Source organism: Odontesthes bonariensis, chromosome 4 (genome assembly GCF_027942865.1).
Source record: "Odontesthes bonariensis isolate fOdoBon6 chromosome 4, fOdoBon6.hap1, whole genome shotgun sequence".
NCBI classification, from domain to species: domain Eukaryota; kingdom Metazoa; phylum Chordata; class Actinopteri; order Atheriniformes; family Atherinopsidae; genus Odontesthes; species Odontesthes bonariensis.
The window spans coordinates 34006049-34150227 of NC_134509.1; the positions used below are offsets into that span (position 1 = coordinate 34006049).

The following is a 144179-nucleotide window of genomic DNA, read 5'->3' on the forward strand; positions in this document are numbered from 1 at the left end:
ACTGCTTTAAAGAAGACATCAACTACATCTAAAGGGTAATGGTGGAGTTGCATTTCCTCTACTGTGCATCAAGTCCTCTCTGAAACATAAAAAAAAACCCCACCCGAACTGGGAAAATGTGCTCTTTCTTTGCCCTTGCTCTAATTAGCTTCTAGCTTAGCTCCCTCGTCACAAAACTGCTGTCTACAACCCAAACTCCATTAAAATGATTTTTTTTTTTTTGGATGGGAAGGGCAGCAAGATTTTTCTTTAGCTTAAATAACTTAATAAAGGGAAGGATTTCCCTGCTCGCCTGCCGCTCTGTGACGACATGGTGCCAAACTTTCAGGCAGATTATGCTCACAGGGAAAAGCCTGGCCGAGGAGTCCCGTCGGTGTCCAGAGTTTCATTACTTTCATCACACCTCAAATGGCAGCACCGAGGGTCAAGGGCTCCTCCTGTGGTTGGAGCCACAACAGGTGAGTCGCAGCATTTCACCGTCGCGGGAAATAATTGTGAGTCGCGGAAAATTTTCAGCAGTTTTATTGATCACCATTTGCATTTTCAAATTCAAAGACAGAGAGAGTACAGTCACGCATGTGAATCACATGAAGTCAAAGTCAAACACACCCCAAACAGGAATGTTTTATCATATGTTGAACAGTGTGACATCCTGATGGCTGGAACCTGCGCAGAAGATGATCTGCGAGATAAAAATGGAAAAAAAAAAAAAGAAGAAGAAGAAAAACAAGGACAATATGTGGCATGTACTGCACAGGAAAATGTTTTCTCATGAGACATATGGCTGCACCAGCTGGAGTTTCTATATTATGGCTGTAATAAGTGGCTTCAATCGTGACTCACTTCCTTTTGTTTCTATATATAGCAGATATACAATAAAAACCTTTTATTATCATCATTAAAAGTAATGATAATGAAACTGAAAACAATCCAGAGCCCAACTAGCTGACTTTGGGCTGCCCCCTGACTTTGGGCTGCCCCCTGACTTTGGGCTGCCCCCTGACTTTGGGCCCCCTGGCTGAAACACTCGCGCCTACAGACAGCGTGCAACAGTTAAACCGACGTCTATCCGTTGTATTTAACTGGAGCATCCAGAGAGAACGTGTAAGATTCCCACAGAAGGTGATCAAACACAGCAGTACACCAGCCTGCCGTTCTGACCCGATATCACACGGTGAAACTGACGTGTTTGGATTCATTCTTGGCTGGTGGTTCTTCTCTTCTGTTTAGAGTTAAACTCACAGTAAGCCAGTCGGATTCTTTAAAAAGGCGGCATTCCACTTCTCCATGATTCTTTAATAATGACTTCACGCATGGTTTTGTGCCATAATTATTTGTATAGTTATAGAAAAAAAAAACGAAATAACTGGCTTACTGAAGGCAGCAGGGCAAACCGGCTTTGGTAACAGAGACAAAAAAAATCCCCATCTGAACACATGGCACTGCTTGAGATTAAATACTGTGAACCTTGAATTTGGCAGGTTTACTGCAGATCAAATATTGATCCCCCCCCCCTCCCAGCTTGCATTTCAAATGTGAGAGAAAAGTTTGGTTGACTCTGAAATGTTTCACTTCTCCCTTATTGGATCCTCTAATACAAGTGGCCAGAAAAAAAACGTGAGGACAGATTACACCAAGACCCAAACGAGATAAAGGCAGAAAATCCTCTATTCGTGTACAAATTGGATTTCTTTCACAGCATAAAAGCTTTTATATGATGCTCTGCCTGGAGAGAGATAACAAAAGGCAGAAAGATGGATCCAGAGAATCACACATACATTTGTTCTGCTGCACATAGTACAGGTTGTGCATGTTTCAAACTTCTAAAAAAAAAAAAAAAAAAAGGAAATCAGGAAGAAAACTACCGCCACGTTAAATCTGTCCACCTGCACTTCAGATGGTGGTTTGTCGGCTGAAGAGGTCGAGGGTCACGGCAGAGAGGAAGGCCGGGATGCTCTTCTGGTGATGCAGATGAAGGGCCACCATTTCTCCCAGGGTTTTGGAGAACTCCGTTTCCATGAGCTGCATGCTCCCGTTGGATCCCTGAATCAGAAGACAGCACATGACATTGAGCAATTCCATCCTTTTCCGGAGGAAAAAACTTTCCGAGGGAAGCTGGTTCACTTCGAGTTGCTCGCGTCTTCGGTGGGAAACTGTTAAAACGCGCATCTGTGTGTGTACACAATCACAGCAGGGCGAGGGTGTCTAAATCTGCGTGGATTAATTAAAAGGAACGAGGAGCAGCTCGGGGCGATGGAGTGAAGGAGGAAGGGATGAGGGAAATAGGGGATAAAGTAATTAAAGCAAAGTAGGGAGGGAAGAAGGGAGGGAGGAGCAGAGTCCCACGACAAACCGGGTAGAGATTGAGACATCCGAGAAATGTCCTGATTGGGTGTATGTCAGAGACACACACCTTTTATTTTATAACAGTGGGCCCCGGGAGAATACTGAGGAAGGTAATTTAATAAGCAACACAGGACCAGAACCCACAGAGAAGCAAGGAGAGAAGATGAGCCCAGAAAGCACCAATACGCCACTATTTAAATCCCCACATGAACGCTTTTACTCCAACTCTGTAAATGTTTACCCACCGAGAGTGATTTTGAGTAAAAAAAAAGAGATTATTTTAAAATTTGCTCTGCATTGTCACTTGAAAAGTGACCAAGACTTCAGTTACAGGACCTTGAAAGGCAGAACTCGGCTGTGAACCGTCACAAATCTCTAATGGCTGAGAGGACAGGATTCCTGAACTAATGGCATTTACTAGCTGACTGCACAATGCTTCACTGAAAATGGAAACATGTAGAAAGTGCTTAAGAGGCACAGAACAATTCTCTGTATTTTTTTGTTTTTTTTTGCTAATTGTACAAAAATTAACCTCCACAGGTTTACAATCAAAGACGTCAACAGAGTTTCACTTTAGAGGATTTCAGCCGGCAGAAATTTAATTACATACCAGAAAATCACCTGATCACTGACAAGAAGATTAATTAAAGGTACAATCAATTTATTATACAAAGAATGAATGATATATTTATCCATTTCTTTTTCTGCAGACAATCAACAGAATGCATGTTCTTAATATCAGAAAAGGGTGCCGTTAAAGCTATAACTCTGTTAGTCAACTGTTCGTCCCTTTCACCTTCGAGGCGAATTTTCTTCTCTTCATTCCTTTCTTTTCTTTTCATTGGTCCTTTGTCTTCTTTTTTTTTTTCCTTTTCTTGTGTACAGTCAACTGGACAGAGACGGGAAATTAAGGAGAGAGGGAGAGGATGACATGCGACTGAAGCCTCGAGCCGGATTTGTTGCGGTTACGTGGTAAGCACCTTAAAACAGACTCATTTGCAGCAAGATTTTTCTAAATTAAAATAAAGATAAAAGGCAAGAGGAGCCGCTTCCTCGGGGGTTAGGTGTATGGATCCATCATCCATCATTAAAGCAACTCGTAAAGATGAGCAAGAACTCTTTTGATAGATATTTGGACAATACCCACATATGTGCACCCTACATTTTAAACTGTGCAAAGTGTAACAGAACCAGCACACGCAGATGTGATGGAGAAACACTTTAGTTAAAAAATAATTTTTTTTAAATCATAACATGGCATATATCTTTAGGCTTTAGAGTATATGAACCTGTGACGGGAGACTAACCAATCACGGGTCTTTTCAGAGAGAGTGTGGATGTCCATATAGGGACATAGACAGGGAGGACTCGATGTTGTCCACCTTCCTGGACAAACAGACACAGGAACCCTGAATTGGGTTTTAAGTTCGAAGGGTTCTGTGGAGGTTACATCGGGTCAATCCAGTGTTGGGCTTCCATGGCTGTGTTCGAAACCGCCTACTTCTCCTACTACTCATACTAACTTTTTGAGTTAGTAAGCGAGAAGTTCCGGATGCATACTAGATTCTCTGAAATGTTGGTTACTACTCATACTCAAACTACCCAAGATGCAACGTAACGTGACGTCGCCGATCGTCATTTCCTGTCAAAACGGCAGTTTCAAGCTAGCTACAACGAGGGTAGGTTCACTTCCTGTTTTCAAAACAAAAGCACCAATTGTATCGTAATGGCTTTCCCTATGATAAAAGGCAACGGGTATTTTATTTTGTGAAAATAACAGGAAGTGCGTTGCTCACTGCGGCTAGCTTTAGTAGTGCCGAATTCGTCGGAACAATATTGTAAACAGCCGGTATTTTGTCAGGTTTTCAACACGTTGGGGATCTAAACGACTACTTTCTCCCCTGAAAATGTTTAAAATGTTGCTAAAGTTTACAGAGTTTAGAGCTTAAGCGAAATAAGCTTCAGGCCGGCTGATTTCGGCTCGGGCAGGAGCGAAATGCATTGTGGGTAAACGCTCTGCATACTGTCTGATCGATGAGTATGCAGTATGTAGTATGTAGTATGTAGTATGTAGTATGCGGTTTACTTTCAAATTCTTCTTCTTTTGCGTGCCTTTCGTTAGTTCTCCGTCCAACCCGGCTTAAAACACGCAGGCATCTACAAAGCACTTCGCTGTCAGGACACCTCACAACATGGCTTGTGTCAGCTCTTCAGTCATTAATCCTTTCCACGAGCTCTTGTTTTATCCTAAATGAATCTTTAATACACTGGCCTGAATGCCGCAGTGAGGCAATTCAAAGTCTTTTCTAGTCAACTCCACTTCTCTTGACAACTTCCCACTTTTTCCATCTCACAGCTCACTCTTTGGCTCTACATCCCTGACAATCCCCGCTGTGCTTTTCCCCCGGGTGGCCGGCTGAAAGCTATACCGTATCCTCAGGCTCACCACTCTCATCACAGGTGCACAAACAAACAAGTGTGCAGAAGGCTCCAGAGAGTGCCGGGGCGTCGGGAACATGGAACACATACATCAAAGCAAAAAAAAAAAAACACTACAACTAGTTACCATGGAGATCTCAGTGCCTGAAACACCTTAACGCTGAAATCTGTCCTCAGAACAGACTGAGTGTACGAGTGGGTGTGTGCAACACACAGTGGACTGCTTGATGCGAGCCTATGGGAGCCGAGCCGACTGTGAGGAACCCCACAGTCAGCTGGAACGGGAAACAGTCTGGTGAAACGCCGACGCTCCCACGCAAAATTTGATTTCAAGTGGGCAAACGTGCATGCATACACACGCGGACGGCTAAACAAAGGCTCTGCAGATTTGCATACGGCTATAGAGACAGAACTGAGGCGGCGATGCTCCGTTTCTGAGATGCAACAACACATAAACGCAAAGAAAGAACAATTTAACTGTAAAAGAAGAGGGAAGTATCTACTGTTTGAACAAACACTTCACACTGTACACCACAATTAAGCTTTTCATTTAAAGGAAGCTCAGTGTTTAAGGTACACTAGCTGTAGATTTAAAAAATAAAGAAAAAAAGCAAAAAAAAAGCAATTTGCTTCTTTAAATGTTCAGTCGTTTAAAACTTCTGCTTCTAATTGGATTATCAGCCACTGATTCAGCTTGTGTGCTCATTTACAGACGAGCGTCTCCATCTATGGTACGGGGCTCCGTGAGGCCGCACTCAGGCACAGCGGTGCCTTGTGCTGAATGTTAAAACTCAGAGCACCAACTTGCTAATAATGATAACGCTTTGACGCAATCTCCCCGACACCAAGCGTCACTAATTAAGATCTAAACACAAAGTACAGCCGAGAAGCTGAGAAGAATCTCATCGGGCTTATTAGGACTTATTAGGTTCCAAAAATCAAAGTTCTGGGAGCCTGAACTGTAATTCATCCCACAGTTGAAGTTATTTCAGTCTGGAAAACAGCAGCAGAGTGACTGACCAGCAGCTCAGGCAGTATCATCCACTGAGCCGTAACGCTTGTATTGATCAAACTGAATTCAGACCTGATAATGGGGCTTCAGAGGGACTCAGAGGATCACCAGAGGCATTAGGATCAATCCTCTGGGAACCGGAGGCGTCTGATATTATCTAATAACTGTTCAGATGCGAGAGTCTGACAATCGTAGCGATTCTTCGATTGTTTCTTTCACACGGATTTGAGGTAAATAATAATCAAAGTGTCGAGGTAAGCGTCGGTGAACTTTTGATCCTCTTTGTAACAGTGAGTGAAGCTGCCGCTGCCTCGTTGCTTTAATTGCACATTTTCCTGAGAGAGGAAGTTCAGCACCGAGGTGAAAATGCTGAACACTCCCACTTATTGGATTTATAACCACAAATAGGTTTAGAAAGACACCCCGGACAAAACTGACCACGACAGTCTAATAAGAGAGAGTTGTGGGATGGGGGTCCGGAGACTTGACCCCCTTAACATAAACACGGTATTAAACAAAGTAATGTGCCTTACAAAGATATGGGTCACCGCCTACTGTCTCCAAACCCCAAACGTCTGTGTTTGTGCTGCTGTTTTAATGTCTGCTCTGATGCAAAATTCCCTTAAATCGAACACGATTGTTTCTCTACAGGAGACAAAAAAAAAAACAACAACACACCAACCAAAGAAGCAATCTGAGCCTTTCGCAGACACTTTGCAAAGATCAGCTTAAAACACGGAATGCAACCAGACGTTTGTGTTTGGTTCATTTGCCAAAGAGAATACACATTAAACACATTTTCACTCCATTTCCTCGATAAAAATAATTTTCAGTTTGACCTCTTCGGCTTGTTACAAATGCCAAATATGTCGTTATGTCCCGATGACCGTTATATCCCAGAGATTTGAAAAGGTTTAAAGAGTTGGTTTTGTTTCAATCGTATTCGAACCAAAAAATAATGTGTGTGTGTGTGTATGTGTGTGTGTGTATATATATATATATATATATATATATTTGGGCTGGGCAACAATTAAATTTTTTTATCTAATTAATCACGTGATTTCCCTGATTAATCACGATTAATCGCATTTGTACGCAAAATCCAAAAATGAATCCAAAAGTAGTGTATAGCTTTTAGCATTTAGTTTTATTTTAAATGTACTGCCATATGAATGAAAGTGCCATAACATTTATTGTGCAAACACACTTTTAACATCAGCATTTTTATGTAGTTTTTATGTAGAAGCCTCGCTCCACTGTCTGTTTCCTTGAATGACTTGCTGCTATCAGTTGTGTGTTTTGCCTTTAAGTGATATTTTAGACTGGAACTACTACGGTGAGAAGACAATTCAACTTGGCAGTGTTTCCAGATGACTTTGGTTCTGTCGACTCCGCCGTCTGGAAGAACTTTAAAATGAAAACGGCCGAGTAAAAGTTCTGTACCCTTATCCATGTTTGGTGGATCCGCCGATTACTTTCTTTTCCGGTTCCGCAGCAGGCAGCAACAGACTTTTACAAAATAAAATAAATTAAATTTTTAAAAAAACAGCGTTAATAAAATATTTATTGGCGTTAAATAATTAACAAGTTAATATAGCCCTAATATAGGGATATATACGCGGAAACACAGTGAGATATATATATCTCTCTCTCTCTCTCTCACGGGCACATGCCCCGTGTTTCTGCGTCTGATCTGTGCAAAAAGAAACATATACCCGGTAATCTCTTTTGGTTTTGAAGGGATCTTTCTGTATCTTTCTAAAAGCTGATTCTAGGGAAACAGGTTGCGAGGAAAGCCGAAGTTAAAAACAATTGAACAACATACCGACTGTGTCGTCACAGGAGCCGGCTGAATGGGGATGTCGCTACTCTTCGACTGACTGACAGCTGGAACAGTAACATCGGTGCATGGCCGATTTAATTATTACGTTTATGAAATTCAGACGCTCAGACGTTCCGGCAGTGATGGCCACAGCATCCTGCACCTCAGCACAGACTGAGCGAACGAGTCGCTGCTACAAACCGCTCCCCGTTTGCTTCTGATTGGAGCTCGTGTTGTTCTAAAACATGATCACAGGGGGAGAAAAGAAAAGAAAAAACAGATAAACATCCAGTGGAACAGAACTTCAGCCACCGAAGTTCCGATGAGATTCTTCACGTTTCTCCTTTGTTGCGAAGGGAAAACTTGAAAAAGTTGTGAAACGTCAGGGGCGACTTCAGCGTTATTCAGATGCTGACCTTATCAGTGCTTATTTGCATATTCACACCCCCCTAAAAACGAAACAATCTCTGACCTTTACGAGAACAACAAGGTTCTGTTTATGTTGAAAGAAAATAAACACCGTGACCTTACAAAAACACGGGCGGTAGTGTTGAGGTAAATACCACCGACAAGGCGACACCGAAACGGGCTCGACTTTCACGTTCCCTGAAAAGCCGAATTAAGAATATGAAGAAGGCCAACCCGCGTACGAAATTAAAGGACAGACCTCAGCAATGCAGGGGAGAATTACTATCCCATTCATCTTTTCATTTGTCCATCCAATTAAAGGAAATCAATGCTTACGGCCTTGAGATGCAGGGCGGGGTTTCATAGTGACCTCATCCGGCTCGGGAGCTGCGTACCGTCTGAATGACAAACATGCTCCTCTTCCACCGTAGGCAGCAATCAACAACCCGAGAAAGATTTACACAACCGCACGCATGAGAGCCAAATACCGAGGCCTCTGCTGGTATGCTGATGCGCGGGAAAAAGAAGCCTTTTCCATAAGATGCTTCTGGTAGAGCTCTGCTTAGGGATTATAGGATTCTTCTTGGCAGATAGTTCTACGTTTTTTGTTTTTGGGTTAATATTTAAGGTTGTACTTTTACAGATTATGGTAAATAATTGGGCAGGGTGATAAAAACTGTGCTGTGATGTGATACATCTGCGTAGGTGAAGGAACAAGATTTCCTCTTTAAATAGCAGTCATGACCATCTGTGTTTTCGAAGTCTTGCAGATTTTGGTGTATAATTCCAGCTGCTGATTATGGAATTAACAAGGTGTGCCTTAAACACACCATTAGGCCCCTTGCTCTCAGATGTTAAGAGTTAACAGTGACCGCTACAGTGCGACAATACATCCTTAAGATTTGGGTTTTTTTATGTGGCGTGGGCTTAACTCGTCTCCTAAACACTCAGTGTGTTTAAGTCCAGGTTGAAGACACACCTATTTTCAGCTGCATTTGAATAAAGCTCCAAATCTGAAGCTCGAGTTTCAAAACTTAATCACATTTTAACTCCTGATTTTATCTATTGTTCTTATTTTCTTTTTTGTTTAAAATTTAAATCATGCTTTATTTAGTTATTATTTCTACTGTTTTAATGTATCTGTAAAGCACTTTGAATCGACTTGTAGTTGAATTCTGCTGTACAAATAAACTTGCCTTGCCTAATGATTTCCGCTCCACTTGTAAATGACAAAACAAAAAAATGTTTTTGCATTAGCGGGTCACTGCTGCAGTCAGACTGGAGCCACTAAACTACGTGGACGCTCTCGTCTGCAGCTGCAACTTTTTCTCCACCTCATCCACCTCGACTCCAACGAGGAAACGGCCCGTTGCCCTCTCTCCTTCTCCCCGTCGCAGTGTGAGAAGCACAGAAGTGGTTCCCTTTCACAGGCATGCTTGAATGAAGTTTAACTTCAACCGATTCCAATCGGTTCTACGATAATGTTACGAGTGTCAGCTTTAATTTCAGTGAGTGGATTCTCGTACTACAGAAAGACATCTTTCCCTTCCGCCTTTTCTTCTTTTTAAATCATATTTGCAGACCACACAGCTACAGCTTTTCTTCCTTTTCCTCTCAGCAAAGCTCTCCACACTGCTGCTTCTGTTGGATGAGCCTATTCTATTATCTTCAGCTGCGACTTGACACAGCCGTATGAAAGTTAGGGGACAAATAGTGCAGTGGGCGGATAATGACTTTTTACTACACCTTGGAAAACATGTCAACTCTGTATGTTCTGTGCTGAAGAACAGCTTCTAGTCAATGCAGCTGCAGTGTTGAGGCCTGAGACGATAATAAGTGCATGCAGAGAGGTGACAGATGGCTCTATATTGAGGTGATGATCACAGATCAGTTAACCTGTGTCTCCACATTCCAGCGCTAATGAGGAGCCCTCTCTTCTCTGTCTCTTACAATTTTACTCTTCCCTCCGTTTGCAGGCGAGCTCTCTATCAGATTCATCTCATCGTAGGTCAGATATAAAAAAAATGCTGAAAGTTTCGGAAATCTTTGCTTTTAACAATTTTACCTGTGTTACTGTTCCCCTCTCTCCCACCTCTGATCCCATCAGTTCCACACACAGAACTGTCTGACTAAAGCCTGGTTTATAGTCGGTAACGCAAAAGACTCAAAGCAAGACGCAAGAAGAAACACAAGCCCTTGCGCGGTTGCAAGCCCCCCCCCTTGCGTGCTTGCCTGTGTCACCTCAATTTTCTAAACTTCACGCAAGACAAGACGCAAGAAGCGAGCAGAGCTATAGAGTAGCCACTCTGGACGCGAGCACAAGCCACTATCTACATCACATCTGGCGACGTGTTCATCTTCCGGTTTCATCCCCTAATAAAAGACCGCTGTTTTTTTTCTTTTTGTAAGTGCATTATGAAGGTCATCTTCTTCTTATTATTATTATTCCTATACTCCCCCCGGCTATCTTCTTTTTGGCGTTATGCTCACATTTTTTAAACTGTTATTTTGTTGAATTACTAATAAAGTTAAAAAAAAAAAAAAAAAAAGACTGCTGTTTTCAAACGCCAAGGTAGAAAGTGAAGAAGAAGAAGAAGAAGAAGCATGAATCCCATAGACATAATATATTATATATATTATGTCTATGATGAATCCACTCGAAGAGAGACTTGCAGAAGAGAGACTTGCAGAAGAGGTCCTGGCGGTGAATTTCCTTTAATCGTAGTAGGCTTGTCATTGAAAAAACCTGCTACTCCACCTACTGTCCTGGCGCAGCACACGCAAGCGCCGGCAAAGCTAAATGAAGCATAAACTAGGGTGACCATACGTCCGTATTTCCCGGGACACGTCCGTATTTCACTTCCTGTCCCGGGCGTCCCGTGAAATACGGACATGTCCCGGGAAATACGGACGTATGGTCACCCTAGCATAAACGTCTCGAGCCATTAACACAAGCGCAAGAAGAAAGCGCAAGGGCAGTTAAAAGAAGTATAACTCGGCCTTTAGAGCATCCTATTTTACTGGATGGCGTCGCTGCTTAATGGTGGCGGGGAAACAGAAGGCAAATTAATTAAATAATCAGAAATATGCAGATTAGTAGCTCCCAATTTAAATGCAGATTTTGGCATTTTTCTTAATTCCACAGCAGCATGTCAGAGGGAGAAAGGGAGGGAGAAAGAGTTAAGTGGCAGAGAGCTTCATCCAAATTCAATTAAATCAGCAGCAAACGTATCCATATTTAAATTCTAATCAGCTTTTTGCTCACTGATCTTACAACGTCATTCATATGTATGAGCAATACATACCCGGTGACTACAAACAGTTTTGCCAGTGATATTATAAACACCTTAACTGAGCAACTGATTAACCTGATTCTCAGTAGCAGAAATACATTAAACATGGGAGCAGCTACAGTCGTTGGAGAACGACAGCCTAAAATGAATGGAGATGTTGAACAAACTCTAAACTTTGTTTTGCCTTTCCTTTGCCGATCATGAAGCAACTCGAGTTGTAACTTCAGGAGTTAATCGTGTATTTACTGTCGTTTTAGTTTTAATAATCCTGTCATATTCCTCTATGTGTGCAAGGTGTTTCGTCTTTTATGTTTCTACCCTTCAACACTTGTGAATCAATGCGTCGGACAGAGTAAAACTATCAATAATGCAATTCTGCCGCGTCCCAGTCACATTGTCGAATATGAAAGCTGAGCAGCTGTCAAATCAGCCATTAAACGAGCAGGTTAGAGTTGACAGAATAAAATGTCTCCCGAGTTCACATAAAGCTGAATGAGGCTCGGAGTACCACAAAGCAAAGGCACTCATTGGTCTGAACTTTTCACGATCAATTTCAAAAGCAAAATGTTTTCCGAGTGAGGAAGGGACGGGGCGTTTATCTGCAGCTACGGGGAAAAGAGGCAGCAACAAGCCGTCTGCATTACAAATAGAACAGAGAACTAAACAAACTGGACCAGTACACCAGGTTTCCATTCGATATGACCTGTTGGTTGTTCTGGATTTTCACTTGGATAGGGTTACTGTAGGAGTTGTAGTCTTGGGAAGATGTGTGCTGCAGCTTGTTGAAATCCACCACTGGTGCAACTCTGCCTCTGCTTCAAATATACATCAAGTGCTCTTCCAGACCTTCAAAAATGTTGTGAATGCATCAGAGGGCTGTTGGCCAGCATGATGCAGCTTATCCACATTCAATCAACAGTCACCCTTACAGTGGATACAATGATAAATGTTAGTCAAGACATTAAATGATGCATGATCTATGTGGTAAATAAATGATAAAAACCACAATATATTAGGTTTGGTGTTAGGTTTTTAGGCAATGATTCATGGAGGCTACAGTAGAGGGAGCAGATCATCACCCAATTCTATTGTTTGCTGTTGTTGATATGAACACGATGGAGAACATTTTTAATATAATTAACAAAGCTGAAAATCACCCACTTACGTGTGGTTCACTGAAATAAAAGTTAAGCCGAATTCTCCTTTTCCGTTTAAAACAAGGCCTATTTAACGGTGGCAAAGCTCCTCAGGACCTCAGTGATGTGTGGAGTTTGCATGTCTTTGGGCCTGAGTGGGTTTTCTCTCCCACAGTCTAAAAACATGCACGATAAGTTGATTGCAGAATTCTAAGTTGACTTCAGGTATTAGCGCGAGTGGTGGTCCAGATCCATGTTAACCCTGTGATTGACAACAAGCTGTCCAAAGTGTACACAACAGCAGCTGGGATAGCCAAAAAATGTGGTAACTATATGGATGGAAGGGCAAATAGACTGATGGATTTTTTATTTTATTTATTATTATTTATTTTTATTATTTTTATTTATTTATGTATTTATTTTTATTTCATTTATTTATTTTTACACATACTGTATCTTATTGCTTTTTGTGCAACCAAATCCACCTCCCTCCACATTCTGGTAATACAGAAACCGGGGAAGAACATTTATTTTACTGTCGAACACCAAATACAGAGAATATCTACAGCATGAAACGCTGAAGCTCACAGCGTCGATAAAGTTGTCGTCTTTTTCCAGAGATGAGGGGCAGACAAAATAGGTTCTTGTAAGGACTCATTTATATCTCGGCCTAAAATTCCTCTCAACCGGCATAGAGTTATGTAAAGTAGACCAACATCTACAGAAAGAACTATTCCATACGAGCTGTGGACCAGTTTGAGCTCTCCCAACTAACTGGCCCCACCAGAGACTGTAAAGCGCAGGCAAACCTGCAAGGTGTAACACACCAGGGGCTCTAAACAGTAATCATCTACCATAAAAATTGATCGAATACTTAGTTTCGAAGACACCAGCCTTCTTTGGCTCAGGAATATTCATGTGTGGTTGTGATGTATCATGTTACCATGGAGACAGAGGACATATGTTCTGAACATTGACCAGAAGAGCTAGTGACACGAACAAGTGCACACACACACACACACACACACACACAGACACACACACACACACACACACTCTCTCTCTCTCTAAGGGCACGCAGGACAGAAACCTGTCAGGAGAAATCAGAGTCAACAGGCTCCACTTTCTCAGGGATTGTAACACCACAATTTCTCTCTAAAGGTTTAAGTACATCAGATCATCCCTACTTAAATTCATTCATTCTTGTATTCCCATCAGCCCCTGTGTTTACAGTTTATTAGTGCTTTGCTCATGTTTATCTCTGTAGCTATCAGCAAACATCAGTGGGTGTTTTGTTTCAGTCGGTGAGCAAAGAGAAATTCAGCCTTTGCTCTTTTTCCAAAATATTTCAAACACCCACCCATCTTTTACTCTTAGATTCCTTTTCACTGCTTTAACTACCTTGAATGCATAATCCAAGAGAACTTGGATGTGCAGCAGGATGGACGGATGTGGATACTACCTGGTTGTTTAATGGAGAAGTAACTGGTTCTCATTTTTACATTTAGGTATTCTTTTTGTTTTTTCTTTAAAAAAAACAAACAAACAAAAACTTAAATTTTCGCCACAAAACTCGCAAATAGTGGGTAAACTTAGTTTGACCACAGATCTTTTTATTTTATTTATTTTTCAGACGGCACTAAACTTTTCATGTTTCTTTTAACTATCAAAATCAAATCAAATCAAATTTATTTGTATAGCACATTTCATGTACAAAACAATTCAAAGGGCTTTATATAAAATAAAAGCATTGCAGCAGGGAGTGGAAGAAGCGTTAATACATAAAAAAATATAAAGAGAAACAAATCAAATAATTTAAATGAATTTAAAAACAAGCAACAGTCAAGATAAGTTCAAAGATATCGTGCAGATTTCATGCATAGACACATGAGAAAAGAAATGTTTTTAACCTGGATTTAAAAATGTCTCCATTTGGTGAAAGTTTAATCTCCACTGGCAGTTTGTTCCACTTGTTTGCAGCATAACAGCTAAATGCTGCTTCTCCATGTTTAGTCTGGACTCTGGACTGGACCAGCTGACCTGAGTCCTTGGATCTAAGAGCTCTGCTGGCTTTATATTCTCTGAACATATCACAGATGGATTTTGGGCCTAAACCGCTCTGGGATTTGTAAACCATCAGCAGGCTTTTAAAATCTATTCTGTGACTGACTGGAAGCCAGAGTAAAGATTTTAAAACTGCTGTGATGTGTTCAGATCTCTTAGTCCGGGTTAAAACTCTAGCAGCAGCGTTCTGGATGAGCTGAAGATGTTTGATGCTCTTTTTGGGAAGTCCAGTTAAAAGAGCATTACAGTAATGGAGTCTACTGGAGATGAATGCATGGATGAGTTTCTGGTCTTTTTGGGAGAGGAAACCTTTAATTCTGTTGATGTTTCTGAGATGGTAAAAAGCTGCCTTGGTGACAGCTTTGATGTGGCTGCTGAAAGTCAGATCTGAGTCTATCAACACTCCGAGGTTACGAACCTGGTCAGTGATTGTAAGGGCCCGAGTCTCAAGATATTTACCAACGCTGAGCCTCTTCTCTTTGCTCCCAAACAGAATGATCTCAGTTTTGTCTTCATTTAATTGTAGAAAATTCTCTCTCATCCAGGTGTTTACTTCCTCCAGACACTGACACAGTACGTCTGCTGGGCTGCAGTCGTCCGGTGACAGAGACACATAAAGTTGTGTATCGTCTATTGGAGGAAGTTCACCTTCTTGTGTTGCAGAGCAATCACAGTACACAAAGCTTCTTTTATACGATCTACAAAGGAAAGCGTATAAAAGGTACGTATGAGTGCAACACTGAAAAATGCCTTTTAAAAATATAAATATAAAAACAACAACAACAAAAAAAAATCTATATATATATATATATATATATATATATATATATATATATATATATATATATATATATATAGATATATATATATATATATTGCGGTAACAGAAGTTGGGCACTCACGCAATCACAAGACTGTCAACTTATTTCAAAATTCCCATAGGAATACACACATCTGTGTGGTGACAATCATTCCCAAGAGGCTGATAAAATGGAGAGGGGTCATTAAAAGAAGATCGTGTTCATAAACCTGACTTTATTAACCGTCTTCTTCCTTTTACCTCACAAATTATTTAACTTTTTTTTTCTTTTCTTTTTTTTAAAGGGCCTTTCAATTGCTTCTGAAATGTTGAGATATCATCTGCTTTTCATATAACCTGCCCCTCTCCTACCTTCCTCCTGATGAGAGCCTTGACAGTTAATTCAGAGTAGGTTTTAATGAGCTGACCCTGAGATTCCATCTTCTCAGAGGAGAAAGTGTCAAGGAAGCGAAGGAAGAGAGAGAAAGAACAAAGTAAAGGCTGATTCATACTCGGCGCAACCGCGCAACTGTTCTGACTCGAGAACCATTAATGACGTCATCGAAAGCGCCAGCCCCTTCACAGTTCCTTCAGCTCATAAGCGCAGTTTGCGCCGAGTATGCGTCACATTTGCAGTTCTCTCCAGACCAGCGGGCGTCACTGTTGAGGAAACAAGCTGAAGAACCGGACGAAGAAAAGCATACGAAGAAAGCATACACAATACCACCTGTGGTGTCACGTCAGCAGAGGCTGGTACATCTGCTGCGGAATGAATTTACTCTGGGTGTAGAACTGTATATGTATCTCAGAGCTAAGCGGCTGCGGCAAAAACAGAAGAGAAGGTGGAATGTTCGTCCTTTGCAACAAGACGAACTTTGTCAAACGTTGTCCCAGTGTAACTTCATAGACGTGTCGTCCAGATGTTTGTAGAGGCGCACCCTCTCGGTCACCGCGGTCTCTGCAGTGTTCATTTTTTCCTTTCTCTTGGTCAGCTGTTTCCGGTTGAGCTCGCGCGAAGTCAGAAAAAAAGTTGTGTGCGCGCCCTTGCGACGCGCGAGGATTTTTTAGCTTGCGACAGGGGGCGTGGCGGAATTTTGGGTCACGCGACCGTTTGCGCCATTTGGGACCAGCTAGTAAGAATGCCTTGACAGTTAATTCAGAGTAGGTTTTAATGAGCTGACCCTGAGATTCCATCTCCTCAGAGGAGAAAGTGTCAAGGAAGCGAAGGAAGAGAGAGAAAGAACAAAGTAAGGGAAAGGAAACTGGCAAACATCTCCAAGTTTTAAGTAACTGCTGCAGCAGACAGCTCTGTGTGTATGTGTTTAATTGTTAATGAGCTAATCAATACCAGAGGTGTGTAAGCTCAGTGGTGGGTCTGCTGTGGGGGATTACTCACAGACTTAAATAAAAAAAACCTGAAGGGCTTGTTTGTCGAAGCGGTGACTCTTTTTATGTGATGTGATTCGAGTTAAGTTAGAAGTCTCATTCTCGAGGCGAGCCTCAACCCTGTCTGACTAATAGACTGCATTCGAGCGACTCCACGTCTTCCACCATTGTGATTGTTGATACAAATTAGCCAACATTTATCTAATACCTTTGAATAATTTTATAATAGCGCTGGTTGATCTGCCCAAAAGATTACATTTTTTTAAATTCATGCTCCAAATTACAAATGTCATCACAGTTTCAAGGTCTTTACAAAGATGACTTCCAAGCCTTCACTGTGCACAACAGATGTTATGCACACTGTGCCTGTGTTTAGAGAGTACTTAGAGAGTATCTTAATGGGGAAATTTTGCTCCAGAATACATGAAAAAAAATCTTTGTTTGCTCCAAGTTCCCACCCAAAGTGGTGAGTTGTATCTCCAGCAAATTGAAAATCGGTCCAGTTGTGTTACAAATATTTACTTTTGCTTCAGGAGCCAAAATTATGCTCATTTAACGTTCCTGTTTTTAGAGTTTACAAAGAGGTTTACATGCCTTAATGTAATAATAATGGTAATGGTAAAACTAAAAAACAGAAGGCTTTTTCACCAAACTGTACTGCACAACGATGTAGGATCGGATCCTCTGGTCGGCTGACCGGTTAGAAATGAAGTAGTAGTAAAGAAAAGATAAATATAGCTGCAAGCAGCGATGGGGGGGCCTAGCAGCATGGCGCAATAGGCAAGGCTACGGCTGCTCAGGAAGGCGTCATGAGTCCATGCACCAAGTTTGGCATCGATACATCAATGCATCGCAGAGATACAGCCTCACTTCCTGTTTGCGCGTCGGCGTAAATTGGCTGCTACGGAAAACGGAAGCGAAATGAAAATAATCCACATGATAACTTTTGTGCGGCTTGGTCTGAAGATTCTGTGTGTCAAGTCTCGTGGAAATCAGACAATCTGCGTGACCTGCAATGCTTTTTGAAGGTTTTTGATAAAATTCAAACATGGAGCAAATGACGTCATTGTTTGCGATGACCTCATCTGCATCCAGGGATTCCAACGGTACCTCATTTGTGAAATTTGGACCAAGGGGTCCAAAGATATGAGCAAAAATGCCTTTTTCTACATATAGCGCCCCCATATAGGCCAAACATTCCCAAACTACTTGGACCTCTCACCGTAGTGGTCATGAGTCTGCGTTAGGAGTTTGATGTCATAACATCAAACGGTTGCCAAGATATGGCCTCACGTCCGGTTTGGTGGCGTTGCCGCCGAGTTTGATTGGCTGATATGGGCAAACGGAAGCCTAATTAAAAATTTAAAATTTAAAATTTGAACCAAGGAGTCTAAAGTTATGCAGCTGGATGCACTTCGAACTTTGACGTGTTGGTGGTGCTAGAGAGTACACTGTTTGGAGCATGAAAATTCTTGAGGTTTACTTTGGCACTGTGCTGAATGCGTGTGCCAAATTTCACAATTTTTTACCGTAGCGTTCATGGGGCTGCCATAGACTTCAATTGCAGCAGAAAGTAGATCAATAATAAGAAAAGCTACTAATACAATGGGTGCCTTCAATAGGCCCTCAATAATACGCGAGTCCTTTGATCCACTTTGAATGGGAACGTTTATAAAGCACTGAAATTTGTTAACTTCATAACGTCGCCGCTGAAAAAACAACAACATGCCGAATCAAGATTGTGGAAGCTCTAAAAGATCATCAGATTACCCCGTCGTAAATATAAAATTAAGGACAAGCACTCATAAAGTTTCTCTTTTTCCTTTCATAGTCAACTGAATTTTTTATTTATTCTTTTTAACTTTTCAGTTAATCATCGGTAACGTGCGAGCAGAGCCTCCGTCTCACTGAAACTCGAGTCAGAGAAATATCACGACAATCGACTCGCACAGCTTGGGTGTTCATCTCACTGATTAGCAGAACCTCATAAACACCTAATCAGTGATTCTAATCAGCCCTCAAACCTCGGGGTGAGCTAAAAATACAGGTTACATGCAGCAGTTAGACCGACGCACAAACAAATCTTCTGCCCAAAACATTACGGCTCTCAGTTGAATAACAACCGGCACCTCTCCGTGTGAACTCTCTGCCAAAGGCAGCGTCTGCATCTGAGCGGGTCGAGTTTGTATCGCCATGAAAGAACTGCACAGAACTTTTGATGTCTCACCACTCAATTAAAACCATCTTAAAAGGATCACACAGTCAGGATTATGACTGTATTCCATATAAACTGGTCAATAAGAAAAAAATAAACGCTTAGGCGCCAATATTATCAGATTTCCTTTAAGTCTAAGTATATAAACATGTCCAGAATCGTAAACCTCGTTTGCCACCTCGGCGTTTGCTGTAATAAAGTCAAAGTAGGTTGTTTCTCGAGCATCTCTCAGCAATTCTGAGAAGTAGACATGGCTGTATTTAAGTTGTGTTACAAGATATAAACTCATTATAGGCAGGTAGGAACAGTCGTACTGTTGCAGTTTTCGTGTCTTCTTTATATGGAGTGAAATCAAAGGCAGATTTACATGGACGGACATGCAGTACATTAAGTGTTGAGCAGACGGCATGAATGTGGATATGCTGCTGGTGCCGGGAGGAATGATCAGAGGACCACAGGTCGAGAGGATTCCGTCTCTGAGGAGCATAAATGTCTGTCAAATTTCAAGGTAATTCATCCTCCGGTTCTCGAGGCACAGCATTTCACTGTGCAGCACCAGGGCTGGACTGATGGGCTCCTTGACTGTCGAATAACAACCCCACAGCCCTGCAACACGGATGGGTAAAAGCATCCCTCCGAAGCACAATAAAAGCAAAAAAAAAAAAAGTCCAAATCTTCAACGATGCGATGTTGTAAATCATGTTCAGAGAGGAACACCCTCTCATGAAAACACATAAAGTGCACAAGCCATGTTTTAAAGAGAAAAGTTTTAGAAATAACACCTGAGGCCAAGTCAGAAATAAATTGAAAATTGATTGGAAAAAAATAATTTATTAATTATCACATAATCAGGCTCTGTAAACTTTGTAAACTAAACTAATGTTAAAGGGCTGAAAAATAAAAGGTGAATACAGGTGAAGAGACAGTGGAGGGGGGGGGGGCACTGTTGCAGGTTAAACAGCTTATATCACAAGACGGGGGATTTGGGTGCCTCTGCTGGAGAGGAACATTAGCGGGATTATCTGGCAACCCTGTTGCTGAGGTGAATAACGTTACAATCCTATTTGTAAAGACTCCTCTGCTTCCCTCTCCACTTACTCCTGCATCATCCTACAATTATACCATTTCATATTCCCACAACCTTGATTATGCCCATCCAGGCGTGCACAGAAGGCATCTAATGGATGCTGCATACACTGAGTGTATTGTTCCAGCAGGCATGGGTGTTCCTGTGTGTGTGTATGTGTGTGTGTGTGTGCATGTGCAGGGGCTGCATGCATCATACTCATTAGTAATACAGGCCCCTCTGCTCCCGTGGGCCACGACGTGCATGTGTCATACAAACTCAGATTGGTGGTTTGGTGAATACCAACGCTGAAGGCGTAAGCATCGCTTTGGGTGTGGTGGCTGAGACCGAAGCGAGCATGTGTGCGTTTGAGTGTGACAATGAGTGCCATGAGGGCATTTTGACAGCGTGTGTGTTTTTATGGACACAGTCTGAGGTTAATAAATATTGACAGGGAATTAATTCCTCGGGCAGGGTCGCAGGTGGGTTCAATGAGACGGATTGGACAGATCAGCAAGAATGAAATGCACGCATATCCTAAAACCAGCATTTAATATTTCTATGCTATGCTCCATTCCGGCAGCATCCAAGTGAGTCCTTGAGCAAGGCACCTATGACCACAATAATTACCTGCCAAGATAATAAAGCTGCTTTTTTTTTTTATACCTTTTTTACCCGGTTTCTTCAGTTTCTGTTCGAGCTAAAGGCCGACTATCACAACACATCAAAGCAACAACACAGTGATTAGCCACAGCTACATGCCCAGTTTAGAGTTGCAGGGAGAGTGGGAGAGATAAAAAAAAAAAGAGAGAGATGGGGAGAACACGATGGGGAGATGAGAGGCAAGAAAGCTACTTGAGAAAAGGATTTACTCAACGGCTAAGGGACAATCACACGTTCGGTTTTATCCATCCTTCTCAATAAGTGTGCAGGGAGCGCAGATCGATTAATGCAGCTAATCCTTGTGCCACCGCCCCGTCATCAGTGTGGTCCTCACACACGTTACATTTCCCCCCACTCGTGACATTCAGAACACACATTAAAGCATCTCCGTTGGCGTAGTGGTCCTTCCGACGCATGGCTAAGTCAGGTGAAGCTTTAACGCGGATTAATGGTGCGCAAACATGGATCTGAAGGATACAGTGAAATAAATACATAAAAGGAGGGGTGAGCTGCAAGGTCAAATCTGCACTTCGGCGAGCCTTTGTGTAAGAGCGATGTCGGCACTTGCACAGATGCCACAGCCTGTAGGAAGTTTGATGTTGACAGTGTGCCCATTTTAACACTTTCACACTTGTGTTTAATGATCACGGTGCATATGCTCATGGAAACACTGGCAGTAGCTCTTAGCTACCTGCTGGAACCACATCAGATCTCATTAAATGTGCAGGTTTCAGATGATGACTGTTGTGGCCTCATTTAAAGACCTCAGAAAGAAACAAATCTCCACACAGTGGCTTAAACACGGAAACAGAAATAATCTTTATAAATAGTAAAATGCTTGAAAACACATATAATAATTAGGGCTGGGCGAGTTAACTCGTTGATTATTTAATGCCGATAAATGTTTTATCGCACATTAACGCAGGATTTATTTTTTTATTATTTTTTGGGGCTTTTGTGCCTTTTATGGATAGGAAAGTTCAGAGAGACAGGAAGCACAGGGCAGCACAGGGCCGTCCGATCGGGACTCGAACCGGGGCCAGCTGCAGCGAGGACTATAGCCTTTTGTACATGGGGCGTCTGCTGTACCCACTACGCCACGGACCACCCCAGTTTTATTATTTATTTTATTATTGTAAAAGTCTGTTGCTCACAGGCTTTTATTTTGTAAAAGTCTGTTGCTGACTGCTGCGGAACCGGAAAAGAAAATAATCGGCGGATCCACCAAACATGGAGAAGGGTACAGAACTTTTACTCGGCCATTTTCATTTTAAAGTTCTTCCAGACGGCGACAGAACCAAAGTCATCTGTAAACACCGTAGTAGTTCCAGTCTAAAATATCACTTAAAGGCAAAACACACAACTGATAGCAGCAAGTCATTCAAGGAAACAGACAGTGGAGCGAGGCTTCTACATAAAAACTACAGAAAGATGCTGATGTTAAAAGTGTGTTTGCACAACAAATGTTATGGCACTTTCATTCATATGGCAGAACATTTAAAATAAAACTAAATGCTAAAAGCTATACACTACTTTTGAATTCATTTTTGGATTTTGCGTACAAATGCGATTAATCGTGATTAATCAGGGAAATCATGTGATTAATTAGATTAAACATTTTAATCGTTGCCCAGCCATAATAATAATTCACATACAAGATCCTGTAAACGGGAAGCGGATGGTTGAACGCTTTGAACCAAAATCTGACTCAAAACGACTTAAATGAAGGTGCTCATGTAATAAATAAAGATAGGTAGGAGGCTGTCGATAACACTGGTGTGCCTAACAGTTAGCGAGTGTGTCCTTGGTAAATAAGAAAACATTAAAAAAAAAAAAAGAAGAAAACTATGAAGAAAAATAAAAGAAATACTGCCTGTTTTTCCTGATCATGACTGCAAAAGCTCGAAACCTTGACCTGACATCAGAGAAGACAACCCATGTTCCTGTTAAGATGGCAAACAGTTACCCTGGCATCAGCATCTGAGCCAGAGCCAAATTAAAATCAACAGGCCCAAACACGTGCATGGTTATTACAGTTTCTGTGGCTGAAGTACAATAAACATACTGCATAGAATGAGGCCAAAGCATAGCAATATGAGTGATTTTGTTGTCAAAGCATTCAGAACTGAAACGCTGCAAAAGCACAGTGTGTCAAAGGAACACGTTGACAGCCTTGAGAATTGTCTGACCAACAAAATGCCCTCCCTCCCTGATGATAACAACTTTACCTTATTTCCCTTTCTTAAATCATGTAACCGAATACGACTCTCCTTTAACTAATACTACGTCTCTTCTGCGGAAAATACAAGAAAAGCTACAAAGGCAAGTTGGTGTCGTCACAGTGTCAGTGAAACTGGTTCCAATTTACCTTCAAAAATCATTGTTTTCACTTGAACTGAGTATCACAATCCTGTTGGTGTACAGTGCAGTTAGAGAAATCCATGGAAAATTACCGGGTATGTGAAAAAACTGGGTGTCAACCTACATTTTGCACCAGTGCACCTATAAATTGACACCATATGAGTGGAGATGCATTGTAAGTCTATGGAGATACTTGGTAACGTTAATATCCGAGGACCCAGACTCTAGGTTAGTATATTGTGATGTGCGTACCTTCTTGAAGAGCAAGGAGTCCTCCATGTGCTCCGCATAGACCGAGGTGAGCCTGTATTGGTTCTCGGTCGTTATATCCATCTGGTAGCCTGTCAGGACATAGCAAACAGTGCGGAACTCTTGGATTTTCTTTTGAAACACCTCTTTGAGCCTCTGGTTCCTCAGCTCGGAGCTCTCCATCTGCTTCCGTAAATCTGTAACACAGACAAAGGATGGCAGAGTAGTCAAATTATTTTAACGGTAGAATGGAAATGTGCAACAAGCATGATCGGTAAGGGTAAATTGTTTTTGCAACATCACTCTGGATTAAATGTGCAGATAAGACGCTCCACATGCGATATTCCATCGCATGTGTAGACTTTTCCACAGAGTTCCACAGCTTAACAGCTCAGCCAAGCTCACAGGAGGACAGGTCCACATCAAATATACTTTCCCTGCAGCAACCCATCTGCTCACTTTGGGTCTACATGATACTAGAAATACAGAGTGAACTAAAGCAGCCAGCTGCCCATCTTATGGAGCATTTCCACTAGCTCGGCACGGCTCGATACGGCTCGGTTTGGTTGTGTTTCCATTTACAACCGAGTATCACTTCGTGCCTCCTCGACGTGGGCGGGGTCGTCGTAACACGGCTGCGCGACCAGAACAACAACAGCAACATACGAGGAGGATAGCATGGAGGACATCGAGGCGCTCGTGTTGCTGCTCACCCTGTGGCTTTTTGTCGCACAGAAGGCAAGAGAAGAGAGCCAGAGAAGACCCCTGGCCGCCAGACAAAACAGGATTGAAAAGTGATGACACTCATCGGCCAATCAGTGGAAGGCAGTCGGCTGACGTCACGTTTCAGTAACGCTTCGGCCTGCTTGGAACCAGGGCTGAGGTGATACGGAAAATCTACCCGGTTGCAGGTACTGCGTGCTAGTGGAAACACGCAATAGCGCACCGAGCCGAGCCGAAGTGAGCTAGTGGAAAAGCGCCATTAGTCGGGGAAAGATAATGATGGAGAGGAGAAACTGGATGGAGCAACACTCTAATTTCTTGAAAATCATTTTGGGCTAATTACTTTAATTTGGGGACTTGACTTGAGAAGTCTGTGAAATGGCTCTGTGACAGGAGAAATTAGTTGTGATGTAGGGAATTACATATTCCACGGTGCCTCGACTGAAAGTTAAAAAGGGAGAGATGTGAATGCTGGTGTGTTAATCCAGGAGGGAAAATAAGGGAAGCACAGAAGGTTAAACAAGCACGGTGAACAGAGCCATCACAAAGAGGCAAACATTTATTCTTTGTGGTTGTTATGGTAACCATTCACATTCAAACTTCACATTCGCTGACAATCTTCTCAACAGTTCACCCGTGTGCACACCAGAAAGTGTCTCCAATTGTGCAGCCATTTAATCCACCATTGTTCTTTTAAATGGCTAAGTCAGTCAAAAATGTGTTTTTCTTCCTTTTTTACATTTGAATATTTGAGCTACATTGTGTAGAAATGTCTCAGATTCTGCCCCCCAACAGGCCCACGTGTATCATTTGTGACATCTTAGTGTGCAGACCAATACAGCTCCAACCTGCAGCCTTGAAAGCAGACAAATGTATGAACTTAAAGTGCACCACGGCACTGATAATCACCTGATAGAGGCATGAAACGTCTCGTATGAGCTGAAAATTAAACGTATCTGCATGTACTTATAGGGGTGGATAATAGGGGCATGTGCCATTCAGTTACCTATTTACATTTACATAGTATATATAGTGTATATATTTTGTCTGTATATATTCTGTGTACATTATGTACATATTATTTATTCTGTATATATAAAGCAGAATGTTATAAAAGCACACCTTTGCACTTCTGGTTGGATGCTAACTGCATTTCATTGGCTTGTACCTGTACTTGCTCTTTGACAATAAAGTTTAATCTAATCTAATCTAATAACTGTTGTGAGTTACTCTTGTTTTTCTGCAAAAACCATGTTGAATAATACTTTTTTATGCCATATCCCATTCAGACAAAAGAGATTGATTGAAATAAAAAGATTAAAAAAAATAAATCACATTTGTATCTAAAAAAATTTGTGATGCTCACATTGTGATCCAGTCCTGAATGGCTTAATGTAGAGGATTTTTTTTTGGGGAGGGGGGGCTTTAAATGTGAGACTATTTGACCAATGGAAATAATGCATACTTAATACCTCCAAAGGGCTGAGTTTCTGTTGGTTTTTTAAAGGTCAAAAGCATTTCAGTTACTTCAGAGTGAAACTACATCCAGTGCTAAAAACCTGCTTTTGCTGATGATAATTTCCACCAATTATTCATCTCTCCGGGCTCTAGACTAACTTTTTGCACTGGTGCGCCCAACTTTTTTTCTTAGGTGCACCCAAATTTTCAAACGCATTGCATTTAACACTGCAGTTTTACAGGTTCACTTTTTTTATTTATTTATCTATTTTTTTTTTTTTTTTTTTTTTTTAAAAAAAAGCCAACTTAGTGAAGGGAACTTTTGCAATATGTCAGGCAATGTTAAACTTGATCATCATCTGGGCCTCGTCCGATGATGTGTTTGCTGCTGCCTGCCGCTGAAAGGCAGCGGGGACAGGGGACACTAAGCAGGTAATGTGTTTCATAGATGCGTTGTGCTTTTTCAGCGTTTCAATTCGAAATGTATTAGAACCAGTCACAAATGCACTATTGCCACATTCAACAGTAAATGCAGTGCATTATATTATCGGCTTTACTGTATTTTAGCCAGGGAAACTGGTCAAGCCACTCTCTTGTAAATGTATACACTTTACCCCTTTTAATTTCAGTTGGTTCTGGCTCGGAGTCGATCGTATGTGGCTCATCATCTGATGCTAGCTCCGGATGCTAGCTCCGGACCAGGGCATGACATTATCGCAAGCCATACTCTGTCTGACAGGATGCGCGTGTTCAAACGTAAACGGGCCAATCAGAGCGGGGTCCCGCCCTTCACTATCTGTGATTGGTTTAGACCACGATATGGGTCTAATGTGTGTCTGTTGTTGAACCACAGGGAGACTTTCAGAGTCGCATAGACTTTTTTTTTTTTTCCTCGATCGGGTGGGTGCACCTGTGCGACCTCAGATTTTTTTTAGTCGCACCATTGAGAAAATAGGTCGCACTCTAGAGCCCTGTCTCTTATACATTAAACAGTAATTATCTAAGGAGGTGAACAGCTAGACTGTATAGGCTTAAGAATATGTGACAATCTGTATATGTCTGTCTGCTGGGTGACTGAGCTCCTCTCGAGTGGCAGTCAGTGCTGATAAATACTCTTCAAACTTCAGAATTGTGACAAAACTGTCATGATAAAACAGCCATCGAACTGCCCTGAAAATGGATGGGAACATCCATTTTGGTTCCAATTTAACATGTGAAGAGAAATGATAACATTTAATGCTGAATATACACACACAAAAAAAAAAAAGGGTATTACCAGGTATTAAAAGGTAATACCGTCATCTTACAATTCTGACTCTGGCCTTTAAATGATCTCAGAGGTTTTGAGTCGTGCATATCTATAAAATGAGATCACGATACACCAGAAAGCCAATGTAATATTGTCCTGATTCCGTCGTAAAAGTAGCCGAGTGAAGACCTGGGAGAAGTCCTGCTGTAGGAGGTTGAATTATATAAAATTATATTCTATGAATGACATGTTAAATGTTTAAAAGCTTTAATTTAAAGACGCAATTATCTTTCTAACTTTATGCACATAATTCCTGACACAGCGATACCTGGCGCACGATGCGCGGCGGTCAGATTTCAGACAGTTTTGTAGCCTGTTGTCCGATAGACAAGCGGCAAGTTTAAAAAAAGAGCCGAAAGAAGTGGAGGTTGTGTGTGGACAGGTGTGAGCCATCAAAACCCCAAAAAGTTCAAATGATGTTAAATAAATGTTACAAACCAATCAAATACTGCTCATAAGTATAACTAAGAAACCGAAACCGTGTAAACCTCCTCTTTTAGACACATATACTGTGTTAAAGGGATAGTTCGCCTCTTTTAGACACATATACTGTGTTAAAGGGATAGTTCGCCTCTTTTAGACACATATACTGTGTTAAGGATTCAATTCAATTCAATTCAATTCATTTCAAAAATACTTTATTTATCCCAGAGGGAAATTAAATGTTGATGTAACTCAATTCAATCAAGGAGTTATTATAGATGCTGATGGCTGTGGGCAGGAAAGATTTCCTGTAGCGGTCCGTTTTGCATCCAAACTGAAGAAGCCTTTGACTGAAGAGACTCTGTTTTCTGATAACAGTCTCATGGAGAGGATGTTCAGGGTTGTCCATAATTCTCTTGATTTTATGCAAAATCCTTCTTTGCATTATTGTCTCCAGAGGTTCCACAGTCGTCCCCAGAACAGAACCAGCCTTCCTCATCAGGTTGTTGAGTCTTTTTAGGTCCCTGGTTCTGATGCTGCTGCCCCAACAGATGACGCCAGAGGAAATTACGCTCTCAACAACAGACTTGTAGAAGATCTGCAACATCTTGAAGGACCTTAGCTTTCTCAAGAAGTACAGTCTGCTCTGTCCTTTCTTGTAGATGGCTTCACTGTTGTGTCTCCAGTCCAGTCTGTTGTCCAGATGAACACCAAGGTATTTATATTCCTCAACCAACTCCACTTCTCCTCCCATGATGGACACAGGGTTTGATCTGACCCTGTTTCTCCTGAAATCTACAATCATCTCCTTTGTTTTGTTAACATTCAAGATGAGATGATTGTTCCCACACCATGCCACAAAGCGGTCCACCAGCTCTCTGTACTCAGCTTCTTGTCCATCTCTGATACAACTGCAGAGTCATCTGAATATTTCTGTAGATGACAGGAGTCTGACTTGTACTGGAAGTCTGAAGTGTACAGAGTGAAAAGGAATGGTGAGATTACAGTCCCCTGTGGTGCTCCTGTGCTGCTGATCACCTGGTTAGACACACAATTCTTCAGTCTGACAAACTGTGGTCTGTTTGTCAGGTAGTCATTAATCCAGGTGATTGTTGAGGCCTCCACCTGAGTCTTCTGGAGTTTCAGACGAAGCAGATCAGGCTGAATTGTGTTAAATGCACTGGAGAAATCAAAGAACATGATCCTCACAGTGCTGCCTGCTTTGTCCAGATGACAGTGGGTTTGTTGAAGCAGGTGTATGATAGCGTCTTCAACTCCAACTCCATGGCGATAAGCAAACTGCAGGGGGTCCTGATATGTGCTGGTTTGCTTACACAGGTGGGTCAACAGGAGTCTCTCTAGGACCTTCATGATGTGGGATGTCAGAGCAACAGGTCTGTAGTCATTGATGACTGAAGGGTGAGTTTTCTTTGGTACCGGAACCAGACAGGATGTCTTCCACAACAGTGGTACCTTCTCTTGGGTCAAGCTAAGGTTGAAAAGGTGTTGCAGAATCCCACAGAGCTGCTCTGCACAGGCCTTCAGGACTCGGGGGCTGACACCATCTGGACCTGCAGCCTTGTTCCGGTTCAGTCTCTCCAACTGCCTCTTCACCTGACTTCTAGAAACAGAAAAGTGGGAGGGGGAGGCAAAGGGGACAGCAGCATCTCCTGATTGGGTTGAAGACAAACTAGTGGAAGCAGAAGAATCCATGACTGAGGTGGAGGTGGAGATGTTACAGGAAAGCTGTGGGTCAGAGGAGGATGGGATGTCTCTTTGGCTGGGAACAGGAGGGGAGGATGGTGAGCTTGTTCCTGAACTGAACCTGTTGAAGAATGTGTTCAGCTCATTTGCTCTGTCCAGACTTCCATCCATCCGATCCTCCCTCTGCTTGAGGCCTGTGATCTTCTTCATTCCTGACCACACATCTCTGATATTGTTCCTCTGCAGTTTACTCTAAAGCTTCTTTCTATACACCTCCTTTCTCTCTCTGATCTTGACTTTGAGCTGCTTCTGTATACTCCTCAGTAACTCCCTGTCTCGCTCCCTAAAGGCTCTTTTTTTCTTGTTCAATAGTTCCTTTAGCTCACTGGTGATCCAGGGTTTGTTATTAGGGAAGCATCTCACTGTTCTGGTGGGGATGGTGTTGTCCACACAGAAGTTTATATAGTCAGTCACACACTCAGTCATGGCATTAATGTCCTCTCCATGTGGCTTACAAAGAGAAATCCAATCGGTTGCATCAAAACAACCCTGTAAGGCTTCTTCAGCTTCCTGTGACCACTTTCTAACAGTCCTTTTAGTTACAGGTAGTCTCTGGACAAGGGGTTTATATGCTGAACAGAGAAAAACAAGGTTGTGATCTGATTTACCCAGGGGAGGTCTTGATTTGGAAATGTATGAATCCTTGACATTTGTGTAAAACAAATCCAATGTCTTGTTTTCTCTGGTAGAGCAGCTGACAAACTGTTGAAAAGTTGGCAGTGTAGCAGAGAGTGAGGCATGATTAAAATCACCAGATATTACCACAAAAGAATTGGGGTGTTGTGTCTGTATCTTAGCAACAACGGAACTGATGACATCACATGCAGTGTTGGCAACAGCTGAGGGTGGAATGTAAACAGCCACCAAACAACACTGGTGAACTCTCTTGGCAAATAATATGGACGAAAACTTACTGCCAATAGTTCAATGTCAGGACTGCAGAGACGACTCTTCACAGTAACATGTCCTGGGTGACACCATCTGTTGTTGACAAGCACTGCCAATCCACCCCCTTTCCTTTTCCTGCTACTCTTTAAATCTCAATCTGCTCGTACAGTCAGGAAGCCCGGCAGAGAGACGCTGGAGTCGGGGATATGATCCTGCAGCCATGTCTCAGTAAAACACATAATGCTACATTCCCGATATTCTTGCTGAGTCCTTGTCAAGGCTAGAAGTTCATCCAACTTGTTGGCTAACGATCTTACATTGCCCATGATGACGGATGGCAGAGATGGTTTGAACTTCTTCTTTCTTTCTCTCCTCTTTGCTCCTGCTCTGCATCCACGATGCCTCCTTTTCAATTGCAGTGGGATTTCTGGCTTCAGTTGTCGAATTATTTCTGCTTTTCCAATGTTAATCAGCTGCTCCCTGTTGTAAACCACCCTGTTGCTATGGTTATGCATCATAACAAAAGAGCAAAATATACAAAAGTATTGGGAAAAATCAATCCAGCTGCACAGCATCCAAGGCAGGAAGGAACAGTCGTCCAAGAAAAAACAGGAATGAAATTTAGAAAAAAAAAGAAAATCTCAATGTGAGGTACAGAGCTACTCCAACGTGCTGCCACCCTCAGCGGCGCATTCTAGAACATTTTTGTTGATTTTGTTTTGTTGACATTTTTTGATGAAGACTGCAGCAGGACTAGCCCAACTCATGCTCTGGTATAAATGGTTACGGCGCTGTGGTGACATCACAATTCACTCAATAGGAAAGTATTTAATTGGCATTAAGAACGGTGTCTAATGGCCGTGCAGTGGACGCTAGTTTTAATCTGTTACAGCTCAGCTTCAATGGGCTACAGGACCTAAGTCTGTTTTGTACTGAGGATGCTGCGGCCGGGGCAACAGAAATGGGCAAAGCTCACATTTTCTACCACACATCTGCCAACCATGCTGCCATTTTCAGGCTCTGAACAACAACAATTTTTTTTTTTTTAAATTATCAGGGGAGCCAACAGCAGGATTTAGTGTATCAACTTCATGTCATCTGTCCTACATGTCCTCTGGGAGGCAGAAATATACCGGACACGTAAGTTTCAGCCCACAGAGCATTGATAATAGATCTGCTACTGCACACAGTGGAAAATACTTAATTAACTTGTTCAGGCAAGTTTACCCACGTTTGAAAAACACATTTAAATATTCTACTTTAATGCAAAGACGAGATTATATTCTATTCTGTTTTCTGCAGACGTGTAATGTTGCATTTCATGGTCTTGGCTCCATTGTAGCTGCTTTCAAACACATGCGGCACTGATATGAAGATAAAGCCACCGGGGAGCTTAAAGCTGCCTTTCTGGATGAGCTGCTTCCAAGGCAGAGATTTCCACAGAGTACATTTTGTATCGTGTGCTTTAGCCAGACACTGCCCTGTGCCCTGCCTTCACATTGCCAGCTGTTAGAGCACATCTCCAGCACAGAACCCCCTGCTGTTAAGTGCATATGGGGGAAAAGTCCAGAAACTGCACATTCACCCACTGAAAAGATGAATGCTGGTGCAAAACAAACAGTGAAAGTGAAACAAAGCAAACTGATAACAAAATGTAAAATTGTCAAAAAAATTAAAGAACAGTACTTTATACAACCCAATTTCATATCTGTGATATCCAGATGTCCTTCAACTACCTGTTTGACTTCCACTCACCAATGGTGACACAGGCCCGAGTAACCCAAGATTTTAATGGGGTTATTCCAAGAAGCAATACTTTATCTTACAACTTTATGTGTCTCTGTCACCGGACGACTGCAGCCCAGCAGATGTACTGTGTCAGTGTATGGAGGAAGTAAACACCTGGATGAGAGAGAATTTTCTACAATTAAATGAAGACAAAACTGAGATCATTCTGTTTGGTAGCAAAGAGAAGAGAGTCAGCGTTGGTAAATATCTTGAGACTCGGAACCTTACAATCACTGACCAGGTTCGTAACCTCGGAGTGTTGATAGACTCAGATCTGACTTTCAGCAGCCACATCAAAGCTGTCACCAAGGCAGCTTTTTACCATCTCAGAAACATCAGCAGAATTAAAGGTTTCCTCTCCCAAAAAGACCAGGAGAAACTCATCCATGCATTCATCTCCAGTAGACTCAATTACTGTAATGCTCTTTTAACTGGACTTCCCAAAAAGAGCATTAAACATCTGCAGCTCATCCAGAACGCTGCTGCTAGAGTTTTAACCCGGACTAAGAGATCTGAACACATCACAGCAGCTTTAAAATCTTTACTCTGGCTTCCAGTCAGTCACAGAATAGATTTTAAAAGCCTGCTGATGGTTTATAAATCCCAGAACGGTTTAGGCCCAAAATACATCTGTGATATGTTCAGAGAATATAAACCTAGCAGAGCTCTTAGATCCAAGGACTCAGGTCAGCTGGTCCAGTCCAGAGTCCAGACTAAACATGGAGAAGCAGCATTTAGTTGTTATGCTGCAAACAAGTGGAACAAACTGCCAGTGGAGATTAAACTTTCACCAAATGTAGACATTTTTAAATCCAGGTTAAAGACATTTCTGTTCTCATGTGTCTATGCATGAAATATCTTTTAACTTATCTAGACTGTTGCCTGTTTTTAAATTCATTTAAATGATTTTATTTGTTTCTTTGTATATTCTTTTATGTATTTTTAATGCTTTTTGCACTCCCTGCTGCAATGCTTTTATTTTATGTAAAGCACTTTGAACTGTTTGTACATGAAATGTGCTATATAAATAAATTTGATTTTTGATTTTTTGAATGTAATAAATAGCAGTTAAGGTACAAGATTTCTTAGTTTCTGTCATTAAAGTTTGTGATGAGTTTAAATATAAACTCTCTCTCTCATGAACTTTATCAACTTCAGTGATATCTAATAAAGAAAATAAATAAATATATAAAACTGACTGACTGAATAAGTTCACTGCATCGTGTAACAATGTCCGCTATGTCTTTGTCGAGATTTCTTCTCTCGGCTTTGATGACAATGAAGAAAACCAAAGAAAGAGCCAATGCAGCAACTCCACCTTCTCTCATTTGTTAAGACAGCAGCACAAGCTAACGACACAGGTTGGTGCACTAGGGTGCCCATGGAGCGAGGCTTACCCAGCACCTCTTTTGATGGGGGCAAACTGAGGCTGTGGCTGGGGTTGTACACGCTGGAGTCGTCGTGCGAATGCACCGCCGCGCCTCCGTCCTGCAAGGAGCGCACGAGTTCCCTGAGACGTTTCACTTCCTCTCCAAGAGCCTCCACTTCCTGCTGGCGCTGTTGCTTAGCAACAGTAGTGGGGTTCATTTTGAAGTGGAGTACTCGGGTCTTGACTGGATCGTAGTCTCCCTGGGACAAATAGAGAGACAGACATAAAGCCATATGTAATAAAGTTTTTTTTGTTACATAACCAGACCAGTCTAGGTGAATCAGACTTCATGCTCTCTTTTCCACTTTTCTTTCTCACTCTGTAAGGTGAAGAGTCTTTTTTGGTGCGAGGACAACACGATGAGCCATAAACACACAGACAAGAACACACAAACATCACGGCTCCTGATTAATGGCTAAATTGGATTCCATATGCTCTCAAGCGACGGTTGCAAATAAACTGCAGGTGGAGAGGGGGGGGTGAGAAAGAGAAAATTAGGATAGGAAACAGGGAAGGATGCAGAGAGAAACCAAACAACGGGTGGTGGAGGAAATGCCTCACACACTTATAACGCTTTGTATAACTCAAAAGGAAGATTTCCAAAAATTAAGAAAAGAGAATACGTGTATTTATATCAAACCATTTTCAACTGCATTTGCACAAAGTTGGTGTTCATTTTCACAGAAAACAAACAAACAAAAAAAAACTGATATAATAAAATATTACCCCTGGTAGGTTTTTTTTTTTTTTTTGATAGAATTTATGCTCACATAAAATTTACAAAATGTATTTCCAGGGAAGCAAGGTGGAGTGTTAAGTGCCCAAGGCCACAAATCTCTTATTTATAGAATAACAAAACAAAAAAACAACACACCTAGTACCGGGGGAACAAAGCTTCTATAGGAAAAGAGCTCTGGCCAGCAGGTGAAAGCAGAACAGGAAGAAATTAAGTGCATGAGAAAGAGAGACTTGTTCCATCAGGGATGGAAAAGGCCTGGGAACACCTTCCGTTTTTAACACTGCCCAACAAGCTGCACTGAAACATCCACTTACGTTCTCAGCATGGAACCAACAAAGAGGGGACGTATGAGTCACTGATGGAACAGCTGAAACACTAATAACCCAGCGTCAGAGTGTTTAAACTGAGGGTATGTAAGTGTAAAGCACCCAGTAACTAAACAGGTTATTTACCTATGCCTCTAAGGCAACGAGGTGAAGCTTGGTGGAAGTTACACTCAGATGGTTTTTCCTTTTAAGGGCGAAGTCAGAATGACCAGCAAGATCAAGAAACAGATGCTGCGTCTCTACAGTCTCTCTCCTTGGTGGAATGTAGAGAAGATGCACAGTGAAAGCATCAGATGCAATAATAGTGCTGCAGCAAGACGCAAATATTTATATTTTTCCATCATATTCTCATCAAAGCCCTTATAAACACAGGATACTTAATACTAATACTAAGGCTGGGCAACGATTAAAATTTTCAATCTAATTAATCACACGATTTCCCTGATTAATCACGATTAATCGCATTTGTACAAAAATCCAAAAATGAATTCAAAAGTAGTGTATAGCTTTTAGCATTTAGTTTTATTTTAAATGTGCTGCCATATGAATGAAAGTGCCATAACATTTGTTGTGCAAACACACTTTCAACATCAGCATTTTTATGTAGTTTTTATGAAGAAGCCTCGCTCCACTGTCTGTTTCCTTGAATGACTTGCTGCTATCAGTTGTGTGTTTTGCCTTTAAGTGATATTTTAGACTGGAACTACTACGATGAGAAGACAATTCAACTTGGCAGTGTTTACAGATGACTTTGGTTCTGTAAACTCCGGCGTCTGGAAGAACTTTAAAATGAAAATGGCCGAGTAAAAGTTCCGTACCCTTCTCTAGGTTTGGTGGATCCGCCGATGACTTTCTTTTCCGGTTCCGCAGCAGACAGCAACAGACTTTAACAAAATAAAAGCCTGTGAGCAACAGACTTTTACAATAATAAAATAAATAATAAAACCTGCGTTAATGCACGATAAAATATTTATCGGCGTTAAACAATTAACGCGATAATAACGAGTTAACTCGCCCAGCCCTACTTGGTACACAACGTTGTAAGGAGCAAGCTGTCCTGAAGAGTATCAAGAGTAGAGCCGAGGAGCTCAGGAGCATTCAGTATGAGTTGCTAAGATTTGGAAAAGAGGAGCGAAAAGCTGCAATGTCATCTTCTGATTGCCTTGTGTAAAGAGTTGTGTAACACTAACCGTGCTCCTGCACTCAAAGCCCACAATGAGGAGGTGTCTGGTCAAATCAAATCAAATTTATTTGTACAGCACATTTCAGGTACAAACAATTCAAAGTGCTTTACATAAAATAAAAGCATTGCAGCAGGGAGTGGAAGCATTAAAAATATATAAAAGAATATAAAGAGAAACAAATAGAATAATAAACCTTTAATCATGTTAATGTTTCTGAGATGGTAAAAAGCTGCCTTGGTGACAGCTTTGATGTGGCTGCTGAAAGTCAGATCTGAGTCTATCAACACTCCGAGGATACTAACTTGGTCAGTGATTGTAAGGGTCCGAGTTTCAAGATATTTACAAACGCTGACCCTCTTCTCTTTGCTACCAAACAGAATGATCTCAGTTTTGTCTTCATTTAATTGTAGAAAATTCTCTCTCATCCAGGTGTTTACTTCCTGCAGACACTGACACAGTACGTCTGCTGGGCTGCAGTCGTCCGGTGACAGAGACACATAAAGTTGTGTATCGTCTGCATAACTGTGATAATTGATGTTAAAGTTCTGCAATATCTGACCCAAAGAGAGAATATACAAGTTAAACAGAAGAGGTCCAAGAATTGACCCCTGGGGGACTCCACAAGTCATGGCCACTCGCTCAGATTCATAGCTGCCATTTGTAACAAAATAACTCCGGCCTTCTAAGTAGGACCTGAACCAGTTAAAGGTGGGGTATGAGATCTTGGAAAAACGGTTCCTGCAAGCTATATTTTTGAAAATACACAACCTTGCCTCTCCCTTCAGCCCACCCCTCGAAACCACGCCTTCAAAACACATGAACGAGTCACGAGTCTGTGAACGCGCAGGGAGGGGTGAGGGGGGCTGACGGTTGATTGGCGTGTCAGAATCCAATAGAAGTAACTCTCATCATTACTTCTATTGGTCAGACATTTCCTCTTGCTACACCCTTTACAGTGGACTAAAATATTTCGGTTTTTTTCCAAACATTCTATTTTAGTGGGTGCAATGGGGTCGTGAGGAGGTTTTCCAGACAATATGATAAAAAATGCTCCAGAAGACATCACAGACCCCACCTTTAAGGACCACTCCAGAAAGTCCAACCCAGTTTTCCAGCCTTTGCAACAGGATTCTGTGATCTACAGTATCAAACGCAGCGCTGAGGTCCAACAGAACCAGGACTGAGATATTACCAGAATCAGTATTCAACCTGATGTCGTTCAACACTTTGACCTGAGCTGTTTCAGTGCTGTGATGACGTCTGAAGCCTGATTGAAAGTTATCAAGACTTCCACTTTCATTCAGAAAGTCGTTGAGCTGGTTAAATACAACTTTCTCAATAATCTTAGATATAAAAGAGAGATTAGAGACAGGTCTGTAGTTGTTTCTCATAGAGGCGTCTAGAGTTCTCTTCTTTAGGAATGGCTAATGGCAGCTGCCTTTAGTGACTTGGGAAAAATGCCTGATGCCATCCATCCATCCATCCATCCATCCATCCATTATCTTCCGCTGGTCCGGGGATCGGGTCGCGGGGGCAGCAGCTTAAGCAAAGAGACCCAGACGTCCCTGTCCCCGGCCACTTCCTCCAGCTCTTCTTGGGGGACCCCGAGGCGTTCCCAGGCCAGCCGAGAAACATAGTCTCTCCAACGTGTCCTGGGTCTTCCCCGGGGCCTCCTCCCAGTGGGACGGGCCCGGAACACCTCACCGGGGAGGCGTCCAGAAGGCATTCTCACCAGATGCCTGAGCCACCTCATCTGACTCCTCTCGATGCGGAGGAGCAGCGGTTCTACTCCGAGCCCCTCCCGGATGACCGAGCTTCGAACCTTATCTCTAAGGGAGAGCCCAGACACCCTGCGGAGGAAACTCATTTCGGCCGCTTGTATTCGCGCTCTCGTTCTCTCGGTCACTACCCACAGCTCGTGACCATAGGTGAGGGTAGGAACATAGATTGACCGGTAAATCGAGAGCTTCGCCTTCTGGCTCAGCTCCTTCTTCACCACGACGGGCCGGTGCAGAGCCCGCATCACTGCAGACGCCGCACCGATCCGTCTGTCAATCTCCTGCTCCATTCGTCCCTCACTCGTGAACAAGACCCTGAGATACTTGAACTCCTCCACTTGGGGAAGGATCTCATTCCCGACCCGGAGAGAGCATTCCACCCATTCCACTGCCTGATGCCAGTGAGCTGTTAACTATTTGTAGGAGATCACTTTCTACTGAGGTAAAAACAGTTTTAAAAAAGTCGGATGGTATTATGTCCAGAGTGCAAGTGGTTGATTTCAGATGCCGAACTGTTTCCTCTAGGATTTTCAAATCAACAATATTAAATTGTGACATAATGTCAGAGTTATTTCTAGGTTTTAGACACAGATTAGTTTTCTTGTTTGTCTGTGTTGCATGAATGTTTTGTCTAATCATTTTGATTTTTTGGCTAAAAAGTTGGCAAATTCGTTGCATTTCTCTGTGGAGAGGAGGTCTGGGTTTGACTGTTTAGGAGGATTTGTGAGTTTTTCAACCATAGCAAACAGAGTTTGAGAATTGTTGACCTTCTTATTAATCATTTCAGATAAATGCAGCTGTCTGGCCTTGCACAGCTCATTGTTATAACTACGCAGGCTTTCTTTGTACAGCTCATAGTGAATCTGAAGCTTTGTTTTCCTCCATTTACGTTCAGCTTTCCTGCATTCTCTTTTCAGGTTTTTGACCGTAGTGGTGTTTCTCCATGGTGTTTTCTGTTTGATCAAGGTGCCCTTGATTCTTATCGGTGCAACAACTTCCATTACATTCAAAATTTTTAAGTTGAAATGATCCAGCAGTCCTTCAACCGACTCTGCGCTGAGTGTTGGTAACATAGCTATGGCTTCCCTAAACTGAGCACTTGTGTTCTCATTAATGTACCTCTTCTTAACTGAGAAGCTGGTTACTTGAACATTCTGAGTGATAACCCCCTGACCCCCCACCAGCACTCACGATCTGTGAAGAGGATGTTCTGTCAGTCTTTCAGACAAAAGATCAGGAAGGCACCCGGCCCAGACGGTGTGTCACCTTCCTGCCTGAAGGTCTGCGCTGACCAACTGGCCCCCATCTTCACCCGGATCTTCAACAGATCCCTGGAGCTGTGCGAAGTCCCCTCATGCTTCAAACTCTCCACAATAATCCCGGTCCCCAAGAAACCCACCATCACAGGACTGAACGACTACAGGCCTGTTGCCCTCACATCTGTAGTCATGAAGTCCTTCGAGAGACTGGTGTTGGGGTACCTGAAGGACATTACAGACCCCCTGCTGGACCCCCTGCAGTTTGCCTACCGAGCGAACAGGTCAGCGGATGATGCCGTTAATATGGGACTGCACTACATCCTGCAACACCTCGACTGCAGGGACGTACGTCAGGATCCTGTTTGTCGACTTCAGTTCGGTGTTCAACACCATCGTCCCAGCCATCCTACGCAACAAACTCACCCAGCTCACTGTGCCCTCCTCCACCTGTCAGTGGATTACAAACTTCCTGACTGAGAGGAAGCAGCAGGTGAGGCTGAGGAGCATCACATCCAGCACCCGGACCATCAGCACAGGTGCCCCCCAGGGGTGTGTACTCTCCCCACTGCTCTTCTCCCTTTACACCAACGACTGCACCTCAAGAGACCCGTCTGTTAAACTCCTGAAGTTTGCAGATGACACAACAGTCATCGGCCTCATCCGGGACGGTGATGAGTCTGCATACAGACGGGAGGTTGAACGGCTAGTCTGCTGGTGTGGTCAGAACAATCTGGAGCTGAACACGCTAAAAACAGTGGAGATGACAGTGGACTTTAGGAGAAGCCCCCCCCACTCTGCCACCCATCACCATCACCAACAACGCAGTGTCTGCTGTGGAATCCTTCAGGTTTCTGGGCCCCACAATCTCTCAGGACCTGAAGTGGGAGACCAACACAGTCACTACCATCAAAAAGGTCCAGCAGAGGTTGTACTTCCTGCGGCAGCTCAGGAAGCTCAACCTACCTAAGGAGCTGCTGATCCAGTTTTACACCGCCATTGTTCAGTCTGTTCTCTGTTCATCCATCACCGTTTGGTTCGGATCAACCACCAAACAGGAAAAAAACAGACTGCAACGGACAATAAGGTCTGCAGAGAAGATTATTGGTGTCAGCCTGCCCTCCATCCAGGATCTGTACCTGTCCAGAGTCAGGAAACGGGCAGGTTACATCTCTGCAGACCCATCACACCCTGGACACAAACTGTTTAAACTCCTCCCTTCTGCAAGGCGCTACAGAACTCTGTACGCCAAAACAACAAGACACAGGAACAGTTTCTTCCCTCAGGCTGTCTCTGTGTTAAACAGCTAAAACCGGACTTCAGTGTTTCATCCTTGCACCATGCACCAATTTGCACTTTGATTTAATCTTGTTCTATGTCTATTTTTTTGTAATTGTTGCACTAAAGAGAGTGAGGTGTAACCGGTGTCAAATTCCTCGTGTGTGTCCACATACCTGGCAATAAAAAGCGATTCTGATTCTGATAAATAAATCAAATAAAATACAAAAATGGTCAGACAAGGCCAAATCAATAACCACAACAGAAGAAATATCAACACCTTTAGAAATGACCAGGTCCAGAATGTGACCTCGAAGGTGGGTAGGTTCTGTTACATGTTGCCACAAACCAAACATGTCCAGCACAGAAGAAAATTCTTTGGCAGTACCATCCGTCATATTATCCATGTGAATGTTAAAATCCCCGGTCAAGATAAAATGGTTAAAATCAGTTTAAATAACAGACAATAATTCAGAAAATTCATCAATAAAACTTACACAGTATCCTGGAGATCTGTAAATGATTAAGAACAGGATTTTAGGAACACCCTTTAAAATAAAACTAAGATATTCAAAAGAAGTGAATTCACCAAATGAGATCTCTTCACACCGCAATGTATCTTTAAATAAGGCAGCTTCTCCCCCACCTTTCCTACCATTTCGGCATTTATCCATAAAAGTAAAGTTTGGCGGGGCTGTTTCATTAAGAACAGTAGCACTTTTGCTCTCTGTTAACAATGTTTCTGTCAAAAAAAGAAAATCTAAATTGTGTGAAATTATGAAGTCATTAACTAACAGTGACTTATTGGACAAAGATCTAATATTAAGTAAGGCTAGCTTTGTGGAGTTTACACTGGTCTCTGTTGTATTCTGAGTTGTACGTGGTACCGTTAACAGATTAGATAGATTCACCCAGCAGGCTGATTGTTTTCGATTCCTCCTTTTACTAACTAATACAGGAATCCTATTGAGCCCCAGCTTGTTCTCAGAACAGCTGTCAGTAGTTGGACTACTATAACAGGGACCCTGAACGCATCATGGCATGGTATCTTTGTTTTGAACTCTGGATGTTCTGCTGCTCCTTGAACATCCTGCACATCCCCTTGTGCCCTGCTCTGCCAGGACAGATGATGTAAGAGGAGGAGGTGGGGGTGCCCTGCGTTTCTCGGTAGATGGTGGTCGCTGGAGTCCTGGCTGGGATAGAGACATCCTTTTGAGACCTTGGGTGATGTTGAGTAAAGGGTCTGGTGAGGGGGGAGGGCTGGGGGTTGTTTGCCTCGCTGCTGTGTCCTTCAGTCTAATCTGTACAGTCATGTTTGGGTTTGCCGTCCCAACAGCATGACGTAAGTGTGCACCAAGTAATCTGCATCCAGTTTGATTCGGATGCATGCCATCAGGTCTGAAACGCTCCTTAAAGTTCCACAAGATATTAAAGTTATCAATGAACTTAATACCATGGGCGATGCATACATTTGACAACCATGTGTTTAGGCCAAGAAGTCTGCTGAAAAGTTCAATTCCATTACCCACAATAGGAATGGGGCCTGAAATGGAGACATGGTGTGTTCCATAGTGACACAGTCTCTCCAACAGCAGAGAAAAGTCTTTCATCAGGATCTCAGAGCCAGTCTTCCTTCTCAAAATATCAAAAGACCCTGTGTGGACAATGATCCTCGTGCCATCTGGATGAGTAGACAGAATGGTCGGCAAAATATCTATCAGTTACTAGTATATCCCAACATTTCTGTGTGCAGTCATTTGTCAACAGAGGAACTGACGGTTTAAATCCCAGGACGCATAAAGGAGCCTGGGGGCCGTTCATTGGCTCCATGTCTTTCACACATTTTGTCCATGTACTGAGTCACTGGCAGCGTCAGCCACAGGGACTTGAACCTCAGGAACTTTATTGACAGACAGTGGAGATTGAGGTTGTACTTGGAAGGCATGAAGGCAGAGCAGCGACTTGAATGGAAGGATGAGCCTTAGGGCATTTGTACACCAAAACAACAACCGGCTGTCAAAAACATGGGGAATGTCAGACCCTGTCTAGGTTTTATTTTTATTTTTTCCTTTTTTCAGCGGCGTGGGATGAGAAAATGAGAAAGATCCCTCTGATTGGCTGTTCAGTGTGTTATTTATGAGCTTGAATAAAAAATATAAATGTACCAACCTAGAGGACGTGTTAATTTAAATCTAAACACAGACATAGAAACACACTTAACTGAGCTAAAACCATGGTGAATATTCAAAATCGAGCTAATAATAACCCGATTTCACTGCAAACACGGTTTACATTTTACCCTATTGATCAGTGTAAAGACCACCAAAAATACCACAGTACTTTTTAGAAAAGAAACTAGAAGTACAGTAAGAGTAGATGCATCCTATTCACTTGCTTACTGGGATGTTCCCACAAATTGCCATAGCATAGGGCAGGAATTGGCTAAATGCTGTGCAATATCTGCAAAAAAGCAAACATTAGCAATGGGTTGTCATTGGCAAAAAAAAAAAAAAAGAACAATAATTAGAGAGATCGCACCTCGTGTTTAAGCGAAGAACTAAACCCAAAGACTATGCCAGATCATCTGCTGGAACTGCAGTGTGGATCTGTGTAAGATTATCATGTTTATAATGCACTGTGACAGCAAAAACAATGGTGGACCATGAGTGTCATTTTAGTACTCTATCCAAGCATTACAAAATCCCAGCATTCGCCAAACCTAAAAACACAAAGTATAGTATTTTCAGCTCATGCATAACCCTGTTGTCATGCTTTTCATGTATGTATTTATGGCTTAAATAATCTTAACGGTGTAATGGGCTAAACGGCTACTATTGGTGGGACAAACTATCAATCTAATACTTCATATCTCATCTGAAAAAAATGGTCTAGAAATATCTGCCCGACTGTTTATCACACAGTTGGACTTGTGCATGGAAGCACATGCACAATCCAGGGACTGTTGATGCAACCTTCTGTAACAGCAACAATTATCTGTCTAGACACAAAAATAAGAAAAAGAGCACAAAAGTACAACTGAGTAAAACAGGAATGAACGCAGAACCCTTCAAATTAATAAGCCCTGGCACTTCATTAGAAAATCAACATTGAAAAGTTCTGACACTATAAGTTCTGCTCTTCATAAAAGGAAATTGAAACATTTAAAAAAAAAAAAAAAGGCTGATTGTTGCACTGAGGCTGCAGAATCCTGAACGTAACTTTTTAAACAGCTTGCAGATCTCATCATCTCAGGTAAACCAGAGTAAGGTTGATTCTAGTCCAACCCCCCTCTTCGTAGAAGCCCTTTTAGCCCTTCTATAAGATGATTAATTCTGTGTAAAGAGAAAAAAATAAAAAAAAACTCCAACACACACTGTGCAGAGCGACTTCTTTCTTTCGCACCACGATACGACTGCCTACAACAAGCTGCTGTTAGCTGCTGGGCTGAAGTCCAGAAATATAAACACTCTTTAACGAGATTCATTTGCTTTCTTATTATCGCTTCTATCATTGCTGATTAATGCACCTGCAGAAAAGGCACACAGTCGGCTTCAGTTGCATTAACTCAAAATCTGTCCCGTGTTACACATTTTTTAAATCGGGGAGATTTTATTGGTGCTTTGGAGCATTATCACAGTGAAACAATTAAGAGTTGAACATTTTATTGCTCTCAAGCACATTTTAGTTATCAGGACCCTTGCCGACTCTGTGGCCTTCTGTGGAGACGACGGTGTCCGACAGATAGAGCATGAAAAAAAAACAAGAAAATGCACTTTGTCTGCGTTCGCCTTAAATCCATCCCTGTGGAGTTTCGGTTGTTTGTTTGGTTTTTCTGTGCCTTGGAGCGCAAACGCTGTGAAACAATCAGAGATGAATGTTTTATTGCCCTGCTTTGACGACTCTCCTGTTCCAATCCGAGCTCCGTCTCCTCATTCATTCTGGATTTTTTACAACATGAGGGTCTGAAATTTGAATGTTGTGTTTACACAACTACTCCTGAAGGCACACTTTATAGAATTTGGGGATTTTATGAGCTATTCTGAATTTTAAACTACCTCCTATCAGGACCCTATTCTGTGGCAGAAATCGGTTTAGCCCCCGGTTGCTGCAGGTGAAAAATCGAGGGGGGAAAGGACTCCCTAAAAGATCCTGGTTCTTGGAAAAAAGGTTCCCATGGCAGAAATGCTGCGATGCACCTGCAGGTTTATATTCACCTTCATTTTCTGAAATAAAAGCCGTTTAATCCCAGGCGTGACAAGGCTTCAGCGACAGCCGACAGTCCACAGATGGTTTCTTTATAACAGCTACGTGTTTGGATTTTATGACTCTTTCTTTCTTATCTGCGATGATCAGTCTGAGCTGATTTGTCCAAAAATGGGATTGGATCTGTTCTTTTAACAATAAAAAGGATAGCTTTGATCAATTATGAACCTCTAAATGAGCACAGTACGGCCTCCTTAACAGCAAGGCTCAAACTCTTGGAAATTCATGTTTAACCAATCTGGAGCAAATACATCCCTAATAATTGATTACATGTGATATAACTCACAGGAAAACTTCAGCAGGTGCCGCTCTCAACTGCTCGGTGTGGAAGAAAATCTGGTACACATGATGTGAATGTGCTTACGTGTTTGTCTCCATCAATAATGAACACTAGAAATAAAAAGGGAAACCAGTGGTTCTGAAAATACAAAGATGAAAGCTTTGCAGATCTGAAATTCTAGCCTCTTCTCCTCTCAAGAAGAGAGCTCATTAGTAAGGATGCCCAGCAACAGCAGCCGTACGAGACAAAACGAAGAAGAAAAAAAGCCAGGGGGAGCAAAACAAAGAGTTTCTTAAATATAACCCGGTATGTGAACTCTTGGGTCAAGCAGCATTAGAGGAGTATGACTACTTTCAAAGGTAGGCCAAAGACCGTTAATCACCTGTACAGATTAGATGGCCTTCAGAACATCCTAAAACTTGACTGGACAAGCTGTTCTTAATAAGTAGAGAATGTATTCAACAAGAAGGCCTGGCAATGACCAACATCTATCATTCTAAACAAAATCTACCAACCGTGGGGTCACATGGCACTGAAAGGATCAGATAATTGGCTAAATTACAATAAGAATGAGCTGAGCAAGGGTAATTATCCTTGGATATATGGCGGTGAAGGAATCGGATCAGGGGCACAAAGCATGTCATACCTCGGTATGATAGGTGGCGCTGTACCCAATTCAGCTATTGCTAATAGAGCCACTTCCTGTTGACCTCTTCAACACCAACAACAACAACAAACTCAGGCATTGGAGAAAGATGGCGAACGAAGAGCCAGATGAAGCTACGTCCCTCTACATTTGGTCTGTGATGAGCTGCTTGTTGCACAAACGCGATGCACAACGGAGCATTCTCCATCGCGTTGTTTGTTTCTTTCTGACGGCGACAACAACAGTAATATCGTCTCCTTTGACTTCCGGGTCACGACCCCGGGAAAATAATCTCGAGTATGCGCAGAACGCAAAGTCTAATTCACCACGTGCTTCAGCGTCTACAAGCAGGTTTAGTGTGACTTTCAACCGAGTTACCTCGGGGTCTTAATCCGATCGCGAGTAACTCAATTCGACCCAATTTCTTGTCAGATTAAGGTATCACATGCACTTAAAGCTGCAGTCTGCAAGATTTGTTGTTGTCATACGTAAAGTCCTACTTTTTGGCATTTTAAGAGTTTACATGATCTATCAGAACGCTTAAAGTTGAAAACGGTGACCTCCGTAGTCGCAAAATGCAAGAAATGCTTATTTTTTAACCGAAAAATAAAAAGTTATTCAACTTCCTGTCCCGCCCCTTCAAAACACATGAGAACTCGTGCACGTAGACGTGCACGCCAGATGCGCCTACACGACTCCTCATTCATCAACTCACCTGTCATTTGCGATCATGGAAGACACAGTAAGTAGACTAGCCCGTAATGAAGTTCAATAGTCCAGATAAATAAGCGTGGGGACGAGCCTACCTTGTATCGCGCATGCACAATCGGTGATTGACAGGCAGCAGAGCCCAGCTCGTAAAACCTGATTGGTTACCTTTTACCGGTCCGGTCTGCAATTTTGTAAACAAACCTGCTGGCTTTGGAGGGACCTAGCGGGACATATAGGGGACCTAGAGAACTCATTTTTTTTTGTATTGGGGTATTTAATGTACTACTTTCAGAATCCCCGGACAGTTCCAGGTATTATGCTTGAAAAAGAGTTGCAGACTGCAGCTTTAATAACTCAGTCTTATTGTAATTTAGCCAATAATCCGATCCTTTCAGTGCCATGTGACCCCACTGAGTGTCTGCACACAAGATAGCAATCCCACAAGTTACTTTAGCTGGAAGCAGTTAGGAATGAACATATTTACATGGAAATAAGTTTTAAATACAACGGTGAGGCGTTAGTTTATGAACAATACTGGAACATCATGCAAATCTATTTACTCGTAACTTCTATGACTGCTTTCGTTACTGCGGGGGTGCATGAACACAGCACAGCACGGTCTTTAACAGCACCGTGTAGATCGCAGCCTGCTTCATAAATCATTGTCACTGGATATGTTTGGATTCCACAAACATCTCAAGCCACACCAGGAATCCTGTTTGCAGGCACTGATGTTTAGCTAGGTCAGCCTCCTCTCTTCACTAATTACAAATAGTTAACAGCTGTTTTGATTCGATTTGATTTAATTTTTTTTTTTGTGCTGATCACTAATAAAACACGATGATTTGGTGCCTTGATATATTGTTTAATTGCTCAGTCCACAGCAGCAATCTCGTTACACCAGCAGCCTGAGTGGTTGACAGTCACGCTCGTCTGTGTGATCAAAATATAGAGACAAGGCATAAATTATGGATTAGACTGCAGTAATGTGATGTGCGAGTTGGTGGAATGAAAAATCCAATTGTCAGTTTCTTGAAGCATTCGGTTATACATTCAGCCATTCATTTCCCCCTTAAAAAACTCGCTCACATCTTCATGCGGTCTGATGTAGAGGACTCTTAGTGTGCATTAGAGCATGGAGCAGTCTTAAATATTAGCTCAGAAAAACTGACCTGATCCACTGACTGTGTAACCTTGAAACCTGGAAACACACACACACACACTCCTGCCCACACCCGGTTGTCTGTTGCCTTAAAAGGTAGCGGCCATGCTTGACGAGACATGGATTTCATTCACTCCACAGTTAAATGCCACACATTTTATTGAAGTGCCCTGGTGGGCTTAGTTTGGCCCAGACTGAGTCAGGGGAGTAAGAGAACCCAACTGAAAGGAAACGCACAGACTGACACACACTCTGTATAGAGCAGTGATACTCACCATTTTTTACACAAGAGCCACATTGGCAGAGCAAAATCAAGGGAAGAGCCACTTTTAGGACAACATACTAAGTCCCCTTTTGCAAATATGCATTTCTACATATATAACATCCCACAAAAAAAGAAACAACACAGCCAATACATTTTCAATTAAGACCATATTTGCCTTAATACTGGGATGAGCGGAAGCTGGCATGCATGTCCTTGACTTTCTTCATGTTGTATTTGTAGTTTGTTGTTGTAATCATAGTGAGACATTCAAGATGAGCATGGTTTTTGTGCTGGTTTTTGCCCTTTTTTTTTTTTTTAAACTTAAAAACCGATCCATTGTGCCTGCATCTCGCGCTGGCTAAAGGAGCTAGCGTGCACTGCGGTCAAGTGTGGCGGTGGTTTAAGCGGGCTGCGTTGCCAGGTTTAACAGAGCCCACTTTAGGAAACACCATTAAGCCTTAATTAATACTTAGTGAAAATACTTAATACTACAAAAACGCAAACTTAATACAAATACTTAACACTGTGCAGTATTCGCTGTATGTTATTTGAAAAAATTTATTGTTATTGTTACCATATTGTTATAAGCAACTATGCCAGTGCGAGCCACCAATTAAAGCTTGAGGAGCCGCATGTGGCGCAATGAGTATCTCTGGTATAGAGCAAGAGCCATTAAAAAGGAGAGGGGATCAGTTATAACAAAGGGACGAGCTGGATTAGATGCATGAAGTTAAACTTGTGTGTGTCAGTGATGTTAAGGAAGAAGGACTTATTCAAATGTAGCCAATTTCATTCACATTTCAAACTCTAAATGTATTCATCCCAGCCCTATGCTCAGTCCACTGTAATTCATTCATCCAATAAAAGGTGGTGCTTTAAATCAGCCACAGGTTCTACAACTGTTCCAGCGGACGCTGCTGGAATGACACCTGGGTCCAATTGTGCTGGAAAAAACTGTCAGATAAGAGAAACAGTTGTGTGACTCAATCTGTGGCGTCTTGCAGGTTAGGCTGCTGCCAGTGGGGTTATTAAATTGGTTCCCTTGTGTTACAGGAGTAAATCTATCACACAAAAAACAGTTGGAGGGAATTTTGGGTGCCTACCTGCAGGTTGTGTCTCTCCAGTCTCATCTCCAATATGTTATTCTGTCCCTCCAAACGTTGTCGCTCCGTCTCTAAATCTTCAATTTTCTGTCTGAAAAATGCACGCACAAACACATTATTCAGCAAGTAGAATGGAGCTGACAGAATGGGTAACCTCAGATGTATTATTCAGCACAGAACAGGAGATTTTGGTGATGTAATCCGACATTTTCATCTACATAAGCAGGAGTTTTTGGTGGTTGCAACAGGTTGTGCGGGCTAACTACCTCAGTATGCTGATCTCCTCTTTGGTCACTAAAGAGCTGCCATCAGCAGCAGCAGCCTGCTGCTTCTTTAAAGCATCCAGCTCCAGCTCCACCTGGGACAAAAAGAAAGAAAATCAGTCTGCACTGACATCATACCACTTTTGGCCAAGGGCCTGGCAGGAACCTTTGGCCTGCAGATAAATCCTGACACCCGATTGCCGTTTTTGACAGCTACATCAGGACATTTAACACAGAAAATATTCTTCAGACTAATTTTCTGTTTCATAATGTCCTAATCATCGTCCTCTCTACACTTGTACATGTGTCTGTCTCTTAGTTACTCTCCGATCTTGCTTTCTTTCCGCAATTATGTCTCATTTAGGCGGATTTTCTCTCTTTCTGACGGCATCCGTCTGGCTCTCTTCTCATCCTCACTCCCGGTGTTCCCAAGACGAGTAAGTAATTACCGCTATACGAGACAGGTGGATTTCATGCGTCAGTACTCATTGCCATGGCTATGTTGATGTCACCGTGGCGACAAGGACCCACAAAAAAGAAGGAAAATTGAGTAAAAGCACAAAGAATTCAGAGACTGTGAAAAAGTTTATATTTAACCTGCCAAATTACTACGTTTTAGTTCATGGATTTCATTTTGTGTACATTTTCTGTGATTCCCAACTTAGGTCAGAAACGGCAAAATAAGCAGATTGATTAAAGGCATAGCTTAGAAAAAAAAAAAGCAGCCTAATTGTCTTTATTGAGTCGAGTGAAAATAATGACTGTTGATTCACATCCCATGTGATAGCATTACTGTCAGGTACCGCAGACAGCACAGGTGATAATGAGGATACATCGGGTGATGTTCGACGAGTATTAAGTAAAAACAACAGTAATTCACACTTTTGGGATCACTTATCTATTTTCTCCCTTTTGGTTGCCAGAAAACGATGAAGCGTGATGAGGTAAAGCTGAATGGATCACACAGAGTCTTTACAATAGGTTGACACTCTACGTTCTGTCTAAGAAAAAGCCAAGCACTGGGACGAATGTGTGCAAATATACTTACTGTTTGCAGCTGCAGTTTGAGCACCCCACACTCCGCCTGTGCTTTGGTCAGCTGGGCCTGAGTTGATAGGACAAAGGGGAGAAAAAAGAAAATAAATAGATACTCCACACATAAAGTCCCACATATATCTTGTACAGATAGAGTATAGAGACCAATGGCTGAAATAAAAGTTCTATCAGATGTAAAGTTATAATAGGGTCTTTATAACATTAGCATAGCATCACACAGCAATAAGCAGAATAAATGGACTTTATTTTTTCTAAAAACACTAAACTGCAATACACATGTTACACTAAAATGTGACACACTCACCTCCATCTCTGTATTATGGTTCTGAGTCCTCTGCAGTACTTCCTCTGCCTCTCTGAGGCGCTTACTGAGTTGAGGGGAATACTCTGTGGATGCCAACTCACTGTCATAGGACTCTAATATGGCACGCATCCCATCACGCTCCTAGAACACAAAAAGGTGCTCATTAAATGTATTAACAGAGATGGAAACCCTTTACTGGATGAATTTCTATGTGAGGAAAATTCGAGCTGGGTGATCCCAACTGTCCAATTGTAACAGCAATGTCCAAAAACTCTCCCCGAACTAAGCAAGTGTGTTTGGTTGTGATGAAAACTCACAGCAAATCCTGGAGGAGTAACGTATTACATAAACAGAAGACAGAATGGCAGCGAGTAAATCAACATCCAGCGAAGCGTTGCTGAACACAGTCTGAGGTCTATGACTGTAGATGGATCCAGCTTCTTCTCCCACGAGCCACTAGCTGTGGGACTTAAGTACATGAGACATCTCTGATGCAATGTCTACATTTTATTTAATCTCTCACTAAAATCATTGCACAGCAGATGCCTTATCAGGAGGCATAACATTCGACTTTTCTCTCCCATATGGAAGCTGCATTTCAGGTTAATAATCTTCTGTTTTAATCCACAGAGAGAGAAAAAAAAAAAAAAAAAGATTCGGCACATCCACGTGTCTCTCTTTTGAATGCTGAACAATGTTAATTATTTATGCCAGAGACTCAAAGAAACTCAACAAACTGATAAAGAGAACTAACTCTCATGTGAGACTTCTGTGGAGCCCCCGGAGCTAAATGTGCAAAGAAGGATGCAGCACAAGCAGGTGAACATAATGGACAACGCTGCACAAGCAGGTGAACATAACGGGCAACGCTGCACAAGCAGGTGAACATAATGGACAACGCTGCACAAGCAGGTGAACATAATGGACAACGCTGCACAAGCAGGTGAACATAACGGGCAACGCTGCACAAGCAGGTGAACATAACGGACAACGCTGCACACCCTCTGCACAACACAACGATGGAACGACAGAGTGTGTTTAGTTCAGGGGTTCTTCCACTCTGCTGTAACAAAGGAAGGAGGTCATATGCATGTGACAAATAATACTGCAACATTATCGTTTTCTTTGGGATTATTTAAGTACTACTTTTCTCTCCCTTCATTTAATTTAAGATTAAAATGTATATATATCTGCATTTCTCATCTTGAAATAAAAAACAAACATCCGAGTGGAAAGGATGAGTAATAAATCTTAAAAAAACAATATCATGGTGCTTTATTTCCTATATCGTTAGGTTGATTTAAAATCATTAAAAAAAAAAAAAGGAAACGAAAATCTTTCTTTATGCTGGAGAAGTCAATACCAAGACCTGGAGATTAAGCCGACTGGGAAATCAGCACACCGGAACGCCAAAGTGAGGATGGAAAAAACATCTCCGAAGTGGCACCATCCTCGGATAGCTCTAAACTCTGGCAGTACAGCGGATGCATACGAGTGCTTGTCATTGTTTGCACATTCTGCAACAAAGAGAGTGGAAATGTTTCACTTTCCTTCTCACACCACAGCAAAGCGACGTGACTGGGCTTTGTAACCGTCACCGACTCATTACACCGTCTTAATCAAAAGGTCCACCTCAGTGAGCCAAAGTCTGAATATTTACTCTGTATTCAGAGTGCACAGTTAATGACTTTAAAACTGTGTGCAGAGGAAAATGGAATGTTTAAGGTCTCAACTTGGGCCTAATTCAAGACACTCGAAGATAAAGTTAACAGTAAAGTACAGAGAAACGGCACCTTTATTGATGCAAATTCAATAATAAATTCAATAATTCAATTGAACTGCGAGGGTCATTGAAAGCTCAATCGTCAATCATTAACACGGCTAATTTGGGAAAGGGCCTGCATTTCAGACTCAATTAAGGTAATAAATACTTGGAAAGAAACACCACTCCAGATAACAACATGTAATGTGTGAGGATTGGCCTGAAGACGCATTGTAATTCCTGGATGTAAAATCTTATCATTCGGCCACAACTGTCCAGTCAAATTAGCGCGGGGACAAGTACCTGAGCACAAAGCACACGATAACACTAATTACAGTCCATCTGTGCTAGAAGCCCAAAGACGAACACAAAAAAACACAATTCCTTGAAACGGATGACACAACATTAACACACCGTTAACACACAACATCACACAGCAGCTGAAAACGGCCTCTGAGGACAAAGAAGAACCCAAACCAGACATGAACGGAAATAGTTAGTGGAAGGTACAAATACATTTGGAGGTCAGAGTTTGCTCCAAATACTGATCAGCAGCCCCTTTGGCTGTTTACTGACCATTAACGTGCAAAGATATTCACTCAATCTTAATCAAAATCTGTCAGCTCTGCTCTGATAAAAAAAGAAAAAAAGGACAGCTTGATAAAACCGTCGTTACCGTTTTCATCGTCTACTTTTTATTTCAAAATTGCTTTTGTGTCGAGCGCTTTATCTTGTGCGTGAAGCTGGGGCTGAGCCTCTGATGGGTCGGCGAGGCCGTCCCACAAAGTCATATGACAAACAATATAAAGTGTAAGTGCAGGCAAATGATAGCAGGAAGAAGACACGGCCTTCTGGCAAAGACGGATTGCTTCATTTCACTGGAAAGAGAGAAAGAACCCAGTATGTGTGCCATTTAGAAATTTAGAGCAAAGCAGCTGTGAGCCAGTACGTGCGTGGAAGTGTACCTCAAGAAAGAGAAGGAGCTATATGGATCCAACAATTTTTACCTAGCAAGTGCCTCCTTCAGGAGAGTAGCCTGTGGTGTTGACCTTTCAGTGAGAAGTGTAGAAGTGAGAAGTAGCATGACCAGCATGCGGCCCCAACTGCTGAGCTTACAAGCCAAACAAAAGTTGTGTATTTTAGGTGAAAAAGAATTTCTTTAGTGTCCTTTTGCACCTTCCCACCATGGCAAAGCTGGTCCAAACCCTAGAGGCCACTGAAAAGCTAACAGCCAACCCAGAACAAGTCTTTGTTCTGGGTTCAGCCTGACTGGACTGTACAAGCTGACTGAGTGAAATAAACTCCAGGCCACACACTGAGCCAAACGAACAGAACTGTGCTGAGAGCTCGTCTGTAAAGAGAGGTGAGTTAGAAATGTGAGCAGACAAATATGTGATCAGATTTTATTTCTCAGACTGAAACGGCTGCCTTTAATGCTCCCCGATTCCCTGTCCATCTAAAGTCTTTAAGAGCTTATCAGCAGTGACAGAAGTAAGAAATCAATGGCAAACGTAGAGAAAATCCAACTGTAGATGATGAGGATGGAGAAGCATTCTGTAAACCCCCCCCTTACACAGCGATCAAGTGGTCCAGAAACAAGAGCTGGAAAAACCCAGATTAGATGCCTTTCAAATGGCATTGCTCACTTCATTCCCTTGCTAAAACATCTGGACTACTTCATCACGCAAATATTTTTTCCATTTCAAAATATACATACAAGATATTAGGGGAGAGGAAACCTCTTTATTTGATTCTTATTCTAACCAGCAGATGCACGGGAAAAGAATGGGAGTCTGAAGAGTTGTCCAACGGCATCTAATTCAGACAAAAATAAATATCTAATTAGATACTCATCCGTCATCTTCATCGCCGTCTGTTCAGTGTGCAGCCGACTGCTCTAACTTCATTCAACCCTTTGAACTCTGTTATATTTTTTCAAAAACAAACTAGCATTCAGAGCTGTTACACAATTTATAGCCAGGATGACCCAGACGTGGAATCAAAGGCAAAGATCTCCTTCCAACATGAAACGGTCATGTAGTTTATAAAGGTAAAAATCCAGCAAGTGCCTCCGTGAATATCCGAGTCTCAGAAATGGCACAATGTTCGTGCGGCTGACTGGAGGAGATGCTGTGTCACCCAAATAACACATTCATATTTATTCCATCTTAACCTCATTACTGAAGAGTGTTTTAGTTGAATTTTAAAGTAAAAAGATTCATATTATTTATCTATTTACATTAGATTAGATAGATTTTTATTTTCCAACATTTATAAAAAAGAAAATGTATGTAACTATTTGTACACACAAAAGAAAGAAAAAGAGAAATTAAAAACAAAATTCAATCACATAAAGTGCTAATACATAACAAAACATGGCCCGTAAGACTTTGCTGTGATGTTTTCCCTTTTTTTTGGGAACATTTTATTGTAAATCGTCTGTTTATAACCAGCAAAGAGGCATTTAAGGCTGATTTAAGGGCTGCACCTTTAGTAGTGGTGCACCCAATTTTTAAAAGGTTTACAAAGTTAAAAAGGTAGTCTGAAGGCCAAAGACTATATTCTTACTTCTTAAATAGTCACGTTTCCAAATATCGAGTATTTTTCTCAGGTGTTGGTGTCAAGTTTAAAATTATAGGATTTGACAAATCTCCAAGACATCCTCTCAATCTGAAAGACTAATCTCAGTCTTCAGGCTTCAGACATCACACTTTTGACTTCATAACCATTGTTATGCCCCCACCCAAAAAAAAATAAAAAAAATTCTGTAGCTTCAAACTCAGATTTAAAGGGACACTATGTAATAAATTAAGTCATTTATTAGCTCAAATCAACATATTCATTCATAAGTTAGTCCTCATTGGTGTAAAATGATCTCTGTCAAAAATCTCACTTATCCTCCTGAGTGAAGAATAACTTGTCTGTATCGACATAGAGCGGGCAAGCTCTATGGAGGCTGCCATGTCCTTCAGGTCTATGAAAAACGACGAACTGCCGAGAGGGACATAAAGCACTTCGAATCGCGTTTTCCCCAACGCCAGGCCTTTTTTTTTTTTTTTTATGCACCGTTCCTGGAGATACTGCAATACCAGGTCGATGCGTGGAGTGGACGGAGCAAGCCCCTATTCCATCTCCCTGTTCCAAAAATCAATTTAATATAAGGTCCCCAGGTATGGGACGTATCCCCAACGCCAGGCCTGCAAGCGGAAATGACGTCATTTTGACGTCACGTCCGCCGAATGGCTTATTACTGGCGCTAATGCTAAATAGATTTTATCTCGTAAATTATACCACTAATAATGCATTGATTGTTACCAAACTTCTGCCGTAGTACACATAGGCTCTTAACTCACAAAACGAGGCATTAGAAAGTTTGTAAGTTTACCGGGAGTTTATTTAAAAGAACACTTTCCAGATAGCAACTACACACTGCTGCTAACGCTACCGCTGCGTCGACGTCAATTCCGGTAACTCCCGGAATATGATTTGCACACCGAAGGCTATGTCAACTTATGTTATCTGACATGTTATCTGTATTTATAGTGTTGTTGTATGTGTGTTATGTAATCCTTTGTACTGTGTGTCTTGATGCCTTTTTGTTTGTATGGACCTTGAGTCTGAAGCTATAGCTTCTTGAATCTTGACACATACCGCCTGCCGTGGTTCAAGAAGTTACAGCGCACATTTGAAAACGTGAGGAGCTAGAGAGCAAATTCATTCGACTTTGCAAAATAAAATTGCACCACTAGATGGGGGAAGAAATTACATAATGTCCCTTTAAGGGGAGCTCAAAGAAAGTTTCTACTTTCAACAGAAGAACCTGAGAGCAGTTCTCTGGCGTCAGACTCAACTTTCACCGTTCGGTACAGCGAAGGTCAAACACCCAAGAGATGCACCAGTAACTAAAACACGTTTTACAGGATGTATAATGTTCCTCTGCCGTGAAATCTGAGTAGTTTAAGAGTGCACTAAAAAGTTACTTTTACGCAGAGTCCTAAATCAATGAGGGTTGGTGTTAGAAGTCGTATTATCATAATGAATAATAAAAACTCTGGTTTCAGCCCTGCCATATTTCATCCATTAGTGTGCAGTGGTTTTTGTGGAATCATATAAAATGAATGAAAGAAAAGTGATGAATAAAAGCCTCAAATTATTTAGGCAGTTGAGGCATGAATGTCTCAACCACAGCCATTAAGGCATCCATTAGGAACTTTGTGAATGTTTTGCTGGTTTGTAACAAAATGTTAACTAATCATTATCCTCATTAGAGATGCCAAAGTTTTCCTTAATTTCCGATGCATCTAAAAAAAAAAAAAAAAAAGGTGAGTCTCAGTTTCTTCCGTCATCAAATTACCATGCGACCACAGACAGCTACTTTTTCATGAATAAATACTATTGAACTCCCTTTTTAGAAAGTGCTCACAGGCGACTCTTCAGCGAGCAGCAGTGAGTTTCAGACCCATTTTGACGAAACAAAAATGTTCGCTTGGTTTTTGCAAATTTCCCAACAAAATCTTAGAAGATTGCTGCCTTTCAAAATGCTCCCCGTTAGTTTTGCACTTTAATATATACACTGCGAATTACGTTGCACATGTATTGATTTCAGACACATGGCAACATTCAAATCTAGAATAAAAAAATAAAAAAAAAAAATAAAAAAAATAAAAAATCGAAAAAGGGAAGTGTATTACTAGGGCTGGGCAACGATTAAAATGTTTAATCTAATTAATCACATGATTTCCCTGATTAATCGCGATTAATCGCATTTGTACGCAAAATCCAAAAATGAATCCAAAAGTAGTGTCTAGCTTTTAGCATTTAGTTTTATTTTAAATGTGCTGCCATATGAATGAAAGCGCCATAACATTTGTTGTGCAAACACACTTTTAACATCAGCATTTTTATGTAGAGGGGGCGGCCGTGGCTCAGTGGTTAGAGTTGGTCGTCCCGGGCGCTTCATGGCTGCCCACCGCTCCAGGTTGGCATCTGTCTCTGAGTGTGTGACCCTGTGCATGTGTGTGTCAAACAGGTGCCAACCTGGATGGGTTAAAAGTGGAGGACAAATTTCATGTGTATGCATGTAGGCATGACAATAAATCTGATCTTAATCTTAATCTTAGAAGCCTCGCTCCACTGTCTGTTTCCTTGAATGACTTGCTGGTATCAGTTGTGTGTTTTGCCTTTAAGTGATATTTTAGACTGGAACTACTACGCTGAGAAGACAATTCAACTTGGCAGTGTTTACAGAGGACTTTGGTTCTGTCGACTCCGCCGTCTGGAAGAACTTTAAAATGAAAATGGCCGAGTAAAAGTTCCTTCTCCATGTTTGGTGGATCCGCCGATGACTTTCTTTTCCGGTTCCGCAGCAGACAGCAACAGACTTTTACAAAATAAAAGCCTGTGAGCAACAGACTTTTACAATAATAACATAAATAATAAAACCTGCGCTAATGCGCATTAAAAATATATATCGGCGTTAAATAATTAACAAGTTAACGCGATAATAACGAGTTAACTCGCCCAGCCCCATCTATTACCAATAAATCAGAACATTGCTTTGCTTATTTGTTGGTTAGATAGCATGGCTAAAACATGCCAGAACCAAAGCTGAAGGTGGTCCAACAAATGTATGACTGTGTGTTGGGGGTATAGCCTTTTCTGTAAAGTAAAGGCTGACATGGGAGCTCATAACGCAGCTCCGAGGTATTCAAGAAGAATTCAAGAATTCTTGATAAACAAGAATATTTCACACCAGCTGAAAGTGTGGTTGAGTCTGAATGATTTAAAACAGTCTCTGAGTCGCATTTAATTCTGCCTCCTTTTGATGCCGTGGCTACAAGTGCGTGTGTGATCTGTGTGCTAAGCGCATGATGACCTAGGGAACAACACACACACACAAATCAATATCACAGGGAGGTCTCGCCAAGCACTGCAGAGTAGGAGGAGCTAGGAAGACAGAAGAGTCACATGACATTCGCTGGCCAATTAGGACGAGTTGAGGGTGGGGGGGTAGGAGCAATATTAGAAATTCTGTCCTCGTCTTGAGATTCAAGTCCCTCCTGTGTTCCCACAGTTTTAAAAGCAACTTGCTGATGCAGGGTGTTTGAGTGTCTTTGATTGCCAGGTACCTTGGTTAACAACAGCACTCGCTTCTGTAGCCGCCGGACAAGAGCGTCCTGTGCCTCCCTCTTCTTCTGCTCCTCAAGAGTCTTGCTGCACTGCTGGGTCAGTTCTGCATGAAGCTCCGACTGTGAACGCTCCACGCTCCTCACCCTGAAAGACCAGAATAAATGAATAGGTGGGAAGTAATTGTGTGTGCGCATATTATTAAGAGGAGGGAGAGGGCTGGGAAAAGGGAAGCAGGTAAATTATGGCTGGATGTTCAGACAATTCGCCAAAAGCGATTTACAGTCGATTTAGAACAATACTCCCAAACAATCAACTTACCTGACAGACGCTTAATAATTGCTACACCAGAGTCCAAAAATCATTTGCAGTGGGGGATTTTTGAACCACATCTGATCAGCTGAACAATAATTACACTGAAGGGCAATAATTATACTCCAAACTCCCTTCAACATCCCCTCCCACATTCAGAACTGTCCCATTTTGCTGTTTTTTTTTCCTTCTAATATTTCATAATGAGCTTCAATACATTCAGCAGCAAGGAAATGCTTGTTAACTAATGAAAGCCTTCTTAGCTGGACTCAGCTGCAGCACGAACATACCAGAGCATGCACACAGTTCTCCCTAAAGACATCACCCCTGTCTAAAGAGGACAAGTTTAATTAGTGAATTCCTTCTCTCACGCTCACATATACATTCACACGCTCACACACCAATGGTTACTGTCAGGAGTGCTATGAGGATCAAGGCCAGTTTAATTAACTTTGTGACAATTAAGGACTTCTCAGAGATATGCTCTAATAGATACATGAGGGAGAGAGTCATGCGAGGCGGACAGACTGAGAGAAATGAGTCTGAAGTGAGAGGAAGGGATTTTGTCTGAGTCAGGTGTGTGTGTGTGTTACCGGCTGTTGAGCGTGTAGTTCTGCTCTTTGAGAGCGATTTCTCTCTGCTGGATCTGAATCACCTCCCTGGACAGATCCTCTGGTTTCCTGCAGACAGACACACAGCGCGGGGCGGTTAGCATTCACATGTCCGCACATACACACGATGAATGATCAATAGAACTGAGAAAGCAGAAAGGAGAGAGCGGAGCAAAACAACACTGCTTCCTTATTATTTTGTTGTTTCTTGGCCGGTGGGAAGCTCGGGAATAAAATGATCAGCAGGCAGAGAGACATGAGTGAAGGATGCTGGTCACCACGGACGGACGGACACAAAGGGAGCATTCCCACAAAGGCATTTCAGGCGTCAACGGCCCTGCTTCTGACTGATGTCTCCCATTGCTTTGCTTTGATGGTGCAGCTCGCAGGGAAGAGTTGAGAATAACTTTTCAAGCTGAAGCACACGTACCAGCCAATCAGATCGCTTGACTGATCGGCGCCCACATTGACAAGAAACATCAGGGCCGGAACATAGTCGAGCGTTAAAGCGTAACGTCCGTGTAAATCCTGCCTAAGTGAGGCTGTTACAGCCGGCTCAGTGACGAGTGAAACAGACTTCTTTTTTTTTTTTTTTGGATTAAACAAACATTTTTTGGGCAAAGCATTTTGGCCAAACATTTCACTAGAGACACCTTTGTGTTGTGCCCCATCATTAAGTAATCAGTCATTTAATATACTGGGCAATTGGAAAAGCTCATGTGGGTTTTATGGCCCTTCAACTGTAGCTAGGCAACGGTTTATGTGTGGATATGAACTTGTGACTAAACTACGTGTTTGTGAATCTTATAGTATCTGTCGTACCTCTCGTGTCATGAGAGAATGAGAGACATTGTGTTATTCCACCTGAAGAGAGCATGAATAACATTCTCAGGAGTCCCCCTCCTTCATTTCAGATCACAAGCCAGCCATCTCTGTTGATGTTGCAGATCGCAGGTTGCATGCTATCGGGTGAGATGTTGCGAACAGCCACGAGGTGTAACAGCGGAGAGTCGATGCGCTGCCAGGGGACTGCATGTCTGCCGTTAAGTCTGCTGTAGCGCCCCCTCCTTTGGTAAATGAGGGGCGTGATTAACATTCGATTCTTATTCTAGTGCCTTAGTTTAAGTCCTGTGGGCTGAATTTGATAAAATAATAATAATAATAACTTAAAGACAAACTCATGTTTCCCACTCAAGCTCATGTTTTTTGCAGACACACACATTTATCACCACGATTTCAAACTTGAACTTAGAAGCCTTTTTTCTTTTTTTTTTTCTTTTTTTAAACTGAGCCTCGTTTGACATACAATTTGTATGTTTTCTAAAATATTTACATCCAAAACTCCCCCAGCACACATTCGCATAAAATATGGAGGAGAGTTTGTGCCGTGAGGAAAGGGAAAAAATAAAAATAAAAATAAAAAATAAAAAAAAAAATTGAAGAAGTGGAGGTCGCGGAACAAATTTTGTTGCCATTGATACACTGGTGCTGCAAACACTACCAATATGACAAGACCAAACTTTCTGACCGCAGGATCGTGGCAACAGAAGAGACAAAAAAAAAAAAAGAAGTCTTAATCCGGCTGCATCAAGTTTGTGTTGGACGTATTGTAGGAAACAGCAACAACACACACATAATCCTCATAGTTCTACTATCCAGTGTGACCCAATAAAGCCCCTTTGAATAAAAACTTGTTGATGAAAATGTCACCAAGGAGCAGAGGTGGGTAGTAACGAGTTACATTTACTTGAGTAAGTTTGTGAAAAAAATTATACTTCTAGGAGTAGTTTTAAATCTCTATACGTTTTACTTGAGTAGATTTGTGCAGAAGAAACTGTTCTCTTACTCCGCTACATTAGGCAACAATGAGCTCGTTACTTTTCTTCTCTTTGGTATTCTACGCCTCATTATTTTTATCCCCCCGCGTACGCCTCATTTTAATGTTTTATTCTGACAGAGAGAGAGACTTCCGCCAAAGGCTCTACCACCTGACTGTGTTCCACCAATCAAACGTAGCCGTGCAGTCTCGTCACGTGACTATACTCAATCTCAGCGGTGGGATGGGTTAGCTTCACAGTTTACAGTAGCTATAAATGTCAGAATCAACGGTGGGAAATGAAGACACAGACGAGGCCTCATACTGAAAGCATGTTTACCTTACAAAGAGTCCGAAACAGCAGCTACATTATGTGTCTTCTGTGTTAATCAAAACAAACGCACATTTCAGCAGAAACTCAACATCTAACTTGAGGAAACATGTAGCGGTAAGTTTCCTAAATTAGTTTTTTTCCCCCGTGGATAGATGAATGTTTGTTTTTTAGGTTACATATGGGTTACATATGTTTTAAACATTTCCTAAGTCTCTTATTTTTTATTCAAGTAGTTGAATTTACCTGGATTATTTTAATTTAAACTATTTTGTAATTAATTCATTTATTTTAATTTATTTTATCAATTGGATGAAGTCTAATTGGCCTAAAGATGATTATTTAGTATTTTTGTCTGTCTGATTGAATGCTTGTGTTAACAAATAAATCAGACGTTACTCAACAGTTACTCAGTAGTTGAGTAGTTTTTTCACAAAGCACATTTTTACTCTTACTCAAGTAATTATTTGGATGACTACTTTTTACTTTTACTTGAGTCATATTATTCTGAAGTAACAGTACTTTTACTTGAGTACAATTTTTGGCTACTCTACCCACCTCTGCCAGGGAGTGACCTCAAAAATACTTCCGTTTCCCGGTCCATCGACAGACAAATTTCAAGGAAAATATCTTTCAGTTCCTTCAGGTGTACGTCTTAAAACCACACGGGCCTGCGCAGTCTTATCAAAGCGCACGACAGAAGGAAAAGAAAGGACTTGGAACAAGCAGCCAGCTGCTGGCGAGCTCGAGCTGCGGCTCTACTTCGACCAGGCAGCCGCACCGATAGTCTCCTCTGTCCAAAGGCTTTTGGTTTTTTGGCAAAACAAAACAAAAAGGGCTGTTTATCTAAATTGGGGAAGCAGGACACAAAGTCAATTTACATATATTTGTTTCACACCACCAATATCCAGCCTAGCATGTCTGGTGTCAGGATAGTTACAATATTTTAACTGACAGCATAGAAATCATCAGAAGCTTGTTTAGTTAAAATGGCAAAGCGGAAACAGAATGAACTAAAAACAAAGAGACACCATGAGATATTTCCGTTAATGACAGGACAGGAAGCTTTGTGTCGCCCGCTTTAATTTCCTCTGCAACTTGTTGACTATATTTAACTACAACTACAGTGGCTCATAAATCCAGATTCAGTTCCACCTAGACTGTAAGTCTTAAACTTCCTCATAAAAACAATCTACAGCCCGACAGGCTCACTAAAGTCCCCAAATAACGACACTTTAAAAGCCTACGAGACAATTACAATTTGCCACGAGTGCAGAAATCCGTGTCGATACTAATTTTAATACAGCGTTGTTGTTGTTGCTCAGAGTGCAATAAAGGTAAACAAACTGCTCAATGAAACACACTTTCCTCCATTTCCTCCAACAGCTCGAGCCGCTTCACAATTAATTCTATTCTTTTTTTCTTTGTGAAACAGCATAAACAGCTCAGAGGGGTTTCTGAGGCATAGGTGATTTGAAAGCAGCAAAATGCTTTCCAGACTGACGGCTATAGTTGGATTTTCAGGAAAATGGACAGCCCCAGTTAAATACTCTAAATTCAAGCTCATTCCTGTGAGTCTTTCAGGTCTTTGAAGAACTGTACATTTAACAGGTTTACGGTCAACACAAACTGAAAAGTAACCTCAGATGAGGAATGCTTTTGGCCCGGTATTACGATACGAGTGCACTAATGAGAAATAATCGCCTCAGCAAACAGATTTTTAATGAAGAGGCGCCATCAACAGGTGCAGATCAAAATAACTCTGGACTGAATTGGAGAGATATGACAAAATACACAATGTGGTGCTGAGCAACACACCCGTCCAACAGCAGTCCTCTGTGAAGTCTTATCATATCAAACATACCTCATATTAGATAAAGCACGGAGGTTCGGCCGGTCAGGGCAGGGCCAGCTGGAAAAACAGGAGGGAGACCAGATGCATTCTGCCAGAGTAAATGAGACTGATCCGACCGGCTCCCAGGTTAGAAGGGTTTAATAGGAAGGAGAAACACTTCTTTTATATAACCTCACTGTCATATGGTATAAACCAAACCAGATATGCTGTGTGGAGGAGCTACATTTATCTTTGTGTTAACATTAAGGCCAGAGATGGTTACAAAGAAAATGGTGTGTGTGTGTGTGTGTGTGAGAGTACATGCAAATGTATGCGATGCACTGGTCTGCAAGCTTTAAAACCAGTCAGATCCGCTCCACTGCTCACATGGAGACATCATACTGTTTTCTTATTGTCAAGCGGACCAAATGCATCGAGACACGCTCATTACAAACACACACAAGCAGAGACAAAACAAGCAAATAACTGTGCACACTGATGGAATGAATCCACGAGGGAATGAATCCAATGAGGTACATTTAACTGGAATGACCACAGCACCACCTCCTTGCGACGCCTTGTAATGACACTTGCATTCATCTTTTATTCTCTGCCACACAGCCGTCTCCTGCGGTGACTGACCTTATGTTGAGTCCAGTAGATTGTCCAAGGTTCTCCCAGGCGTGAAGCTTCTCAGTCAGCCTCTAAACAAATGCATCAAACATGTCAAACATATTTCCAACTCAAGGCTGACAACTGGCTTTGTGACAGTTTGGAAGCTTCATCGTCTTACTTTGTGTTTCACAACGTGTTCAACGGGTGAAGCGGAAAACTGACGACGCGCGTTCACAGGCGGTGCAAATGCACCGAAAACTCAAGTCCGTTTTTAATAAAGTCCAACCCGACAGTCTTAAAATCGTGGCCATTCGTTTGAGTTCTTTGGCTCCATCCTTTTAATTCAGATCCCGTGTCATCCTGTAAATGTTTTAGATATTCAACGGCCATCTTTTATTTTCTTTAATATTCTAACTAACACAGCTTGAGTTAAACTTGAATGCACTCAGATGTTGAAACCCTCAAAAATGCTTTCAAATATATCCCTTTGAGAAAGTTGATTGCTCCTTTGCTCTTTCACAATCCCATTTCGGTGTCGATGCTACTCTCTTCAAAACGCCTTCATCCGCAGTAAGTGAGGAGAATGGAGTGCTTATTACGCTGAATGAGTTTGCAAGAGGCTCTTAGTAGAGCAGGGTTTGGATTTCTTTTGAGAGTGATCATAACGGCCGCATATGGCAGGGTTCAACTGCTGTGAGAGGATAATAAATAGATAAATGAAGAATCTTTAAACCCATGTCAGTGCACTCATCAGTCAAGGCCTCAGTATGCTACTCCGTCGCTATCCGTCAATCTGTCTCCGGATACACAAGGCAGTTCACCTCCCGATCAGTAGGCGTCGCTACGTTAAATGACCCAATCTCGCTACGTCTATTGTGAAAGTCGTTGATTGATTGATTGTTCACCTTCCGGCTCCGTTCCACTCCTCACAGTGAACGATGGCGACCGAGAGAGAAAGACTGCTGTTGGAGTTGGAGCTTGTTGATGTTGAAATGCAAATAATGTTGACCGGCACACAGTAAACTCTTTCAAAAAATGGCAGTGTTGTTGTTCTGAGAGGAAGGAGCTAAACCGGAAAAGTTGTTAGCCGACCAATCACAACCCTTGCGGTCTCCGTGAGTCTCAGTCTCCTCGACAGATAGATAGATATGAATGTTGGCCGACGCACGCAAGTGACGGAGAGCGTCTCCAGGAGGGTCTCCGTAGGCGACCATAAATCAGCCTTTAGGCAGTGTGATGGAATGTGCTTTGAGATTTACGCTGCAAAATTGTTTGTCAGACTTTCAAACGGCTGTATAGCACAAGGGAGTGTGTCAGTGTGATGGTACCGCATCAGCTAGGCTAGCCTGGGGCCTCGGCTGCGGCAGCACCATTAAAAAGTATCAATATCAGTTATGTGGTACTTTCTAAAATGGAGAACGTGAAACAAAACAAGACGCTGTGCAGTGGAAATTCGTCCTGTCACTCTTTCTGATCCACCTAATTCAAAACAGATCGAATTCACTTTTAATATTCTCATTTTAAGTGCTTTTAACACACAACTGCACAAGGTTTACCTCGTGTTCCAGTTCGATGTTGACCAAGTCTTCCTTGGTTTTCTCCATCCTCTCCAACTTCTTCCGTAGTCCCTCCACCTCCTCTTTCAACAGGCTGCAATTCTCTCTACTCTCCCTGAAAAGAGTAAAGAAAAAAAAGCCACATGATTGTCTTTGGACTCCTTGATAAATGTAGAAGTGACACTCTGGTCACTGTCAGGATTGGATTTTAAAACCAAATGTTGTAAGCTTCTACTTAAGACTGCAGCTACACACACAGAATACTGTGAAGTATTGGGTTTAAAAGATGAACGGTAGTTTTTTATTGACACATGGGTCGGATGTATGGCGCATGCATACATGAGCATCAAATGTAAACATGTTTCCCACCAAAATTTCAACATTGTTGACACAGCGAACATGTTATTAGACGGCAGGCGTCCTTTCCTGGCCAAACATTACTTTGGTTTGTCAGACATGTAACTACACATATAAGGTAACACGTTAACAACTGTTCCCGCACTTCAGTCACAATGCCTGCATACAGCATTCAGATGATAAAGGACACACAGCATCAACCTGAATCTTGTCACATAATGGCACATAACAGACAGAAATGAGTTTGACCTGAGAAAGGCGTTATCATCTCTGAGGCACTTAAGCTCCTTTTCCATATCTGGAACTCTGGCTGCTTCTGACTTAACGGTTTTCACGATGGCCATGTCCTGCTCCTGGAGTGCAAGACGCCTCTCCAACTCCTGCCAAATCCCCCCAAAAAATTCATTTAAAAAAAGCCAACAGTATATTCAGTGCATTGCAAGCAGCGGTCCCCAACCGTTTTTACACCACGGACCGGTTTAATGTCAGACAATATTTTCACGGACCGGCCTTTAAAGGGATAGTTCGCCTCTTTTGACATGAAGCTGTATGACATCCCATATTAGCAACATCATTTATGAACATTTTCTTACCCCCTGCTGCGTCCTGTGAGCCGAGTTCCGGCCTCGTTTTGGCGTTGATGAAGGTACTCCGGCTAGTTGGCTGGGGCTTAAAAAATAAAGCGTTTTGCTTCTCAAAACAATATGCGTTCAAAAGAGTAATACATTTGCATCACAACATCGTTCTCCAGGAAAAAGTCAGACCTCACAATCACTCGGCTCTATTTTCTCTCCCTTCGTATCACTGCGTGCTGCCGACAGCCGCGCCTGTTACAGTGTTACTGCTCGGAAGCAGGGGACTGCTGTCTGCACTTCGGTCTGCACCGTCTACTACCTTCATCAACGCCAAAACGAGGCTGGAACTCGGCTCACAGGACGAAGCAGGGGGTAAGAAAATGTTCATAAATGATATTGCTAGTATGGGATGTCATACAGCTTCATGTCAAAAGAGGCAAACTATCCCTTTAAGGTGTGCCGGATAAATACAACAAGGTAAAATGATACGACCAACACAAAAACTGTGGTATTTTGTAAATATAATAATAAACGTGAATCCACTGTGTACTTCTATGTAAATTTTAGTTTTGAAGGCTTCATTGCCTCATTGGAGAGCCGGTCGCCGCATATTATGCAGACCGGGCTTGATGCTTGGGAATAAACCTGTCACGATAAATCCATATTTTAAGTAAGTCTCCTGGTGTTGTCTGTTAAATGCAGCTTTCTTTTCCTTAGTGGTCAGAGGCTCTTCTTCTGTCTCCTCACTGGGCCTTTTGCTCTTTGTAAAGAAACTTTCCAAAGACTGTTTTTTTACTCACTTTGCTAATTTGTGGGTTTAATATTAGCGTTAGCGTATCGCGTGACCGAGACAAGCAGCTTGGAACGTGTCAAGAGTCATAGATGGATGTAACGGAGAGAATTCGGTTATTTTTAAAAATAAAACATTGTTCATACTCGGATAATAAATAAAACGGAAATAATGGAAGTTGTTTATTCTTTCTGTGCGGCCCGGTACCAAACGACCCACGGACCGGTACCGGTCCGGGGCCCGCTGTTCTAAAGCATTCAGGGCTTTCGCTGTTGACAAACACAGAAACATCTTTTAAGCAAAAAATGTACACCGTTTATGAGAATATAATTAAGAGACCGAAGAGAAAGGCAGTTAATGCAAGAAAAAAAAAAAGGTCTCCTTACTTAATGTTATTTTTGCGCATCTGACAGCTTAAACTCTGCGACTTTTACGTCTCTTCTTAATTCGGTTTATCCGAGTCCTTATTAAAAGGGTGACGGCGAGGAAGTTATCCTTACAATTTACTGCCAACTTAAAATCAACATGCAGGCCATAAATATAACATTAATCATCATGTTCTCATATTACTAACGAACTATTTCACCTCCTTGCATCTCGGGATCTGTTACTTGTGGAAAGACATGTTGTGATCTCACTTTCTGCCTGATATTTAAAATTGGTCCGCAACGCAATATCTCCGTGAGGTCAGATCGAGCTGTGTCCCAAACCAACTCACCTTAATCTTGATTATGTGCTCGGAACAAGAGGACTGGGCAGCTTGAAGGGTTTGGCAAAGTTGAGAGACGTCCTGATACTTTCTGATGAAAAATATCAGACAAACAGAAATGCGTGTTCAGCATCATCTCATGGAGGTACAGCTCGATATCCTTTACTACGAAACAGCCTCTGCACCTGCGTTGTAAGTCTAGCTGTTCCTGTAACTCCTGCTTTTCCAAGGTTTGGGTAGAGATTGTTGAGTCTTGGTTTTGAGTTTTCTGCCTTAGCTCTCTGATCTCATCCTTCAAAGAACTGATGGTCTGGAAAAAGATTACAGGGGTGAGCCGAGATAAGAGGAGACATGACGAAACAGGCTAAATTTTTGAGTGTGCGAGTGTGCGCCAGTGTGTGCGCCAGTCTGTGCGCCAGTCTGTGCGCCAGTCTGTGCGCCAGTGTGTGCGGGTACCTGGTTGGATGTATTCAGTTTGGTATCTCGCTCCTCGAGTTTCTTGTTCAGACCCTCTAGGTTTTTACGGAGAGCTCGGTTTGCCTCCACCTGATCCGACAGGTTTTTATTCGCTTCCGTCTCTCTCTCCTCCAACTTTTTTATCCGGCCAAAAAGTTCTTGGTTCCTGTCCACCTCGTGCTTTAACATAAAAGATTGAGATCAAGGTTCATTTCCCAAATTATTTGCAGTCAATTCCATGCAAATAGAAACCATCTCTCTACTCTAAGCATATTGTATGTGTCCCATACCTCCAGGTCTCGTGCATTGTCGGAAGCTGCCTTCTCCAGTTCAAAACGAGCTCGTTTGTGACTCATTTCCATCTGTTTCTTCTCTTGGTCCAACTGGAGGTAGCGGTTCTGAGAGCGTACCCGCTCCGCTGCTTCCAAAAGCTAAAAAGGGGAGAAAAGTTAGTCGGTGCAGTGACTGAATGCTGATCTTGTTTTTCAGCGGGTTTCTGTTTACCTCCATGCTGCGTTTGTACTGACTCTGCAGGTTCCCGCTCCCTGCAGAGTGTTCCGACAGCCGCTGCGGATGATCTGGGCGACTGATGAAGGTATTGAAGGACTTTAGAGTTGTTAACACGGTGGTGTCATCTTCTAAATCCATTTTAGGTGTCACTGGTGTTGCAGAGCTCTAACGAGAGGTTTGAGTTATGAACGAGAGTGCAGCAACACAAATATCAGAACAACACAATCATCGGTGATGGCAGAATACCCACATTCTTCATGAATTTAGGACAGAAACACATGAATGCGACATACTCTAACGTGCATCACTGAAAACAATTCTGCTAAAGTAAAGGCGCACGGCAATAAAAATATACAAATGTAATCATTACAGGTCATTATATATCTACTAAAGAGGCGTCAGTTAATAAGCAGTGTGTTACTGTTGTAGGCAAATAAATCTGAGGTCTCCCAGGAGGAAGAATAGGAAAGATGAAACCCCTGTGATACAAAAATGTGGGTATCATTTTGAACTTTTATTGAATTCAAACGGTCCGAGTTTAGCAGGTGGAACAATTAATAACACAGACATCTGCTAACTGATTACAGTTTGTGTAATCGGTTAACTTCATACAACACAGCATCTAAGGGTAAAAGCGACATTAGGCTCACTGCTCACCATTTCAAACCACAACACAAGTTACACAACTTTACCTAGAAGCTAAAAAAAAAGCCAAATTTACTTTAAAGTTACTCTATATTTTCAATACATCCTTTGGAAGTTGAAGTTAGCGTGTTGAACCGTTGTTTTTGTCAGTATATGAGCACACGGTTAACACGAACTACATTTAAACTGACAGTGTGATCGTGTTGGTAAACTAATCACTTAAAAAAACAGCAGTACCTTTCGGCTGGATGTACGACGCCTCACCTCAGAGCTGACTTGTTTGTGACGAGGAGCAACTTGGTAAGCTATCTCTGACCTGCTAGCGTGCTAGCTGCAAGATAAGCCGAAATCCCTCCAGTTTAACTCGAACAGAATGTGTGTAGTATCGCGAGACTACCAAGTTTTTTTTAATTTTGTTTATTTAAACATGTCTCATTGACAGGACAATGACGTACTCAAAAGTAAACTGTTTTTGTTTTTTTTAACTTGACATATTCACACTTCCTCATATAGTACAAATTGAAAGAAAATAAATTATTGTAGTGTGGGCTATCTCTTATAGAAAAATAAATAGATCTTAGATGCACAAGATAAAAAAAAGGGATAATAAATAATAAAAAAACAAGGAGAAAAGAAAAGGTAAGTCCACTCTAAACAGTTACAAGGGTTAGGACAGGTTAAGATTTGCTATGAGTGTGTATAATTTATCTGCATTGGGATTATTTATATGTTTCAGACATTTTTGTAACAAGGATATATCATTTTTTAATGCAAGCCATAAAGGGTTTGTTTTCTGTTGTTGTTCTATAAATTATTTAATGATATAAAAAGAAGATAAAGAATAAAACATTCTATGCAGTGAAAGTTTATATGTATAACGGAGGATAATGAACGTGATATATTTTTTTGTAAAGTCAAAAATTGAACGATGGAGAGAAAGCTGGAGAAAATAGGAAATGCCGAATAAATCAACATAAATGGGGAAGTGCAAGAAATCACTAGATTTGTTTTAATTTTTATTTTTTTGTCACAAAAGGTTAATGATAGGGGTAGGCAGAAATTTAGGATATTAGAAGTTACAATATTATGAATAAAAAGAGAATATAGAGGAAAGACTACATCACATGATATTACAAGAAAATTAACCCATAACATTTTATTTTCGAATGGGTTTTCAGTCAGTTTGGCAACATTTTTTGAATATGTTTACTATGCAGATACAAAAACTTGCAATTATATTAATAACCCGGCAGAGGGCAGCAAAGCTGTATTCATCATTTTAAATTTCACACCGTAAGATCGGGGAAAGAGTCCTAGTGTTGGACCCACAGGGGGTCTGTTCAGATATGGAACTTAAAATCTGAGGCAAGCTGCGACTGACTCTTCATTTCCTGCATACATAGGTATGAATGCAGGAAAGTATTGTGCACACATTGAGGAACGGATTGCGTTTATTTAAGATTTTAAGAGATCTTAAGATTTTAAGAGAAATTTGGCACTAGTGTAAGGTACGGGCCATGCTTTTTCACTGATGGCACAGCTTTAAAGAGGCAAACAAGATATTAGTTGACTGTTGTTGGCAGTTTGAAATACATTCGCAGAGATAAGACCATATGGGCCATGAAGCTATGCACAAAAAGTAAATAAATCCCCACAAGTTTATACAAATGATTCTCTGAACAACAGTAACTCTCAGTCTTCTGCAGTCTTCATACTCAATTTCTGAAGTCCTTGCTGTTTGTTTGTTTGTTGTCTTGCTTTTAGTTGATTATTGTATTGCAGGTCACATCTTGAGGATTGGCTGATGAATCTAATTAATCACATGATTTCCCTGATTAATCATGATTAATCGCAAAATCCAAACATGAATCCAAAAGTAGTGTATAGCCTTTAGCATTTAGTTTTATTTTAAATGTGCTGCCATATGAATGAAAGTGCCATAACATTTGTTGTGCAAACACACTTTTAACATCAGCATCTTTCTGTAGTTTTTAATGTAGAAGCCTCGCTCCACTGTCTGTTTCCTTGAATGACTTGCTGGTATCAGTTGAGTGTCTTTCCTGTGTTAAACTGTGTTAATGCACGATAAAATATTTATCAGCGTTAAATAATTACCGAGTTAACGCGATAATAACTTGTTAACTTGCCCAGCCCTAGACCAAACCTTCACCGGGTCAAATGCACAAAATCTACCAAAGAAGTCCGCCATGCCTTTGTCTTTCCTCAGCAATGTTCATCATAGAGAGCAGCTGGAGGGGGAGCCACTAGCCAGGGATGGCCGCTTTTGTAAAATGTTGCCTGATATAAGAGAGAGAGAGCGAAAGGGTGTGAATTTGTCTGAAAAGGTCAAACGAAAGACATTTCGTGCCCTCAGTGACATAATAGCTGCCTTTCACTCCAGCATTGTCCCTTTCTTTTTCATCATTTCACCCCCACGTGTATTCCGCCTGTTTGTGTGCGCCATCTTCACAGCCTCATGTCTCTTTCTCTTGGACCCACTATCTTCTGCACTCACTGGCTATTAATACTTTTCCCCTCACTGTCTACCTTTATTTGTCACAGTGTGATTGAGTCAACCTCCACTCTTCTCTTGGGTATTCTGTCACTTTAGTCACAGTCTCTACCTGCCCTCGCCATCCTGTCAGTCTGAATGTTGTGATCTCTCTAAGATGACGTAAATGCACACACAAGAAAAACTCACATTCAGATGCACATAGACATGCACAGTTTGTAAATCATTGCTTAGGCCTGCAGATGTGCCCTTAACTGCCATCTGTTAGGAGGAAAAGAAATATAAGGCAGCTTGCAAGATGCAATCTTACATTATAGGGGTTTCCCTCTCTCAGCACTGAAACACATAACACAAACAATATATTTTTAGATAGGTACGATGAATGACTCAAACGGATAATCATGTGATTAAAATGGTCAGAGAGAAGGCTTTACAGTCTGGCTTCCTACGTCAGTTTGTCTTCATGGTTTCCCTAATATAAAATCGAAAGAAATGCTGTCATGTTAAAGTCAGTCACACACAATGTGCTGCCTCAACAATTACTGTGTTCGTACTTTACAAGGGAAAGGCAGTTGTTCAAAGGGGGCAAAAGGCAGGAACGGGAATATAGATTAGTGGTCATGAGGGGTCCATAAAGTGCAAGGATAGGCATGAAAAGGGAAAAAAGGCAGTAAGACACTGAAGACGAGAAGAAGAAAATAGCAGGAAAAAGCAGAGAGAGAGGGAGAAAACGACAATAGTGATCAAATGAAGAATCAATAGTGCAGTGATTTTATACCCCTCTAATGAAGGACGACAGAGTCAATAGCTGATTCAGGCTTTCTGTGCTCTTGAGCCCCAAGGAATACTTTAACAATATTAGTTTATGGGCGTACACGCTACTGCACGCACGTTTATAGACAGCGAAGAAAACCGGATCCAAATGCACCCATTGATGCGCTAAAAAGGTCAGAATCAGAGAACGCATAAAAAATAAAGTGAGCTTACCAATTAATTAAATAAGCACTCCCTTTGGGACAAGAAAGTGGGGATGAGAAAAACCTATGTCACGTCATTTCCTGACCTCTTCCTCCCAGGAGTTTTCAAGCACAGCCAAAATGTCTGCTACATGCAGGGAGGAGAGAAATAATAATGTGAGTGGAAACCATTCTCAGTTCACAACTCGAGATGTAGATAACTACTGTTAGTGCATTTTTTCTCAACATCACAGTTCAACACACCTCTCCTTCAGCTCATTCAAAAATGTGCCGCACTGCATTCCAACGTGAAAGACAAGGATTGTTGCTTGTGGTGCGCATGTTTTGCGGTCTGTCGGCTTACACGAGCCATCTGCTGGAACACAACCAGCTGCACTGACACATTCTATCTGCCATGTGGTCTGATCACACAAAAATGGAAAGCATCAAAGCATTCACAAAGGTGAGTTGTGTGAAGAGAAGGAGAGTAAAAAAGCACAAAGCACAGATGATGGTTGCCAAGCAGGTGGGATGGAAGGAGAGGAGGGGGACAAAGAGAGGTGCCAGAGAAGCACAGAAGAGGACGAACTGTTGAGGTGTCAGTGGCTGAGGGCAAAGTGTGAAAAGAGCTGCAGTCATTAGTCAGACAAGGAGCATGTGAGAGTATCCAGCAAACCCACCCCTATTGTTTGTTGAACTCAAGCCAGTGAAAACAGAGTCAATAATAGTTAACGTAGCTGTCAACTGCCTCAGGGTAACAAACATATTAAAGGTTAGCTGCTGCCTGCGGATTTATGGGATATTTTGTTTTTCAAAGTGAGGTGGTGAGTAGTGCTGCTAGTCTTACCTGCAGCACACAGGGGTCAGACAGAGGTGTTCTCAGTTTAGAGGGTCAAAATATTTTCTTATGGGCAACTTTAGCTAAAAGCTGTACAGAAGGGGGCACCATCTCAACTCAAACCTCAATAATTTCATAGCAGTTTGAGTGACAGCCACACTGTGCATTTTACACCATGACAGCTACTCAGGCTAACATGGTCAACATTAGCCGCATTCGGATAGAGCAGTTCTAAGAACGGTCCTCCTCGAATTTCGTTCTAATATCTGCCCTTCTCCAGCGGAACTGTTTCAGTTTGCATTCGCACATGAGTCGGGACCCTGACGGGGACTGATGCGACGCAACATGTTACTTTAGCACCACACTCAACAACAAAACAGAACAAAACAAAACCCGCGATAAGTAAGTAAAACACCACCAAGAAGCTAATATGGAGAGCGGGGAGGCCACCGTGTTCATGGTCTGCATGATGGTGATATTAATCATGGACAATCACATCAGGCGTCTAACATGGAGGCTGGAAGAGCAAACAGAGAGTCAGGAGACGAGCGCAGGTTCTTCTTGGTTTCATGAAGGAAGGAGAGCAGAGCGCCGCAGACAAAGGAGACCACGTGTAAGTTTAACTTAATAAACACGCGCCGGTTGTGTCCATGTCGTATGAGGAAACATCTCAGCCGTGACAACATGACAAGGGGCGGAGCTACCGACCACCAAACACCTCCGTCAGATGAGTTCCTATGGAACCCAGAACAGACCCAGCCTCGGAGAAGAAGCTAAAAAGCTTCATGTTGCTGCGAGGATGTCCTGCAGGTGGAAAAGCGTAGCAACCAAGTTATCAACTGTCTGAGGTAAATAATACATTTTTCCAACAAACCAGTAAGACTAATCAATGAATGAGTCATTCTGTTTAATCTCCAAAATATTTTCAGCTCTGTTAAATGTCATACCACATAGGGTTATGTGCCCATCTCCTTTCAAAAAGGCTGCTTTGTGCCACTTATTTATAGCTTTAATTAGATTGCATTACTACTATTCTTTACAAAACAAACAAACAAAAAACAACATTTTTTGTGGTAGTAGCACGATGATGGCGTCAGTAACACTCACTTTACGACAAAAATTCAAAATTACAGTAACCCGGATTTTTTTAAGTAAGCGACGCACCTCCACGTTATCAGTGCTAGTGTAGAGTAATTAATAAATTATAAACAGCATAGTTTGTGCCTGTATAACATTGCCCATAGGAAACCGTTTCATGGCCGAATATCTCAAGAGAGCAGCCAGACGCCTCTCGAATATCTTCGGAACAGCTCCAAATTACCAACAACAAGCAGGGGTGAGTAGAACATCATGTTATAATGTGAAATCAAGGGCCCAATGTCAAAAAAACGGTCTTGTCCTTTAAGTGCTACATCCGGCCCGGATCCGTTCATAGATCACATCATCCGGCCCTGATCTGTTCATAGATCACATCATCTGGCCCGGATCCGTTCATAGAACACCACATCCGGCCCGGATCCTTTTATGATACTGTACTTATAACGGAGGTGGACTCATTTGGTCCAGAACCTTTATTTATTAACAAAAGTAGATACAGATAAAAACTTGCTTACCAACTAGAAATGACTCCATAAAATCCCACCAGTTTAGCCTTATACGTATATAAGGCTTATATAAGTATAGCCTTACATAAAATGATTTATTGTGAAGCTGCAAAAGACCTAAAATTGGGTTATTGTTACGAGTAAATTTAGTTTTGAGGCTGCACAGTGGTGCAGTTGGTAGCACTGTTGCAGGTGTTAGAATCCAGCCAGGGGTCTTTCTGTATGTGGTTTGCATGTTCTCCCTGTACATGTATGGGTTCTCTCTGGGTACTTCATCTCATCTGCTATCCATTGTGCTGTACTGCTCTCCCTGCCTCCCTCATCCTCCATACCAGGACAGTAACCTCCACCAACCTCCCTGGAGATAAATGGGACATTATAGTATGATCCTTGTGATCATATGATTGGTTGGATACAACCAATTAAGTGGAATTGAGTTCACTTAAAAGAGCTGGCACAAACACCAGATTGACCAACACATCACTACAAGTGGCTAATAAGATAATGGACACACATGATGGAAATTCTTAAATGTATTTATTAATACTCACACACTCATTTAAATGAACAATAAAAAAAAAAAACAAGAACTGGCATAACATGTGATGTGCTGTGCTTAGACATCGTCAGCAGGGTGAACCTCGTGTGTACTGCGTCTCCTTGAGGTTCCCCTATCTGCTGCCAAGTTGAACCACCGGATGGCATGCTTGCAGACATCATGTTCAGTGGAAGCACGAGCGACAGGATTTTTTCTGACAGAATCTGTAATCACAAAATGAGATTTTCAATTAAGTTATCATCATCCGCCATCATAATCACAATTTGTAATGTGACAGGATACACATAGTGATGCACTCCAAAATAGACAATCTGTCACATACTTCAGACATAGAATTTCTAAATATAGGAATGCACTTTAAGACTAACAAAAATAACCTGTGTATAGTCAACTTAGATGAATGAGTGAATGATATAGTGACCAAAACTACCAGGGTTAACTCAAATCTACATTACCTACCGGCAGTATGCTATTTGAGCTAGCTAACTACGCTCGCTATGCTATTTCGCTATGCTATATTACAAAGTTAAATCATAGAGACAGATTCACCACCTTTCCATCTGCATAAACAAGCACATATTAACACTTTACTTACAGTGTAGGAAGTTTACTTGCAGTGTACGATCTGCCGAAGGAGACGTTTCGCTGTTGCTTTCCAACTTCGAACGACCCTGTAACAAAGAATGGTGTGGATCCGCCTGGAGTGTGCAGCGCTTCCGCTGTTTCACAGTACATTGTTTGGAGGCGGGGCGTGTCGCTGCCCAACTCCGAATGCAGCTGAAGCCGAGGTTTGAAAAGAGCGTGTACAATGTGCGGATCCGCCTACAGTCAGCAACGGGTCCGCTGAACACTGTGGGGAGGCGGGGCGAGCGGTTGATCAGGACGGCGGACCCCCGACTTGAGGGCGGATCCGCCCCGGAGTCCACTGCTATCTGGGATGTTACTGTGGTCACTGACTTTGGGCCTGATCGACCTGTTCCTGGACTCCATCTTTAAAGTTTTTTAAATAATTTTGTTATTAATGATTTAAAGTTCTCTCTTTTTATGTCAGCCTTGGCTGAAGTGGGACTATTAAGCTAGATCTCACAGGTTAAAGTACTGGATTGAAAAACATGCCAAACAATAGAACACAAACCTTGACAAACTCAGTTGATCTTGTTCTTGTAGTTGTGGTTAGCAAGGGCAAACATACTTTAGCTTTTAGTACGTTGAAGTCTCTTCAAACTTTACACTCAGTGTCTGCCAGCAATGTAACTGCTTCTTTGTTAATGGAGTATTTTTATTACCCTTCAAGCTTCAAAATGTCTTAAGCTCCTACTAATCAAAAGGACGAATAAAGCATGTGTTATAGCTATGGCCAATAGAGAAAAAGAAAAAGAAATTGCAATAATGGAAAAAAAATTCTTTAAAACAAATAAATATCCTGGACTACAACATTCTTACATGTATTACATGGAACTGTCATAGCACAACTATAGTAAGCCCAAAAAAAGAGATTGATATTGAAATATAGTTAAGTTCAGGGGTAAAAGACATTCTTTTGGTTAAAATACTGATTAAAAAAAAGTAAGGCTGGGCAACGATTAAAATTTTTAGTCTAATTAATCACAATTAATTGCATTTGTACGCAAAATCTAAAAATTAATCCAACAGTAGTGTATAGCTTTCAGCATTTAGTTGTTTTTTTTTTGGGGCTTTTTATGCCTTTTAATGTTAGGACAGTTTGAGAGAGACCGGAAGCAGGGGGCAGAGAGAGGGGAAAGACACGCAGCACAGGGCCGCTCGGAGCGGTAGTCGAACCGGGGCCAGCTGCAGCGAGGACTGTAGCCTCTGTACATGGGGTGGCTGCAGCGGCGGCGCCAGCGATTTTTCGTGGGGGTTGCTATGCAGTTGCTGCATGAATGTGAGGAGTTGCTAGTCAAAACAGCACCCCCCCCTCGCGCGCGCGCACAACGCAACATTAACTGACCCATAGTCATGCATTCAGCCTTGCATAGTGTAATGTAGCCTTGCATACTGCAAACTTGGAAGTTATCAGCGGAGCTTACTGCTCACAAACAGACAGATGTATCATGTCGCACTGTGCAACTGCATAGAAGGCCAAGGGGCTGGACATCCCCAGTCCGCGCACGCAAGCACACACGCACACACGCACACACGCACCACTGACAGGCATACCTGTCCATCTCATTCATTACTGTGAAAATGCCGTCTCTTATTCCAACTCTCTCCATTAATACAGGCTTGGGACTCCAGGTCAGCATTCAAGATACACCATTATTGTGTGAGCACACGTTTGCACAGCTGACACGGACCAACAAAATATGTCTACTTAGCGCGATAAACCCATCCTTTAGCGCAAATGAGCCGAACCTATTTCAAAGAATCTAGTTCTAACTACTTCAAAGCAAAATCATGTACGTGCCCCAAGTCAAAATGCCGCGGTGGGTAAACTTAATAACCAATTGGCCTACCTTAAAACGATGTCTTGATCACAGGACTTCTTGCAATTATTCCACTTTAATCCACACGGTTTAATACACCCAACACTGCTAGCAAGGTGGAATATGCGTCAACATTGTATTGCTAATTCAATCCGAACTGTGTAGGCTACTTTTTTTCCATTTTTGCCCACATCCAAAAAATGTCTCATATATAAATGTATAGGCCTATGTTAATTGTATTATTTTTTAACTAAAGGAGGTATTACAACAAATCAATATTATATCAAATCACAACGTTGTGATTCATAACACACAAACTGAAAACAGAACTGTTTTACTGTAGCAGATATCTCGCGGGAGTAGACTGGATGACGTACCACGGCTACGGAGTGCCTTAGGGGTATGATTCGGCCAGAGGTTTATTTGGACGTGTTCAATGCCGTTTTACTAAAATGTCAAGCAAAGCGTGGATTATTGTTTTAAATAGGTCATTTTGACAAAAAGTCTGGGGTTGCTGAGTAATTTCTTGGGGTTGCTATAGCAACTGCAAGCAACCCTGTATGTCAGGCCCAGAGAATGGAGGACGCAGATGCAGGAGGTTTAAATCCAAGACTTTTATTTTGAGGCAGCAGAGCGACCAGTCCCTCGTGAGAGAAGCTAAGGAAGGCTATGAAATATTATTCTAGGATTATATAAAAATTATCAAAACTCAAAATCACTCCACTAGTGGAGGAAAAACAAAAGACTATGAAACTCTACAATTAACTATAAGTCTCTCCTACTAAGGAGGAAAAGAAAAACCTCTCCTAAAAATTGGAGGAAATAAACTATGAACGTATTTACCAAACAAAAGGACCACTCCACCCAGGAGGGAAAACAAAAGACTATAAGCAAACTTAACTATGTATTTCTTACAGGATCTATAATATAAAACTTATTCTAGGAAAAAGAAAATCACTCTCACGAGGATAATTACCACTGGGAACCAGGAACTCGGAAACAGGCTAAGGAAACAGGTTTGGAAGGTACGCGAGGATGATGCACTATACGGGGACAGATACAACACACTGGCACAAGACAGGGGGAGACGCAGACTCTTAGGCTACGGCTACACGAAAACGAAACAAGGTTTTTTTTGAAAACGGGTACGAAAATTCTCGCGACCACACGGAAACGCGCTGCTGTCCAGACGAGAACGGATGAAAACGATGAAACGATGCAGTACACACGCCGCTGTGTCACGCCACGCTGTGAGACAATAGAGAAGTGTTAAAATTGGCTCACAGCGTCAACGTGTGACTGACGCAAAAACGTTTTAGCTGTAACAATGGAAACGAAACGAGGCCGTTTTCAAACTTTCCCACTCTGGAACCCGTTTTCAAAAACTATCGTTTTGGGGTAGTGGGAACGCCGGCTCCGTGTGGCCGCGACAGCGAAACGATAAGAAAAAGTATCGTTTACAGTGAAAAACGTTTTCGTGTAGCCGCAGCCTTAAGCACACGGGGGTAATGGGAAACAGGTGGAATCACTCATACCACAATCAGACTGGAACACGAGAGGAAGGGCAAGTGACCTGGAACGAGAGGGAAGTTATAAGGCCGTTTCTCAATATACGTTCTTGTCCGTACTTGTGTTCTTGTGAAACGTCATCAGTCGCAGCCCAAGTACTGTCCCAATACACAAGTTCGCATTTCGCCGAGAACGGTGAAAGTTCCCGGATGTGTTCTCGACACGCCCATTTTACCGAGGATGCATCGGTAGCTAACTTGTGCTAACTTGTCAGCGCAAATATCCCACAATGCACTGCGCTCCTACCCGAGCCGAAATCAACAGGCTGAAGCTGATTTCATTTTAGCTCTAAACTCTTTAAATATATCACTTTATCCACGTTTAAAACATTTTGAGGCGAGAAAGTAGCCCTTTAGATCCCGATTTTATCGTTATTTTGTCTTAATACCAGCTATTTACAATTTTGTTCGGAAGAATTCTGCGCCTCAAACTTGTCAGCGCAAATATTCCTTTCGGCAGTCATGTCTGTACACACACACACACACGCACACACACACACACACACACACACATTAGAGCGAGAGAGAGCACTTGGATGAAAAAGCCCAGCTGTTTAATCAGAGCAGGCTGCCTCGGGCACGAAGAACGCATCGTCTCAAAACTGAAAACGGAGCATGTGTACTTGTGATCTCCCGAGTTCATTCTTCCGAGGTTGACTAGCAAGAACATTCTCCTCAAGAACACAAGTCTGTTCTTTGCATTCTTGGTATTGAGAAACGGCCTTAGTCTTTCAAAATAAAACAGGAAATGACGAGACAAGACAAAAACCCAACTTAACCTCACCACGGTGTGACACTGTAGCGCCGCCTCTGGGTGGCTGCTTAACCCACTACGCCACCGACCGCCCCATTTAGTTTTATTTTAAATGTGCTGCCATATAAATGAAAGTGTCATAACATTTGTTGTGCAAACACACTTTTAACATCAGCATTTTTATGTAGTTTTTATGTAGAAGCCTCGCTCCACTGTCTGTTTCCTTGAATGACTTGCTGGTATCAGTTGTGTGTTTTACCTTTAAGTGATATTTTAGACTGGAACTACTACGGTGAGAAGACAATTCAACTTGGCAGTGTTTACAGATGACTTTGGTTCTGTCGACTCCGTCGTCTGGAAGAACTTTAAAATGAAAATGGTCCGTACCCTTGGTGGATCCGCCGATTACTTTCTTTTCCAGTTCCACAGCAGACAGCAACCCCATGTACTAGAGGCTATAGTCCTTACTGCAGCTGGCCCCAGTTCAAGTCCCACATCAGACCTGTGTTGCATATCATTCCCACTCTCTCTGCTTCCTGTCTCTCTGAAAGCCCCCAAAAAGAATTAAAAAAAAATAATAATAAAAAAAAACCTGTGTTAATGCGCGATAAAATATATATCAGCGTTAAATAATTAACGAGTTGCCCTACACAAAACAGAGAGTTACAGTCTTAGTAAGTCGCTGCTCTCACACAATTGTTTCTCCTTCTTTGTGACACGACGACATTTTTGCCAACAAAAATACTTTTCAAACACTTTCTTGTTAGACTGTGTTTTATAAAAGAACTAGATGAGCCTTTAATATATATATATTAAATATTAAATATATATTATAAATTGTATTATAAATTAATTATGTTGGCAAAGAGATGCAAAATGATGAAATTAAATGAGAATTTAAATTAAAATCATGGCGCTTTCCAAAAAGCAATGGACCAGACTGTAAATGTAAAATTCAACAAAAATGTTTGCCGGTTTGAAACCCTGATACAGCCAATCAGCAAAGCGTGAGGATAAATCTTTTCTTTCTTTGCTCCCCTGCCAGTGTTTTTACATAAATGTTACTACACTCTACCCGAGACTTCCAAGGACTAACCCTAGAAATTAGTGCGCTGTGTTCTGTGGTCTGTGTATTTGCTACTGAGAGCGACTCTTTCCTCCATGACCTTTGCGAGTCTGATTGCTTTGACAGGATAAAGCACAAATACGATAGAGGCTGACATGTCTCAGAGTGTCACAGCAGGGTAGAGGAGTATGTTAATTTGGGAGAGGAGGATTTCGGTTAAAGTCAGCCCTCTGGTACCTCAGTCATCAATCAACAGCTTTGCCCTATTTATTTTCTACTTCTTCTTCCTTCCTCTTACTCTAAAAGGACCTTCTGCAAAGTGCCTGGAACTTCATATGTGGATGTAATGTGAATGAAGCACGGGTGGTTGCCATGGTTACAGTTATTACAAAGGCAATGAAAAAGCTTTAATTAATGAATAATAATGAGGCCATCAGTTCACACAGCGTCAGGAATTGCATACACAAGAAGCTGTTTCAACAATGTATTAGAACTGAATTTAAATTAGGACAAATGCTTTTGCTTCCACGAGAAAAAAAGAAATTAAACAGGAAACAGACGAGTGAATGAGAAGGAGAAATTAAGATTGGCACGACCCCCTCCCATCTCCAATGCAGTGACCTGGCTGTTTCTGACCACCATGCCATCCTTTTATCAGTCCCTGTGCCCCTCCCCAAGCAGTGCATAAAGCGGACCATCACTTACAGGAACACAAAGCGTGTGTGTATTCCCACACTGGCAAACACCCTAGCGATCAACCTCGCTACCCACCCTCCAAACCACACAGTCGACGGCCTGGTGGAACACTACAACACTGCTCTCACCCTTAGCCTGGACTCTGTTGCCCCTCTCATCACCAGATCTTTCTCCTTTGCCCGCCCTGCCCCCTGGTTTACCCAAGAGCTCCGGAGGTTGAAGGCTACTGGGCGCCGGCTCGAGAGGCTCTTCAAAAGATCTAGTCTCACTGTCCATCTTGAAGCCTACAGGGACCATGTTCAGAGCTATAAAGAGGCTCTCTCCATGACAAAAACACAATACTACTTCACACTCATCAACAACCAACAAAACCATCCCAAAATGCTCTTCTCTACCATCAACCGCCTTCTCGACCCGCCCGATGCCCCCCAACCTTCTGATACTGCTGACCTCTGCTCCAAAGTGGATACCATCCATCAGCAGCTCCTGATGTCTACCTCCCCCCCACTGCCCATACTACATCGGCAGGAGGATACCAACCATCCATCTGTAGAGGTGGGGGAAATTTCCCATTTTTAGATTAATCTAGATTCGGCCGTGGAAGAATCAAGAATGATTCACAAACATCCAAATTCCGATTATTCAAATATGCAGAGTAAAGCGGAACTAATACAGCAAGTGCGGTCTTCGAGATACTACAGGGAACGGACCGAGAGCACACATCCACCGCACACGCCCCCAGAAAACAAAAAGAACAAGCATGGCTGAGCTAACCAACCCCCCTCGTCGTGAGATCCGACCTGCTCCTAAACATTTAAAAGCAGATGTGTGGAATAATTTTGGATTCTACAACGTTGATGGAGGAAAAGAATTGGACAAAAGCTACATTGTGTGCAAGATTTGTCACGCTAAAATAAAATACTTTGGCAACACAACGAACATGAGAAGTCACACAGCACGATTCCACCCGACGGAGGAGGTGGGAAAGCCGGCTGCTGTTGCTACTAGCAGCCAGAGAACAATTGAGGACGCTCTGAGTAAGCTGCCACCCACATCGGAAAAGGCCAAGCGAATTACGAAAGGCATCGCAGAATTCATAGCCATGGGTTTGCAACCTTACTCGGTTGTAGAAAATTGGGGATTTCGACGAATGATGGAAGCAACGGAGCCGAGTTACGTCATCCCATCCTGACGCTATTTCACCGACACGGCCATCCCGGCACTCTACAAGCAGACTAAAGCAGAAATCACATCATCACTGTTGAATGGAGACATTATTGGATATTTCCATAAAGGTTAATAAAATATAATGGAAATTAATTCAAATCTTTGTTTCTTATTACAAAATGCACTGCTTTTTGAACTGCAATTGATGAATGCTCATTCAGTGAGACAAAAAGAAATGTGGAAATATACATAAATTAAAAATGCATCAATAATTGTTTTATAATCGAATCGTAGCCTCTGAATCGTAATTGAATCATGAGGTGCCCCAAGATTCCCACCCCTACCCATCTGTCTGCTTTCCACTGTGCTGCTTCTCCTCTTTTTCCCTGTTGGACGCCAACCAAGCCTCCGACCTCATCACCAAAGCCAGGACTTCATCCAGCAGTCTAGACCCTGGTGAAGGCCTGTCTCTCCACCCTTTGCCCCTTAGTGGTGACCATCATCAATGCATCACTCAGACTCTAGCGTGGTACCACTCAGCTTCAAAACGGCAGCTGTGATTCCAACCCTCAAAAAGCCTGGACTGTACCCAGATGAACCTAACAACTATCGCCCGATCTCCAACCTTCCCTACCTGAGTAAGATCTTGGAAAGAGCAGTGGCTGCCCAGCTCCAACACCACATGTCCCACCATGAGCTCTTCAAACCTCTCCGGTTTCAGAATCCACCACAGTACTGAAACCGCCTTCATCAAAATCACCAATGACCTCCTGGTCGCTGCAGACAATGGTCTTATCACCATCCTCATCCTCCTAGACCTGTCCGTAGCCTTTGACACTGTCTCCCACACCATCCTCCTCACCCGTCTCTCTAAACTCATTGGCCTCACTGGCACAGCACTCTCTTGGTTCCAGTCTTACCTCTCAAGCAGGTAACAATACATCACTCTGAAAGGCTCCAACTCCATCGCTGCAGCAGTTAACCATGGCGTCCCCCAGGGGTCTGTTCTGGGTCCCCTTCTTTTCACCATTTACATGCTCCCCCTAGGACAAATTATCTGTAACCATGGACTCAGTTTTCACTGCTATGCTGATGACACTCAGATGTACATCAGCACAAACCCCTCCTCTCAGCTCCCACCCACGCAACTCAACAACTGCCTGCAGCAAATCAAAGCTTGGTTGACCTCTAACCTTCTCAAACTTAACAGCAGCAAAACGGAGCTCGTGGTGGTGGCCCCGGCACCACTGCTGAAGAAGGTTGGTGATCTGGCCCTGGTCATAGATGGCTGTTCCATCTCTCCATCACCAGAGGTACGGAACCTGGGTGTCATCCTCCCTTTCATTTCGGTCCCACATCGAGAGTATCACTAAATCTGCCTTTTTTCACCTCAGAAACATTTCAAGACTCCGGTCCTCATTATCCGACTCAGTAACAGAGACCCTCATCCACTCATTTATCTCCTCCCGTCTGGACTACTGCAATGGTGTCCTGTCTGGGCTACCCAGTAAGTCCCTTGACAGGTTGCAGTATGTTAAAAACTCAGCTGCCAGAGTGCTAACTCACACCAAGCCCTGGCAGCACATCACCCCCATCTTAAAGCAACTTCACTGGCTCCCAGTCAAAGCACGTGCCACTTATAAAATCCTTCTCTTGACCTACAAATCTCTCCACTCACTTGCACCTAAGTACATCTCTGATCTCCTCCACCCCTACTCCCAGTCGCAGCTTCTGCGCTCCTCAGACAAGGACCTACTTTCCGTTACTCGTACCGGACTAAAAACATATGGAGATAGGGCCTTCTGTTCAACTGCCCCTGCCCTATGGAACAATCTGCCACTTCACATCCGTTCTGACCCCTCTCTACTACAGTTCAAAAAGAATCTAAAAACACATCTCTTCTCCATGTCCTACTCTTCTTAAACCCACCCCTCTGCCCCCCCCCCCCCTCTTTTCTCTTGTTAAGCGACCTTGGGTACCCTGAAAGGCGCTATATAAGTCCAAGTTATTATTATTATTATTATTATTATTATTATTTCCAATAAGGTTGCTATTTGTAGCTTGGTCTTTTTTCTCTGCGCTGACAAACAACATTGTAAAACACACATGGATACTTGGTGAAATAAACCAAACAAAACCCAGACAGATCTACATCGACCTTCCAGCGACCCAAGAGAGAATGGAGGTAAAACATGTTAAATGCAGGAGTCTGCAGGGGACTACTGCAGAAGTCTTCACATCAAAAATGATAACTTTGTTTGTTAGATGTTTGTTGGAAGTTTATTAGATCCACAGAGTAGATTTCTATGCGCTTGAGATTCATCAGCCCGTAGACAAGTTGAGTAAAGTCAGTCAAACATACTTGCCTCTTCAAAGTCTGTGTGTTCAAGTCATTTCTTTGAAGTCATTCAAACAAAAAAAAAAAGCTGTGAAAATACCTGAAAACATTTAGATTAAATTAGTGGTGGGCCGTTATCGGCGTTAACGTGCTGCGATAATTTGAGAGTCTTATCGGGCAATATAAAAAATATCACCGTTAATCTATTCTCAAAGTTGGGTTGGGAACTGGGTCAAAATAGGTAACAGGCATGCAAACTGGTAAGGGGTGAAAAAGGTGACAAGGGTACACGGACACACGGCACGCGCGGAAAAGCGGAAACATGAGACGCATTAAGTTGTAAATTATACAAAATATATATTATGTCCCATTTGCATTAAGTAGAGAACAGCTGTGCAGCATAAAAGATGAATTTATAGGTACAGTAGGCCTATCAATTGCATTTACTGTACTATTATGTGTTTGATATATAACATCACAGGTCTTCAAAAACATTTAACTGTAGTATCATACATTTAATTACATTAAATTTAACGAAAAAGTTAGTCCCATGGTCCTTAAATGGATACTACAAGTATGTGGGATTAAAAGTTTAATTAATTACTGCCCCAAGACAGCCTATGCTTAGTAATAGCCTGAACGATAACTCTCCCGACCACTTTCGCGGTCCGCTGTCATTAAACCATTAAAGTGAACGTTTGGCATGCCGAGCCAAACGAGCTCCACGGGAAAAACTTATATCAGCAATTCACTTGACGTACCGCCAGAGACAAATTTGTATCGACAGCTGGCACTCTAACATGAAAAACATTCTCGCGGCAAGCTTAGTTAAACGGCATTTTTTCATGACAGTGTAAGTTTTGAGACATGCATGCCACGAGCACTACGTAATCCTACATTGTGCCCCTTTTAACTTCGATTGATGGTGCATCATACTGGATGAACACGAGTGCACCTGTAGGCTGTCATCATCAACGGGGGTGTGGGCGAACAGCGAGGGGATGGGGGTCGCACTCTCAAATACGACCTGTGGCAGAGCTCTCCGGACTCTGCATTGATAAACTCACGACGAATGAAACGACCTCCTCAAATGGGCAAAATGTTCCCTTTCCGTGATTATCGGAGGGTATTATAAAGGGGCATACCTCGTTAAAAAGCCAAGTCCGGCGACAATTAAGGTCTCCATTGACGTAGGCTAAAAGTATTAGCAAAGCCCTGAACTTGTGTGGAAGGCGCTAGTTAGCCACTCTACAGTTACCTCGAGTAGCACTAACACAAACAGCGTTCTGTGAGGCGGTGAAATATCGAGGAATTGTAGACTATTTCAAGTCTGTTATCAAGACATTTAGCTGACACTTGTATTAAAGACACTATTAAAAGCACATTAATTGATCTAACGACACAATTCGTTATGAAGACTATTTCAGGACATCAGTCAAATTGTAGCATTTTAGCGTCAAAGTTAACAACTGTAAACATTAATCCCTACCTGTCCTTGTCGCAATTTCCACCGTGTGGGGTCGGGGTGGGGGGGTGGGGGTGAATAGGGGTTCGCCCTCCTCACTTCTGATTGGTGATAGTGCTTCTCTCACACGCCACTCTTGTCAGTCATTTGTTGTCACGAGAAGAGAGCGGCGGTGATAGGTCTAGTGTTGTTTTGAGGTTCACAGTTCCACTCGCTAGTTGACATGCTCACCCCCCCCCCCCTCCCCCCCATTTTTTTTTCTCCTCGGATCTACGCGATTCAGAAGAATGACCCATTTTGATTTCAAAACGGCGAATTTCGCCGAAAGGTGGCAAGTTTGCATGCCTGAGGTAAGCAAACTGTGATGACTTTTACCTTGATATTTTAGCTCGGGTGTAGGCCGATGTACTTTGTCTGCCGTTAGGTGTGATTAAAACAGAAGAACGCCACTTTGCAGAAGCCTGTGCTAGGCAGTTTATGGAGGTCGCTAATCTGTGGGGGATAGTTGACAAAATCTGCTCTGTTGGAACAGACAGCGCTCCTAATATGGTGGCCGCAGGGAGGATACTGCCCTTCGAGCATCTGCCGTGTGTTGCACATGTTGTACAGAGAGCGATTGTAATGTCACTGCGAGAAGGGGTTTTTGATGCTGCACTTGCCAAGTGTCGATAAATGGTGGGACATATCAAATACAGTCCGGCCAACGCAGACGAGCTGAAAGTCCAGCAAACCTCCCTTGGGCAAGTTCAGGAGCCGCTCGTGCAAGATGTTCCAACACGGTGGAATTCCACCCTCGAGATGATCAAGCACGTGTGGCACAACAGAGACGCACTGCACACAACGCTATCTCAACAGCAGCACCATCTGGCCCTCCCAACAAGTGCTGAATATGAGAAGTTGGCGAAGCTAGAGAAACTGCTGGAACCATGCATGTGAATAAGCTGGTCTGCCTGCTGCGTGTACACCAAGAGCGACCTCGCTGGAGAAGCTTTGCTTGAGAATTTGCTTTGGTAGCTTTGGTAGCTCGTGACGTCACATTTAGAATGTTAAATTCTTAAAGGCCCCGTGGCTGTGCAGCACCCCCGCGAGAAAAAAACATGAGGAAAGAGAGGGCAGGGACACGAATAAACGTGTTGTTATTTACAATTTGTTATTCAAGATATACATCATGTTACAAATGATGTAATTGTAGTGAGAAAGGTATGCGTGGGGTTACTACACTATTGTATTGAAGCACTCGACACGGCAATTGCAACAGTCTCAGGATTAAACGACTATTGTTTGGATAGGAACCAAAGTTTACACGTCTGTTTCCGCGAACCCCACGGATTGCCGGACCCCTGAATGAGCCATTTTAATCTAGATTAATCTAGATTAATTTCAAGATTTCAGTGAGATTAATCTAGATTAAAAAAATTTATCTATGCCCACCACTAGATTAAATGCAATACGACTAAAACTATTCACTGAAATATATTCTACACCTGTTGCAGTTTTGCACTCCTGATGCCAGATTTGAATGGTTTGCATCAACCTTTAAATGTGGTACAGATAATTACGCCCATGTGCAATTCCAGCAGTTTAGATTTGGCAGCATGGCTCCATTTTGGGAGCTCCCTGCATTTTTTTTCACATGCAAACATGGCGTGCCAGAGGGAGCAGTAAAGATCACCAAAGAACAAAACAGAGGAGCATACGTAAGTGACAGACATGTCAGCAATTAAGTCAGACTGCTTGAAAAGTAGAAGCTCTGGTGGAGCTGGCTTACAAATTAATGCTTGCATTGTTTCTTTTCTGCATGTTTGGTGCGTCGAACCAGGTCACGGGAATAAATCAATAGATTAGATTACAAGAAATGGCCATGATGTCTTTAGAATAACATTACAACAGCTTTATCAGGATGAGCACACAAATGATCTCCTTACATTAGCCAAGTACTGTTTGGTAAGACTTAGGAGGAAAAAAATGATTTTTGTTGGTATATAATTAGGGCTGGGCGAGTTAACTCGTTATAATCGCGTTAACTTGTTAATTATTTAACGCTGATAAATATTTTATCGCGCATTAACGCAGGTTTTATTATTGTAAAAGTCTGTTGAATGCATCACATTCACACATTTACAGCAAACACCACGAAGCATGCAGTAATAAAATAAAAATAAACTAGCAGACAACATCACCGTTACAGGTGCTCTTCGGTCTCTGTGTGCAGCTCACGGAGCTAACCGGCGCTACTTCCTGTTTTACTCGTTTCAACATAAAAGCACGTATTTCAAAATAAATTAAAAAAAAAAAAAAAAAACTCCTGCATTTACAGCCAAGTTGAATTGTCTTATCACCGTAGTAGCAGAGAGTTTCTATGTATGAGGAGAGAGAAAGCTGGCGGCTTTTTCCGGGTGATACTGCACTCTAGGGCGGCGCCAACGAAGCAGTGCAGAGCAGTCAGAATGAATGTGTTGGTACTATGAGATCCACCTTAGATAAAGCCATTGCTTTGGATAGATTTTTTTATATTTTTTCATTTTAATTTTCCTAAAGTCAGGATAAATTATCCTTTCAAACGGCACTTGGTTTGATTTTTTAGACTCACTAGATTTTTTTTAAATACACATTTATTGTCAGTATTGCATCACGAGTGACGTCACGCATGTGGCATCACGAGTGACGTCACGCATGTGTCATCATTTTACGGCATGGTCAGTCCTAGCGCTGAGCTAGCAGAGAGGTGTTAGCTCAAATAGTTACAGATTTCAGCTCGTGTCATGTTTAATGTTCATTCAGGATCCTCCTTAAGAGTGCACCCCCTTTTGGCTTAGAACTAGCCTCTGGTTTAGCTTTGGTTGTTGTTAGCAGCACCAGGTTAGCACTCTGGTACAGTGGACGAGTGCCGTAAAGCAGCCAGTCGTAATCAGCCGTGCGTTCTTCAGATTCCGTTTGCTAGATGCTAGCGGAGACTGACTCGCAAATGCCAGACCTGTAAGAAAACTTAAAGATATAACTCCCAGGTTATTGTACTTTTGATATAAATCCACATCCCTCTGTCAGAAATCACAGTAATATTTTCAGGTTTCGGCCGCTAGCGGGGACATTTTTTGAGTTATTAGCGCCAGCCCTATGGCCAATCTCGATTCTGCACTCGCTCGCCAGCGCCCCCAGACAAAATCAACTGAACTGCAGCCAAATTTTGTATATAATGGGGCGAATAGGAAGCGAAACGGCTGTCTGTAAAAGGGCTGTGGTAGTAGTTCCAGTCTAAAATATCACTTAAAGGTAAAACACACAACTGATAGCAGCAAGTCATTCAAGGAAGCAGACAGTGGAGCGAGGCTTCTACATAAAAACTACGTAAAAATGCTGATGTTAAAAGTGTGTTTGCACAACAAATGTTATGGCACTTTCATTCATATGGCAGCACATTTAAAATAAAACTAAATGCTAAAAGCTATACACTACTTTTGAATTCATTTTTGGATTTTGCGTACAAATGCGATTAATCGTGATTAATCAGGGAAATCATGTGATAAATTTTAATTGTTGCCCAGCCCTATATATAACTGATTCAATACAAAATCTCCATCCTTTTCACAGACGTGGTAGTGTCATCATCACTGACTCATCCTCATGGCAGACCTGCAATTTTAACACATTACGTATTTTCACAGTCTGATATGTGTTAAGAGGTTTTGGTAATTTCACGTAGTTTCATATGTTTTTGGAATGTCATTGCTGCAATCCTGATGTGTGGCTTTAATTCTGAGTAACTGATTCAGAGTCACTTTAAATGAAGCGGCACTGTGTTCATTCATCATCAGCCCGCTCCAGCACAGCACCATTTCTCCTCTGGCTCACACCAACGAGGAAGAAACTGTGGGAGACAATATCTGAAACCTCGACTAATAACGTGTCCCATTTATCTATTCCAAGACTGTCCCCCTGCTCTGTTTTATGTTCACGCGCCGATGATCATTTTTCCATCATTTCTCATTATCCGCCCTGTCAGAGAAAAGGGAAAAAATAGAGCCAATGATAGGGGGTGATAGTTCTGCATTGTCAGGGAGGCTGAACAACATACTTTTTAAATACGGTTTAAACTTTCCAGCATGACATGACCATGTGATCTCAAATAAATCTTGACTAATCAAATTCAGGTAATTATATGCTTATATGTGCCAATACAGCTGAGATTATACGTCGTTTAAAGTAAAACCCTAACACATTAGAAATACATTATAAATCTAAATAATGTGGCATATTTTCCATTTTCAATTTCACTTCCAGCTCAAGGAGCCACACACAGTAGTCACGCCTGATGAGAATGAACTTTTACAACCAAAGCATCACAATGTGACTACACATAATGGAGACAAATGCCTTGTGTCTGCCCATTACGGTGCAAGATGCAATGCTTTTTGCTTCAGTGTTTTTTTTTAATTACAATTACCCAAGTAAAGAATTCAATAAGTGCATATTTTGATAGAGTGCAGAGAGAAGGATGGATGTATTACAGTGAACTTGTGTCAATAAGGGTATCATTATGGTTTGGAAACTACCAGCAAGTCAGCAATCGTCAAACTAATCTAAAAAAAAGAAAAAGCAATTATGGCTATGAATAGTTTCTTTTTTTTTCTTTCTCTCTATTAGCAGCTAATAAATTTCAGGTTTCATGTTTTATTTCTTGACTATGTTGATAAAAACACACAAAAAAAACATCAGCAACACTCCAGCATCACAATGCCTACTGAGGTTTTTTGTGTGAAAAAATAAAACAAATCTCAGAAAATAGAGGTGTGCTTGACTCTGTGTGTGTGAATTTGATGCATTGATGTGAATTTTATCTCCTGCATATGTTGGGACTAAGTTAGCTCTTTTTTGATTATTCTCTCTCGTCATCAAACACATTCTGATCCACACCTGAGCCCACATCCAGCTTCTTCTTCTTCGTGTGGCTGAAAGGTCCGCTTTATCATTTCCCCGCTGATGAAATCTCTCCTCTCTGGCCGTCAGCAGTGGCCACCTGCACATCAAATATTCAAAGGAAGCTGATCAAACAAACAAAGCTACTGATAAAAATGTGAAAACAGAGTGATAAAGGGAATATTTTCCTTCCACGATATGTAATATTTGTCATGGCCTTGTGATAAAGTAAGTACATCGCTCGGAAACTGCTGGCTTTTCTGATGTCTAATCAACTTTGAAACCTTGCTTGAAGATACATGAGATAAACTAGGACACAAATGCATTGAAAAATGTATCTTCAGCTCACACCAAACACATCTTTGTACCGAGAGAATCTAGTTCTGTGCCTTCGTCTCATGTCTCATAGTCCTTCTGTTTAATTGTCTCCAAGACTTTTGGTATCAGCTTCCTGAAATTCTTTTACAAATCCTTGATTAAAAATTTCCCCGGTTGCAAGATAAATCACCTTTTTTCCATAATTCCTTTTCCTTTTAAATCCAGCCCACAGCATTTTGTTGGGAAATCAACTTTGTCACTCACTGCCTAGACGAGGTCAACCACCAGTTTACTTCAGCCTTCAGAAAGTCGGCCTCACACACTTCAAGCTCTCTTTTAGATGAGGCATTATTCATAGTTGAGTCGTAACTAAATGCTGACCAGTTCCTCGGGCAGTGAAGTAACCCCAGACTATAGCATTTGCACCACTGTGCTTTATAGCTGGTATTCCCCTCTTGAGATAGCTGTGGCCTGCACCAAACATAGATACTGTTACTGTGTAAAAAGCTATCTTTAATTCATCAGCACAGAGCACATTCATTTCGTGTTGAATGTGTTAATTAAAAAATTAAAATTAAATATTTTAATCGTTGCCCAGCCCTAGTTCTAATCGACGGCACTTGCTCTGTAACCGCTGATTTAATAGATCTGTCATTTTCTGCAAATGATGCCTGGTGAAAGACTTTTGGACAGTACTGTACGATGTGATCGCAAGTTTTACAAAGCACAATTTGGAGGACCTGTTGACAGAAATGCAATATAATATCCACATTTCCATATGTTTAGAATCATCTAAAAATAAGAATTCTTGTTCTTTCAGTTTACAGAAGCTGTGGGTCAACAGAGTCCAACATTGCGTACTATTATGTTTCTGTCTTAAAGGTGATAGAGAAAGGTTGGATGGGGCATTAATCCTTGTTCTGTGATGTGATATGTAGCCCAAAAAAAATTGGTTGGGTCTGTAATGGCTCAGAACCTCCCTAAAAGGCTCTCTGAAACAGCTGTTACTATGCTGGGTTTAGAATGCGTATTTTTCCCTTATTGGCGTCGTTTCAGAGCTTATCTGGCAACCTCATTATGAAATGCAGGTAGGTGTTGGCGCTATTCGGTTGCCGTTGCTTGATTGGCTGCCCTTGCTCTCACTGAAAACAGAGCTACAGAGTAATACACTGACTGGAAAGAAAGCTCATCAGAATCAGAATTCGTTTTATTGCCATTGTTAGTGAACAGTGTTCACTAACTAGGAATTTGCTGCGGCGTAAGGTGCAAACATGTAACATAGGATATAATAATAAAAAATAAAGAATAAAAATATATGAATATAAAATGTGCAAGGTGTGTACAACAATACACAGTATCCAATATACAGAGCAACAACAGTACAGCTTCATTAGTGCAATTTTAATGATGGTAAAGTGACTGGGGCAGGTTATGAGGTGATTATGAAGTGTTCATAAGTCCGACTGCAAGGGGGAAAAAACTGTTCTTGGGACGGGAGGTTCTGGTCCGAATGGACCGAAGCCTCCTGCCCGAGGGGAGTGGTGCAAATAGAGGAGGGTCCGCTGTGATCCGACCTGCTCGCCCCATAGTCCTGGAGACGTGCAGCCGAGCACCTTCTCAGCGGAGCCACAGCTCGCTGCAGTCTGTCTGTCCCTGTCGGAACTGACCATCTACTCTGCTGCTCGGAATCGTGCAAGCTTTGTGAAACTGTACTCCGTGAAATGCGCAGAGCAAAGGAAAAGTCGGCGGTTGGGGATGCTGTTAAAAATAAATAAAAGCCATTGATCGCGAACATTGCTTTCCGGGGGAAGAATATGTAACGATCGTAGTCCGCTTTCACAGCCTTGGAAGGCAAACCAGTTCCTGTTTCTCGCCGAAGGGGCGTGTCTGAAACGGGGTGGCTGTGGACTTGGGTGCGGGGGGGGCGATTGCTGAAAAAGTGACGTCACTTTTTCACAAAAACGGATTGGGGGATATTCTGGGGGCAATTCTAAAAAGGGGAGTACTTGAAACAGAGGTTATGACACTTGCTGGCACTTCGTGTGTACTCCCCACAGCGGGGAGACTCAGAACTAACACCAAAAACGGGAAAAAGACGATTTTGATTCTCTATCCCCTTTAAAATATGGAAACAAACTAACACACAACCTAATTTTTGTGAACAAGAAAGTTCAGAGCTACACTTTAACTATTATATGCTGAATAAAATACTATAAAATAACACACTAACATACTATTTACATACTAATATTATTCATTTTTCTGCTGAGCATTTTAGAAAATGAGACAGAACCTCGCCAGCCACAAACCATCATAACAAACATGTGTTAATGAAAAACACAGATTGGAACAATTGATTACTTGTGCTTTACTTCCACTTGTTAGTATTCCAATAATTACAAATGTGTTTGGAGTGCATGTATTGTGAATGAACAATGTTTTCTGTTTTTCTGGCACAGAGAAAAAAATACAACCAAGAGGGTTACATGAATTATTTATTTGATATCATTATATAGTGTTTAATAATTTATTTCATTGTCAAACTGAGAGGTTGTGGAGAACATTAAGACTTGTGCTCTATGACTAGTTGAATAAGAAAATCTATTTTGAGAAGCAAAGACGGGTAAATTATGAAGATCTCTTAATTGTTTCCAGTCTGCTTTTGTCGTGTTTACAACAATTCAGCGAGAATGATCGTAATGTTTAAATGTGTTTAAACTCTGTATTTCCTGTGTTATTTTCCTACAAGCTTCCATCTGTGCTTCGTTTAATTGCAAATTCATCTTCATCTTTGTCAGTGTGATGACATTACTTTGCAAAAATAACAACAGGTTCTTGCCTGAGAATGGATAAATAGTCAAAGCTATAAACACACTTGTACTGATCCGCCTCACTCGATCAACTGTGCATGCATACACTTTCCATTTGTGTTGTCATTATTCTAGCTGTGCCATAAATTGACGGTGTGACTTAGCAACATGGTGCATCCGCAACAAAGCAATAAGCATTCTTCTCTTTGCACTGTTTGCTTGGCAGGTTTTCATGTCAAATTTAGAGTGAAAGTGTAAAACATCGATTTTGGTTTGCAAACACTGAACATTTGGTAAGTGTGAGTTACTAAGAGACACACATGCTTTGAGACAAATAAACAGAAGCAACTTTAATAAAAAAACTTTTTTTTTTCAAAAACTCATGGGGATGGAACACAGGCTGAAGGGAAAACAGCCTGAATGTGGTTGAAGAGATGAAGCAGGTTAAGTCCATCTGATGTAGAAATGAACGAATAATCCAAGATAAAAAAAAACTCCAGATGGACTCAGCGTAACAAGGAAGAAGAAGATGGAGGAAAAAGACAGAAATCAGGCTGGGTAAACAGACGAGGTGACAAATGGTCATTTACAAAACCCAATCAGACAGTCACAGGGGACAGAAGTAGACAAACACAGCGCGTTATGAAGTCCCAGGATCTCGTGATTGATGGCTGCTTGTATTTTTGGCCCATTACAGAATTAATCCTCCAGGAGGCTCTGAACCACAAAATTTGAAAGACACTATTTACTTATCATCTTCCATAGTTTTAACAGAGAGAAATGGGTCTTGAGTTTCTCCACTGAAACTATCTGCTAAGAAGCTTTAAATAAACTCTTTTGCATTGTGGTTTTTAAAGCTGGGTTGGATGCGCCTACGTTGTGCATCGTGTCCTGTGTGAAAGTACAGGGGGGCTGACAGGGGATCAAAGCCGCTGATACTCCCCTAAGCACTAAATAACCTAGTAACAGGGACCGTCTCGTGTTTTTCCTCCACACATCAAACCGGCACTGCAGAACTCACCACTCTGCTCACAGTGCTGCCATCATTTAGTGACGCCACCATGATGTGTGTTGAGGTACACAGCGGTGCAGGACCCCACTGTTGGGCACGTGGGAATTATGAGGAAGAACAAAACAAGTCCTTCTTTTTCGATATGTGGAAGAATATGTAAAAGATTAAAGTCTTGGATCCTCTCAACAGCAAAAAAATTCTCTATTTCGCAGCAATATGAGCTAATTATGTTCACACACACACACACACCTATTAACCTGTTTTTCATTTCAGACTAAATAAATGAAGCAGTTTCTTCTAAATGGTTTCTCATTTATTCTGAAATGAACAACTGTGGCTGTTACATTTTAACAAGATGATCAAATTAGATCATTACTCTATAGGAAATGATCAGGAGGGGTGGTGGTTAGCACTGTTGTCTTTTGGGTCTCTTTTACTGTCTGGTTGGTGCTGGTTGTTTCATGCTTGTCACATCCATGGGGTTTTCCCCATGTTTTTAGTTTTGTTTTATCATGTTTTAGGTTGTTTCATGTCTTGGTTTTTGAGTTCATGTTTAGTTTTGCCATTGTTTTTCCATCACTCCCAGTTCAGTCTTTAGTTTCCAGGTTTCCCCTTTCATTTTGTGAAATCCTTTCTCTGTTTTTCACCCCTCATGCCACGCCACGTCAAAGCCAAGTGCTTTTTTTCATGCTTATGTCTAGTCATTTGTTTTGTTTTTGTCATAGTCATGTTCTGTCCCACAGCTTAGTTTTTGTCATCCGGCTCAGCCGCACCTTTTGTTAACCTTGTTTTTTAATAATAAACCCAGTTTGCTTCTCACCTCTGGAGTCTGCATCCGTGTCCTGCTACCCCCAACCATGACAATGCTTTGAGTTGTTTGTGTTTGCAGTATCAGCTGCTCCAGTAATGTCATGGAAACTACACCTTTTCTGCTTCCTATCAATGTTTTGTCTTCACATCTGTGCTTACTTAATCGATTATTTCATACCTGTGTTCTACCATCTTTCTTCTCCCCTGTATGGACTGAACTGCCTCTATAGAGAGAATGCATGTGATGTCATATATGTGACTGTACTCAGATTACGCAGACAAACAGTTGGCTCACTGAACATATATTATTGGACTGGCTCAAAACCCCACAAAATACATCAAACTGGGAAGAGTTGTGGTGCAATTGACTCCACCAACAGATTCAGTATGAAATACAGCTTTTCTTTTTCCCAAGCTCCCCAAAAAATGTAAACACAGTCAAGTGAATTTCAACCAAAGATCAGGGGCCCGTTGCACAAAACTAGGATAAGGGATTAAGCCGGGATATGTTGGCTATCCTGGCTCAATTTATCCGTGATCCAGTTGTACAAAAGTGGGATAGAGGGAAGTGGGATATGTTCAGACCTAAGTTACCATGGAGATTTATTCTGTGAAGCTAGCCTGCTCCAGACCAGGCTAAGTTCCAGGATCTATTTAATCTCATTCCTTATCTCAGTCAGCGGTCGCCACAAATGGAAACCAATATTTATTCCACTGCCTAGAAAATATTATTAAAACATTTAACTGTACCCACTATCATTATTGAAACATTTGTGATCATTAATTACAATCATTTTAGATAACTGATGATTTTAGATGAACCACTAGATAATTTAGTTTCCCACAGACTACACATAAAGTACATCACCATATAAATATAAATACACATTAGAGAGTAACATGATGTTCCTTTATTGAACTAGGATGAATCAAAGCAAGTAAACCATCAGCTCCTTTCAAAACTGAAGTCACACAGTGCTCTACAAGACAAAAAGCACAGAATCAAAGCATGCAGTTTGAGACAAACAGTTTGTAAAAATGGGCTATACGAATAAAATTGCCTTGCCTATACAGCACAAAAACCTATCAAAAATTCCTCTGCCATTGCAGGCCCAACTTAAATAAACATGCATATTAATTAAAATAATTTAACACATATTGGTCTCTGACCAGCCGACCACAGTCGTCATCCGGGAAGATGGCAGGATTGTCCCAGTCTATGAGAGCTGGCACTCTGGGGGCCCTCTCCTTTCTCAGGCAGGCCACATTGTGGAGGACAGCACAGGCCACAATGATATCACATGCCCTGTCTGGGCTGACTCAGGTGGTTCAGACACTGAAAGCGTGCCTTCAGTAGGCCAAATGTCAATTCAATCCGGGCCCTTGTTCTGGCATGGGCATGGTTGTATGCCAGTTGTGCCTCCAGAGGGTCTGCAAATGGAGTGAGCAGAAAAGGCTGGCAGGCATACCCTCTGTCACCTGTGAATACAAAATGTTACCATCACAACCTCATAAGTAGTGACATTCTTAACACAGCCATGATGTTAAAAGTGGTTATCAAGGGGCGGTTGGTGGCGTAGTGGGTTAAGCAGCCGCCCCATGTACAGAGGCTACAGTCCTCGCTGCAGCTGGCCCCGGATCGACTCCCGCTTCCTGTTTCTCTCCATCATTAAAGGCATAAAAAGCCCCCCCCCCACAAAAAAAAAAAAAAAAGTGGTTATCGATAGAGGTTCTGTGGCTCACCTTGTGATAGGCGCTGATAGATCTCTGAGTTCCGAAACACTCGGGAGTCGTGGACCGAGTTGTGGCCACTTTGCCACAACATTACTGATCAAATAGTCAGCATTGCAGACCATTTGAAATGATAAGATGTTAAACCAATTAAAGGAGAACTCCGGTATTTTCAACATTAAGCCTCTTTTCTGAGTCGTCTGCAATGTTTTAGAACCCCCCTCACCGCTTTTTTGAAGTTTACTGCTGTCTCCGGTATTTGCCTAATTTTGATTCTTCTCAACCTGCTTCAGAATGGCAAGTCATGCACATTTCCAGAAAGGTCCGTAAAAGCACCATAAACGTCCGTTTTCAAAATAATCAACTCACCGGAGTGGTTACTGGTGTGCACTGGTAATCCAGATCAAATTTTGTGGCGAAAAGTTGCTTCTGTCGTGTTTTATTTGGCAGCTCGTTCATGCTCGCACTATTTTCTAAGCGGTGGCGGAGTAATATCAACGAACATCCAGTACAAAATGTCAAATAAAACACGACAGAAGCAACTTTTCGCCACGAAATTTGATATGGATTACCAGTGCACACCAGTAACCACTCAGGTGAGTTGATTATTTTGAAAATGGACGTTTATTGTGCTTTTACGGACCTTTGTAGACATGCGCATGACTTGCCATTCTGAAGCAGGTTGAGAAGAATCAAAATTAGGCAAATAGGGCTCGGGCACGTGACGTCACTACGTGAGCGGCGGCCATACTGGAGGCTCAGAACTGTTTTGTTTACATTGTTTTCCACTGCGCGCAGACGTACTCCCGCCTGGTCTCGGAACTTTCTTCGTTGGTTTATCTATTTTACTTATTGTCTTTGCCACTATGGTCGCACGTTGCTGTGTCGTGGGGTGCAATAGCGTAAGCCGTGACAGGAATGGGGGGGAAATCGTAAATGGTTTATCTTTTTACCGGTTTCCTGCTTGGAGGCGCACCCACGGAGACCAAGTGTCCGAGATAACAAAGCGTCGTCGACTAGCATGGATCGCTGCTGTAAGACGACCAAGCATAACTTTCCACTCAATCCCGGTGTCGATGAGAGTGTGTGTTCTCTGCATTTTCATTCTGGTAAGTTACTGACTTTTGTGTGCTGAGGTAAAGATCCCCGCCTTCACAAGAGGACACTGTCAGTTGGAAGCAAGGGATGTCTCAATGGGTTAAAAGCGGAGGACAAATTTCGTGTGTATGCATGTATACATGACAATAAATCTGATCTTAATCTTAATTTAATGTGGAAAATACAAGGAAAATTGCCCATCTCCAAATTCACATGGAAAGGGCGATTGGAACTGTCAGAAACAATACACCTTTTTGTCAGCAAAAGTACCTATCAACATAGTTTTGCCATGCGAAGGTGAAGACAAAACATTCTTTGACAAGATTGTGTCTGTATGTTGTACTCTGACCACCATGAGCAGGAGTGTTGTGCAAAGTTGAAGTCGTCTGAAATAAATATGCTTTGAGATACAGCCAAGTGTGTGTGTTTCATTATTTATTTACAAGTAGAGTAACATGACAAAAGTGTAAAGTGTCATTAGAATTGAAACTGTTGCAAAGTATAAGCACTGACACCACATACTATATACGCAATTATGTCCGAAAGGGTGAACTTAGGCAGTAAATCTTCGTCGACAATCCATTCCTTGCTCGGTATTTCATAAGGGTCCAGTCCGTTTATAACGCCAATCTTCTGTATGTACCGATCTCTGGCTTCCTTCTGTAATGTATCCCGGTATATCCCACATCCTTTCTTCGATTTTAACATGCTTTTCTGTCACTTTTCTCTCACTGTTTGGTCCTTGATCTCCGTCTTGCCTCAGGGTTTGTTTACGAGATTGTGCCTCCAATATGGCGACCATATCCCAGAATGCAACGCGTGTGCCCGAGCCCTATACCTGAGACAGCAGTAAACATCAAAAAAGCGGTGAGGGGGGTTCTAAAACATTGCAGACGACTCAGAAATAGGCTTAATGTTGAAAATACCGGAGTTCTCCTTTAATGCACATCACAGGCAATGTACAGTGTTCATTAATTAACTTTATCAAAAGTCATGTTCACCTGTACATTGATGCTGTGGAGGTTTTTCTTGTTCACAAAATCCCCCTCATGGCCACCTGAGGGGATTTTATTTTGATGTGTGTGCAGTCCACTGCACCAGTGACATTGGGGAAACCTGTAATACGATGCAATGAGTATCTTACTCTGAATGTTAACATTGTAATTGTATTTTTTTTTTTTTAATTTTCTTACCTGCAATCCTATAGAACTCCTCCTTTTTTTTAAATCTCTTTTTATTAAACACAAGACAGAGTTACATTCTTGGCTTAAGATACAGATTTTTGTTCTTTTATACATTTCGAATTACACCCCCGCCCCCCACCCCTTAGAACCTCTGTACGTCTTCCCACATGGTCAATCAGCAATAAAACGTTACTGAGTCATTAATATACACATATGCATCTTACACCAGAAAAGTGGAAACAAAAAATAATAATTATCATGACAAATAAAAATACAACCATCAGAGAGTAACAAAACAACAATAACAATGTATATGCATATATGTACACACATTCCTACCATACAAAAAAGAAAAGAAAAAAAAAGGCTTACACGATTTATATGTTTATATCTGTAGGTCTTGGCCATCAGATCTCAATGCTTTACTCTTAGGGGCTCTCAGGAAGTGTCTTGAGCTTTTCAAAATATTTTATTAATGGGTTCCAAATACCATAAAAACGGTCATTGGACCCTCTTAATGTGTATTTTATCTTTTCTAATTTTAGATACAACATTAGATCAGACATCCATACAGATAATTTTGGTGGGCAGGAAGATTTCCAGTGTAAAAGAATTTGTCTCCTAGCTATCAACGTTGAAAATGCTATTACATCTTTGAACCTAGAGATACTTATACTATCAAGTGGCATGGTTCCAAAAATTGAGGTATACACATAAAGCTGACATTCTATTCCTATTACTTCAGATATTGTTTTATAGACTCCAAACCAAAATGAGTTCAAGGATGGACATGACCAAAACATATGTGTTAAAGTTCCAGGGGCACTATGGCATCTACTACAATTTTCATCCACATTGTCAAATATCTTTGCCAGTCTAGCTTTAGAGTAATGCATCCTGTGTAAGATTTTAAACTGGATTAAGGCTAAACGTGCACAGGATGCAGTCCCATTCACCCTACACACAGCCTCCTCCCATATACTATCTGGAATTGCCTCTCCCATTTTGTTATCCCACTTAACTTTCAACTTATCATGAATATTCTCCCCTTGTGAGGTGATTATAGAGTGAATTCTAGAAATGAGGCTCTTTAGATCAGGAGAAAGTGCAAACATTTCATCCAAAACAGTAGACTCTGGTTTATTTGGAAAGGTGTATTAGTAGAAATAAAGTGGAGAACATGTAAATACCTAAAATCTGAATTGTTAAGATTAAATATTACACAAAGGTCATTGAAACTTGCAAAAACCCCTTCCTTATAAAAATCTTTAAACCTGACAAGAACTCCTCCTTGATGTCACAGTCTTCTATGCCCAGGGAAGGAGATGAAGATGCTTGCAAGTCCTTTAATTGCCAGACACACTACGGATTGTGCGACAAATTGTTCTGCATCCCCCACAGAGTACAAGAACCCCCCAGTTGCAAAGAAGCGCAAGGCCACACAGACCATTTGCTCCACACTCAGTGCATGGCTCCGTGCCGTGTGGTGTTTGATTCTGGGGCCCAGCAGTCTGCACAGATAGCGTATGCCATCCGCAGAAAATCTAAAGCTCCCATGGATATGGTCATCAGGGAAGGCCAATGGGTCCAACCTGTCCCTGAAGACCCTCTCGCCTGAAGGCTCTCCTGAGCACAAGTGCTTCTTCATCAGCGACGTCACGTTCGAATGGGCAAGCCATTGTTACAGCAGGAAGGAAGTTAGGAACCCACCATTCTGGGCCTTTATAGGCTATTGGATCGTTTGACTTATAGAGAACACCTTTGAACCTTCACGCCTCAAAAGCTTCAAATGGTTATTAGCATGATACCTACTACCTAAAAGAATAGATAATTGATCAAACTGTTCCCTGTTTGACCTCCCAACGACTCACTTTTTATTTCCATAAAACTTGTCTGAGAAACTGCATTTCAGGAACTTGTGTGCTTTTCTTCTAGCCTTAATAATACATTCAGTCTTTGGTGTGTGCCTTCCAACCAATCATAGCACTAGGATGGCAGATGGCAATTCCACAGCTGTGATGCCTAGTGTCATCTAGACATGACTGTGCATACATTAAACAAGCAGACACCACCAAAATCTCATTGACCTTTTATTAAGAGGCTAGGGTTCATCTTCTTGGAGCTGGGGGACGAAAGGAGAATAATGATTAATACATTGTTTGTGTTACAGTCAGGATATAATGTACATTGAAGGCATAACTCACATCCCGCTGAAGTTTTTTTATTTTCGAGGTCCAGTTTTGTCAATGTCCTCTTTTTGATTTCTGACTCCAGCATGAGGTCTTGAATTTTTTTTCCCTGTATTGGATGTCGACCTCTGCCAGCTGTATTTGGCGCCTTAGATGTGTGGCATAGAGCTGTCTGATAACTTGTGATTTCTGTAGACAAAACAATTAGCAAAGTGGGAATTTTACATAATGGGAATGTCTTTCTATTAATACTCACGATGTTGCCAGGCTGGCTTTCATCCTGTACAGCATCTGGGTCCTGTTAACAGAAATTACATTTTTTGTGGGCACCACATGGTGACTTCACACCATTGTAGACTGAATGAGTACTTCCACAGGCTGCACATTATACCTCAGGCCTCCTTGAGCCCAGAGAGATAGTCTCCTCATCAAAGTCATCATCTGCTGCTGCAGTACTACCTGCACTGGTGCCTTCACCCTATAACATTTAAATGGGATTCATAATAAAGTCAGTAGATGAGACATGCCAGGCCTACAGTATGCCTTTGATGGAGTAGCCTGCTCACTGGATCAGCATCTTCTGGTACTGGGGGCTCCAGCAGTGTGATGGTGTTTCCAGAGACTGCAAGGCAAACCAAAGTCAGATAGTCCAAATTGATTGAATATGAATGGTTGGTTATGTCTCACATAGAGATGGAAGAATGTACCATGTATGAAGAGGGTGGGATCTTGGGGGGGACATATATTTATGTTAGGTCAGGTGATGGTGACCCACTAGCCTGGGCGAAAGCCGACTGTTGACTCTGTCAAACAGTCTGGGAAAACCCAAGAGGAATCCGTTTCCATGGAGGGCGGGACCTTACCCAACAACTTAAATTCATTGGAGTAACGGAGTTCCCTTAACCAATCAGTAATGTTTAGAAAGGACGTAGGTTATGCGCCGAGGTTCATGCTTACTCTCGCGAGGCTCTAGCTAGCGAATCACGCTTCCCACATCCGCTTTCATTATACCGGTACCATTTGATAAATCAAACTTTTCCCAAAGCCAGTTGGAAGGAGAGCTACGACATCCTTGCCACTAACAAAATTGACGAGGCATTCCTCTTGCTCTTGTTTTAATTGTGTAATGCTCTCCAGAGTTGGGACAACTTCATGGATAGCTTCTAGCGTTCTTCCGTCGCCATGTTTATTTCCGCTGCGGTTGAACTACAATTATATGGACTACAATGGACTCCGCGAGTAAGTTCTGCGTCACCACTCGCAACTGTTTGCTGATTGGCAAAACACTGAGCGAACCGAGGTAGGGGGATTTGGCCAGACTATGTGCGGAGCCAAAATCTTTGGGCGGAAGTACGTAGGATGGCGTCGCCAGGCTAGTGACCCACCACCTGTGCCTTGTTTGTGTTTTTTTTTTTTTTTTTTTTTTTTTCACTGCTAAAACAGTACAGGCAATGTGTGGGCAGGCACATTCTTAATAAAAAGTACACTTGTTAAGTATTTGTCAGGGGACTTACCATTCTGCAGGATGTTCTTATATTTTACTTTGACTTGCTGCCCTGTCCGTTTTGGCCCAGTCATGTTAAATCTACACACACAAAAACACACGCACATACAAAATGAAACTGTGGAGGAGCATGGAGTTACATTTAGATAGTTTCATTCACATTGGTTGCACAAAGGCCAAGCCAGGATGAGCAGACACGGATTCATCAAGCCAGGTGAAACCAATCCTGGATAAGTGCTGCACACGGCTTGCTTAAAGGGATAATCCGGAGTAAAATGCACTTTAGATCAATTTACGGGATGTTGGGAGTACATACGTTGAGTTGACATCAAAATCATGTCATTCGGATGTGTTTTGAGAATTTCGATTTGACCGTTTTTAAGCCAAAAGTCGTTAGCCTGGAAGTCAGAGGGGCATATCATGTCACCGCTACAAAACGCTATTTTTATACCTCTTCTACAGCTCCAAACAACATAACACTTACGTGGTAGTGAGTAGAGGGTCCCTAAAGCCAAACCGAAGTGTCCTGAGGTCTTCATGTGGTCGGATATAGAGTCCAGAATTAATTTAATCAAGCCAGTACCTGCTCTCAATCAGAGCCTCTTCTTTCAACAGGAGGCTATCTCACGCGAGACATCAGAGGATAGACTTTAAAGTTCTGATGCTGCTCTATAAAGCTCTGAATGGTCCAGGACCAGAATACATCAGTGACCTCCTGACCCAGTATGAACCTTCCAGACCCCTCAGGTCATCTGGATCCAGTCTTCTATCAGTTCCCAGAGTCAGAACCAGACATGGAGAAGCTGCATTCAGCTTCTATGCTCCACATGACTGGAACAAACTCCAAGAAAGCCTCAGATCAGCTGAAACACTCAGTGTATTTAAGTCCAGGGGGGTATTACGTTCCATAAAGGTGGCTTATTTGAACGCCCGCTGAGTAACCATGGTAGTTTATGCTGCTGAACTAGCCTGGTCGCGGGCAGGCTAAAGTTGAAGCTTAGCTTAGCTGCAACTCAAAAAATGTCCGACCGGCTGAAACGGACTCCGGAAAGAAATGTTCACCAAGAATTCTGCGCTCCCGCAACTCATGTCTTGTATAAAAAAACGAAGCTAAAACTGTGGTTATCATATCACCACTTTTACTGTCTCGAAAAATCAATCAGTCGGTGCCAGTGCAACTAAAGAAACGCAACTATACACACGTGAGCATGAAATTAAATGAGAGAGAACATGGTATTCATTAAAACTAATCAATACCTAACAAACATCCGATCTACACCCACGTAGGACGAGACTCAGAAAAATGGGGGACAGGTAATAATGTTAATGATACAAGTTATTGAAAGCTCCTTTCAAAACAGTCAAGGACACTGTATAAGATATTAGATAAAACGCAGGAATTAAAACATCTTACCATATTAAAAATACACAGAACGGAGCAATCACTGTAGGTAAGCAAAGTTAAACGGATGGGTTTTGAGTTAAGACTTGAACAGAGGGAGAGTGTCATTATTGCGAATGTCGGGGGGGGGTGGGGGGGGGGGAGACGTACTGTACCCATGTACGCATCCAAGGCAAGGCAATTTGTAGAGCACAATTCGTACACAAGGCAATTCAAAGTGCTTTACAGCTACATAAAATCACAAGAAGGCAATAAAATCATTCCAAAAAAAATCATTAATTAATTAATTTAAAAGTGAAGAGTGCAGATAAAATACTTTCAGGTGTCATATGCACATCTAAATAGAACTGTTTTCAGTCTGGATTTAAACATTGTCACATTGTCCAGGCCCCTGCTGGACCCGTGGAGGCTGACTATGTAAACCGAACATTTTTCCATATCCTAAATGTACAGGTACACTTGGGGATAATTGTCCATAGACTCTGAACTGGATTTCTCATTTTGACAAATACCACATCAACCCCTTTGAGTAATGCGGAGCAATGTTACATTTATGCCCTGTGAAACCTCATCATTGACTCCTATCCTCCGACCATACAGATGATCTGTGATGGAGGTCACTTCATTTCCAACATTGAGGCTAAATGGCCGGGATCAGTTCATGATTCTAGGATGTTCCGAGCATCCTCACTGGCACAGAGGTTTGCACAAGGCGCAAGAATTTTACTGACCCGAAGGAGTGTACTTTTGAAGTAAGGTGTAGCATAGGCAGAATTTTGGTAATGTAATGAGAGGTCAGGTGTAGAGGTCATCTTAAGGAATTTAAAGTGCTCGTCATACTTTATTATAGATAGCCATATAAGGCACATATTGCATCAAATTGCCAAGTCTTAACACATGTATATCCATTCAACATTTCTCTTATTCTGCAGGAGAGTTCAATGGTGTCCTGCTTGGGGACAGAGGCTATGCATGCTGGCCGTACCTCCTCACGCCATATCCTGATCCAGGAACAAGGGCATGCACATGCACATGCACATGCACATGCTACAACAAGGGCACGGATAGAAATGACCTTTGGCCAAATTAAATACAGGTTCATTGCTTAAACTTCTCAGGCACCATGGCTGACTTCTGACAGAGCCATCTTAAATTAATAGTATACTTCATATTTTATACATTTTGTCTTGTGGACAACTTTTCAGGCTGAAGTCTTTTCTTCGTTGAGTCCCACAAAAGGAGCATTAAACATCTGCAGCTCATCCAGAACGCTGCTGCTGGAGTTTTAACCCGGACTAAGAGATCTGAACACATCACAGCAGCTTTAAAATCTTTACTCTGGCTTCCAGTCAGTCACAGAATAGATTTTTAAAGCCTGCTGATGGTTTACAATCTGTGACATGTTCAGAGAATATAAAGCCAGCAGAGCTCTTAGATCCAAGGACTCAGGTCAGCTGGTCCAGTCCAGACTAAACATGGAGAAGCAGCATTTAGCTGTTATGCTGCAAACAAGTGGAACAAACTGCCAGTGGAGATTAAACTTTCACCAAATGGAGACATTTTTAAATCCAGGTTAAAAACATTTCTGTTCTCATGTGTCTATGCATGAAATCTGCACGCTATCTTTTAATTTATCTAGACTGTTGCTTGTTTTTAAATTAATTTAAATGATTTTATTTGTTTCTCTTTAATGCTCGCTAAATGGACAGAGATGATTTATAACTTTCCACACGTTAGGTCATGGCACCCAAGGCCGGATTAACCATATGGGCAATTGGGCAATTGCCCAGGGGCCCTCGACTTCTATGGGGCCCTGGGCAGTGACGGCACAAGCAAAATATCTGGTTATCTCTCGCGTATTAAACTGTCCGCGGGAGCCGTTGCGCTGCATCTGTAGTCTATGCGCGGCACAGAATCTCTGCCCCTGGCTGCCTGTGACTGTGACCATGAGCTGTGATTGGTCAGCCCGTATGAGGCGGGTTAAAGGTGACGCCAATCAACGTGCACTGAGCGGTTTCATGATGTCAAGCGCTTGTTCACAATTAGCAAACATGGAGAAGCTGAGTGGGAGCGCGAAACGGAAATTAAAAAAGGAGAAGGACATCAGAAACACAGAAAATTTAAAGTATATTCCAAAAATAGGTAACTTCTTCACTCCAGTAAATGTTACCAACTGTTCTAAGGTAGCTTCCGTCAACAAGGACAGCTCAGCTAGCCAGGATATTTCTTCATTGCTGGCGCTAGCTAATGTCCACAGCCCAGAGAGCGAAGAGGTTAGCAAAGAGCCCCCGGCATCTTCAACCGACGGCCCAAATTCTGCCGCGAGTGCGACCGTTGAGGGAAGCGGTGATGGGCCTCGAGTCTCACCGCCATCTGAGCCGCTCATCGAGTCTGAGAGTTGCCCCTGTACCTCAACGCCTCTGCTACTCCCTGGGGATCCTGCACTGTGGGGACCGGTTACGGAGCAGCTGCAGGAAGAGGCGATCTCCCGGGGGCCTGCAGCTTTCCAGAACCGGGCTGCTAAGTATCCGGCATCGGTAAGAGAGTCCGGGCTTGGGAGTTGGACACGCTCCCTCACCAACGATGTGCTTAATTGTCGTCTCCCAAACAACCAAATTGTGCCAAGGGAATGGCTTCTTTACTCGCCATCAACTGGATCAGTTTATTGCTATGCCTGCAAACTCTTATCATCCCAAAAGCCTGCATTTGTCAGCGGATTCTGTGATTGGAAACATCCAGAGAGGATTAGTGATCATGAAAAGAGTGCAGAACACAGACAAAACATGCTTTCTTTATTGCACCGGTCTAAATTCGCATGCAGAGTTGACGCTTCTCTTGCCCGACAGTGTGAGGCAGAACAGCAGTACTGGAAAGAAGTCCTTCGACGTGTGGTTGCCGTTATTAAATTTTTGGGAGCGAGAGGACTGCCATTTCGAGGCGACAACGAGCTGCTGGGCTCCGCGCACAATGGGAACTATTTGGGACTGCTTTAACTGATCGCGGAGTTTGATCCCTTTTTAAAGGAGCACCTTGAGAAGCATGGCAATAAGGGCAGAGGTAGGCCATCTTACATGTCCTCAACTGTGTGTGAAGAATTTATTTCATTAATGGGTGACAAAACTAAGCAAGTGATAGCAGAGGAAATCAGACACGCTAAATATTTCTCTGTAATCGTTGATTCAACACCAGATTTAGCACACATAGATCAGCTCACATTTGTTTTTCGTTTTGTCAGTGCAGATGGCAGAGTCTTGGAAAGATTCATTGGGTTTGAGCCCATCCACAGCCACACAGGTGCAAGCCTAGCTGAATCTGTGATTGAAATGGTGCGAGGCTTGGGGTTAGACTTGTCAAACTGTCGTGGCCAAAGTTTTGATAATGCTAGCAATATGTCTGGCAAATACAGCGGCCTCCAGGCACACTTGAAAAAACAAAACCCACTAATTCATTATACACCGTGTGCTGCCCATTCGCTGAACCTCGTAGGTGTTAACAGTATTGATAATTGCTGTGAGGAGGTGAACTTATTTTTTGAACTGTTACAGTCCCTGTATACATTTTGTAGCGCATCAACACACCGCTGGAATACAGTTTTTCATAACAGCGAACATTACATTAGATACACTCTAAAATCCCTCAGCAGCACTCGATGGAGTTGCAGAGCAGACTCCACAAAAGCTCTCAATGAAAATTACAGGGCAATCAGAGATACATTAGCCAAATTAGCTTCAGACTGTGATGAGAAAACACAAACCAAACTCGAAGCTGCTGCATTGGTCACAAAACTTGATAAACTTGAAACAGTAATAATGACTATGTTGTGGGACCGGGTACTGCATAGATTTAAGGCAACAAGTGACCAACTCCAAAGGAGCGACATGGATTTAGCTACTGCTCTTGGCCTTTTGCGGTCACTGCATTCATATGTTGGCTCTTTACGAGAACAGTTTGCTGAGCTCGAAGAATCCGCGCGCACTATTAGTGCCACACAAAACTATAAATTTGACACTCGACGTGTGAGAAAAAGAAAGAAATTTGCAGACGAGTCTAGTGATGACAGTGAAGTAGCTTTTACTGATAGTAGTCAGAGATTTAAGGTTGAAACATATCAAGTCATCATTGACAGACTTTGTTCGTGCCTATCCAAGCGCATTGAAGCCTACACACATGTGTGTGACCTCTTTGGAGTTTTATTTGAGAGGGACTGCAATGATTGTGATGTGCGTGAAAGAGCTGCTAAACTGTGCTCCACTTATCCGACAGATTTAGATGGTTCCTTGTCAGACGAACTTATTCAGTTCAAGCACTTTGTGCAGAATGAGACTTCACCTGTACAGCTGCTGCAAGCTCTTGAGAGACATGGACTTAAGACAACATTTCCAAATGTTTATGTTGCACTAAGACTGTTTTTAACCTTGCCTGTGTCTAACTGTGAGGGTGAGAGGTCGTTTTCTGTTTTGAAACGAGTTAAAAATGAGCTGAGGACCACAATGTCACAGACACGGCTCTCTGCACTTTCTCTCTTGGCCATCGAACATGAACTTGTTAGTACCCTTGATTTTGAAGATATTGTACACCAGTTTGCACATTCAAAGTCCAGAAAAATGCCAGTGTAAGAAGTTTGCCAAATTAAATCAAGCATTTCAAATTTAAACATGCACTTCCCCATTATTTAAGATTAAATTTGTTTTGTCTTGTCTAATTGAGAGAAATTGACAGATTTCCAAATGTTATTTTGCATTAAAATGTTTAACCCTTGCCAGTCTTGTTGAGTTGTGATGTGACAAGTTAAAATTATACAGATGATACTGCAGATACTGCATTTTATTTATTTTTTCCTTGTGGTGGCTCCATGGAAATGCTGTAAATAGTTTATTGTTGTTGAGAGAAAACAGGCAGATTTCAAAATGTTTATATTGCACTATAACTAGATTGTTCTTGTCTTGTCTGTGGACTTCCTCTGTGATGGCTTTATCAGTTCAATACATCTGTGTTGGGAATATGTGTTGTTAAATAAATATTGGATGCTTTGAAAGTGATTGCTTATTTATTTTTTTGTGAAAATGGAGGACACTGCCTTCCCTCTCTATGTAGTGGGTCAATTTTGCCAGATTATACTGATGCTGATGTGTTTTGTTTTCATAACATCATATGTGAGTGAGTGTCCTTGATAAGAGGACGTAGTTCTGTATTTTGTCAGATTATGGTGATCCTGGGGTCGTGATCATGGGGCCCTTGAATATTGTTGCCCAGGGTACAGCAAAGTGTTAATCTGGCCCTGATGGCACCCCACTGTGAATATAAATGTAAAAAACACATTTCTAACACGTTGCATGAACCGTACAATAATGACAAGTTTGAGTTCAAGTTGAGTTGTTTAATTATTATTACATGTTTCTCAAGCTGTGGAGAGAAAACAGAATTAAATACAGTTCACAACACCAAATTCTCCTTTATCTGAATTTATACTAACATCCCTCTCCAGTTTCATGATCTCTGGCTTGATCTTTTTTATTTTTAGTTTCTTCCATATCTCTCTTTATTGGACAAACACATTTCTTCAAAGGCTACTTACCACTCTGAAATATTTTCCTGTACTTTACCTTCACCTGCTGCCAGGTACGCTTTTGGCTGTTAAGATTGATCCTGTTGAGATGTAACAGTGAAAAAATAATATGTGGGTCTCACACTCACGATATTATAGTCACAAAGTATGATGATGCGTGTCGATTATTGGGTTATTAATAAACTGAGCAGGGCCAGTATATTTGTGCTGTACATCTCATACAGAGACAATTCAGCATGCTTTATGTAAACAAATTATAACACAAAGAGGAGAGCATAAATACATGAGGAGAGTAAAATAAATGTCTAACAATTGACAATGGTATGAAACTTTCATAACTTATGCAGTCAGTTGTTTGCCATGACGTTTCTTCACTTTATTGACCGCAGCTGTATTACCATTTCTGGTGATGACACTTTTAAAATCCTCATACAGCTCCATAAGCATTATTTGTTCAGCTGCCGAAAAAATAACAGCTCTTGTCTCGCTCTCATTTTCATACAGATCTCGGTTTTTCCACCATCCACTTGTCAGGGCTTCTTACGTTCCTCGTGCACTCGCACTAAGCTAGGCTATGTAAGCCTCGCTTGGATTAGCTTCAACGAGATGCAGCTGGAATGGTTTCGGGGAACGACTTGGGCCCAATCCCAATTCTATTTTCCTACCCCTTCGCCTACCCCTCACCCCTACCCCTCGCCGATTCGAACGTAGGGGTAGGCGAAGGGCTAAGAATGTCACCCCTTCGAATTGGGACAGCACTTCACACTCACGAACGTAATAAGTCCGCGCCGTCAGTTGTTACGTAACCAAAAGCGACAGCTTTAGCCAGAAGTAAACAAACATGACCGGTGCTGTGGTGTTCGCGCTCTCCTGGGCTATTCGGATATTTTTAGAAATATCTGCGTCGAATCGACGGAGTGCCATCAGGCGAAGGTGTCTTCGACATCTGGGAGCATTGCTGGATCTTGTTACGGTATGTACAATTATTTGCATAATGCAAATAACGCGTGTGAGTGAGCAGCTGGTAGCTTCCAGAGCCGGCGTGTGCATATGATAATGTATTTGTGTGTGTATATGAAAGTGCTTCTAACCGTACATTTGTGATATCGTGTAATATAGAAACAATTTGCTTGTCTCGTGAGATTTGCTGATTTATTGACTGGAGTAGTATCCTACCTGGCTAACCTAGCTGAAAGCATGAGCTAACGTTTAGCCTTTGTTACTCGCCTCGTTCCGTTTGGGATAAACAATGCGTTTTTGAAGCGGTTTTTTTTTATAACTGGTTCAGATTTGATGACATAAATAAATGCACTGCCTTGTGTGTGCTATCAATGTGTTGGTATGGGAGGATGAAAGTCTGATCTTTCCATGTTTTTCTTTCCAGCAGATGGGTCATCCTACAAATTATTGCCCATTGGACCACAACGTGTACCCCAATTTTTTTGTTATCCCTTGTATAATAAATCTCTTCATACCAATATCCGTTCCAGTCGTTAATATGATTTTGATGTGATAATCATGCTCACAAACGTTTTGTCCTTAATTTCTTTTATTAGGCTCACATTACAGACTGGTAAGGCAGCTTATTTTCAGAAATAACAGCTTAAAGTGTCTGCTGTAAAGTGTGTGGTGCAAATATGGACAATAAACAGTATGAATATAAACAGTATGAATATAAACGGGCAACAGTGCAATCATCAAGAACGAGATGACCGGAGCAGGAACAGCGAAGGTGCTTGGCGCATCGGAGGTGCTGCATGGGCTCAGTGATCTTCTGGGGGAACAAGACACGACATGACATTGTAGCATGCACTTTCATCCATTGTAAAAAAATTAAAAAAGGTGTTTCAGAATGCGGTAGTGTTGGCTGTGTGTACAATAGGTGCATGGCGCATCAACTCACCGTAAAGTTTGTCTATCATGCGCTCAAACAGAGCTAAAAAGCGCTCCGTTTTCTGCTCGTGGCGCTTCTGCTCCTTCAGGCTCTCCTGTATCAGGTAATCCATTATGGGATTGGACTTCCTACTTCTTTTTTTGGATGGGGATGACTTTAGAAACAGATCTTCGTTTTCGGCGCTAAACCTGATCAGGCTCTTTGTTTGTGCTTGAGTCCCTGTGAATCAGTCACGTATTTGAATACTTGTGAAAATAGGTAGCGAAATGACGCTCATGTCACTCAAAAGGAACTTATCTATGGTTAACCAACTACATTGCTTGTAAATACTCGTGTTACAATTTAAAAAACGACAACTCTTTCGCAGCACCTTCACATGCATTGACCGATTACTCCATGTAAATAGCGACTTTTCCCATGTGATTTATAGCAGAAAATAACTACACATCGCCACCATTGTAAACTCACACAATACACCAGTTATCACAACCTAAAACGGTTAAAACAGTTCAATTATGGCAAAAAAAAATAGAGGAACTTACATTTGTGTGGTGCTCTTGCCTTTGCCATTTTTAAAAAGACTCGCGATCTCCCGGTAGTCGCGTTGTACTCTGGGAAATATATCATACCCCTTCAAACGGAGTCTGCCTGGCCGAAGCCCTCCGTTTCAAGGGCTACAACGGAGGGGTAGGGCTTTGGAAGAGTATTGGGACAACACTACCTCTTCACGTGAACGCGCAAAACGGAGGGAAAGGGGTAAGGGGTAGGGCCAAGGGGTGAATTGGGATTGGGCCTTGAGGCTTAATTGGGACATGGCGCTAGTTCAAGCGACGCTTACCGGCTATAGCCTGGCTTACTTTAGCTACTTTCTAGGAATACCCCCCAGGTTGAACTTAAGACACACCTATTTTCAGCTGCATTTGAATAAAGCTCCGAATCTGAAGCTTGAGTTTCAAAATCACATTTTAACTTCTGATTTTATCTATTGTTCTTATTTCTTTCTTATTTGTTTAAAATTTAAATTGTGCTTTTTATTTCTACTGTTTTAATGTCTCTGTAAAGCATTTTGAATCGCCTTGTTGTTGAATTGTGCTGTACAAATAAACTTGCCTTGCCATTCCCAGAGAGACTACTGGAATCCAGGCTTGGAAATGCGGATTTTGTCAGGTAGGGGTGGTGAGGTAGGACACGGATGCGGACTTTTCAAAAAGCAAACTTGGATTTATTAATTCAAAAAACAAAGGACAAAACAAAGCGTGGCTGAGCCGGATTCAAAATCTAAACTGTGACAAAACATATAACTTGACATGGCATGGAATAAATATTTATCTTGAGGCGTGGCTCAAAATCAGGAGTCTTGGTAGGTAGGTATGGTAAGGAAATCACAAAATGACAGGGGAGACTGGAAACTAAATAGGGACCTGGGAGTGATTAGTGAATGAGTGCAGCTGATGGGGAAAACACAGGTGAAGTGAGTGAAGCTAACGAACTGAGTGAGTGAAGCTAACGAACTGAGTGAGTGAAGCTAACGAACTGAGTGAGCGAAAAACAATGGCAAAACCTAACTAAACATGAACTCAAAAACCAAGACCTAAAACATAATAAAACTAAAAACATGAGGAAAGTCACGTGGGCGTGACAGATTTGCAGTAAACACTTACGTTAGATTTGAGAAGAAAGTGGCAAAAAAGAGTGCCCCCAAAACATTTGAGCTATCTCATGATAACGTGCATAATAATATGAGTTGCAAAGTAGATTCTACTCTATTTTTTACAGCCATGCTTATAGATTTAATTTTCATATAAAAGTTCAAATAAAATAACAACATTTCATACAAACCTGTCTTGACGGGGGAGTTATCTTGATTTAGCGGAAAAATCCCTCTTTGAAGTACAGCCACACATCCAGCCTTTCACATGCTTTCGAGCTTTGCTATGTGAATTGCAGAATACAAATGAGCTGTACATGAACGTCGGAGAACTTGGGCCGTAAAGTCATTGGCGGATTGCAAAAAGTCCTGTCAGCCTTTAATCTAAGATCATAGTCACTTGTTACACTCCTAATCCCACAAGTGGTGGCAGCAGCCATGTTGAATATTTTGCAGCTCGGGGGGCATGTCAAGGTTGTTATGGCTCTCATATTCATAAACTGTATGCATAAATCTATACGTAGAAACCCACGGCCTATGTGTATCCACTATAATTTCTCAAGGCACTTTTAATTTAGTAATAGTCACAAGACAGATCAAATTTAATTGAACAAAGTAAATGAAACGAATCAGCGATAATGAATGGCTTTCTAAGAACAATGAATAACTAAATTAATGATACGCATGGGGGTAACAAACCTAGATAGCTCTTGTAGCTTCCTTGGCCCGTACTATTCTACAAATTGGTTCAACTACTGTTCTTTCTCAAAGGGGTGATTTTAGGAGCTGGTTGGTCATTTTCAATCCAAAAAAAAAAAACATACAGGCATCATCATGGACTACAGACTATGATCGACATAGACAGTGGGGCATTTTGTCTATGATGTAAAGAAAAAAGCTAAAATAAGGGTAAGAAATCCAAATGAATGTTGCTTTTTTCTTGATGGACATGTAAATTCTCCAAAACTTTCAAGGAAACATCAGGCGTTACTCACCAGGTGAATGCTGGAGTTAAGTCGTGGTGTTTGATATTCAGTCAGCAGCAGCAGCATAATTTTCATGTCAGCAGTGCGGCAGCAGTTATTCATGAGCAGAAAGCACTGAAGGTTTAAATACAGTGCCATGCTTGAAAGACTGTGTTGGATAGGTGCTGTAGTGAGGGCAGTATGCCATGTGAGTGTTGCTGCAGTCTCTGATCATTACCGCAATTACTGTTGGACGACAGCTACTAACCTAAAAAGCAAATTTGCTCGATATTTAGAGAAAGCTGGGAGCTTGTTGAAGGAAACTGTTTGGAATACAACAGGTACTTCCTAAAAAATACATAGCAGTTTATTTGTCCTTATCAATTAACAATTTGATCAATGGAGTGGAACCAATTAATAAAATCTAACTCTTGCTGTATGGAAGGTGATCCATATAGAAGACTTAATTGTTTTCTTTAGGAGTATTACGTTAAGAGATCAGATTTATTTGTCATGCATACACACGAAATTTGTCCACTGCTTTTAACCCATCCAGGTTGGCACCCGTTGACACACACATGCACAGGGTGACACACTCATAGAGACATATGCTAACCTGGAGCGGTGGGCAGCCATTTGCAGCACCCAGGGAGCATGGGGATACAGTGACTTGCTCAAAGGCACCTCAGCCGTGACAAGGAGGTGGACCTGACACCCCTCCAGCTGTCAGTTCCACCAATGTTTTTGAGTGGCGAGAGTGGGAATCGAACCTGCCAACCTTCCGGTTATTGGACGGCCGACTCTAACCACTGAGTCACGGCTGCATGTGAAGTCAGTTTGCATGCAGGCATATATTACCACAGCCAAATGACACAGTAAAATGGGTGTTTGATCTGGTCGGCTACTGAATCTTTACAGTCTCATGGAAGCTAAAATAGTGTCAGTTTCAGAAAAGTCTTTTAACAGTAACAGAGGTCAACAGCCATTAAGGCTGCGGCTACACGAAAATGTTTTTCACTGTAAACGATACTTTTTCTTATCGTTTCGCTGTCGCGGCCACACGGAGCCGGCGTTCCCACTACCCCAAAACGATAGTTTTTGAAAACGGGTTCCAGAGTGGGAAAGTTTGAAAACGGCCTCGTTTCGTTTCCATTGTTACAGCTAAAACGTTTTTGCGTCAGTCACACGTTGACGCTGTGAGCCAATTTTAACACTTCTCTATTGTCTCACAGCGTGGCGTGACACAGCGGCGTGTGTACTGCATCGTTTCATCGTTTTCATCCGTTCTCGTCTGGACAGCAGCGCGTTTCCGTGTGGTCGCAAGAATTTTCGTACCCGTTTTCTAAAAAAACCTCGTTTCGTTCTCGTGTAGCCGTAGCCTAAGAGTCGGGGGGTGGAAAGCCAGAGGGGGACACCTCATCTCTGACCCCAGAGCTGTGACAGACCCCACTGACTCAGTGCGGTCACATGGCGCTGAAAGGATCAGATAATTGGCTAAATTACAATCAGACTGAGCTGAGCAAGGGTAATTATCCTTGGATATATGGCGGTGAATGAATCGGATCAGAGGCACAAGGCATGTAATACCTCGGTATGATAGGTGGCGCTGTACCCATTCCAACTATTGCTAATAGAGCCACTTCCTGTTGACCTCTTCACCACCAACAACAACAAACTCAGGCATTGGAGAAAGATGGCGAACGAAGAGCAAGATGAAGCTACGTCCCTCTACATTTGGTCTGTGATGAGCTGCTTGTTGCACAAACGTGATGCATAACGGAGCATTCTCCATCGCATTGTTTGTTTCTTTCTGACGGCGACAACAACAGTAATATCGTCTCCTTTGACTTCCGGTTCCCGACCCCGGGAAAAAATCTGGAGCATGCGCAGAACGCAAAGTCTAATTCACCACGTGCTTCACCGTCTACAAGCAGGTTTAGAGTGGCTTTCAACCGAGTTATCTCGGGGTCTTAATCCGATCCGACCCAATTTCTTGTCAGATTAAGGTGTCTACATGCACTTAATAACTCAGTCTTATTGTAATTTAGCCAATAATCCGATCCTTTCAGTGCCATGTGACCCCACTGACTGGTGACAGGCAACAGGAAGGAATTACTCTGCCATCTTTCTTAGATTTTAGTGACCTCTTGTACACAGTTTCTGTTTGCAGCATAGTAATCGGAATCGGATATAATCAGAATTAATCAACAGTGAATTTCAAGTAAAAGATGCAATTAACAAAAAATATTATTCAACTTTTGAATTTGTGTAAGGTATTATGCTTCTATGGGGAAAGCTCAGTGCTACATTTTGTGATAAAAGAAATGTTAAGTGCTTTCTGATATCTTTCAAGATATCCTTTTATCACCCTTTCAATCTGGAAGCATAAGTATACAAAAATAATTGATGTTGCACCAAAGTCTATATCATCTAAGCTACAGCTGACGAATTTACTCAGATATTTCAATATCACATAAATGTGCGACAAAAAGTCAGGTCTTCATAAGTCCACCAGACCAGTGACGGCTTGTCCATTGTTAAGGAAATGAAACAGTGAGTAAAATACAACACTAAGGGATTCAAACTATGTGTCCCTGATATATTTCGTGTTGCTGTTCAGATAAACTGACAGTGAGTTGTACAAACAGCGGCACCTGACCAAAGGTAAAATGATTCGAAGTGAAATCACTGCTCTTCAGTTCTTGATCTATTTTGGATTGGAGCGATCCATTTTTGCGATTTGTCAACTCGTGTTTCGACACTGGTTTTGAAGCGCTGCTTCCCTGCCAAAGATGTCATGTTGTGTGAACGCTGCCGATCCAAACACAGGCTCGTAAGCGGTAGGCAGGCAGGTGTCGAGACTCAAGATTTTATTTTTACACAAAAGCCCTGCAGCATCAGTTAATCCAAGAGCTGACACTGTCACACACTGATGACTGAAAAGGGGCGGTGAAGACAAACATCCGACAACCAACAAAGGAAACCAGGGCGTATTAAAACCGAGGGAGCTAATGAAAAACAAAAGGCAGGTGGGATAATTGTCAGATGGACACAAGGTGTGCAGGGAGGGCAAAAACAAGAATAACAGAGAAGCTTGATGAGCTTAAGCTCTTTGTCCCTCCCTGGAGCCAACAAGCATTGCCTGATCGGATCTGTAAGCCTGGATTGGGACCTTCTGGTGCAGCTTTCCTACTGTGGCCTACACCTGTTAACCTGTGCTAATACCATAGCTGGAACTCTGCTGCTCTTTCTGTCTTTTTATTCTTAATTTGTTTTGCTTACTTTTGTATTGATGGATTTTGTGGCAGGCTATTGCGACTGGCTCATAAGTCTGAAATGAGGTGACTTGACTGGGATGCCCATATCAACCTGAATTGCAAGCCTCACCACCAGTTGGCCTATCCGCACCAAAGACCTTGTTCTTAATTTGTCCTCGTTCCTCACTACTTTTTTGCTCCTTTTTTGTAAATAAATATTTGCAATGGGAAATGGAATCCTGTCTCTTGCTGCTTAAGTGAGCAAACCTCAGTGCCTTAACTGTAAATGAACATTTCCTTAGGTGCAATTCCCAGGGTGTACCTTGCCTTTCACCTAATGTTGACAGGGTTAAAGCTGCCGTCGGCAACTTTTTTTTAGTCATATTAGCTTGAACTGTCATGGGATTCTGAAAGGAGAATATTAAATAGGCTGTTTAGGAAAAATCCCGAATTCTGTAGCTCCCTCTAAAACCTGTAATCGTGCTTGCAAAAATCGAGCGCTCCCGGCTGTTTTTAACCAATCCCGTTAGGTTTATAATTTATCTATTATCTGAGCAGAACAGTCACCAACCACGTCTTCCATGCTGAGCGTGAGTCTGTCCCCAGCTTGTGTGCGCGCACACTGGTGTGAACTCACATGCACAACCTCGTCCACAGAGGGGGAGGGACCTGAAAGTTGTATCAGTTCGAATTTTCCGACTTTAGACTCGGAATTTTGAAAACCTGCCGACGGCAGCTTTAAGCTCGGTTCTGAATGGAATGAAGCGCTACTGACTGTCAAAGATAGTTTCCGACCAGGTGAAATTAAATCAAACATTTCAGCTTTAATTTTGTATGAGGTTTAAGTTCCTACAAAGTGAACAGTATTTCATATGCATTAAACACTGTTTTACTTTATGAAGGTTTTTGGTAGGAGTGGCTTATAAGCTGTTTGTTGGGAACATCTTCGGTCTGTGTTTCCAGCCTTTTAAGCAAAGGTGAAATAAGACAAAACAAGACTCTTGCTTAGTCTCACCAACAACCCTGTGGTGAGCAGTTTTTTTTAATAAAAAAATTAGGGCTGAGCAGCGATTAAAATTTTGAATCTAATTATAATCGCATGATTTCCCTGATTAATCACAATTAATCGCATTTGTACGCAAAATCCAAAAATGAATCCAAAAGTAGTGTATAGCTTTTAGCATTTAGTTTTATTTTAAATGTGCTGCCATATGAAATGAAAGTGCCATAACATTTGTTGTGCAAACACACTTTTAACATCAGCATTTTTATGTAGTTTTTATATAGAAGCCTCGCTCCACTGTCTGTTTCCTTGAATGACTTGCTGCTATCAGTTTTTTGCCTTTAAGTGATATTTTAGACTGGAACTACTACGGTGAGAAGACAATTCAACTTGGCAGTGTTTACAGATGACTTTGGTTCTGTCGACTCCGCCGTCTGGAAGAACTTTAAAATGAAAATGGCCGAGTATAATTTCCGTACCCTTCTCCATGTTTGGTGGATCCGCCGATTACTTTCTTTTCCGGTTCCACAGCAGACAGCAACAGACTTTTACAAAATAAAAGCCTATAAAACAGGTGGTTTGTGGCGTAGTGGGTTGAGTAGGCACCCCATGTACAAGAGGCTATAGACAAGTTTTTGACCTGTTTCCGCTCTTCTTCCTAAACTCCTACCGTCGATGCTTGCCACTTCCGGTCTGGCGGGCTCCGGTTTGTTTTGCTAGCTAGCTCCGATATCGACGCAGTGAGAAAAAGGATGGAAAACCTTAAGAGAAAAATTGGTTCGGGAACGACATGTCCAGTAGTTGGCTGTACAAACTCAAGAAAGCACTTGAACGAGTGGTTAGATAGAGAGTGCTTTGACAAATGTCCGCATACATGTGGAAAGAGCAATCCAGAGACTGAAGATCTTTAAGATTTTATCCAAGACCATTCCCATCATGGCACGTAAACTGGACAACATCTTGACCATCTGTGCTGGCCTAGTTAACCTGAGAAGTCCACTGATCAGAATGCCTCATGAGGTTTAGAATCTTGCCTGTGTGCCAGAGACAACACGGGAAGCCGGGCAGCCTATCCCATTCTCTGGCGAAATTGCTATATCTTCAATGTTAAATTGACGATAAAACAGTTATTCACAAAACACAAGATATGCCCAATACTGCATTTACTTTCATAACTACAACATGTTGTCCTGTAGCTTAATGAAGTGATTTGTTCTGAAATCGCCGCCGTTCACTGAGGAAATCACGTTATAAAGCCGCCACTAACAGCCAGGCTTCCGAGCTGAGGACGCCCGGCTTCAGGAGGGGGCGTGTATGCTCGCAGCTAAGCAGTTAGCAACACCAAATGTAGTTGACATGCTTTTAACCAAGCGTAATATGGGCTTCCCCTGTTTTAAAAGTCAGCAGCCGCCACTGCTGTGTGCATAGTATATGTTTAACAGTTAATATTGTAAATTATTATTATAGTGATGTAATTGTGTGGGGTCGTTTTGTATTTCACTTTTTAATACCTTTTAGGATTAAATACATGATCTTTCTAGTTGAAGCCATTTGTTTCATTTCCTCAAAACAATTAATTAATCCAGTGTTATTAATGTAAAGTATGAGTTTACTATGAATGAACTGTGTTAGAAGAAATTGTAACACTCTAAGGAAGATAGGGCACTCATGATCGTAGTTCAGTGCAATAATGAAATGAAATTACATCAACCTTTATTTTCAATTTTGTACAACAATATATTCAACATTATATTACTTTATGTAAACAGGACTGGACTTTTATTGCCTGAATAATGATAAGAAATACGACTGGTCAGCTCACGGTCACAGCGCAGCACTCGTTCGGTACAGCTTCATAAGAGAAAGTTAGCAAGTTTAGCTTAGCCTTCTAGCCAAGATCGCTAACAACCATTACATTAACATTACAAAATAAAAACACATTTAGTCAAATGCAATGCTGTCGTCATCTTACTGAGCATAATATATAATAATAATAATGCTAACCGCATTATTACATTAAATACAGTTTCAGTATAACGCTGTGCTTTGTGTAACAAACCTACCATGGGCTCAATCCTCGTGCACTGGCTGCGCCTACATCACAGCCCATATTTACGTGCTGAGGAGAGCCCTGCCAACCAGTGAGCGTCCATGATACACGAATAAAGATAAATATGATTGGCAGTCACTGTGGAAGTGGAATCAACAGCCAACCCGTTACATAAGGACATTATTAGCGATCTACGAGTGGGCTGTCAAAGCTAGCATCATCCGTTTACATTGGCAAACGCTGCGCAAACTACTTCCGGCGGAAATGGAGTGCATTGTCAGACATCCCAAGTTCCAAAAACTCATTTCAGGGAGATGCTTATCGAACCCCCCCCCGCCCCGCGCCCCATACAGACACATTTAAGGCCAGCAACTTTTCACCAACTGTTTATTCACTAACGGTAATTAATACAATATAATAATTAGGCCTATCATTTCTACATATTTTCTTTAATTAATTTATTTTGCCTATTTATCAACATATTAAATTGGGGATTTTTTAAAAGGCTTAGACAGGCTGGATATAGATAGTTAGATACTGTAGCTGGCTAGTTAGATATAGGCCTACACAATTTAGTAACTAAATGTGTATTGATACTTCAAATAAGTCTTTGATACGTTTTGCTTTATTTTATAACAGCATTTAACCAAAAGAAATAAAATGCAGATGATGGCGCGTTCAACTTAGCCTACCTCCACATGTCTTTACAGTCATTAAGTCTGCCGTGGGCAATACTGAAGTCACTACTGCATACAGTGCACCTCGCCACGGTGTCATCATTCTTCACCTTCTCTAGACATGGATACACTTTAGTATGTTCTGCTGTAAAATGAGTCTTATATTTTCGTTTTTTACTCGAGGATTCACCCTCTGCCATTTGGCAGGATGCACAGTTTTGAGTGGTAACTTAGGTGACTGTCGGAGAGTAAATCGAAGCCCTCCCACACCGAACGTTATTGGCTTATTTTGCTGACTAAACCAATCAGCGCGCCTTCTGACCAGCAGTCGCCCTGAACGCTCGTTGAACAGAGCATCGCTTTGGACAGACACGCACAGGTTTCACACCCCCCCCCTCCCCCTCCCCCCTCCCCCTCGTGCCTGCGCAGTCGAAACGCGCATGGTGCACGAGTTATTGTGTTGCCTGCACGCTCTCACTCGCATTGAAAAAAAAAAAAACACTCCCTCACATAGTCTAAAATCCGGGATATTTTATCCGACTCGCGGGCATCCATGATTAACTATCAATATCAGGGAGTCTCCCGGAACTTCCGGGAGACTTGGGATGTCTGCATTGTGGAGAGTAATGGCGCCGCCCAGGGTTTGTCGTGTAAAGTTGCCTATAGTCCTCGCTGCAGCTGGCCCCGGTTCAAGTCCCGCTGTGTGTCGTTCCCCCTCTCTCTGCCCCCTGCTTCCTGTCTCTCTGAACTTTCCTATCCATTAAAGGCACAAAAGCCCCCCCCCCAAATTTTTTTTAAAGAAAAAAAGAAAAAAACATGCGTTAATGCGCAATAAGATATTTATCGACGTTAAATAATTGATGCGTTAATGCGATAATAACGAGTGAACTCGCCCAGCCCTAAAAAAAATGGTTTTATTGTTTTACATTTCAGGTTATGCAATCCCCAAAATCCACCCACAATCTCCTTTAAGATGCTTTTTTTCATGCCAGTCCGTGCTAATTCGGGTTCACAGTTTCATGCCACGTATTCTGCTTCAACAACCATCCACCTCTGCCTCAGACACATCAGATTTCCTGGTCACAGCTGTTGAGAGAAGCTGGAAAACGATGACTGCACTGGTTGTATCAGGGGATTCATGAGCGTGCCCAACAGATCGAGCCTGTACCTGAAAAACATTGTTTTTATTTACCAGACAGTAATCAGCGACAGGAAGCCGAAGTCTGTAAAAGCATACGTGTCATGGATGGTGAAATTTAGTTATACAAAAGGTATGGTTTGCTTAATTTAGATGAAAGCAAGCAGAAAAATCAAAACAGCAGCTGAAATGTAGCGATTGTCTTTAATCTTCATGATTTTATGCAAACAACACCTCTTCACATTTTGGGCTTACATTTATACTTTACAGCTTTTTCTGGAAATAGATTGCCTGTACAACTAAATAATCACATCAGTGAAACATGGGAAGTGATATTTATACAGGTTTTAATTTGACTTCGTAAATGATGCTGTTTAATGAGTGGGAAGTAATCAGCTGTCTGTCATACAATATTCTAGATGTTAACACACAATAATTTTCTTTTTGAAAATTGAGCAGTAATTATGTTCTTACCTAAGTTTGCAGCCTTTTCTCCTCTGTGTGACTCATGTTTCCCTCTAACGTTATTCAATCTCTTACGTTATACACGGCCTTGCTCGTATGTTTGAGTGAGACCGTGGATGAGAAAGTGTTCTTGTTTTTCCTCCACTGAATAAACCACATCTTTCAGGTACAAAAATCTCTCTCAAAGAGAATAATAATCAATCAATCAATCAATCAATTATACTTTATTAATCCCCGAGGGGAAATTCCAGTTTCGGTCAAGACAGACAGACAACACAGAAACAGACAGGGAGAGAGAGTGTGACCAAGGCATCGCAGCCCGCGGGCTCACGGCCACGCAGGCGCCGCCAGATAAGAAGGAAGGGGAACAACATTGGGTGAGGGGAGGGAAAAAAATCATACTTCACACTGTACCCTTATCAGGATACGGTCTGAGATCGCAAAAAACCTCAGCACAGAAAAAGCATCACATACACATAACAACACCTTAAGCAATGGGACAGTGAAGAGGTGAGGAGTTGCATGTGTTATAAATGAGCATGTATGTGTATGCGTGTGTGTTTGTTCAATAATTCTGCACAGAATGTTGGATCAGGCAATTGTCCTTGACAAGTTCGAATATGTCAGCCAGTTCCACAACAAACTCACAGGAGTGCAGGAAGGGAGGGGGAGCACATGGGAAAGAGCATCATGTTATCATTACAAGTGTGGAGAGTGATTATGCAGCTGGCCACAAGGCCAGTGTGGGGTGCCGGATTGGAATAACAATTAATTTAGGTCAGACAGACAACTGATTGCGCTCTCTGTCTTTTTGTCCATTGCTGGTATCTCATGGCGAAGTCCCGAATTCAGCCGAATTGTGGGATGTGGACCCTTTCCGCCCGGTCCAAGCGATCAATCAACCATTCTCCCAGGTCAATCCACTTCTCTTCTGAGTCCAGGAATCTCAGCCAGCCTGCGAACCTGCGCAAGGATCGCCTCAAGCTTCCGACCCTGCTCACGTAGCATCTCAGTCTGAGCGTTGATTGCTCTTGTGACCCCATCGAACGCTTTCCACGATCTCTTAATTTCACAAAATACCAGGTATCCTCCAACTCCAAACAGCAGGAACCCGAGTATTATAAATCCAAATATGTAGACGTCTTCCACGTCCTCGACAGCCAGCATCGCTAAACACACGGTGCGCCACTTCCCCCATGCATCCTCCGTGTATCCAGCGAAGAACGTACCGTCGGGGCAAGAGGCTTGTCCTTTCGCCATCTTTGCGGTTGAGAAAAGATCCACATACTGATCTATTTTGTTTGTTTTTTTTTGAAGATAAAGATCTCGGAGCTATCTGAAAGACTCCAGGTTAAATTCTAGTTCTACTTTCAGTTGCTGTTGCTCATATGCACCAGTGGTTTCCCAAGCTCACAGTATATGCATCTGTAGCAATAAAAGCTTTACTGCTCTAATCAACATTTTCAAACTTATTATTCTTCAAATATAATGTTAAACTTTCTCTCTCTTTCTCAGCCAAAAACAACATGTCAATTCATCAAAATTACACATTTAGAATGAAAAATATTAAAAAAGTTTTACATTAAAACAATGGCTCAGATTTGAACTCCACATCTTTGGCACATTTGATAATGAATATGTAAATTAGTTCAACTCCACTGCCTGCAGAGCGTTCCACTTCTCGTGATAGTGTTCATGCTACATTTCACACAACCAACAAATGGTCTTGCTCCTTCTGGTTGTCTCAAGATAAGTTTTTGTGAAGAAGACTTGGTTTTACGTCAATGTGGAAGGGATGTTTGTTTTCCAACTACCATGTGAGCATCAGCCAAATTCTTCTTTTGCTCTCTGGATGATTTTGACAACCCTGAATTATTTTTTTCTTCTTTTCCAATAATATGTAAGGATGTCATGATCTGTGTCTTTTGTGTTTTTTTCTGTCTCGTCTCGGTTTTGTCACTTCTTCACCTTTCTCCTCAGATCCCTCCCGCCTGTGTTCACTTATTTCTTAGTAGTTCATTCCTGTTCTTAGTAGTTTTTGTCAGTTCCTGTTTTGTTTTTTTTTTAGTGTTCTTTTGTAATTTATTATTCGGCTTTGCCGCGCCTTTTGTCTAAAAATAAATAGTTCTAAATCAAATCAAATCAAATTTATTTGTATAGCACATTTCATGTACAAAACAATTCAAAGTGCTTCACATAAAATAAAAGCATTGCAGCAGGGAGTGGAAGAAGCATTAAAAACACATAAAAGAATACAAAGAGAAACAAATAAAATAATATAAATTAATTTAAAACAAGCAACAGTTCAGATAAGTTCAAAGATATCGTGCAGATTTCATGCATAGACACATGAGAAAAGAAATGTTTTTAACCTGGATTTAAAAATGTCTCCATTTGGTGAAAGTTTAATCTCCACTGGCAGTTTGTTCCACTTGTTTGCAGCATAACAGCTAAATGCTGCTTCTCCATGTTTAGTCTGGACTCTGGACTGGACCAGCTGACCTGAGTCCTTGGATCTAAGAGCTCTGCTGGCTTTATATTCTCTGTACATATCACAGATGGATTTTGGGCCTAAACCGTTCTGGGATTTGTAAACCATCAGCAGACTTTTAAAATCTATTCTGTGACTGACTGGAAGCCAGTATAAAGATTTTAAAACTGGTGTGATGTGTTCAGATCTCTTAGTCCGGGTTAAAACTCTAGCAGCAGCGTTCTGGATGAGCTGCAGATGTTTAATGCTCTTTTTGGGAAGTCCAGTTAGAAGACCATTACAGTAATGGAGTCTCCTGGAGATGAATGCATGGATGAGATTCTCCTGGTCTTTTCGGGAGAGGAAACCTTTAATTCTGTTGATGTTTCTGAGATGGTAAAAAGCTGCCTTGGTGACAGCTTTGATGTGGCTGCTGAAAGTCAGATCTGAGTCTGTCAACACTCTGAGGTTACCAACTTGGTCAGTGATTGTTTAAGCAGCCGCCCCATGTACAGAGGCTTAGTCCTCAATGCAGCGGGCCCCGGTTCAACTCCTGCACCGAGAGGCCCTTTGCTGCGTGTCTTCCCCATCTCTCTGCTTCCTGTCTCTCTCACACTTTCCTATCATTAAAGGCATAAAAAGCCCAAAAAAATACTTAAAAAAAAAAAAAAAAAAGTTTTGCAATATCTGACCCAAAGGGAGCATGTACAAGTTAAACAGAAGAGGTCCAAGAATTGACCCCTGGGGGACTCCACAAGTCATGGCCATTCGCTCAGATTCATAGCAACAAAATAACAAAATAACTCCGGCCTTCTATGTAGGACCTGAACCAGTTAAAGGTGGGGTCTGTGATGTCTTCTGGAGCATTTTTTATCATATTGTCTGAAAACCTCCTCACGACCCCATTGCACCCACTAAAATAGAATGTTTGGAAAAAAAAATTATATTTTAGTCCATTGTAGAGGGTGTAGCAAGAGGAAATGTCGAAATGAAGTAATGACGAGAGTTACTTCTATTGGATTCTGACATGCCAATCAACCGTCAGCCCCCCTCACCCCTCCCTGCGCGTTCACAGACTCGTGACTCGTTCATGTGTTTTGAAGGCGTGGTTTCGAGGGGTGGGCTGAAGGAGAGGCAAGGTTGTGTATTTACAAAAATATAGCTTGCAGGAACCGTTTATCTCATACCCCACCTTTAAGGACCGCTCCCGAAAGTCCAACCCAGTTTTCCATCCTGTGCAACAGGATTCTATGATCTACAGTATCAAACGCAGCGCTGAGTAACAGAACCAGGACTGAAACATTACCAGAATCAGTATTCAACCTGATGTCGTTCAACACTTTGACCAGAGCTGTTTCAGTGCTGTGATGACGTCTGAAGCCTGATTGAAAGACTTCCACTTTCATTTAGAAAGTCGTTGAGCTGGTTAAATACAACTTTCTTAATAATCTTAGATATAAAAGAGAGGTTAGAGACAGGTCTGTAGTTGTTTCTCATAGAGGCGTCTAGAGTTCTCTTCTTTAGGAGTGGCTTAATGGCAGCTGTCTTTAGTGACCTGGGAAAAATGCCTGATGCCAGTGAGCTGTTAACTATTTGTAGGAGATCACTTTCTACTGAGGTAAAAACAGTTTTAAAAAAGTCGGATGGTATTATGTCCAGAGTGCAAGTGGTTGATTTCAGATGCCGAACTGTTTCCTCTAGGATTTTCAAATCAACAATATTAAATTGTGACATAATGTCAGAGTTATTTCTAGGTTTTAGACACAGATTAGTTTTCTTGTTTGTCTGTGTTGCATGAATGTTTGGTCTAATTGTTTTGATTTTTTGGCTAAAAAAGTTGGCAAATTCGTTGCATTTCTCTGTGGAGAGGAGGTGTAACATCTAAAGCTACAGGGATGTTGAACTGGTTCGAATGAAGTCACTTCAGTCCAAACCAGACACTCAGAAAATACCAATCCAAAATGGTCATTGTCTGAACTGTTTTGTTCTTCCATAAGATTAATTGGTAGCTGTTTCTGCTGTCCCTCATTTTGACACTAATTACTGTATGTCCTCATGTAGGCTACTAATATACACAAGAGAATTGTTCTTATACCAACAGCATACACACGAATGATAATGCAGACACCATAGAGCGAGATTAATTAATTATTGTTAACCTGAAAAGATAAAAATGATAGACAAGCTTAATCTTTGAAATGGTTAATTTATTCTTTAATGTGGTTCCCATTATGTCCTTGTCTCTGCTCTCTGTTGAAAGGTTTGTTTCATGTCTCTGTCCTACACAACTCGTTTTATGTGGCCCCAAATATTCGTTCCCCTCTGTGTAATCAGGAAAAGCTGCCATATGGCTCTTTGATTAAAACTGGAGTGAAAACGTACCAAAGGAATCCGAAAAGTCACACATACAGTCATTTAAAAAGGGAATGTCATTACACAGTTTTCATCTTCATCTTTGAAATGTTTTGAAAGTCTCATAATGCTGAAACATCAGGACTGCTGCCATTGTGCAAAATATTAGCCAACTGTGACCAAATGTGATCAAAATGTGCTTTTATTACAGATGCTCCACCAGGTCACTGTTATAAACAATTGTTCCAGTTAATGGCATAACTATGATTGCTTTGTTGCAGGGAATTATATTTTGACACACAGGCTCCTGCTGCAGCACTGCTGTCATCAGTTATCTGCTAATGGATGTAAGAGGAAGAACTGATGATGCCATGGGCTGCATCTGCGTCATGCCTCCCTCCCAGTTCTTACAGGCAAGGCAAGTTTATTTGTATAGCACAATTCAACTACAAGGCGATTCAAAGTGCTTTACAGAGACATTAAAACAGTAGAAATAAAAAGCATGATTTAAATTTTAAACAAAAAAGAAAGAAATAAGAACAATAGATAGAAACAATAGAAAGAATAGATAGAACGCAGCAATCTATCACTGAATCAGTCTAAATTGAATAAGCGTGAATTCATAAAGGAGACTTTTTCAACCACTTTATTTGTGTCCAGTTTGATTTTCATTTCTAAATTTTAAGTAATGACTAAAAATGATGGACATGACTGACCTTAGTGACCAGTCGCAGTAATTCAGTAAGTCAGCACCGACTCTTAAAGTCATAGTACAAACATCTTTGGATATAACTGTATTGATTTAAAGAGTTTAGGCCCTCTCTGACCTATAAATATGCAACCTTCTGAAATTACTGACCTCGTTGCATTTCTACATCAATTTCAATGTGTGTAAATAGAACGCAGTCAGATCAATAAAACGACCGCAGCAGTAGCAGAAATAAAGCGAGAGAGGCGGAGAAAAAGCAAAGCGGGACTAACTGGGTCAACCTACCTTCAAGTCTGATAAAGAAAATCAGCATAATAAACTATGAAAAACTGACAGAGCCTATTTAAAAAGGGAGGAGAAGATGTTTTCCAGTTTAAAATCAGTCCATATGGAGAAAAAAAAACACTTCTACTTCTACTGCATGTATGATTAAATATATATGCAAACACTTTTTACAGTCAGAGCCCAACATTGGATGATTAGAAAACTGATGTGGAAGTGTATCAGTATTCTCAAAATGCTTTTGCTGGTCATTAAAGCTACATGAGAAAAACCCTTTTAAAGTCTAGTGATGTGGCCTGAGAGAAAGAAGACAACATATCTTCCTTGTCTCTGCTTTAACTGCATGCTGTGTTATCACAGTAGCTCTTTGTAAAATAAATCACATCAACGTAGAAGTCACGTATGTTTGAATGACAGAAAGGGCTTTAAGTGTCCCAGAGGCCCTGAGACAATGAAATGTACTGAGCATGGATCTCAAAAAATCCAAACATGCTGAACATTTTCTCTGTTGTCCATTAATTCAGTAGAATTTAATTGTTGTTTGAACAGCTTACCAGATTTCTGGCATCAGAAATCCTATCATCCTATTATCTGACATCTTCCCTGGTTCGGATCAGGGTTGATGGATTCAACTAGTCTGTCACTTTCCTAAAGCGATCTGATTTTTTCCCCCCTGAGAAATGCCCTGTCCATCCAAAGAAAACTGGCCAGAAAAAAGGCCACGATTTATTATCTCTGTTTGTGTCTTGTATTGATAGAATAAATGCAGGTGGTGATTTTAAAAAAGCATATATCTGCAAAGTTTATAGCTTTATTTATTTTTTTGTTATCGTGTTTAGTCACTTAGTCATTCTGGCACATGAGAAGGAAATCACAGAAAATCTTGACATGAATGAATTTGTTTCAGAATTTGCTAAGTGTAACTTGTACTGTAGATAATGGTCCAGGTCAAAGGTCAGCTATTCATGAATACCAGTAGATGGTGCATCCCAACATTTTCAATGTCAACATTAAATTTCCATTCAGCATAGCCAGGCTTTTCAAAAAAAGTTAGTTTTGTTGGAAGGTGGGGACGGATGGGTGTGGGGGGTGGGGGGTTGCTGGTGCACCATAAGCTCATCTGGCCCACAGCCTAATATCATAATGATCACAATGGGCTATGTTTCTGTTCTAGCTCTCCTATAGTAATCATATGTTGTATACCTTTGATTTTATTGATAGCTTGCTGTTGGTTGCATGCATCATACAAGTTTTACATTTCTTTACAAAAAAAACCAAAAAAAACTTCCAAAGAAAAAAATTCCACTGAGCCACAAACGAGATCTGACATAGACCTACTCTGAATAGTTTATAAACAATTTAAAAGTATTCCAGATGGATGTGACTGTCTTGAAATTGCCTAGATGGAGTGGTAGTTGGGTTTCATCCTCTCTTACCTTAACCATGGCTCTGAGTGTTGAACACTTTGTTCTTCTGCTGGACAATGGATGTAGATTTTAGTTCTGGTACACAACAGGACTGGAGGGTAATAGTATTCTGGTACTCTCAGCTTTATTTCTTCTCTTTAGCAGTTACTTGGTGAACACATTTCTTGTGACCCTGATGGCGTTGTAATGGTGCGTTTGCATGCATCATACAGGTTCTACATTTCTTTACAAAAGAAACACCCACACATGCCATTCTGTTCACACCTCTGTGTGACAGCATGTATTTCAAATGTGCTGTGCTGAAAGGGATATATTGAAGCTGAATTTCCTGGAAAGCATCAGGGTTGCTGATTCGAATACGATGCCGACAAGCCCAGTTACAGTCAGAATAATGTGACGCAGTACATGTTTAAAAGGATCTTAATATTAGCAATCATTATCCACCATTAGCTACGCACACCCGATCACATGAAAAACAGGAGTGTATCTAAATGGGCCGAGGGGAATCATGCTGCCTAAGAATGTTTTCCATCACAGGTGAAAGGTCGGCGGTGATACTCCACTGTCATAGTGTAAGAGATGACAAAAAAAGCAAGCGAGGCCACTGATTCACAATGCTATATAATATTATATCATAGGACTCAAAATGTAAATGCCAATTTCTGTAAAAAAAACAACACAAAAACTGCTATATTTTTTGGTCAACTTAAAAACATCATTTGTTCATATTTTTTTCCGCTTTTTTTTTATAGATCTTTTATTCCACTTCAGTTCTGATCATAACTACCAAGTTTTCAATTATTTTCAAAAATTTAACCCTTTAAATACTGGTTTATATGATGTAAACGCCAATTTCTGTAAAAACAAAAAACACAAAAACTGCTATATTTTTTGGTCAGGCAAACACAGTAACAGCTATGAGATCTACACCTGCGTGTTGTGAAATGTGTGGATTTAAGCACCTCATTTTGGGATATCGTTCAGTATCTCTCACACTGAGGATGCTTTTACCTCCTGATGTGCACATTCAAATATATGCCCATGACAATTACAAAGAGATCAGTAAATGGAAGGATGAATGAGAGCAGTTTAGAGAGAACTAATAAAAGATTTTTTAATGAAATTGGCTATATCATTTTCAAGGTAACCTGCCGAAGCAGATGAGGAAAAAAATGATTAGGAGATGATGAAAGAGTGAGGTGTGCAGAAACCATGATCAGGAGCATATCTTTGGGATCGAGTTTCTACCCAGGAACAATGAGCACAAGACATATTGTGAAATCTATCACTACTCTGACTATGCAGTGGCTAAACTATATCCTGCCAAAGCTCTGATGTACTGCCTCCTCAAACAACAAGCATCTGTTGGTACTCATATTGCCAACTCTCATTTGCAGGCGTGTGCCAGTATGGATTTGACACCTTGAAGAAATGCTGGATTTAAAGGCACATCTGTTTCCAAACACAACAAAACACAATTTATCAACCTTTAAAGAAACATGTACGGCAGAAGAGCTGAACCTTCCTCAATCCTTTTTTTCCCACAGTGTAGTCCAAAAGCCAGCTAGAAATACATTTTTCTGTCAGATTATCTTGTAGGAAATTGATTTTATTGTTCTATTTTTGATTTATTTTCAAGCATTAAGATTGTTTTCTGCTATTTCACCCAGAGCACAAATTTCCCTGATCTGTCGGAGCCTGTGGATAATCAGGTCTGTATTTAATTTTCTCCTATAATGACCCACTCAAACCTGATTTTTAAGGGTTATTATTTTTTAAACTGAAAGGTTCCTGTATTTCAGTTGTACTGTATTTTCATGATGATTTGAGTACCTGGTATGTGATTAAGGTGAGAGCTCTGGTCTGCACTAGGAGGCTATATATCTGGATTTTGTGTTTAAGTAGTTGAAGAAGAGTTGATGAAAATCTTCAGCGATCAGCCCCAACGTGAAATTCAAACAGAATCCTATTTATCTGATTAAACATTAAAATCTATATGTGAAGTCTGTATGATTCAAATCTATGTGAGCATCATGAGGAATCAGTCCCCCACAGGATTCTGTTGACTGATGCATGATTGCTTCTTTAGAGGTCAGCATGGGTATCTGCATTTTTCTCACAGTATTTTTTAATGAATAATGCATCGGTAGGATTACATCCAACTGTACTGACAGATTCCCTGAGATGGTTCGGAGTGGGGGAGCAGCAACAAAAAAATATAATAAAATAAAATGAAGGCGAGACAACACGTACACGTTACATCTAAGAAATGATCAAACAGAGACTAAAAAGTAGGGCTGGGCGAGTTAACGCGTTATTATCGCTTTAACTCGTTAATTATTTAACGCCGATAAATATTTTATCGCACATCAACGCAGGTTTTATTTATTTATTTAAAAAAATGTAAAAAAATTTGTTTTTACAAAATTTAAAAAAAAATTTAAAAAAAAAAATTGAGGCAGAGAGAGGGGGAACGACATGCAGCACAGGGCCGTCCAATGCGGGACTCAAACCGGGGCCAGCTGCAGCGAGGACTATAGCCTCTTGTACATGGGGCGCCTGCTCAACCCACTACACCATGGACCACCCCTGTTTTATAATTATTTTTATTATTGTAAAAGTCTGTCGCTCACAGGCTTTTATTATTGTAAAAGTCTGTCGCTCACAGGCTTTTATTATTGTAAAAGTTTGTCGCTCACAGGCTTTTATTATTGTAAAAGTCTGTTGCTCACAGGTTTTTACTTTGTAAAAGTCTGTTGCTGTCTGCCACGGAACCGGAAAAGAAAGTAATCGGCGGCTCCACCAAACATGGAGAAGGGTACGGAACTTTTACTCGGCCATTTTCATTTTAAAGTTCTTCCAGACGGCGGAGTCGACAGAACCAAAGTCATCTGTAAACACTGCCAAGTTGAATTGTCTTCTCACCGTAGTAGTTCCAGTCTAAAATATCACTTAAAGGCAAAACACACAACTGATAGCAGCAAGTCATTCAAGGAAACAGACAGTGGAGCGAGGCTTCTACATAAAAACTACATAAAGATGCTAATGTTAAAAGTGTGTTTGCACAACAAATGTTATGGCACTTTCATTTCATATGGCAGCACATTTAAAATAAAACTAAATGCTAAAGGCTATACACTGTGTGCAGAATTATTAGGCAAATGAGTATTTTGATCACATCATCCTTTTTATACATGTTGTCCTACTCAAAAGTGGTATAGGCTTGAAAGCCAACTACCAATTAAGTAAACCAGGTGATGTGCATCTCTTTAATGAGAAGGGGTGTAGTCTAATGACATCAACACCCTATATAAGGTGTGCTTAATTATTAGGCAACTTCCTTTCCTTTGGCAAAATGGGTCAGAAGAGGGATTTGACGGACTCTGAAAAGTCAAAAATTGTGAGATGTCTTGCAGAGGGATGCAGCAGTCTTGAAATTGCCAAAATTTTGAAGCGTGATCACCGAACAATCAATTGTTTCATGCCCAATAGCCAACAGGGTGATACCAGCAAGTCATTCAAGGAAACAGACAGTGGAGCGAAGCTTCTACATAAAAACTACATAAAGATGCTGATGTTAAAAGTGTGTTTGCACAACAAATGTTATGGCACTTTCATTCACATGGCAGCACATTTAAAATAAAGCTAAATGCTAAAAGCTATACACTACTTTTGAATTCCTTTTTGTATTTTGTGTACAAATGCGATTAATCGCGATTAATCAGGGAAATCATGTGATTAATTAGATTAAAAATTTTAATCGTTGCCCAGCCCTACTAAATAGTTAAGTTGACTTATCTTGAATTGAACTGAATCAATAACCACTACCTAAACTATATCTAAATAAAATGCAAATACAGCAAAGGGCACATGGGTACAAGTCATAATTCTCTACTGGTTTCTAAGCTCCTGACTCTAATGGATGATTGAGAGCACCTGGGGGAGGACAGCATTTGAGAAGAGACAAATCATACCTAATAGCACTCACTATGTAGTGTTCATCAGTGTTAATTTCGTCAACCAGGACGATGACGAAAATATTTAGTTAATGCCCCTTTTTCCCGTGACGATGACGAGACGATGACGCACAAAATTGCTTCCAGAAAATAAAAATATGACGAGAATAAAAAATTATTTTCGTTAACGAGACTAAGACAAGACGAAATTTACAAGCCATGGACGAATGGACATTAAAAAATGTAATTGTTTATAATTAATTTGTAATTTGTAATTACGCGCTGTTGCCCTGTTTGTCCCTGCACGGCGCCTGTCCCACAGAACATTAGTTAGCTAACTAGCTCTGACAGCGTCACGCTGAGGGTGTTATTTGCCGCCCATATCAAAACAATTGGAGAGAGATGCTTTTACGCACAGAAGCTTTTGGAAACATTGGTCATGACTGATCATTATATTGAATTGGTTATTTTCCGACAAGCATGGTGAACAGCACTCAACGTTAACATGATCAGAAGTGTGTCAGAATCATAACAGTTAGCGTAGTGTGTTCGGACAGTGGGATAATGACGAATACACGTCTGCCTGTGTTGTGTTGATCAGAATATTTTGGCGAGTAAAATATGGTAGTAGATTCGCCAGACCAGAGCTAGCTACTATGAGAGTGGCAAATACTGACCGAAAAGTAGTCGAACTTAGATGCACGTGGTGTTGAAATTGATTGGGTATAGTAGTAAAGCCAGTCATGATCAACCTACCGGTAACTAGCTAATGTGTGTGTGTGTGTGTGTGTGTGTGTGTGTGTGTGTGTGTGTGTGTGTGCGTGTGTGTGCGTGTGTGTGTGTGGAGAAGTTTTTTATTCTGTACAGTGTGATATATGTTAAAAAGAGAAGCAGTGTGTGGAGAAGTTCTATTATGTACAGTGTTGACTAAAATGACTAAAATTTGACTAAGACTAAAATTGATTTTCGACATTGTGACTAAGACTAAGTCTAAATTAAAAAAAGCTGACGAAATTAACACTGGTGTTCATCATATAGACTAGAGCAGTGGTTCCCAAACTGTGTGCCGCGGCACACTGGTGTGCCGTGAGGTAAGTCCAGGTGTGCAGTGGGATTTTGTGACAACCATACATTATTATTGCAATATACAACTACACAAAAATGATTATTTTTTCATTTACTATATCAGTACTTTGTATGCACTCATTTCATAATACAGAGGCAAACTATATACCTAAAAACAATTATTTAAAAAAAAAAATCCTCAGAGAAGCCCATATTTCGCTGTTAACGCAGTTGCGCAGGTGGGAATTATGAGACTGTGACACATCAAAGGCTGAAGGACAACATTAAAACAGAGAAAGAGGGAAAATGGAGCGCTTTCTGGTGTGGAGCAAACCACCAACCACCAGAGCAGAGACTGCCGACAACCCACCACCGAAACAAAAGAGAAAAAAACTGTCAGCTGACAGTATCATGAAAGTTACCCGTCTTATGGCTTCAGTTGGACCGGGTATGTCAACAATCCTCAGCCCGAGTGAGTCCTGTCGGGAGAAGTTAGCTAATGCTAACTGAACTGCTAGTGAGCTAATGCTTCTGCATCTTGGTACCCAAGCATCTCCAACCACGCGATTGAGCAACTTCTTCCTTTCCCCACTACCTGCCTGTGTGAGTTGGCGTTCTCTACTCTGGTTCACATGAAGAACAACAGGAAGTCACGTCTCTCTGTTGAACAGGACTTTCGAGTTGCCCTCTGCTCAGTGTCACCATGATTAAAAAACATCTGCGCGCCCCGACAGGCACATGTATCTCACTAATTTGTAAGTAGGCAAAATATTTACAACAGCACATGTTTTAATGCTGATTGCTGAAATATTGCATTTATAATTTGTAGTTTAGGACCATGGGCAGTGCAGCTTCCTTGCATTGACAGTTGTCTGTGCTGAGTTTCCTTTGCCTCATTTTTAATTTTGTGACCTGTCTGGCAGTGTTGTTTTTGACAACCATCTTAGATTTAGTCTTAGTCTTAGTCTTTTGGACTAAAATGCTTATTAGTTTTAGTCACATTTTAGTCACTTCTATATGTGATAGTTTTAGTCCAGTTTTAGTCGCCGAAAACTCAAAAGGGTTTTAGTCTAGTTTTAGTCGACGAAAAGTCAAAAAGGTTTTAGTCTAGTTTAAAAAAAAAGAAAAAATAAGTATAGTCTACTGTGTTAAGAAAATAGTATGGTCTTAACTATTAAACAAGCAGAACAAAAATACATAGCTTATTAACTGACCCTGTACTAAAGCTTTCTGATTTTTCATTCTGTACTGTGCGTGTGTCCCAACTTTACTGTAAGCGCACTAAACGCACAGGTCCTGGTTAGGGCTGCACAACGTCACTTGTGGCTTTTAGGCTAAAGCTAGCAGACTCTACGTATAACAGTAACTCGACCTGTTTAACATATCAAGTTACGTGCTGACAGAACGTACACACAAAGAGATAACCACACCGTCACTGAATGTAAACATGGCTAAACATGCTGCTAAAGTAACACACACATAATGAATTTACGTTAGCGTAACAAAAGCTAACTTTAGCCTGAAGTTAGCAGCCCATTTGCGCCAGGAGTATGTGGCAAACGTACTAATGTATTAGCTTACTATGAAATTTATCGATTATGTTAACAGCATTTGTAACTTACCTTCGAAAAAATATCCCTGTGGCGAGCCTTAAGGTGCCGCAGCAGATACTTTTTAGGTTTTAATTGACACACACAATAAGCAGAAATGTCATGCATTTTAAACGTCTGACAGATCACCCACTAACATTTTCGTCCATTCTCGTCTCGTCAACGAAAACTCACACGTCTCGTCATGTTTTCGTCATCAGAGAGCTATGTTTATCTCGTCACCGTCTCGTTATCGTCATGAAAAAAAGTGGCGTCAACGAAATGATTTCGTCATCGTCATCGTTGACGAAAACAACACTGCTGTCTGGTTTAAATGAATGTGTTGCTGCTTTGATGAAGCCTTATTTGATAAAGTTTCAAATTAATTTTTGAAATATTTTGTTAATAAATGTTTCACGAGTAATATAGTTGTCTTTGTCACATTTTATTTGGCATTAGTAAATAATTATGCACATTTACAGATATTTTACATGATATGAGTGATAACACGTGTTATAGCGGCTATTTGGCAGAATAGGCGTGCCTTGAGATTTGTACTTGTCCTTTGGTGTTCTTTGGTGTGCCTTGGGCACAAAAAGTTTGGGAACCACAGGACTAGAGGATTCACGAGTGGATAGAGGTAGCCAGCTGCTGATGCATTTTCCACACCACTTGAACGCAGAAAGCTTTACAGTCATGCAGCTTACACTCACAGTTACCCGTCACATAAACAGTGGGCGCATATATACATCTCTAACCTGAGGTTACAAAACCTGACATGGAATTTCACGACACAAATACAAGTACCCTTGTAGTTTATTGATTGTACTGTTTCCACCCAACCACACATTGACTGCAGCTGTAACAGTTAAACATCCTTCAATGTACTAATGACCGATCAAAAATTTCCAAAGGCCACGGTGGCCCCATCATTGCTGCTTTTATTCAAATCTGTAAAAAGCAAGCTGCATCACAACATATCTCTAATATATTTACTTTTAGTCAACTTTTTCAAGTTTCCAATATGGTTCATGAACATACTTTGCGAATAATTTTGATAAATCCTACGTCTCAGGCAGAAAAAGAGACACTTGTGGAGTATTTTCTGTTCACCAAATATTCTTGACGGGTCAGAAAATCAAAATATAGTGCTGTGAACATTATAGTTGACTCACTATATAGTGGACGAGTGGCCAATTCAAACACGTCCTTCGAAAAGGTAGAACACAGAGAACTATGGCACAGAGCACACATCTTATTTAACATGAAACTTACATTTTAGAATTATTTCCTATGAGGATATTCCATTCCAGGGTATTATGAACAATTTGTCACATTTTATATCATGTAATTCATAGTTGGTGTTAGTGCTGGACTGAATGAGATCATTCAGTATTGATTCAATTTATTAGCACCAGCCAAATCTACTTGTTCTGTTTTTTCCTGTGTTCTAAAGTTTAAATCTGCTTTTTGCTGTGACATTCCAGCACTGGCGCATCACATTTATGTCAGTTAGTAGTGGTTGGTTTACCAAAGTTGAATAGAGGAGAAACTGTTACCACAGAGAAAGAGTTGTCCTAAAACGACAGTAAGTAGGTTTCTGATGCGCCAGACCGAAAAAACAAATACAGAGCTTAGAGCAAGGATTAGAAGCTAAAACTGAAAGTGATCTACAGAGAGGACAATTAAATCACACTAAAAGAAAATCTCTCACTTTGCTTGATGATATGAGTAACATCACTCTTTGGTCTGAAAAGAGAGAAAACGGAGTTGAAACCCAACCAGACAGTGAAAATTGGCCTCTATAACTGTTCCATTACCCTTTGATCAAGACTCACTAAATAATCTATATCTAAATCCATCCATTATCTATACCGCTGAATCCGTCGGTCAGGTCGCGGGGGGGGCTGGAGCCTATCCCAGCAGTCAATGAGCGAGAGGCGGGGTACACCCCAGACTGGCTGCCAGTCCATCGCAGGGCCACATAGAGACAAACGAGACAAACAACCATGCATGCTCACTCCTAAGGACAATTTAGAGATGCCAATTACCGTAACATGCATGATTTTTTGGACAGTGGGAGGAAGCTGGAGTACCCAGAGAGAACCCACGCATACACGGGGAGAACATGCAAACTCCACACAGAAAGGCCCCAGCTGGGTGTTGAACCTGGAACCTTCTTGCTGTGAGGTGACAGTGCTAACCACCACACCACTGTGCAGCCCATATCTAAATCTAAATACTAAATATTATCTAAATAAAAAAATAACCATTTGATTTCAGAAAAGCCACACAATGCAAGATGGTAACAAAGATTATTTGTCAAAACTTCAAACTACAAAATACTTTCTGATCATATTTTGCTATAAAGTTAAGTATCACACTTGTTATTCATTTCCATTGAGATATATTTGTAAAAATGTTTGTGATATCATATGTATGGTCTGGGTAAATTGCATTGCAACAAATGATTGAATGTGGCGATAAATGTGAAAACCTCACATTTCCAACATAGATCATGCAAATTTAAACCATTGTAACCATCAATCAATCTAGTTTTGGGTGGGTTTTTTTTACAATAAAGCCAATATCCCCAAATGACATCTGCAGAGAAATATAAATCACTTGCTTTTTAGCTGGCAAGCTGAAAAGAAACAGTTATTCCTGGAGCTCATTACTCTCCTCGTATTCATTATGGGAAGTAGCAGCGGCTCTATCTCAGAGCCAGTCTCACTGGGTTGTCCCTCTCCGTTGGCACAAAGCCACAAACTGTTGTTTCTGCTTCACTTGATTTAGATATGGAGTATTGGAAGTTAGTGATAGAGGTGACACACACCAGTGTACTGATAAAGCCTCCTCTGAGGAGAAACTCGTTTCAGGCTGCGATGAGTCCATCAAAAATGAAAAACTGTGACAAGAAAATAGCATATTTCTCATCCTTCTGTGTGTACCCCATATCCCATATGCAAGCACAAACGGAGATAAACAATGAAAATGCAAAGTCTACCACGGTTGCAACAAGAAAATTGTATCTGCTACTCTATAAATAACACGTTCAGCACCCTTCCACCAAAAAAACAAACAATTAATGTTCTTTTCAGAAGTGTGTTTGTGTGTTTTTCTCTATTTATCTTGGGTTGGGTCTTATTTGTGCACTCTTTATACAGCCTTGTTTAGTTTCACACTTGGATAGTCTAATCAGGCTCATGTGCCAGTTGCAGCTGATAATAAGAATGGCTTGAAGGTTGACTGGTGACTCTAGTGTAATGCACAGCTCAGTTGTTGAGAAAATAAATGAAAGTCTGACAGAGTGAGGCAGTCCCCATATTTGAGTAAATATGTATAAATTTGTGTTTGTGTGTTGTTCTTCTGTGACAAAGCAGTTAATAAGGCAAGATCGCTGATTGCAATGCAGGATTATCACAAACAAAACAAATGTGTTTGTTGGGACTCCACATTTCTGGCATAGCTTCGAAGCAAATCTGTCCTCATTTTCAGAAATTTTAGTTTTAGAATTGATTTTTTTCCAGTTTATGCATCACACTCACAGGTTTCACTGTGTACAGGGGTACTGCCTCTATTCTAACTGATGGACATGAGAACAACACATTCAAAGTGCAATGTTTTGGCCCCCTGAGTGCAGGACAAAAGCACAGAAGTGCCAGCCAGTCTGTGCCTTGGTTAGCCGCTTGGGAGGTTCAAGCAAGTCAGGAGTTACTTGGTTTCAAAAGGAGCAAAGAATCAAGTGAGTGTCTCTGTGGCTGCAACCAGATTTATTCACAGTTTAATTAAGTTTCTCCGCACTTCTTTCCCAAACATCATATCACTGGCATTGCATAGATGATCAATGAACTGGTCAGAAGTGTTATAGTGTTAAATAAATGAAGGTGTAGGTGAGATGAGGTGTGCTGTGGGACATCTAGTGAAATAAACTGCAAACTGCAACTAACTGGGTATCCACAATCAACTTCCCTATTACATGCAAACAATGCAAGAAACCTAAAATAATTGCCCCAGAGCCAGTGTTTGGTTTGTTCTTCCGGGGCTTGTGGTGACACAGATGTGCGTTGAGACAGAGAGCCGAAAAGGGCGAGTGTCAGTGTTAATCAATGTAAACAGCTTGTTTTTAAGCATTTTAAGGTCATAAAAAACCCATCGTATCTAATTTTCTGGGATCCTAAACCACCATAACTGTGAAACCGAGTCAAAGATATCCAGGATTTCTTCCAATAGGTCATCCTAAATGTTGTCACGCAGTGGCAATTCTTTTTTCTGCAGCAGAAAAATTGTACAACATGGTGTATATTTGTAAAACCTAATGTAAATCATAAGTCAGCAAACTAATGTAAATGTAATAAGGTTTCTGAACACATTATGGAGGGTCCAGGCTGTTTAAGCTGCAAACAATTTCCTTACAGCAGGATGTGGTTTTGTTTTATTAATCAATTGTTTTTTTTTCTTTTTCTTTGGGGGGCTTTTTATGGATAGACAGTTGGAGAGAGACAGGAAGCAGAGAGATGGGGAAAACATGCAGCTAAGGGTTGTCTGGTGCGGGACTCGAACCAGGGCCAGCTGCAGTGAGGACTGTAGCCTCTGTGCATGGGGAGGCTGCTTAACCCACTATGCCACTGCCCACCCCATTAATCAATTGTTTTAATGCTGTCCTAGTTATTTATCCAGAAACAGTTAGCAAATGTTAGCAAACCAAACTGGTCAGCCCACCCTCACTTCATCATGTTTAGCAGCTAAAAGAAAATAATAGAAAAAAAAAACAGTCATAAAAAAGTTGGGATGTTGTGTAAAATGTAAATAAAAACATAATTATTTAACATTTCAACATTTAAACATTTCAGAAGTGATGAGACCAGAGGGGTATTCCACGAAGCTGGCTTAGCGGAAAGCCTGGCTTTTCTCGCTACTTCTGGCTAATCTTAGAGAGAGATCCGTTCCACGAACGTGGCTTATTTGAATGCCCGCTGAGTAACCATGGTAACTTATGCCACTGAACTAGCCTGCTCCTGGGCAGGCTAAAGTTGAAGCTTAGCTTAGCTGCGTCTCAAAGAATGTCCGATCGGCTGAAACAGACTACTGAAAGAAATGTTCACCTAGAATTCTGCGCTCCCGCAACTCATGTCTTGTATAAGGCTACCTTTACACGGAAACGATCTGAAACCAAAACGCAAAAGTGGCGTTTTGTTTTCACTTTTAAATCTGCGTTTAGACGAGCGTTTTAGGGTGAAACTCTGCGTGCATACGGAAACGCAAAAGTGTGCAAGCTACCTTCTTAACGACAGGGACAGGCGCCCGCATGTTTATTACTTGTCCCTCAATGTGAGGACGGAGTTCCTCACTCAGGGCAAACAGAGACTCCTTCGACATGCGAAAATTTTCATGCCACGCTTGGTCGTCTACCACTCCATTCATGAAGTTATCCCACCACTGAGAAGTCCTCCCAGGTCTCACCCACAGCTGTCTAGGTCGCCTGCTCTCTCTATGAACTTCAAGAATTTCGAGAACGTAGTTCATATTTTTGGTCTGTTCTTTATTACTCTCGCTCATCATTGCTGTTATCTGATGAAATGACTCTTGAACGTCAATTACCGCGCCTAAGGCGAGTTGAAAGTTCGCAGGGTCGGACATGTTGATAGCCTACTGATGTGTTTCCCACGGTTTCCTGGCGCTTTATTATGCTTGTCACGTTATTTCTATGTGACGAGAAACGCAGTTTTGCGTTTTCATCGTTTACACGGTGGTGCGACAGTGGAGCGTTTTCAAGAATTCCACTCTGGACTTTTTTGCGTTTTCATGCCCCCAAAACGTCGTTTCCATCTAAACGATATAGTGCATCCGCAAAAAGGTTTTGCGTTTTTAACCCATTTTCGTTTCCGTGTAACAGGTAACGCTTTCTTTTACAGTCCCCTAATTACCCAGTATTTACCCAGTAAATACATGGTAACACAAAAGTCTTACTAGGTAATTACCTATGGTAATAAGAAGGTAAGTACAATGAAACTATGGTGTATTTACCTGGTAAGTATATGATAAATTATAGTGTATTATTGGGTTA

The 144179-nt window shown here is 41.5% G+C and overlaps 1 protein-coding gene and 1 pseudogene across 2 annotated transcripts; both read right to left on the reverse strand.

The window, feature by feature from the left end:
- Positions 1–506: 506 nt before the first annotated feature.
- Positions 507–69023, reverse strand: mad1l1 (mitotic arrest deficient 1 like 1). 2 transcript variants are annotated; one of them, XM_075464071.1, is made up of 18 exons: positions 68925–69023; positions 68010–68180; positions 67796–67936; positions 67506–67685; positions 67235–67359; positions 67059–67140; positions 65225–65355; positions 64619–64733; positions 63090–63151; positions 58449–58535; positions 57546–57690; positions 49656–49796; positions 49344–49400; positions 48299–48390; positions 48033–48123; positions 33010–33241; positions 23263–23456; positions 507–2043 (listed from the first exon to the last, which is right to left on the reverse strand). In XM_075464071.1, the coding sequence occupies exons 2-18, from the start codon at positions 68151–68153 to the stop codon at positions 1894–1896; spliced, it is 2169 nt and encodes a 722-aa protein (XP_075320186.1). In that variant the 5' UTR covers positions 68154–68180; positions 68925–69023; the 3' UTR covers positions 507–1893. The 2 variants fall into 2 exon arrangements, with proteins under 2 accessions (XP_075320186.1, XP_075320185.1); XM_075464070.1 differs by having other exon boundaries at positions 68898–69023.
- On the reverse strand, positions 54473–54591 carry LOC142379524 (U2 spliceosomal RNA; annotated as a pseudogene).
- Positions 69024–144179: the final 75156 nt, after the last annotated feature.

What these genes read in the sequence shown, in the direction of transcription:
- mad1l1 (XM_075464071.1), bottom strand. Translation starts at nt 68,153, where the DNA reads ATGGATTTAGAAGATGACACCACCGTGTTAACAACTCTAAAGTCCTTC. An exon ending in GAGTGCTGTTGTTAACCAAG is followed by an intron (nt 49,797 to 57,545) that starts GTACCTGGCAAT and finishes TTTGTGTTCTAG; the next exon opens with GAGCGTGATGGGATGCGTGC. An exon ending in ACCATAATACAGAGATGGAG is followed by an intron (nt 49,401 to 49,655) that starts GTGAGTGTGTCA and finishes CTATCAACTCAG; the next exon opens with GCCCAGCTGACCAAAGCACA.